The sequence below is a fragment of the Myxocyprinus asiaticus genome, chromosome 11, assembly GCF_019703515.2.
Source record: "Myxocyprinus asiaticus isolate MX2 ecotype Aquarium Trade chromosome 11, UBuf_Myxa_2, whole genome shotgun sequence".
NCBI classification, from domain to species: Eukaryota; Metazoa; Chordata; class Actinopteri; order Cypriniformes; family Catostomidae; genus Myxocyprinus; species Myxocyprinus asiaticus.
This window is the reverse complement of record NC_059354.1, coordinates 38173865-38295760: the sequence shown is the minus strand read 5'-3', so window position 1 is coordinate 38295760 and position 121896 is coordinate 38173865. Positions and strand designations below refer to the sequence as shown.

The 121896-nt window shown below is 39.8% G+C and overlaps 3 protein-coding genes across 3 annotated transcripts; 1 reads left to right on the top strand and 2 right to left on the bottom strand.

Annotated features, from left to right (window-relative positions):
* Positions 1 to 5380: 5380 nt before the first annotated feature.
* LOC127448504 (solute carrier family 49 member 4-like) lies at positions 5381 to 65425 on the bottom strand. The gene is made up of 9 exons (XM_051711104.1): positions 64996 to 65425; positions 60510 to 60603; positions 44107 to 44375; positions 42459 to 42588; positions 33521 to 33629; positions 21996 to 22063; positions 17616 to 17743; positions 14916 to 15098; positions 5381 to 8289 (listed from the first exon to the last, which is right to left on the bottom strand). The coding sequence occupies exons 1-9, from the start codon at positions 65288 to 65290 to the stop codon at positions 8174 to 8176; spliced, it is 1392 nt and encodes a 463-aa protein (XP_051567064.1). The 5' UTR covers positions 65291 to 65425; the 3' UTR covers positions 5381 to 8173.
* Positions 65426 to 66807: 1382 nt separating this feature from the next.
* On the top strand, positions 66808 to 101560 carry LOC127448527 (HSPB1-associated protein 1 homolog). The gene is made up of 6 exons (XM_051711149.1): positions 66808 to 66865; positions 82527 to 82657; positions 84591 to 84723; positions 96386 to 96469; positions 100179 to 100289; positions 101422 to 101560. Exons 2-6 carry the CDS (start codon positions 82572 to 82574, stop codon positions 101422 to 101424), a joined length of 417 nt encoding a protein of 138 aa, XP_051567109.1. The 5' UTR covers positions 66808 to 66865; positions 82527 to 82571; the 3' UTR covers positions 101425 to 101560.
* A 1061-nt stretch (positions 101561 to 102621) lies between these two features.
* On the bottom strand, positions 102622 to 120548 carry LOC127448025 (solute carrier family 15 member 2-like). The gene is made up of 19 exons (XM_051710293.1): positions 120533 to 120548; positions 119791 to 119837; positions 119500 to 119587; positions 118810 to 118951; positions 118606 to 118698; positions 118317 to 118420; positions 115949 to 116035; positions 115751 to 115828; positions 111608 to 111684; positions 107203 to 107291; positions 106781 to 106862; positions 106549 to 106674; positions 105364 to 105528; positions 105166 to 105212; positions 104868 to 104975; positions 104679 to 104775; positions 104075 to 104218; positions 103893 to 103997; positions 102622 to 102781 (listed from the first exon to the last, which is right to left on the bottom strand). Exons 1-19 carry the CDS (start codon positions 120546 to 120548, stop codon positions 102623 to 102625), a joined length of 1854 nt encoding a protein of 617 aa, XP_051566253.1. The 3' UTR covers position 102622.
* Positions 120549 to 121896: the final 1348 nt, after the last annotated feature.

The window sequence follows — 121896 nt, the reverse complement described above, 5'->3', positions numbered from 1 at the left end:
TCACTGAATGAAAACACCTGTTTAGGACAATCGTCTCCCAGGATGCCTTTAGCTGCTGTTGTCAACATTTAAAAGTAACACTCGAATTTGAAGCTTTTTGTGTGCTGAAAACTTGGCGCAACAAGCTTAAACGCTCCTTTTTAGTATTCAGCTATGGTGGTATGAAGAAAGGAATCAATGTCCTTTCAATGCTCTGACAGCAGGGCTCTGAAACAAAAAAGCATGGAAAATTGTCAATCCTTGTCATCCTTTAAAAGGGGGGAAAAAAGTGAAAAGTAAGACTTTTAAAAAGTGAGGGGAAACATTATTTGAAGTGCACATGGTGTTCACGGTTTCCTCTGTCCATGAGGGTCGGTAATCCCAAAGAGGTCTGTCATACTTTGTGAAAGCTGTCCATTAGGATTCCCATTCATCTCAATGGCAGTTTTGCTCATGGGCACTCAGTTCTGGTACACTTTTTTTGAGCAAACCACTGCTGCAAACGCCATGTGAATAATCACTCTGGAGCTGCAGGAAGATGACATCATGACAGTGCTGACTGTCATTTTGTGGTGAATGTGCACTGTCCCAAGCCCTTCACAAATAACTATCATAAAGTGGCAAATATAGAAAAATATCCATTTGTAGGTCCATTTCACACTTTTAAGAGCCCACTGTAATACAATGAAATATTTGCAAAGTTACTTGAATTCTTGCTCAGATGGAGACAAATGGGTTTTGCCTGCAGAATAGTGCAGTTATGGCATTTATCGGCAGGGGCTGACTGAACCATGCAAGCCAGCAAAAAACTTGACCCCTTGGTTAAGACACCTCCGAGCCTGGACAATTTATACAATTGGATGAAGTGAGGAATTTCTGCACTACAAGCAGAACTGCAAGAACTAATATTTCCAAACAGGTTTCCCAAACACTCTTACTGCCCCTTGTACCCCACCCCATCGATCTGCATTTGTCCAAACAAAACATAATCCTGCCTCAAACTCAGGCCAGTGGTTGAGGCAGAAGCTGATTTGTAGGAGAGCTCAAACAGAGCACTGCTTTAAGCACTAGAGTTCAAGCTGCTTAAAGTCAAGTCCCTTGTCTCTGCACATTAAACTGGGATAGAAACATGTTAAAATCAAAACAGTTACATACTTCACCTTTAAATGCTTACTCTGATAAAGTACGATGCAGTAACCCCAAATTAGACTATGATAGGTCCATGTCCCCATATTGATATTTTTTTTTATAACACTTTAGCACACAAGGGCATGCAGGCACATTGAGAAAAGCTACTGGATGAGATAAACTATACATGTTAATCAGGAGGTGTTCTGGCTGGTGTATCAGACAATATGTTAAAACTCCTCATGCTGGCTCTGGGCGCCTATACTCAATCCTGATGTCATCTATGATCTCATGCTTTGGCGGGTGTGGGACATCATGGTGTGCATGTGCAAACTCCAAAAACATGAGTTCATACATACAGTATAGACACCCAGTGGGAAAGAGACAGATAGATGTGTTTACATGCACAATCTGACATCAATTACTGCTTAATAGCCCAACAATGTGCTAAATCAATGCAAAATGTTCCAGATTCAATACAAGTTAAGCTCAATTGAAAGCATTTGTTGCATAATATTGATAACCACTAAAAAAAAAAAAAAAAAAGAGAGACATCCCTTTTTTATAAAAAAACAACACAAATCGTGGTTACAGTATGGCACTTTCAATGGAAGTTAAAGGGGCCAGTCCAAAAAATGTTAATGGAATATTCCAACTTCAGTACAAGTTGAGCTCAATCGACAGCATTTGTGGCACAATGTTGATTACCACAAAACATAATTTTGACTCGTCCCTCGATTTCTTTCAAATAAAAAGCAAAGCAAAAATTGAGGATACAGTGAGGTACTTACAACAGAAGTAAATGTGGCCAAGTATTGGAGGATTTAAAGATAGAAATGTGAAGCTTATAATTTTATAAAAGCACTTACATTAATTCCTTTGTTAAAACTCATATTTTTTTTAGCTTTAAAGTTGTTGAAATCATCATTTTTATGGTCGTACAAGGGTTCACGGCGTTATGTCACAATGGCAACAAAGTTGTAAAATTGCATTTAACTTTTCACAGAAAAGGTTAGTAAGCTATTTTATGACACTAAAATCATGTTAACACGCATATTCTTTACATCTTGTGGCTATACTTCTGATACAGCGAGTATAACATTTCCACGTGTTGGCCCCATTCACTTCCATTGTAAGTGTCTCACCATAATCCAGATTTTTGAATATGTTTTTTAAGAAAAGAAGGGACGAGTCAAAATACATTTTTGTGGTAATCAACATTATGTCACAAATGTTGCTGACTAAGCGGAACATTTTTACCTCTCCGCTTCCGATGGCCACGATCGCGGTCTTCCGTGCTTGGGCGCTGCCCACGTGGAGACAGCATTCATGGATGAGTCATGTTCTCACTGCGAGAGTGTGACCATGGCAACGTTGCGGTCACAGTTTTTCCTTCGTTAGAGGGAAAGACCACCCCAGCGGCTCCCCGCCTCGGTCCTTCTACCTACGGGTTTGTGGCCGCATCGATTAGCACTGGGGCGATTTGGGGACCCCAATGGGAGCCACTCCGCCGGGTAACTCCCCATGGACCTCCCATTCCCCAGTACGACCCAGGATTGATGCAGGAGCTGCGCTCGGCGACCGACCTCACTCTCCGGGCGACAAAGGTCACGCCGTGGACTCTCGGGCAGGCGATGTCCACCCTGGTGGTCCAGGAGCGCCACCTATGGCTCAACTTGGTCGAGATGTGGGAAGCTGACAAGGTATGGTTCCTTGACGCCCCCGTCTCCCAGGTCAGCCTGTTCGGTGACACCATCGAGGACTACGCCCAGCAGTTCTTGGCAGTGAAACAGCAGATGGAGGCTATTCAGCACATCCTGCATCGGCGCGGTTCAAGACCTCGCACCTTGTCTGCTCGTCGCCAAGGGCATCCTCCTGCTGCAACAACACCGGCTCCGCCGCAGCCTGCAGCCCGGCCCCGACGTGGAGCCACCCACAGGAAGCAGACGCCACCCATCTCACGGCCGGCCACCAAGAACCCGAGGAAGGCTTCGAAACACCCCTGAGACGGGCGACCTAGACACGTGGAGACCTGCTGCAGGCCTAGAGATGGTAAGCAAACCACTCCATCCCCCGGTGGAGGGACGGGAGGATAATCCTTTGCCTTTTCTTAGATTTGCCGCATGCCTGGGTCACATATCTGGTGCTCATGGCCATTGTTATCACGACCACCGGCCACCGTTCCTTTATGGCAGGTATGGCGCTCCAGGGGCGGCCCCTGCGCGCCCAGCTGTGGCACAAACACGCCCATGCCAGGCCGGTTCTGACGGACTGCGGGGACGATTTTCCTCCTCCGCCCTCCCTGACCGGCCCTATGGTGGGTATCCGGAGCCAGGTAAGTGCTTCGATGTTCCCAGACTCAGTACGGCCACGAAGTCGGGGCTCCAGCCCCCTCGATGTGGCGCCTTAGGCTCCGCCCGCCGGTACGTCCGACGCGATTGTCCCCTTGGTCCCCCTCGCTCAGAGCTTGGGGGTGTGGCTCGCACTCCCCAACCCGTCGCAGTGGTTGATCAGGACCGTTCGACTCGGCTACGCGATTCAATTCACCAGGCACCCACCCAGGTTCAACGGCATCCGCCATTTGTTGAAGGGCGAGAACGCCGCTACCCTGCGTGCGGAGATGGCTACTCTTCTGCGGAAGGGTGCGATAGAGCCTGTTCCTCCGGCTGAGATGAAGAAAGGGTTTTACAGCCCCTACTTCATCGTACTGAAGAAAGGCGGTGGGTTGCGGTCAATCTTGGACCTGCGAGTACTGAACCGGGCTTTTCACAGACTCTCATTCAAGATGCTGATGCAAAAACGCATTCTAGCGAGCATCTAGCATCAAGTTCGCGGCGGTAGACCTGAAGGATGCGTACTTCCATGTCTCGGTTTTACCTCGACATAGACCCTTCCTCCGGTTTGCTTTCGAGGGCCGGGCGTACCAGTACAAGGTCCTCCACTTTGGCCTGTTCTTGTCCCCTCACATCTTCATGAAGGTCGCAGAGGCAGCCCTTGCCCCGCTAAGGGAAGTGGGTGTCTGCATTCTCAACTATCTCGACGACTGGCTGATCCTAGCTCACTCTCAGGATGTTTTATGCGCACAGGGACCTGGTACTCACGCACCTCAGCCGGGTGGGGCTTCGGGTCAACTGGGAAAAGAGCAAGCTCTCCCTGGTTCACACATAAAACACATAACTGGTAATCAGATCCTCACAGCCACCACCATTGTGTCCTTGAGCAAGGCACTTAACTCCAGGTTGCTCCAGGGGGATTGTCCCTGTAATAAATGCACTATAAGTCGCTTTGGATAAAAGCGTCTGCCAAATGCATAAATGTAAATGTATATAGCCACCATTTCGGCACATCATGATGCAGCAGATGGTAAGTATTTGGGGAAGCACGACTTGATCCTGAGAGGCGTTAGGAGGTTGAATCCCTCCAGACCGTGCCTCATGGGACCTCTCTGCAATCCTTCGGGGTCTACAGGAAGCTCCCCTAGAGTCAGTTGAGCTTAAGCAGTAGACACTTATGGCCCCCAGCTGGTAAACAAAATTCCACTCTTTTTGGGGAGAAAAAAAATAAAATAAAAATAAATAAGAGGAAAAGAGGCCACGGCTGGGCTAGCCTGTCCCTATTTGTTGGGCAAGTCGACTTGTTCCCAAAGGACCGTTCGATGCTCATAAGAGCATTGGGGGATGTTATGTGATGGCCTGGTGCGCTGGCTACGAGGTGCACAGCGGTCTGCCCTTCTCACACTGCCAGTCCACGTAACACAGTTCAGCTTATTGTGGCGTTTCGTATAGGGACCCCTAGTGTCACTACATCAACACAACGTCTAGTGAGTGACAGATAGGGAATATCCTGGTTACTTTCGTAACCTCCGTTCCCTGATGGAGGGAACGAGACGTTCTGTCTCTCTTGCCACAATCCTGAACCACCTGCTGAAATGGCGGGACCTTGTCTCGGCTCTTCAGCACAAAACCTGAATGAGTGGTTGTGAGCCAGCTCCTTTTATACCCATATGTCCGGGGGAGTGGAAGGCAAATTCCACTCGCCAATTCCCATTGGCCTTTTTTTAAAATCAGAGGTGTTTAGGGCTCCCAAGAGTGACCCCTAGTGTCACTACGTCGACACAACATCTCATTCCCTCCATCAGGGAACCGAGGTTACGAAAGTAACCAGGATGTTTTTTCATCAGCCTGAGTAACACTCCAAGCCAAGCCAAAATCTTGATGAAAGACAGTTCAATAAAAACAAAATTCATTAATAAAAAACATTTTTAATAAGGTGCTAAAAATCTTTGACACAAATTTGCACAAGAATGGGGCCACGTATACCAATTACGATTAATATTCTAATGACAGAACAGAGCACAAGCACCGACTGCCACACTGTACACACATCACAGTAGAGAGGAGGACAGAACAAAGGTCACTGTTAATTAAGGCAACATCAACGACAAATAAGAGAGAGAAGACTTCTGTACAGGGACAGGAGAAGTGATTCACATGCAGGCTTTTCCCCAGATCAGAACAGAACCAGGTTTCCAAAGTTCTATGATGCAAAGCTGTGGAAATACAGGGCTGAAATGAATTAGTGTCCATAAAATGTATTTTCTTTCTATCATGGATAACAATAAATAACTTTTGGCCTGATCCTAGATGATCATCCACACTAAATCCAACACCAGATATCCATTTGTCGCAAGCCACAAATTACACATTTAATCTTCCCCGGCTGAGTTGCATGCAGATAATATGGTGAAATAGACCAGATTCAGATGGGGTTCATTTTTAAGGGCTCATGGTGATGCTGGGAGAGACAGAAGACCACCAGCATATGGAAACTAGTAATATTACCTCCTAATAATAATAAAGAATAAACTGGGTTCAAGGTCAGGCTGCATTTTAAAATTAAAAGGAAGTGCTGCACTTTTTGTTGCATGAGGTTATGCCATAAATCACAAAAAGCTACATTACATGGAAATTATTGCTGGCGAATAGTGTTTAACTGTTCCAGCAGCCCATAATGCCATGTTTAAAACGCTCTTCTGTAATAGTATTCACGCATAAAAAAACGTTAACAATCCCTTAGTGTCATTATTAGTGTATCAATCCCTAAAATGTGCTAATGTAAGATATGTCAATAAATTACATTTATATCCCCTTAAAACATGTTTGATTGCATAAAATATTTTCTTTGCTAGAAAAAAAAAACAAAAAAAAAAACAAAACAAAAAAAAAAACAGCTTAAACCAGCCCAAGATGGTTTGCTGGTCTTTGGCCAACCAGATAAATCAGCTGAGCACCAGCAGCGAGACCAGCTAAGACCAACAAACCATCTTAGGCTGGTTTAAGGTGTTCCAGCCTCAGCTTGCTTGCTGGTCTTAGCTGATCTCACAGCTGGTGCTCAGCTGGTTAAACTGGTTGGCCAGCTGTTCTTCCAGCTTGACCTGCTGAAAAGCATCCAAAATCCCTCTAAAACCAGCAAAGACCAGCTAAGACCAGGAAACCATTTTAGGTCAGTTTAAGATGCTTTTCTTTTTGCAGGATTTACATCTGTAAATGGTAAAAGTGCAGAAACGCTTGTGTAACAGACACCCAATTTGTGCATGCTACAGCTACAGTATAAGCAGAACCGTAAAGTCACAAGAATGTGACAAACACAAACCGCTACCTTAACATTTGTGAATATGACAGATCTCACATCAGCTAACCTAAGATCTCAAAGAAGCCTTGAGGTAACCTGCCATGCAATCAGACCAAGCATAAAAGTCTAAGGACTGGTCCAATCACTGCAATCTATACTATTTTATACTCACTAGCCTATTAGCTAAATACCACAGGATGAAGAGCGCAAAAGGGTGAATTAACCTTTGCATAATATGGGTTGATAAGGAAAACAAGAAGATTGAAGGATACTCAGCGTATGCCACTTATTGACATCCCTATCATCCAACAGGCTATTCACAAGCAACACCACAGCACTAAAAGTATCCGTTGTGGTAAGGCCGAAGTTGCTTGCGGCAGGCGACTAATTCAGCTTGTCTATAATTATCCAATATGCTCATATTAGATGTCGTGAGAGCAATAGAGGAATCATCACCAGAGGGCACTACCAAATCCATGAGTATATCAACATTTGCCAGTATATGCGAGTAATTAAATGTCCCTCACAATTTGACAGCACGTAAACACAATGATCTCTGACCATTTAAAAAAAGGTAAAAACTTAGACAAAAAAATAAATAAAAATAAAAATGCATTTTATGAATTAAATATATATAAAAGGGATCCAATCAGAAGGCAAAATGTCAAGTACAAAGGTAAATATCTACATGTCTATACTTTAGTCAGGTCTCAGTTCCCACTGTTAGTTATGAAGTTAACACAATGCACAATATCACCACTGCCGGTCAAAAAAAAAAAAAAAAAAAAGAATTCACAATTCTACATCATATACAGTACTGTGCAAAAGTTTTAGGCACTTGTGAAAAAAGTGAGGATTTCTTAAAAAAATAATGACAATTAGTTTTCATTAATCAATTAGCGTCATACAAAGTCCAGTAAACAGAAAAAGAGCTAAATCAATATTCGGTGTGACCACTTTTGCCTTCAAAACAGCACCAATTCTCCTAGGGACACCTGGACACAGTTTTTCTTGGTTGTTGGCAGATAGGATGTTGAATTCGCCATAGTTCTTTTATTTATTTCAATTATTTCTGTCTCTTCGTGTAATCCCAGACTGACCCGGTGTTCAGTGGGGGCTCTGTGATGGCCATGCCATCTGTTGCAGGGCTCCCTGTTCTTCTATTCTATTCTATTTGCAAAAGGAATGTTTGGGAGTATAAAATATATTTTTCCTATTGACACACTACAGCTAAAGATATAAATAACCATCTTAAGACAAATGTTTTTGTGAAAAATCTTATGTGCCTGAGACTTTTGCACAGTACTAATATAAAAAACACACACATACACAAAAGTGAGCAACATTTTGAGGGTCCTCTCTGTACTCTTTTTGTAATAGAGTTAGCAAAAAGATTTCAGTCTTTCTTTCTGTTTAAAAAGCTCACTCTGTGTGCTCAGACAGACACAAAGACATCCAAATAGAGTCGGTCATATGATTCCCTGAAGAGGAGGAGGAGGAGGAGACTGAAGACGCAGGAACCTGTCAGACACCAGTTCAACCAGGACAGCTCTGAAAAACAAAAAAACAGCAGGGTTGACTGAGGTTACTGATACATTTTGCTTTTTTATTTTTTGGTTACATTACAGATTGCGCTAGAATCCTGAATGCCTGACTTTATTAAATGCATTTGATCATGTTCTAGAGGTATCAAAGATGGCAACGTCCAAAACACTGGCAAGTCTTTTCACAATTGACACAACACTATTTAAAATGTACACTACAGAACTTTAGGCTCTCTATCATCATCTGAGCAAGTAAGTAGCATATCTGCCGCCGGACCTAAATTTCTTTGTTTATGGACATGATGTAAACACAGAAGGACGAATGACGGAAGCCTGAAATTTCTCGCCAAATTGAACCCAACAGCTGTAAATGTTAAATCATTATTGAAAACTTACTGAAGTGAATCGGTGTAAAGCAGGAACTCAGGGTCAAAATTATTTTTTGTGGTGATCAACATTACGCCAAAAATGCTGTTGATTGAGCTTAACTTGCACTGGACAAGGAACATTCCTTTAAATGTAGTAGTTACTCCCAAATCTTTGTTGTGTCTACATGTCCATCATGTTTTTACAAGTATCACAGAAAGGACAGCCCCATTTCCCTCTGACTGAACCATAAATATGTTCATACATCATAAAAATGGTAACAAATGGTCCTTAAAACATTTAAAGAGCGCACCCAAAAAATAAATAAATAAAAAAACAATAATTGTTTCCTTCGCTCCCTCTATTTCTTTTATTGGGCATCAATACTAGGCAAATTCTAAACTCTGAGGGATTTTATACTAAGGTTGAAGGTAAGATTATCAATATAATATTTTAACATGCACTACTTGTGAAAATTTCTTTTAAAAGAGGACACTGACAACAGCATGCAAAAACTAATTTAGTGCTTGACACAGACAGCAGCAATTCAATGTATAAAAGCTTCATACCAGTAGCTGCTGTGGCCCTGATAGAGCACCAGGTTGAATATAACATAAACCAGGTCAAACAACACAGACCTTTGGAGACATAGGAAAGTGTGCAACTTAACTTAATAGACAAGTGGATTTTTGAGGTGGCCCGTATCCAGATAACAGGTTGATCAATTGCCCCTCAAGTAAGTGCAACAATCGATGTCAGACGGTGAAAGGCATGCTAGGTCAGCTGCTGTGCCCATTTGGGTTAAATTATATGATTTAGCCTTGCAGCACAGTCAACACAAGCAGGTATGCCAGAGGACGGGAGGTCAAATGAGGAAAGGGGAAGCAGAGAATATCTCCAAAAGCCCCTTCGTTAATCAGGTTTACTAGCACTTCAACAGTGCTGTTGTATAGCTGCAGGTTAACAGAGTTGTGTTTATCTGGCCATTATGTCTGCACCACATGCCTGCCCCAGCCTCATCAATTTAAAATGGAGAGTACCACCGTCAGCAGGCAGGACATCTGCAGCAAATGTTAATGAAGAAAGCAGTTTGGCAATGCTTATGCACAGGTAATCCAATCAGACGTTCCCAAAATCCTAGGCTATGTTTTCACAACCACTATGTTTACATGTGCAGTTATAATTGAGCTACAGTAGGTTTTGTCTGTCTGTCCAAGTATCCATTTTTCCTGACTAACCAATGGGCTTTGCCATGATGATTCTAATTGCAGCTGGACTGTTTTCTGGTTCTGGTCTCCATAAGAAGCAATGTAAAAACTACCAATACAAGCGTTTCAGAAGGAGAACAACAGCCATTTTAAGTGTTAGTTGGAATAAAATAATGATAAAAAAAAAAAAAAAAAAAGTTCAAGCTCAATTTGTGCAGTTGTTGTCTGTCATAACATTAAGTTGATTATGATATCAACTTAACTAGCCTTGGTCCAAGGCTTCACGTCATCCACCAACTCATTAAACGTTGTTGAGTGAGGCACTGTCAAAAAACAGTTATAGCAACTATCTAAAGTATCGGAACTATGGAGCCACCATGCTTTCAGTCTGGCCCCTAACAGGTTTGAGGGTGGCTGACTGACAGTTTGTAGGCTCAGTTTTCTCTTTACATGATTAAATCAGATCTACAAGTTTGATTTGTCAACCTGGTTTGGCCTGGCATCACTGATTCTATATGTAGAAATCATATGGGATATTCACAATTTTAACTTAAAAAAATTAGCCACAATTTCAATTAACACTGGTTTAAAATAATCTTGGTAAATCAGGTTTACAATGTATATTTGAAAACCCTGGTTTAAATGTTCCTTTTTGCATATTACAGAGGTTATTAACATTCACTGGACAAGTACAACCCATTTAAATGATTGCTTGGCTATCAGTGAAAATATTGCCACGTTAATTTGCTCAAGTTACCTAAAAGGAACAGTTCACCCAAAAATGAAAATCTGTAATAATTTACACACCCTCATGTTGTTCATTAATTTCATTAGTATTTTTTGTTTTCCACAACAATAAATATATAATTCAAATTTGAAACAACACTAGGCTTTAATTTTATGACATTTATGACAAAATTATGACATTTATTTATTTTTAGTTACTCCTTTAAGTTTTCTATAACATACTACAAAAACATTTGTCTTTCAGAAGTATTTGCTATCACTTTACTATTCACAATACTCCCAGATGCTGAAACTAAACAGCACAATAATATTTAATTATTTAATAAAGGTTAGCACTCAGACAGTTTACGAGTGGTTGTCGGTTGCTAAAAAAACATATGCGAAAAACCATATTATCGCAAAAACAATGTGTGAATAAAGCCGCATTTTCATCCAAGGGTGTTCAAAAGAAATAGTCACTTCTGGAGAAATTGTAGCTACTGTGAGTGTTTTATTAATAAAATACAGGCGGTTTAGAGCACACAGACAAAAAATTCTAAAGAACTTTGTCTCATGTCTGGGAACGACTGCGTGTCACACAGTTCTGGGAGCACAGTGTGTGTGGGTTAATCTATCCTTATGACTTTTCCATGCGGATCTATAAGATATATTTCAAAAGTGTCAATAAACCTTCTCTTCCGTACAGTTCAAGTTTGTTTTCGACTTATTTGCTCTGCAAACACGTTGTAGGCTTTAGATTTTCTAGACACCATTATTTCAGGATAGCCAGAGCAACATTTCAGGTGCGATGATTGGTCTGCTGGTTAGTCCATTTATAAATGAATTATTCAGTCACATGACCTTTTTGATGCGCATCTTTTATTCCTGATAAATTCAATAGGAGTTTATTCGGTAAATGTGTTTCCATCACAATTTATGCACAATTTCTTCTTATCGAATAAAAAAATGTTTCCACCTCAAGCTAGTGTATACATTTTTTATGCACATTTTGGAGTTTTGTTTGCATCTTGGTGTTTCCATCCAGCAGTTTTTATGTGATGGAAACACTGGCTATTGTTTCACACTGTTTATCTTTGGCACTGCAATTCAGGGTTAATGCTTCAAAATCCTGCTCTGGAATAGGGCCTCATAACCCAGGGTTAGAAATGATGTTAACCCCCTTCCAAAATGATAAGTGAGAGACGTTGCTTAACCCAGGGTTTAAAGTAGCCTTAAGACAAGGTAAAAAAAGGTGATAACCCAGGGTTAAGCCCAGAGTGAAAACTAAAGCCCAACAAAAACAATTCTACAGGAGGTTTACCTTCACAGGCAACTAAACATTTGCAAAACCAAATGCTGCAAAAGCGTTAAACCTTCAGTTGGCACACTCCTCTATCAAGAAGTACATACTCTGTATCTCTACAAAGGTTACAAGACCCTTAATTTGTTTTTGACATAAAAGGCCAATGTCAGACAGCAGCGGACATTGGTTTTACACAAAACCAAAAACCTTGAATGTTCATACCTACATTTACAGACAATTCACACTTTTGTGAGTGAGGATGAATAAACCAACCATGCCAATTTAAATGCCCATTTGGGAAGGACACTCCAACTCAAATGAAATGCATCCCTTTCACTTCATTTAAAATTGAATACAAAGTACAATAATTTTGTGGATGTATCATTGGTAGGGGGCAGGTGTGATGCTCTAAAGCACATCATTTACAGACATGAAAAAATTAACACCTAGAATAAAAAGAACATCTTTGTAGTAGGCTCCATGTAAAAGGAAAAATGTCATTTACAATGCATTCTGATCTACACTGTAAATCTGATCTATATTAATAACAAGATGGAAAGGAACAGGGTTATAACAACTGAGTAAACGGCAGAACTCAAAAGCGATGATGGGACGGGGGGGGGGGGGTAAGGATGCGAGGAGGGATGTAAGAGAGACTTCTAACTCGAAAGACTTCTAATAGAGACAGCAGGGGACGATAAAATATGCCGTTTGTGTTTTTCATGACTAGCAGGTTGAGTGGTTTGATACCACAGATCAAATACTTAAAGGTGCACTTTGTAAGACTTTGTTCTGACAGGCAGCAAAAATCAAATTTGGGCGTATTCAGCTCAAATCCGTTTAGTTGTTTAGTCTGAATAGCAAAAATCACAAATCAGATTTTAAAAAACCAGATCAAAACCACATCCATACGTGGTTTGAAATATGATTACAATTTTATTTTTGTTAAAACATTTCAGTGTGAATGGTCGGATTTCATGTTTTTTTTCTTTTTTTTTTTTTTTTTTTGGGTCATTCATGCCACAACGTGATATAAATCACTTGCAAAATGACAGTGCGAACAGTCAGTCCTAAATATGGGATTTAAATATTTATAAATATTTAGCTGTTTTCCTAAACAGCTGATATGACAATGGTCTTGGTCTTTAAACTAACACTTATTGATGTGGAGGCATTATCATCCAAAAGCAATTTTTTTTTCAGTTACCAATCCCACACATGTATTTGTCACCTATGATTAATTTATTCCATGACCACAAGAGTCTGATTATAGGTGGCTTACTGAAATAAGATAAAATTATAGCTGGCCACATAAAATTATGACTTTAAGACCAAGCAGAAGGCTTTGGCAACTAGTTGCATTGGCAGTGGAAAGATCAAGCGAGCAAAATATTAACTATAATAAGGGGCCATTCGCACAGGACATGATCACTCTATACTGCTTTTAATAGTTGTTCTTAATTGTGTATATTAATAGTTGTTATTTTATTTTGTAAATATGCTCTAGACAGATGAATTTGGCCATTGCGACACAGCTAGCTCTTTTCTGGCATCACCTAATTAGTATTTGTGAACCAATATTAAGGTTTATTATGTGCCCTATCCAATTTTCAGATTGTTCCTACACCCCTGCATCTGTGTGTACATAATTTGAAACATATTTGTCAAAAGTACAATTTATTTCTTTAGCTGAAAAACTTTAAATGGGAAAATGTTGACCAGTTTGGCTAGCAGAGAGCTTATTATGTCAGGAAAAGCCTATTGCCAACAGAGAGACAGTGAGATGTTGCAGGATGCTTCTGATGAAACCAAAAGAAATCCATCATGTCCTCAGCACCTACACACCAGTTGCCCTAAGCAGAAACAAAAGTGTTCCAAACTCAATAGTAATGCCAGAGCAATCACCTTCTATATATAGACCTAATTTTTTAATGTTATTTTCAGCAATGGCACGGTGTCGGCGGGCCAATGGTGCTCTGACAGCCACACAAAAGCAGAACGAATCTCACGGCTTCTTTTGGGACCAATAACCCTATCAGATTTGAAAGGATGAGCCCAGCTAAGCTCACTCATCTCAGTTTAATCTTCTCCAGGGAATCAGCAGGAAGATGGAGTTTTCACAGGCTTTCTTGACAGCTGGATGGCATCCAGCAACTTGCTTGCTCATAAAAACAGAGACCTGTCAGCTGGCCGGTCAAGGCCAGTAACAGAATTTGGAGATGACTGTATCGCATTTGGCATCTTGATTTGACGTGGTAAGTCTGGAAATTCTAAGGTTGACAGCTGTATCATTCATAATGTATGGAATAAATGCAATATTAATATATACTTATAAAGAAAATGTGACTGGTGCTTGCATGTGCCAAACTTCCCACCACTAAGCTAGGCTGTAGTGGGTGAGTAGCTGAAACTGAGTTGTTTTGAATCACTAGTGGGATGCTAATATTCCTTACCATGAGCTTACATTGCTGGTCTCCTGCGTTCAGACTCGGAGGCATTTGAATGGGAGTGAATGAAGCGCAACCGGGGCATAACATTGTTTTGGCCAAATTCTAAGGCAGCATCACACCCTTTATTGGCAAGTTTATTAACACCAGAATAAAATATAAGATGCTGGACAAGGGAGAGAAATTTTATATTTACTGAACTGTAATTCTAAATTGTATTTAATTCAAAACTGAAAAGACTTCGACCACCGTGCTGCGTCTCACTGTTTTTCAGCATCTTTTTTGCAGGAGGGCCACATTTCAAAGACACAGTGTCAAGTACAAAACTTCTACTTTTAAAAGCGCATCTCAAAATATCTGTGTTCTGTTATTTGCATTGCACTGTGTCCAACCATTTTTAGCACAAGAACTCGGTCTGAATGGCTCCTTAGAAGGTAGCATCTTATGTAGGCAATAAGCAGCGTGTCAGCTCACAAGTTTTTGGAAAAGAGCTATTGTTTTGCTCAAAAACCATTTTAGCTTTTCTTAATGTGCTAACCTTTGCAGTAAATCTTTCCTTTAAAGAAGTAAAATATTAAGGTACCCGTGAAGTAAAAGATGAGGCAAAACAGTAAAAGTCCAGTGAAGAGGTTGCTGAGGAAGGTGACCACTCCACAGGTGATGCCCTCGGGCACAGGGTAAACCGTCTCAATGCACAGTTCCAAGAAGATGGGCACGCTACTATTGATGAAGATACCCAGCAGGATACAGGAGGTGTAGAGAGTGGCTAAAGGAGCGGAAAGGAACAGAGTGAGTATCTCAAATACACTTCTTGAATACTCCATTCTTCACACAAGATAGATGATAGACAGCAGCAACCCCAGATAAGTAGTTTATTGTTATCAAAAACACGTTGTATTCTTGATTCTGATTGGTTGGCACTTGTTCCAAATGTGTAAATTCTTTATTGATGGCATTACAGTTGCTAACTAATAACTGTTTTCAAAGTGGTTTCCGAAACACTTCCCCCATCTTCCACTGTTTGAATAAACTGCTGCCATCGGTTGATCCAATGTTCCTCAAATTAGAGCGGTGTTTCGAAAGTGCCACAGAGACACTCTATTTACATTTTTTGGGAAAATCAAACTACGAATGGCTTACTTAAAGGAATACTTCACCCAAAAATTTAAATTCTTTTATCATTTACTCGCCCTCATGTCATCCAAGAAGAGTATGATTTCTTTCTTCAGCGGAACACAAACAAAGATATTTTGACGGAGATATGATGTCTGTTTGTTCAGCCAATGCAAGTGAATGGTGACCAAAATTTTTAAGCTCCAAAAAGCATAAAGGTAATCCATAAGACTCCAGTTGTGTAATCCATGTTTTCTGAAGTAATCCAATCAGTTTTGGGTGAGAACAGACCAAAATATTACTCCTCCTTCACTATAAATATTTACATCATTAGTCTCCTTGGTGTTTGTAATTTCAAACTTGAAAAGATTTCTTTCAAAAAGATTTTCAAAACTTCCTAGTGCCATCTAGCACTTTGCGTATGCGTCAAGCACTAAGTGTAATCGAGCTTGAAATCATGATCATGCTTAGAGACTGCAATGGCAAGATGTACACAGTTATATTTTGGTCTGTTCTCACTCAAAAATCGATTGGATCGCTTCAGAAGACATTGTTTAAATCACTGGCATCTTATGGATTACTTTTATGCTGCCTTTATGTGCTTCCTGGAGCTTCAAAGTTTTGGTAACCATTCAGTGGCATTGTATGGACCTACAAAGCAGAGATATTCTTCAGAAAATCTTTGTGTTCTGCAGAAGAAAGAAAGTCATACACTTCTGGGAATGGCATGAGGGTGAGTAAATGAGAGAATTTTCATTTTTGGGTGAACTATGCAATTTTTTTTTTTTAAGTTGTCAAACCAAATTATGATAGGATAGGAGTGATAGGATAGGAGGATCTGTGACGAAAAAAGTAGTTAAACACACAAGACACACAATGCCTTGAGATAAATACACAAGAATGTGGTAGCCATGGTATAGGTTTAATGGAATAATTGACAATGGCACTGAACTGTTGAAAATGTAATGCACACCCAAGTTGGTAATGCGGCCACAACAGGAAGCGAAGGTTCATTGTCAATTATTCCGTGCATAACAATTCTAGTGAGATTCACACCCAGCAAGAACAAGTTCTGATGAATGGATGTTGCCACAACATAGCCTCGTGTTCATTAGGAAGCAATATGAACAACATGGCAAAGTGGCATGTGCGTGGTATAAAAATCACGGCAGATGGAGAGCCAGCCCCTGAGTCTGTGAGTTCTGTCTGCCAGGATTTCTGGAAGGCAGCAGATACAAAAAAATCAGGTGCCAACCATAAAATGATAATTGATGGAAATATTTGAGCTGGCTGATCTATGGGGCATGTTTGTTTCAGGCCGGCTTCTCTAGAGCTACACTCCCTTTTTTCCTTCACTGATCTGGACTTAATGAGTTCCTTTGGCTTCCTCTCACTGATACAATTGCATCTTGCCTGTGCTGCTGTTCGTGGTTACCAGACTCCCTGTAGGGAGCCAGTTTTGTGGACGTGTACATGGCAGAACATATTGGGTCTTATTCACTAACTGTGCACACTCACAAAGTTGTGCATAAAACCAGTGTATGAACATTTTCACACAGAGAACGTGATTCAGTAATACGTTTGCTCATAAATTATTTTAAATTTAGGATAAAATTTAGAACAAACTAAAATAACACACAGATTACAGATTCACCTGTTGTGAAGGTGGTGGAAATTTGCACAAGATCCTTTTCTTTCCACAGAAGTATGCAACTTGTCTGTCATTATAGGCCCGTTACAATGCTTTATTTTAAGTATTAACCAAATTAAGCTTTTTATAGCACATATATTTACCAGATGAAGGGTTTTGTATATACTGTATATTTATATATAAGTTTATTATTATTCAGAAGATGTGAAGTTAGATACAGAAAGTATGTGCTGACAGGGCACGTCCATACAGTCATTTTTCCTCGCATGTCCTCGCTTTAATTTAGAGCACTTAATTATCAAATCAAAATAACATCATTTGAACCAATATTTTGTCTAAATCTAGGAGATATACATTCCCACATTAGGAATAACCCAGATTCATCAACATCAGAATGAAGGCAAGAACGAATCTTATGAGCAGAAATTACGCGTTAGAATCTTTTCTGTTTACATAATTATGGAACTGGTACACAATTATTAGTGAATGAGACCCAGTGTCCTTTTCTCCACAGTGTACCTTTAGTGGAGGGCAGGTGAGTGAGCCTGGTCAGGCAGGTGAGGGTGAACCAGGTGGCTGCCAGGGATGCTCCGGCAAACATTAGCACTAAAATAAGCTTCAGCATCCCTCGAATAGAGTCGGCAAACCTGAGGGCAAAAATAAATTAATGAATAAATAAAGAGAAGACAAAGAGAGATTCTTAATCTCAAGCCATAGCACAAAGGTGACAACAGAATACAAAAAAAACAGGAAGTAAACTACAGACAGGCACAAGTAAAATTTCAGAGATATTATTTTCGGCAAGTACGTCAGAATCCAGACACACACAGAAAATCTCATCCCTCAATCCCTCAAAAACATTCCTACTGGAGCGAACTCAAAACAAATCCCAACACAGTCTGGTATATTTGATCTGAAGCTAACTTCATCAGTGCTGACAAAGTTCTTCACACTGTTTCCTCTCATCATGCATATCAAGATGGAGGCACAGCGGTTTCTCCAAGGCATGTACTTCATCACCTTTCATAATGAAAACTGTCATAATAAGATACTTTGTGGAGGAACTAACTGTTATTTGTTGTTTCTAAGTGAATGAGGTGGCAAAAGACTTTTAAATGTTTTGTTTATGGGCTTTTAATGCCTTTAAGGACAAGAAAAGTTGAGAGGAAAATGAAACATGATGAAGACTAAATTCAAACCTGTGAGCCAACAGCTTTCATGTGTCTTCAGCTCTGACAAGGTAGTCTTTAGAAGTTGAAACAATGACTGGATAAATTGTATGGAAAACAGCTTGGATATTCTGCTTTTGTGTTCCATAAAAGAAAGAAAGTCAGATGGGTTTGGAATGACATGAGGGTGCGTAAATGACCGAATTTGTATATTTGGTTGAACTATACCTTGTGGAGGAACGACCCTCCCCTCCCTCTCGCTATTGTCGCCCCGCCTCTGAGGGCTGTCCTTCAGCCAGGCTCACAACAGGAGTGGGCAGGAGAGAGGAGAGGTCCAATTTAATAAGTCTCATTTGGGCAGTGGATGATGAGGCACACCTTATGTATATATGGCCTCAATGCTGTCATAAAAACGTTGAGCGCTCCTCTCCTTGGGAAGCCGGCTTCTATCTCCTTGTGAGCATCACACTGGCATTGGCGCAGGTCCAGGAACAGAGCAGGGTGTGTCCGAATAAGATACGATGCCGGGGATTGAAGCATATGTCGCGGCCGATGGGCCAGGATGCTGGGCTGCACTGCCCCTTGCATGCCGTGGCCCCAGGGAAGCCCAGCCACTCTGAGGAAGCCACCATCCCTTGGGACCAGATCTAGGAGGAGAACACGTAGCAGCCACTGGACTCCGCCAATTATACTTGCACCCTACCTTTTCATCACCACCTATCCTTCACATAGCACCATTCACCAAGAACATTATTTCTCCATGGACACTTTATTCCCCTTTTTGTTTATTATTATTTCCAATAAATGCCTCTCTGAGGCCTGATGCAGCACCCACTGTGTCCGTCTCTTGCTCACCCTGCCACAACCTTTATCGACCAAAGTTGTTGGCTTTTGATCAAATGAAGCTTCTTACTGTTGACACTGATAAGCCAAAATATTATGACCACTCACAGATGAAGTGAATAACGTTGATCATCTCCTAACAAGGCCACATGGCTCTGGGCAATGTTCTAGTGGGAAATCCTGATTCCATCCATTCATGAGGATGTCAATTTGACATACCTAAACATCGCTGCAGACCAGGTACATCCCTTCAAGGCAATGGTATTGCCTGATGGCTGTGGGCTCTTTTAGCAGGATAATGCACCCTGCCACACTGCACATATTGGGAATGGTTTGAGGAAAATTATGATGTTCCAAGGTGTTGCCATGGCATCCAAATTCCCCAGATCTCAATCTGATTGATCATCTGTGGGATGTGCTGGACCAACAAGTCCGAACCATGGCAGCTCCACCTCGCATCATCCAGGACTTGAAGGATCTGCTGCTAATGTCTTGGTGCCAGATACCACAGGGGTCTTGTAGAGTCCATGCCATGGTGGGTCAGTGCTGTTTTGGTGGCACGTGGAGGACCAACAGCATATTATATAAGGCTATAACAAAAACTGCATTTTTGAACAAAATTGGCCTTGATGCCGAATTTATCATAAAAACTAACATTAAAATCCGATAAGTCCTGGCTTAACTGAAGACAGCAGTTCTCTTATCTCTTTTAAGCCTTAACTTTCACTTGTTGCTAATCTCACATTTGTGTGGTATGTGATGGACAGCTGTGTTGCAGGATAACAGACTCAACACTTTTTCTTAATATTAAAACAAAGTCACCCCTACCTCCCAACAGCAATCTGACAATTAAAATCTGCACAATGCTTTGTCAGGCATCCCAGCATCGGTCGAACTGCTCAGCATACCTCACCGTGCAAACCATTAGGCTAATAGATCTGTGGAGACAGCCTTGCATGATTCATCCGTCTGGTCTAACTCCACCATAATGGCAAACGAGGACGAGTCTTTGACTAGGGTGCCGGCTATCATATCTGCCTCTGGAATTGCATCAATTAGACTGTGTGGCCATAGCCCCTGCAGCTTAATTGACCCAATGGGCCATGCTATTTGGCAGCAAACGATGGTGTATAATAACTCATGTTAACGCATTTGCCTTATGATTCGAGGCACAGGGAGGGTGCTGGAGCCCACGTAACTCACAGTGGCCCATTAACGAGAGATCACTCACCAAACGACCACTAAAAGTGTCGCAAAAGAGCAGGCGGCCGCTGAGACAGGTGGGGCATCTGTTGCATCTTTCTGTAGTTTCTCCCAAACTAACAGTCAAAATGACAAAAGCAACTTCATAAAAGAGCACAGCCAATCAGCAGGGTGTTCACTTTCTTTAATCAGCGTTATCAATCCCCTTTCGGCTTGTGGCTCACTTTGAATAATCCACAACTAGAGCAGTTTGCAGACTTTTGTTAGATCTTCTTGTGATGGCGGAGCTGTTTTTGGACGGCTCGTCAATGTATTAGATTTCTTGTAATACATAATGAAAAGTTAGCTGGTCCAAAGTTGAGAGAAGAATGTATTGCAGATGGTAGTGTTGCATCAAATAAATCATGCAATAGATTTATAACAGAGGCACAGTTACAATGTTAAACCATCTAACTTACAATTAAGTATACACATAATCCTTCACCTACCTACACTGATGTTTTAACCCACTTTGTCACTGCTCTAACATTGCTACTTGTCCCAATCCCAAAAGAAATGCAGCAACTGATTAAATGCAGAGTCTGTCTAATTAAAATGTTTTCAAAATGCAAAACCTGGCAGGGTTTGCTGATTGGGCCCTCCTACAAACATTTAGTCATCAGAGACAGACAAATATCTTTCCTTTTCCAGACAACAGTTTGCTCTCTCTGTCTCTATGCCAGTGTCTCAATCCGTCTGCCTGACCTGACATGACCATTTCATTAGCATTTTCTCCCAATGTTCATCACAAAGTTTTAATACATTTTAATAAATTAGCAGGAAGAGAATAAATTAGCTTGGAGGTCTCAGAGGATCCAAACAGCCATGAATAAATGTGGCCTTTGCCAAACAATAACACAGGCAAAATAATGTCTTCCAAGCAGGGTTGTAGGAATGATCCGAAAAGTGTGTGTGGTGGAGGCCATTATAAATCACATTAGCCTTTCTGTAAACTTATGACACTTTTCTTAAATGCCTATTTGCCACTGATATACTCATAAGAGATAGAATGTCAACACTCTAGCATTTTAGCCATAAAATTTTAATAATTAGGCCTAAAACATTGTTGTGACAACTATTAATATAAAAATGCATATTTTTCTTTCTTCAGGACGTTTACTTTCTGTCAGCATCTCAGTGCACAAACTGTGCCAGGCAAGGCTTGTGTCATGAATATTAATTATGTTATGTGACGTTTGCCCTAATTCATTTGCTAAAAGGTGAATGTTGGTAGATGAGAACAAGCCACTGTAGGACTATTGCTTACATGTTCATTCAGCCTGCTGCTAAAGCAACCGGCTGACTTTGGTCTTAGAAAAGTAATTTTACATAGATGCTTTCAATATTTTTCCTTCACACTGTGGACATGCAAAAGTGTGGGTCAAAATCAACCAATCGGTGGGTGGTCTGAATGACTAGTTAGTTTTAATGAAGCCCTGTATAATTATGGTGGTTTAGCATCATGTCCACCAGAGTCCAATCGTGTGTGTTTCTTAAGGGGCATTCACAAAAAAACAGCTGGATGCAGCACAACAGAATGGAACAGAACTCAAGATCTTGACATGCATTTTTAAAAGCTGTCCTATTTTTAATGTGACATGCTGTCTTAAAATCACAATGCATTACTTTATGGTAAGGGCATTACCTTGCCATAGCCACACCAAACACACAGCCTCCAACAACGGACCAGAATCCAATCCAGCCAGCGTCCAGCTGTGAAAGGGCAGAGAAAGGTGCCATCAGTAGGGATTATTAAATGTTTGTGATGCTAGACACTTATGGGTCAGGTAGTTGATGAGTGAGCCACAGGTGTCTGCAGTCTGAGCAACTGTGTCAATCAGAAAGAAAAATAAACTGCAGACATCATGCTGTTCACAAGCATGTCAATGAAGAGGGCCAGGAGCACAACAGCATACTTCATACAGATGGTCCTGTATCAGACATGGTGGAGGTAAACCATGAGACTGGTGAGAACATCTGACTTACAGTATGATCAAAAAGCAAGCTCCTCTGGGAGGACTAATTTAGACTTAAAAACGATTTAAAGGCTGATTTATGCTTCTGCATCAAACCTACGGCGTAGACGCAGCATAGTGGCCATCACGTTGCCTTACATTTATAGTTCTGCCTGCAGTGTTCTGTGAGTACACAGGCAAAATTCTAACTAAACAGTGCATCCGGAAAGTATTCACAGCGCTTCACGTTTTCCACATTTTGTTATGTTACAGCCTTATTCCAAAATGGATTAAATTCATTATTTCCTCAAAATTCTACAAACAATACCCCATAATGACAATGTGAAAGAAGTTTGTTTGAAATCTTTGCAAATTTATAAAAAAAAAAAAATAAAAAAAAAAAAAATCATATGTACATAAATATTCACAGCCTTTGCTCAATACTTTGTTGAAGCACCTTTGGCACCAATTACAGCCTCAAGTCTTTTTGAGTATGATGCTACAAGCTTGGCACACCTATTTTTGGGCAGTTTCTCCCATTCTTCTTTGCAGGACCTCTCAAGCTCCATCAGGTTGGATGGGGAGCGTCGGTGCACAGCCATTTTTCAGATCTCTCCAGAGATGTTCAATCGGGTTCAAGTCTGGGCTCTGGCTGGGCCACTCAAGGACATTCAAAGAGTTGTCCTGTAGCCACTCCTTTGTTATCTTGGCTGTGTGCTTAGGGTCGTTGTCCTGTTGGAAGATGAACCTTCGCCCCAGTCTGAGGTCCAGAGCGCTCTGGAGCAGGTTTTCATCAAGGATGTCTCTGTACATTGCTGCATTCATCTTTCCCTCGATCCTGACTAGTCTCCCAGTTCCTGCCGCTGAAAAACATCCCCACAGCATGATGCTGCCGCCACTATGCTTCACTGTAGGGATGGTATTGGCCAGGTGATAAGCGGTGCCTGGTTTCCTCCAGACATGACGCTTGCCATTCAGGGAAAAGAGTTCAATCTTTGTTTCTCATGGTCTGAGAGTCCTTCAGGTGCCTTTTGGCAAATTCCAGGTGGGCTGTCATGTGCCTTTTACTGAGGAGTGGCTTCTGTCTGGCCACTCTACCATACAGGCCTGATTGGTGGAGTGTTGCAGAGATGGTTGTTCTTCTGGAAGGTTCTCCTCTCTCCACAGAGAAATGCTGGAGCTCTGTCAGAGTGACCATCGGGTTCTTGGTCACCTCCCTGACTAAGGCCCTTCTCCCCTGATCGCTCAGTTTGGCCAGGCGGCCAGCTCTAGGAAGAGTCCTGGTGGTTCCAAACTTCTTCCATTTATGGATGGAGGCTACTGTGCTCATTGGGACCTTCAATGCTGCAGACATTTTTCTGTACCCTTCCCCAGATCTGTGCCTCAATACAATCCTGTCTCGGAGGTCTACAGACAATTCCTTGGACTTCATGGCTTGGTTTGTGCTCTGACATGCACTGTTAACTGTGGGACCTTATATAGACAGGTGTGTGCCTTTCCAAATCATGTCCAATCAACTAAATTTACTACAGGTAGACTCCAATCAAGTTGTAGAAACATCTCAAGGATGATCAGTGGAAACAGAATACATCTGAGCTCAATTTTGAGTGTCATGGCAAAGGCTATGAATACTTATGTACATGTGATTTTTTTCGTTTTTTATTTTTAATAAATTTGCAAAGATTTCAAACGAACTTCTTTCACGTTGACATTATGGGGTATTGTTTGTAGAATTTTGAGGAAAATAATGAATTTAATCAATTTTGGAATAAGGCTGTAACATAACAAAATGTGGAAAAAGTGAAGCGCTGTGAATACTTTCCGGATGCACTGTATGTTTCATAAATAAACAAAAGCAATGCAAGCAATGTAATTTCAAAAGTACTTATTAAATTATTGTAGCATCAAAAAAAAAAAAAAAAAAAAGAGTTCAAAGTTTGTGAACATGTTGAAATGTAGGTATACACTACTTATTATACATGTTGCCTGGCAGAATTGCATTGCAGGCAGAAAATGACGAAAATACTGTATGCTTGCTCGAGTCACTTAAATAATAACATATCATTATTTTGGCATGCTTTTGACATTCCATGCTGAATCGTCAAATTAATTAATAACTACTCATCTGAATAAGTTCTGTCTCCGTCCTGTTTCTATGGACTCTTATTTTGATGTTTCCCCCTGGACTCCATTTCCCATAGTGCACTGCCCTTATCACTACCAGCTGTTCCTCATCATCCTCACCTGTCTGCCACCCCCTCATTAGCTCATTGTGTATAAATACCCTCCTGTGTTGTTCATTCTTTGTCAGTTCTTGTCTATGTAATAGTTGTGATGGTTTGTTTATTTAGTTTATGGTACTCCACGTTATTATATATCTTTTTCTCCATTAAAGCCTGTAAATAGATCCATCGCCTCTCGCCTCTTCATCTTCACTACCACAACCCGTGACAATAACACAAAATGAGTGTTGTTTTTAAGACTTTACAATGCATATATGCAATATAACCAACTTTTAATAGGTGATTTTAATTTCCATAACTTATGAGACATGATTATTTATTGTACACACATGGTAAAATCCTCGTGCTGATCGGAAAGTTTGTGAGTAGAATACAAAACATTATTTCACTCACATATCTAATTAATATCAAGGAAAGGCCTAAGAAAAAAGCTTCTTGAGTTTAAGCTGTAAACAGATAATTTTTGCTGCGTTTTGCTTGTAACTTCACAAACACAAAAAAAAAAACACAAAAAAAAAAAAAACAGCAGATGCTCCTGAGTGAGACAGCTGCTTTTATGGTGCCGAGTCCAAATTCAATGTAGTATAATGCATGGACATTAAAATAAACTTGGATAAAATGCGACGCTACCTCAGATATCCTTGTTATCATCCTGGGGGGCGGTCTCTGGTTAAAGTGGACCAATCACAGCTGTTGTGGTCTGCATCGATGCGAAGCGCAGTTACATTTTTGAAGGAGTGCACATCAGCCTACGGTGTATGTTCGACACAGAAGTATAAATCGGCCATAATGTGTTAAAGCAGTGAAGAAAAAAAAAAAAACACTCACTAACTGAAATAAAAACAAAAACTCACTAGTTTCAAAAAACTGAAACTACGTTACATTCTCATAAACAAAATGAAATAAAAATTAATTCATGTGAATTCATTTTTGCTTTTGATGCACAATATATTATACAATTTCAAACCTGATGATCAAATGATCAGCCATGTCTTAAAATTCGACTGATTTAATAAAAACAATGTAGCATACTACTCTTTAAAAATGTTTATTGTGGCATCGAAAACTGTTTCACATACTAGTTTTTGAAACAGTATGCAGTATACGCTAGTATATGCTGTGCATTATGCAGTAGGCTAGTATTCAATTCCGAACACAGCCTTTGAGCACCTTTTAGATCCATATGCTGCAGACTGCTTTTGCTAGAATATAACAATGTAACAGTTTATGAAAAGCCATTAATGCCATCTGAAAATGGAGATGATTAATCCTCGCATACCTAAATGGTTGCTGGTATGTGTCTAAGACATCTAACTACAATAAAAAGAAAAATGCTGCAAACTACCATAGCTTACAATCAATATTTATTGCAATGTTTAGGTCATGTAAACATTCATAAGTGTCTCATGGCCAAAATGTTGCAGTAATATTGCAATAAATATTGATTGCTCTTTCAAGCTTTGGTAGTGTGCGGGATTTATAAAACAAGTTAACTGCAAATGATGATGTGGGCACTCATGGTACCACATGCATTCTCTACTAAAGCAACACACTATATATTATCCAGTTACCTCAAGTCAGAGATCTCAAAGGCAGATAATCTTCTTAGGTTTCTTTCTTTTTTTCCTAAACACACACAACAGTAGATCATTCCTGGCTAATTAGGGATTCTCACTAATTAGTCAAGCTATTACAAATGTTACTAGGTTAATTTTGATGCCAGGAAGCAAATCCAAACACTTAATATGAGGGGAATCATTCACTTATGACAACTGGAAAAGGCTACATTTGGAAGCAGAAAAAGCTAAATTTGCAGCACATGCATTTTGATAATGAATCTATAAACAGAAAAGAAGTCAACATAAAAAAGGGAAGGCTTGACACATTTACACGTTTATTTCTTTAAATACTCTCTCGTTGGAAGTCCCAGGGGCAAAAACCATGGCATCCCTTATTGAAATTAGTTCTAAATAAAGTATAATCATGGCAAATTAATTCTACAGTATATACCTCTATTCTCATAGAAGTAGGGCTGCAACTAATGACTCATTTAATAATTGATTGTTCTATAATTTTTTCCAAAGGAAATATTTTATTTCTAGTATTTTGACAAAACATGCCATTCTTATCTATGCTTCTAATGTTCTCCTCCAAACAATGTGCAAATTGAAGTCTATAAAAACAAATGCATGAATGAATGCTATATATTGTGTGCAAAAATTGAAAATTATTATTTAAAATATAAATGTTACAATATAAATTGCAGTTCCCCTTCTGTCACTCACTCGACGTTGTGTCGATGAAGTGACATTAGGGGTCGCTCCTGGGAGCCCCAGACATCTCTGATCTTTGAGAAAAGGCCAATGAGAATTGGCAAGTGGAATTTTGCCGGCCCCGGCGTGGAGCCACCCGCAGGAAACAGACACCCGCCAAGAACCTGAGGAAGGCTTCGAAGCACCCCTGAGACGGGCAGCCCAGAAAGTCGGGAAATCACCCTTCAGGAGCTGGTAAAGAGACCACTCCTTCCCCCGACAGAGGGTCGGGTGGAGAATCCTTATTTTCCTTTTCTTTTGATTTCGCCACATGCCCAACGGGTTCTGGCAGGTTCGGCACCCCGAAGGCTGGACTTCCGCCCCCGCGTGCCCAGCTGTGGCACAAGTCTGCTCACAATGTCACGAGGACGCACTTCTTCCTCCCCCATCCCAGGCCGTTCTGGGGGTAGTCACAAGGAGCCAGTTAAGTGCTTTGATGTCCTTAGACTCGGCACGGCCACGAGTGGCACCTCAGGCTCCGCCCCATCGTGAGGCCCCGCCCGCCGGTACGTCCGACACAGTTGTTCACTTGGTCCCCCTCACATGGAGTTTGGGGGCATGGCTTGTGCTCCCCAACCCGTCGCATTGGCTGATCAGGACTGACCGACTCGGCTATGTGATTCAGTTCGCCAGGCGTCCGCCCAGGTTCAACGGCGTCTGCTTCACTGTGGTGAAAGGCGAGAACACCGCTGCCTTGCACGCGGAGATCGTCTCCCTCCTACGGAAGGACGCGATTGAGCCTGTTCCTCCAGACAAGACGAAGAAGGGGTTTTACAGCCCCTACTTCATCATACCCAAAAAAGGTGGCAGGTTGCGGCCAGTCTTGGACCTGCGAGTTCTGAACCGGGCTTTGCACAGACTCCCGTTCAAGATGCTGACGCAGAAACGCATTCTAGCGTGCGTCCGGCATCAAGATTGGTATGCGGCGGTAGACCTGAAGGACGCGTACTTTCATGTCTCGGTTTTACCTCAACACAGACTCTTCCTGCAGTTTGCTTTCGAGGGCCAGGCATACCAGTACAAGTTCCTCCCCTTCGGTCTGTCCCGGTCACCTCACGCCTTCACGAAGGTCGCAGAGGCAGCCCTTGCCCCACTAAGGGAAGCGGGCATCCGCATTCTCAACTATCTCGATGACTGGCTGATCCTAGCTCACTCGTGGGACTTGTTGTTTGCACACAGGGACCTGGTGCACACGCACCTCAGCTGGCTGGGGCTTCAGGTCAACTGGGAAAAGAGCAAGCTCTCCCCGGTTCAGAGTATCTCTTTTCTCGGTATGGAGTTAGACTTGGTCTCAATGACGCCGCGCCTCACAAATGAGCACAGTCGGTGCTGAACTGTCCGAGTATGTTCAGACAGAAGACATCAGTCCCACTGAACTCTTTTCAGAGGCTCCTGGGGCATATGGCATCCTCAGCGGTGGTCACGCCGCTCGGGTTGATGCATATGAGACCGCTTCAGCACTGGCTCCAGACTCGAGTCACGAGATGGGCATGGCGCCACGGCGCACACCGTGTGCTCATCACGCAGGTCTGTCGCCGTCTGTTCAGCCCTTGGTCCGACCTAGCGTTCCTATGGGCAGGAGTTCCCCTAGGGCAGGTCTCCAGGCACATCGCTTGGATGCTTCCAAGTGTGGCTGGGGCGCCGTGTGCAACGGGCACGCAGCCACCGACCCTTGGACTGGTCCATGACTGTGTTGGCACATCAACTGCCTCGAGTTGCTGGCAGTATTGCTCGCCCTGCGGAGGCTTTTGCCGTTGATCCGGGGCAAGCACGTGTTGGTCCGGACGGACAACACGGCAACGGTTGCGTACATCAACTGCCAAGGTGGTCTACGCTCTCATCAAATGTCGCAACTCGCCCTCTGTCTCCTCCTCTGGAGTCAGCATCTTTTAACATTCTTATCCAACTGCACTCAATTGATAAGCTCTATAAAATATTGTCATATTTTGGTAGAAGATCCCTCAGACCCCACTGCTTTGGCTGTCTCTGGGCTCACAATGCAGTTTAGTAGAGACTATTTTGAATGTATAAGATTTAATTTTTTTCTTTTCTTCTATCAACTTGGGTGAATTCCCCTGATGAAGGACCTTCTTTCTCAGGGACGGGGCACCATCTGGCACCCTTGACCAGACCTCTGGAATCTCCATGTCTGGCCCTTGGACGGGATGCGGAAGACTTAAGTGGCCTACCACCAGCAGTGGTAGACACGATCACTCAGGTCAGGGCTGCCTTGATGAGGCGCCTGTATGACCTGAAGTGGCGTCTGTTCACTAAGTGGTGTCCTTTCTGACGCGAAGACCCCCAGTGATGCGCAGTCGGATCAGTGCTTTCCTTTCTGCAGGAGAGGCTGGACGGGTGGCTGTCCCCCTCCACCTTGAAGTGTATGTAGCCGCTATATCGGCACATCACGATGCAGTTGACGGTAAGTATTTGGGGAAGCACGACTTGATCGTCAGGTTCCTGAGAGGCGCGAGGAGGTTAAACCCCCCAGACCGTGCCTCGTTCCCTCGTGGTACCTCTCCGTGGTCCTTTGGGGTCTACGGGGAGCTCCATTTGAGCCCCTAGAGTCAGTAGAGTTAAAGGCGCTCTCTTTGAAGACTGTCCTCCTGATGGCGCTCACCTCCATCAAGAGGGTAGGGGACCTGCAGGCGTTTTCTGTCAGTGAACTGTGCCTGGAGTTCGGCCCGGGTGACTCTCACGTGATCCTGAGACCCTGACCGGGCTATGTGCCCAAGGTTCCCATGACCCCATTCAGGGATCAGGTGGTGAACCTGCAAGCACTGCCCCAGGATGAGGCAGACCCAGCCTTGGCGTTGCTATGTCCGGTGCGTGCTTTGCACATCTACTTGGATCGCACGCAGAGCTTTAGAAGCTCCGAGCAGCTCTTTGTCTGCTTTGGGGGACAGCAGAAAGGAAGTGCTGTCTCCAAGCAGAGGATCACCCACTGGGTTACTGACGCCATTGCTATGGCATTTCACGCCCTGGACGCCCACTCTTCCAGGGGTGTAGCGGCCTTCTGGGCTCTGAACAACGGTGCCTCTCTAGCAGACATTTGTAGAGCAGCGGGCTGGGCAACACCTAACACCTTTGCGAGGTTCTGCAACCTCCGGGTTGAGCCGGTTTCATCCCGTGTGTTGTCAGGTTCAAACAGGTAAGTCTCGGGACAGCTGGCTGGGTGTACCGCTTGTGCATAGCGCCTTTCCCCTCCCTTGAGGCGAAGACATGCGCTCTTTCTCCCAGTCGCGTTTACAAAAGTGTGGACCCTGGATGTCCTTCCTCCTTAGCCCTGTGGCTGGCGAGTTTTCGGAGAAACTCGCTGCAGGCCCAGTATATGTGCTAATTAGGCCCTGTACTGGGGTAGGTGCTCCACATGCGCTGGTTACCCCATTGGTAACCCCATGTGATGTATTTTCTGCAAAGTGGTTTCCCCGTTGGTAAACCGTGTCTTCCTTGGGCAGACGCCCCTCTGCCCCGGGTCACAGTGTCTGTAGAAACTCCTCCCCCCTCGGGTAGGACCTACCACGCAACCCTTCCACATGACGTGCTTCCGACTAGACTCGGTAAGACCATGTAACATATTTCCACTTGAAAGCCCCCCCCCCCCCCCCGGGTGGGGTGTGGTCTCCACGGTGTCCTCCTCTTTGGAGGGACACCCCGCGACATGGACCTTTTATGGCCCCCAGCTGAACGATTTCGTTCCAATTGGGGAGAAAAAAAAAAAAGAGAAAAGGCCGCGGCTGGGCCGGCCAGTCCTCATTTTTTTGTGCAGTCGACTTGTCCCTGAGGTGCAGGGGACCGTTTGACACCCACAAGAGCTTTGGGGGAGGGTATGTGATGGCCGGGTGTGCTGGCTACGAGGCACAAAGAGGTCTGCCTGTCTCGCCCCGCTAGTCCACGTAACACAGTTCAGTAGTCGTGGCGTATTGTATAGGGACCCCTAGTGTCACTTCATTGACATGACGTCGAGTGAGTGACAGAAAGGGAACGTCTCTGATGGAGGGAACGAGACTTTGTGTCCCTTCTGCCACAACACCGAACTACCCGCTGAATGGGCCGGGACCTTGTCTTGGCTCCTCAGTGAAAAACCTGAATGAGTGGTTGCATTCCAGCTCCTTTTATACCTGTATGTCCGGGGGAGTGGCATGCAAATTCCACTTGCCAATTCTCATTGGCCTTTTCTCAAAGATATGAGATGTCTGGGGCTCCCAGGAGCGAATCCTAGTGTCACATCATCGACACAACGTCTCGTTCCCTCCATCAGGGAACGGAGGTTAAGACAGTAACCGAGACGTTAGTTTTATCAATGTGCCAACCTGTCCATATTAAACTATATGACAACTCCTTTCTTTCATGCAAATAATACAAATGCTTTGGACAGCTTAGTTCATATACTTTTTCTGCTGCAGTTCACATTGTGGCCTCCAACCTGTTTTAAATGCCTTTTTTTCCCCCAATGCGCTTTTCACTACAATAAAGTGACGCTGGCTAAGGTTCTCTCCATTTACTGTATATCTAACTAACCTCTAATGAAATTCATTATCGACCATTTTCATTATCAATTTTTATCAACTCTACACCAAATGGTTTGTGGAAGCTCTGACAGTCTCATGTTCCTGAAACCCAGTTTAGCATCTTCAGTTTGGAGATGACTATCCAAGGGCAAAAAGTGTCTTCCTAATCAGTGCACAGCCACTGTGTGCAGGCTTAATGGCCAGTCTCCATTAACAAAGCAATTAGATGAGACTGATTAATGTAGCCGGGGACTTGTGCTTTAATGATGCTAATTATTGTTGTATAGCTCTACGCGTTTACTGTCTCAGGGTTCTACAATGCAAGAATGAAAATTACTGTGTGTAAACGTGGAAACTTATTTAGCTTCACCAGTGCCAGTGACATCTAACATGAACTTATCAACTTATAAAATAGTGTCAAAATAACAGCTCCCTTATGCATTGCAGTTGTTTGCCATCCAAGCGAATAGAGAATACACAGCGTTCCCACAGGCTGTGTTCTGTGCTTTTTTTAACTGTTGGTCTATGTACTGTACACACGCAAGAACATGTTTGTCCGTCCCGCTGCATTTAGCTGTTTTTTAGCATCTCACACATTTACAAATAGTTCAACTTTTAAAAACAGGTCTCGAGAGCCATTTTTCTGTTCCATTAAGTTCAATCTACAAATTCATCCTGTGTGCACGACCAAAACTAAGGTATCGTGTGTGAAACTGTGAATATTAACTGGGTCGTGCAGATGTTGCTTCATAAACTTCCAAAAGAATCTAGCCAAGTAACTGCAGTCATATTCAAAATTAAATTTGGGAATTTGAAACCATTTCAGTTAGTTAACTTGTTATTTGTCTTTGACTTCACCCTATTTAAATCAATGGACAAAAGACCCTTTCGACAACAGTAAAATACTTAAATGCTTTCGGCCATCAATTTAAATTGCTAAAGAACTGTTGAAGAACTGAGATTTGAATGAGAAGATGGAGAATTTATATTAATCTGACAATGGATTTGGCAGTAGCACAACATTGCACAAAAAGGAAAAGGACATTCGCTCTTCAGTATGGTTTTCTTTGTAATACTAGTCTGAAGATTACCTTGTTTATCTTGAAGAAAAAAAAAAAGAAAAAAAAAACTACAGACCATGAAAACTTCATCTTTGTCTCCGGATGACCATAATTCAGTTGGGTCTAGAATGCTGCATGATTGCTTTGGCCCATAACTCTCACATTTCACATGCAAATGTGAGGAGGCTGGGGAGAATCAGAGTCTGAAGCGGAGAGCTCATCTCATTACGCTGTGGTTGGCCCATCAAACATGGAGTACTTTTGTGAGTATGCAAATAGAGGCGTCTTAAGCATGTATGTTTGATTAGATTCTGACGAGCTCTGTTTGAAGAGTGGACGGATGGAGAGGGCAACCTTCGTGTCGATAGCTTTGCATTTTCAAAGCCATAATTAGATGTTTTTACCAACCTATTTTAAAGTTCAAAGTCTATCCAAACCGGCTTGCCATTTATTAATGAGGAAGCATAGAAAGCCAAACAGTTTTTTTGGGCATTTTGTTTGTTTTTTTGGGGGGGGGATTTGGTTTGGGAAGTGTGTGCTCGGAGTTGATAATGAGCAATATCCCTTTCTTCCAGGCAAATTACATTTCATCTTGATCATAATTAAACTGACAGAATGTGCGACTGAGTTCTGATAAATGTAGACACAACATTTTGGGACACATTGGAACTGGCCAAAATGCCATTGGTTCTCATATTTAATGTGACCAATCAAGATACAGCAAGTTTCAACATGCTGAAGTCCAAATGAAATATTAGAGCTGTGGAAGGGGGAAAGAGTTTTGGTGTACTAACTTAAAATATCTGTCTGTTCCATACACAAAGCCACTGTATGGCTTCAGAAGACCTGACATGCCTAACAAACAAGGTGCTTTTTTTTTTTTGGAGCTTGACAGCCCCAGGTCATTATAAGATTTTATTGTACAGAACATTACAATAAAAAAAATTCTCCTATTGTATTCCACGGAAGAAGAAAAAAATGGTGTATTATTTTAATTTTTTAAATGAGTTACTTACTTTTGTGAACTATTCTTTAAAAAACATAATCTCTAAACAAGCTTAGCACATGAAGATTGGAAAGGGTCTTACCTGGCTGACTTTGGCAGGTGTTAGAATCATGTCCAGCACACCGGCCCAGCCGGCAGCAACCCCAGTGGGCACAGAGTAGGCAAGCGCTATCATTAGGAACCGCATGTTGCTGAAAAAGCACAAGCAAAGATGAATGTAAGTGAGAGAGCCCTCTCAGACAATTGACCATGAGAAAAAGAAAAAAAAAAAAATTATTACGCAAGAATAATGCAAAAGTAACGAACATGAAACAACACAGTTCATCAGAGTGACGTATAATTATTATTTGTAGTGCAACCTCTGATTTCAAATTAAGCTCAATTGGCAGCATTTATGACTTAATGTTGATTACCACAAATAATAATGTCGACTTGTTCCTCTAATCACCTGTGCATGTTTACGGTGAGACAGCAATTCTGGTCTTTCTGAGGAAAGTATTCCCACAAAGGTGGTTGACATTTATGAATATACACATGGTCATTAAACAGAGTGTTTATTAAGCATGGTAGTTATATTTACAATAGGTACAAGCCTTCTGTCAAGTATGACGTATGGAAGATCAGGAGTTTTCATCTTAGAGCTTCTCATGGGTGAAAAATTGTACATGAATTATTCAGTAAAAACCTGTTTATTACGAGCTGTAAAGGTGGTCTAAACTTTTTTAAAGTGTAACTACTATTCCAGGTGGAAAACCTTCTGGTATAGCTTAACTAAATAAATTCCTGTAAGCAAAGCTTGATCAATGATAACAGCCCCTTTCTTGCATCAACACAATGATCATGTGAAGATTATGACATTGAAGTTGAAAGACTGGATACAATTTTACCCAGACAACGTAAGCAATTCTATCACATTAATTTAAAGTTAACACGTATAATGTTTAAGTCTTGTGGCCACACTTTTTGCAAACTGTGTGTACTTGCTCCTATTGTAATTGTCATGCTGTAACCACAAGTGGTGAGTTGAAATTTTTTGTGGTAATTGGCTTTATGCCACATGTTGTCGATAGAGCTTAACTTTCTATTGAACCTGAAACATTTCTACAGTACTAGGCTGCATCTGTTGACTGCGAATGCCGCCTATCTTTGAAGGAGTAACAGATCTTGCAGAGCTGTCACAAGGCTTAACATCAAAGCCTGTGTATCTCACATATAGTCAAAGATTTCAGTTTCCTTCCTATACCATCCAGCCTATCGGCAAACATTTATCCTACTTTGCAGCCCAGTGATAGAAAGATAAAATTCTTCTGAGAGAGAAAATACACAGTACTGATAGCAAATGTAGATATCAGGCAAGTATAATGCTGGAATAAAGACATGCCTGATAGCAAAGCTTTGTCTTACATGGCTTAAGCTTGCTCAACTATATAAGCTCATCAATAACCTGAGTGACCTCTAGACTCAGGAAATAAAAAATTATGGGAAACTTACTTGTATCTCCTTATAGTTTTAGCTTGTGAATTACCTTGTGAATTACCTTTAGTACATGAATCTTGACCTAAATCAATCAGAAACTTTCTGAATTGACTTAGATCGATAGATAGATAGATCATCCATGCATCCATCTATTAGGGATGCTCCAATTGATCGGCCACTGATCGGTATCAGCCGATATTCACGTCTTATGACTCGATTGGTGATTGGTAATTTGGCCGATCGCATAAACTGATCACTCACGTCGCAAAACACGTGTGGCTCCATTAAGACATTCAGAACTGTGCAAAAGTCTTAGGCACATAAGATGTTTAACAAAAACATTTGTCTTAAGATGGTTATTTATATCTTTAGCTGTAGTGCGTCAATAGGTAATATACATTTTAGACTCCCAAACATTCCTTGTGCAAATAGAATAGAATAGAAGAACACGTAGTCCTGCAACAGATGGCATGGCCCCACAGAGACCCCCACTGAACATCGAGTCAGTCTGGGATTACATGAAGAGACAAAAGCAATTGAGACAATATAAATATATACAAGAACTGTGGCGAATTCTCCAGGAAACTTGGAACATCCTATCTGCCAAAAACCAAAATAAAAATAAAAAAAACACACCTGTGTCCATGTGTCCCTAGGAGAATTGGTGCTGTTTTGAAGGCAAAGTTGGTCACACCAAATATTGAGTTAGGTTTTTTATGTTTACTAGACTTAGGATGATGTTAATTGAAAAATGAAAACGAATTATGGCACTATTTTTGAAGAAATCCTCACTATGCAACATTTTTCACAAGTGCCTAAAACTTTTGCACAGTACTGTGTGTATATATATATATATATATATATATATATATATATATATATATATATATATATATATATATATATATACACACACACACACACACACACACACACACACACACACACATGTATATAATTATAAAATTTGTAACATAAAATATGAAATATAAGATATGAAACATTAAATGTAACTGACCTGTTGAGTAAAGCTATGCATAAGCATAAGCCAGCAAGATCTTTCAAAATTTTAAGCCTGTAAGTATTTTCTCTGTGCCTTTCTAATAACATTATCTATGAAATTGAACAACAAGTAAATTTTGCCAACAAATCCTTTCTTGAAGCTATTAGCCAAGCAACAACAAATTTGCTGTAAAGATACAACAGTTAATACAAGCACGCCACATGGTTTAGTGTACTGTCAATTTAAAGGTAATCCTGCCTTGATACAAAATCCCTTGCTATGTCAGATACTTCCAGTTCATATATTAGCATTTTATGAGCATCCATCCAGTTGCAGAATTGCTGTAGTTTGAGCATGAATTAGGGTGAGAATTCCTTTGCAGAATCTGTCTTTCTGTGAGCTTTTGGCAGGTCACCAATCACTCCCAATCCAATTACAATCATCCATTCTGCCTACTCACTTCATTCCCCATTTTCCTGAAGTGTCCCAAACAGTGTCTCCCCGATTCACCCTAGAGGGAACATTTCCCTAGGGCAGGGCAATAAAACGATCTCGATATTTATCACGATAAAAAAAAAATCCACGAAATCGATGATAAGCTTTTGAGTAATTTTCGATTTTTTGCCCGTGTTCTACATCTAGATGTTTAGGTGCGTTTCGTAAAAACGCAAGCAGTTCGGTTTTCTAAGACTGCATGAAGTTGCTAACGTTAGCTGCCTTGCTAACGATTAGGCTACACACCGGTCACTGTGGTCGATTGATTCCACCCGGACTGCAAGACATCATGATGGCGGTTGCGCCCTCTCATCATCTCTAGTGAGCAGCGCTACAAAACAACAGTGCTGTGTACACCAGCCTGTGATCTTTCTGCACTGTATTCTTGAATATTTTTCTCTAGCACTGAACACGCTAAATGTATGCCCTGTCCTGCTCCGCACCTCTTTTCCCCGCATGCGAGTAGACATGAGGCGCCGCACAAGTTAACGTGGTACCAAATTGCCTTTAGACCATAATGTTTTTTCCTTCTAAATTTAGCTTTATTAATCAGCATGTTATGAGCCTTTAATAATAAACAAATAGATTTCTGTTCTAATTTTGTGAAAATTAATCAGATGTCATCATCTCTGGCATGGATGACAAGCAAAGACAATAAAATTACTAGTTGGTACTCTTTCTCACTTTAATGAAAATATAAAAACGGTCCATTAAGACTTTTAAATTTTCAAAAAACATTCACAGGGGATACCCATGAACCCCCCCTACAGTATCATTCCTCAGTCACAAAGGCTTCTATGCCCCCATACTTTGAACGTAAAGAAATATAAAAAATATAATTTGAAATGTAAAAATATTCAAACAAATACTGGACTGCTGTCATTATGCTTCAAAATGAACAGATGATCTTTTAACATTCTTATCCAACTGCACTCGATTGATAAACTCTATAAAATATTGTCATATTTTGGTAGAAGATCCCTCAGACCCCACTGCTTTGGCTGTCTCTGGGCTCACAATGCAGTTTAGTAGAGACTGTTTTGACTGTATAGGATTAAAAAAAATAATCTTTTCTTCTGTCAACTTGAATATTCAAAAAAAAAAATTTTGATATCGAACAATATGAAAAACAAAATCGTGATAGTATCGTGATAATATTTTTGGCCATATCACCCAGCCCTACGTTTCCCTAATTAAACAACAAAGCGTCTGAAACCGCATCACAAGGGCTCTCATCAGATGCTTTGTTTATCTTTAGAAATGGTGTGCTTTGGCAAATGTGTCTTTTAGGCCATTATAACACCTACTTTTGAGATCGGTCTTGGGTGAACCAAACACAAGGGGTCAGGCGAGACCAATGGTTGTTTACACCTTTTAGTAACAAGCATCTTAAATGTGTCTTGTTACCACTTGTGATTGGATTTCGAAGAAGAGTCTCTGATTTCATTACCACATTTATCACTCACAACGTCAATGCGCAAAAGCATAAAATAAAAAAGCACAAAAACTCAGCACATTGTTGCTTCCAATTATATTTCCAAATTTTATTATCATCAAACGCAACATTCGGGCAGAACGTGCATTGTTATTTTAGTCCAACAACTGTATTAAATGTTCTTCTGATGTGCATGCTTCACAGGATCTGTGTCACTTCCTGTTTTTATCAGGCAAAGAGAAGTTCTGTGTAGTCATATGCATGCATGTGTATGTGTTATCCAAATTTTTCAATTGGACATTTATTTACTTAAGTTCACACATAACTGACAAAGATTAAAAAACTTGTTTTAAAACAATGGATGATTGACAAGTGAGTCCGCAGTCATTTGATTTACTCCAGGACTGAATAGAACACAAGGTTTAGACCACAAACTCTATGTGGTCATCTACGGTTGTTTTCTACTATGTCTGAATGTGGTTTGAGTGATCAGATCAGAAACCGTTTTAGACCTCATTACACCTGTATTTAGCACTGTCCATTTGTGACTGAATTGCTCGATGTGTATGGTACAGATGCGTGTAGAACAAACATTTAGTTATCTGTAGAAAATTAAGCTTCCAACTTGCAAAAATCTCTTCTCCAGGTATTTAGCCCTGGGTATGCAGTCGACTAAAAAGCAGTTGGGAGATGAAAGCAAAGCATGCTTTACATGTGCCTTATAGTGGCCTTGAAAAGGGCAATCGTAAAAACAGTGTTAATGAAGAACCATTTCAGCAGATTGTACCTGTTTCATTAACCTCCCAGCAGGGAAAAATCAATATCAACGCACCGTTTCCCAACCAAAAACTTTTCTTAGTTTCCTTGAAATATTTGGGAGGAGCCAGAAGGATCATCAGCTAAGTGTCAACTTATTTGTCCTTGGCAGGCCCTGTTCGGATATAATGAGAATTTTGCAAGACAAAGCCATCAATACTAATACTTTTCCAGTATCACTGTTTCTACAGTAGTCAAGCACTGAATAATGGTTCCAATAAAACTGTGGGAGACATAAGCACAAACAAATCAAGGACAAATCGAGCTGTAAGACAGTACACATAAGACTCCTGAAGCTTGGATGTCCCAACAAGTCGGGCGAGCACAGGAAACTTGGATCCACAAAGGTTCTGATACACAAAGTTCAGAGGCTGGAGGCGAGACACTATCATGATCGTACAAGGCCAGCCTGTGTCCAGTTACTTTCTCAGTAGATTAGCTAATTTACAAAGCTCTACCAATGTGGTGCTTCTCCATTCGAGTACAATGTGAGATGTCCACTGGAACTCTGCCTATCTGTGGGATACCAGACAGCATTACATTCTCACTGGGGATAAACTTGTCTAACTGGTGAGTGTGTCCATTAATTTTTGTTCTTCTCTTTGCCTTCAAGTTTTTACTTCTGCTGTGAGTTTACTACATAGTGATGCTGTTAGTTTAACTTTATTTCTCAGTAGAAAAGTGGTAGCGTTGATAGTTTTTAGCTTTCGGAGATAAGCTATTTTATTGATTTAAGCTGAAGTGTATAATTTCTGCACCACTAGTGCCACCAAACGGAAAAAAGAGGATATCTGGAGCAAATGGAAACAAAGTTTCAGTTCACCTCAGGCTGCGCATGCTTCTTCCCTTTCTCAATCGCAGTGTGCGCAGAAAAATGTCTTCTTGCAAGATGAGCAAGTAGCGATGGAAATCACTTCGGGTGCGGGAAGCGGATTTCTGAAAAGTTGGCTTGCAAGTCCCTATGGATGTATTCACATTGGAGTCTTCTTTAAATCTGTGTGTGCTTCCAAGTTATTTTCCCGCCGAGCTGGCTTTTTCAAGCACAGGATATCAATTGCCTCAGGGTAGCTAGGTCCAGTCTTTTACTGGACCATGCTGACGTTCATTTTGTTAATCAAAAAATTTGTGTTTTTGATTAAGTAGCCTCGAAAATAACTATTTTAGGCTAGGTATAATGTTTGTTTTTTTTACCCTGATCAAGAAGGCCATTTTCAACAAAGTGCCGACTGCTTAACGGGTTAAACTATCTTTTATTCTGTGTGCACATCATGTTTAACACAATACATATGGTTTATTGTACATTTCTCACAGGCCTATTTTTTCTATCCTATAGCTATTTCTTTTTTACATCGTAACTGTTATTGGTTAATGTTTTTAACCTAACAGCTGCAACTTTACACACAACTTTTCAGTGCATTTTTTCTCTGTTGTAGATTTGGCTTACCTGTTAATTAATTTCAACAATGTCCAATTGTTTTAATGTTAAGTTAACTTCTACTTGGTAAATTCCATTTAGAACAGGCTATTAGGGTTGCTCTATTGGTGCTGCACTGTTCTTTCAATTGTTTTCAATAAATATGCCTGTATATGCTAATGTTGATCAGTGAATGCGTGTCATGTTCTATATTTAATGTACAATGATCATAATTCAATGCATGCACGTCGGAGATGAATGCCCCTAAATGGAATTTAGTGTTGGATTTGGCTGTTGGAATAGATTAAGTCTTTTAAATGGGTCATATAAACACACAATGTTTTTTGACTGTTTTATGAAGATTTCTTACATTTTAGACTAGTCGACTAGTCAACTCCAAAATTTTTGTTTAAACATCAATGAAATTAGTCATTCCGCACATCCCTAATTTTAACAATGAAAAAGCTGTACACTTCAGCTTTAAGTAGTGGGATAGCATTGGAAAACGGTAATGTTATATTTTCCCTGACAATATTTCAGCAATCAAGATCACGTCTGATATTTTCTGTCATTTATATTGAATCAGAACTAGCATTGCCTGATTAACTCTTTGATTGGGAAAATTGAAACAGTGAATGGATATACAAGCAAGAGAACTTCATGTAACTTCTTCAGTGTGTTTGAAATCAATATGAAGAGACACAGAAGACGAGCACACACATCTGAAGCTCAGAGTAGTACAAAAAGAACAGAGAATTCTACTTGAAATGTTGCGTTTGTGCTTAGATCAAATTTCAGCTGCATCTAGGAGAAACAGTGCGCCATTTTGCACACCAACAAGACAAAAAACAAACAAAAGACTGTGTTGTTAAGTGTGTTCAGGGTGCCGACTGCAAGTTGTATAGGGTGCACTTGGCCTTACAGTGTAACTAGCTACTTTCTCTAACCAATAACCTTTAGCATAGCTTAGCTACTTTTTTTGTAGAGTAGTTGGTAGCTTAAATAGCTAAATGTTTAAATAGTTTGTCTAACTCTGGAGTTAGTGAAACTGCAAGAGTTACTTGGAAGTTCTGGTGTGCCTCGGAGGGGCTGAACTGCTGGCAATTTCAGTCTCTCAACAACAGTCGATGCTCAAAACTCCACAGTCCACAGATTTCAGCCAATTCCTTTGGAGTTGCTGTGAGAATGCATTCAAAGCAGGGATGGCTGCCTCTGATCTGTGAATATTGCAAATGCCCCAAGCTTTGTGGTGAGCCTACATCAAGAGGGCTCTAACTCACTGTAAAACTGTGCCACTGTGGTCAGACTGGCCTTGATAGACTTCAGTGGGATACAAAATGTACAGATGAAGATTTATTTATTGAGGTTGGACCGCTTGTGCCATCATAAGCCTTGGTAATAAATCTGCAGGGAGAGAATCTCATCTTTGATGTGCATTAAATGGCAAACACAGCATACCGCGAGCAAAATGACCCTGTTCATTAAGATTCTCTTTTGTAAAATCAATAGGCAAACTACAGATATCATGCTGAGATCAGGAAGAGATGGTGTGTAATTATACAAAAAGGCAAAAAATAACAGATGCCCATTGTTTTGTGCACATCTAGATGTACTCAAAACAAATTATCTGGTAAATGCCAGTGAGGAACACTGAGATTCAAGCTCAGAATCTGTTATTTCATCTGCAATTATATTTTGTTTAGGCATTTTCAAGTTTGGATTCCTTGTTCTTAGTGTTTAAAAGGAAAAGTTCAGTCATTATTATCTATTCATTCTTATGCCATTAAAATTTTTTTATAATTGATGATTTGTCTTTTGCGGAACACAGAGTAGATCTTGGCAGAATGTCAAAGCTGCTTTTTTCCAAAAACAGTGGATGGTGATTCAGACTGTCAAGCTCCAAAAACAACAAAAATGTACCATAAAAGTATTCTATTTAATTTGTAAGCCATATTCCAAGTCTTCTAAAGCCATAAAATAACTTGTGCGAGGTCAAGGCCAAAGGCATTGTGAAAATCTTGCCTTCCTCTGTACCTTTCAAATCTCACTGCTTTTTGCACATTCAAGCATGGCACAAAAACCATGTTTATGCACATCAGAAAGCAAGATTTTCTGTAAATTTCAACCTAAATTATGGTTTACTTAAAAAAAAAAAAAAAAAAAAAAGATATAATGTGGCTTTAGAAGGCTTATATGTATAGCATGAGAAAATTCTATGGTACTTTGGTCCTTTTTTTGGGCTTGACAGTTGATATCGCCATCTACTTTCAAACTATGGAATAAGACCAGCTTGCACATTCTGCCAAAGAAATGTTGAACTATTAATTTCACTCATCTCCTTTTAAAATAGACGTAGGAGTCAGGTATGACAGTTAATGTACCTGAACAGTCTGCAGATGCTGCTCCTGTAGCTAAGACGCTGGCTGGCCGCTGCCACACTGGGAGGGATGGGCGGCCGTGAGGGGAAGTAGAACAGCACAGCCACGAAAAGTGCCGCAATCATCCCGAACTCTGCAAGTTCACAAACACAAAAGATTTATCATGTGTCCGCAGTGGCAACATTAAATCTCACAAAGATTCTACGGACTTGTTCAAATTTTGTTAATTAAAAAAAAGAGCTTAACGTATCGAGCATTTCAGTGCAATTTTCCAACACTATATTCAAATTAGAGCGAGCGAGCGAGAGAGAGAGAATCCAAACCAGCATTATTAATGGTCATTAGATGGCTCACATTAATCTAGAGTTAACCATGAGTCTAGCAGATTTATTACAAGCCTGTAGAGGGAGGAAATGCACAATGAGACAGCTGATCAGCTCATTAACCCTAGTCCATGCAAATAGAAACAGCCATATCCACAGCTTTCCAACAAGCTCATATAGTGCTGGAATTCATAATGGTGCGACCAAGTTCATTAGATAGTGGTGCTGTAGCCAAGGACAAATAAAATCCAAAAACCTGTTGGCACAGTTTCTCAAAGCCTGATGCACTCACACTGCCAGCAGCACAGTATTCAGGTTGAGTTCCTAAATCTCTTTTTGTCCTCTTCTGGGCCCTGTCCACATCATAAAATGTGTGTAAATTTCTTGGACAGAGCCCATGTTTTTTTTAGCTAGATAATTTCTAAACAATACACTTACTATAAATATGCTATTTTCAATCTTAAAGTACAGGTTCACCTGGCTAGTGGTGGGCGGTATGACCAAAGCCTTATATCATGATCACGATACACTGTATATCAAGATAGTTATTTATGGTGGAAATTCAAAAGGAAAAATGCTTCATATAATCAAGTAATCATTTTTTTAATAATCAAGTGAATTAAACATTTTACAATGAAAGATGATTCATCTAAATTGATTGCTTTCTCTTTTTAATTCGAACTTGATGGATGCCAACCAAATGATGATTATTCTGGCATCAGTGCCAATTTAGTCTGGCATCAGTGCAATGTAATTTTGATTCATTTAAAAAAAAATGTTTAGTCACTTTCTAATTGCCATACTTATATTTGCGTGCCATATTTTATATTTCATGAATTATTATAAAATATGGAACTAAACAATGAGCTGGTGTGTCTAAACGTTTGACTGGTTTGAAAAAATTATTGCCTCTCTTAAAGTTTTACATCTTCAAGGAGCTTGTCAAAATCTGGTGCATGTGGTCGCATCTTGATGCAAATTTCTCATTGACCTCTAAGCCACCATCCATTCCATATCTTTTCCACACAGGAAAGTAACAGCAACATCTTTCAACTGAAGCAGAGTCTGTGTATCAATCTATTATTGGGTGAGATCTCTCTCTCTTTCTAAATGTTTTAATATTCTGAATCGGTTAAGCAGAAAAATGTGAGCCAATTTTTATAAAGAGGTGAATGCAAAAGACATCAAGACATTTGATTGTGGTATTTGGAGAGGCACTATTGATTGTTTTCTTGTGATTGCTTTTCTGTTTGGCAAAAGTTTAAAATAATTCAGTATTGACTGAGCATGAATAATGTTTGTGGATTTTTCAGCAGGCAATAGCGTACCTGCATAAAGGACAAACTGTATCCTGTCTCTGATGTGGTTTTGGTCCCAGTGGATGGCGGTGCCCACTATCTGGGTATCATTGGGTGCAGGGACGGCCAGTGGACCAATCAGAAAGGCACATGCTGACCCCAGGTAGCTGACCAGTGAAGCAATAGCAGTGGCCGTGGCCCTTTGATCAGGAGCAAACCAAGTAGTAGAGAGCAGAGGACCAGCACTCATAATGGTAGGACCAGCTAAACCATTTAGAAGTTGCCCTCCATGAATTAACCTGTAAAAAAGAAAAAAGAAAGAGGCATTTAATGAAACATACCAATAACGAAATTCTTTAAAGACAACATGAGTGGTGCCTGCCAAAACAGTATTCACCACTTCAATACTAGGGTGATCGTGGATGATTGCCAGGGCTTCAATCATTTAGCAGATGGTGTGATAAAAAATAAAAATAAATATATAACGTACAAATAAGGAACACAACAAAATCCCTTTATCCTAGGAAGACAATAACCACTTTTGGATAATACAGTTAATGAAATACTTTACAAATGAAAGATATTTTATTTCAATTGATTGCTTTTTTTTTTTTTTTTTTTTTTTTGGAACTTGGTGGATGCAAACTAGAAGATGTTTAGTCTGGCATCAGTGCCTAAATAGTTTCACATTGTGTAAAGCTTCAGTTAACATAAGACTCAAAACAGTGAAAAGTACATTTTAAGACTGATGGTTCTGACTCTAAATTCTAATTAGATGAAGAACATTCAAAAACGGTGTAAAATAACCCCCCCAATATATTCACACCTCTGGCAGCGCCAATGCATAAATGCTAGATATTCGTTTGGGAGACAAATAGAAATTGTGCCTTTTATCCAAAACTACTTACAAATGAGGAACACTACAACAAAAGTGATTCATCCCAGGGACACTCAAAAAAATAAACTGTCACTATTTTCAGTTATTACTCAATCCTACCATGTTCATATTACTCAAATTCATGTAATCAAGGGAACTTTAATGAACGGAGTTCATTCAACTATTAAAAAAAGTGTCTTTTCGGTTTTACTTAATCCATTTGTATTGGGACAACATGAATATTTTTGTTTGAAAAACTGAAACTGGCAGAGGGTTTCTTGTTCCAGCATGCTTTGCATGGGACTCCACAGGGAAAGTAAATGTCAAAATTAAGTGTTATTTTATGTCTTTTTACAAGATTAATTTAAAGGTGGACACTTTTTAAATATTTAATGTTTTATGTTGAGATTTAGAAAAGATTCTGTTATGTTGTAGTTTTGGAGGTCACCATCATGGTAAAAGTTGAGATTTAGCCTAGGTGGAGGACCAATTCATTTTGAGTATTCTACTTATTGCTTTATCTACTGAACAATTGCAGTGCTAACAATTGCAAAGTGACCAAGTGGCATTCAGTAGTGCTTCCCACCAGCATGTACTTAGCATGCTAACATTTCCTGCCACTAGCTAGCATATCACTTTTAATTTTCATTTGAGTTGTTTTGACATGTTACATTTTGTTAGGTTTACTTGATTCAGTTAAGTTCCCTCTACTTGAAGTAATTAAGTTGAAATTACATGGCAATTTTAATTTAAGAAAACTCATTTTCAAACATGTGGAACCACTCTCCATTATTAAATCAAGTTCAGCCAAAAAGTTATTTTTGTGAGTGGAGACAGTCACATAAGACGTGCCGCAATATGAGATAATATTTAACTAGACATGGCTTGGATCACTCTTACACTAAGTATATGGAATTTCTTTACCAGTTTTATTAGGGATGGGCATTAACAAGTAATTAGTTCAGTACTCAAACACACAAAAAACAAGATCACTCATAAATTAAAATGTTGGCTAATGTAAAGACTAGGCATGACACATTTTGTTTTGTTCCAAAACGTTAACCAAGAATGGTTTCAAAATAAGCTAACTTCAACAAATGTTGCATTTATTTTGGAAAAAGAAAATTAAATAAGCAATATGCATTCATTCAGTTCACATTACATTTCACTACAATTCTGAGTGCAATAATGACTCAACTGTAACTGCGAGATTTGCTGAGATTTGTTAGGGGGGGGAAGTACAGAATAATTCAGTGTTGTCTACAGCAAGCAAATGTGCAAAATACTTGCGATATTCAAGTGGTGTTTTAAATAGTCAATTATTTGGTGCTTAACAAGTGCTCGATTAGTCGATTATTTGTAGACATCCCTATTTTATTGTCTGCCAGATGAAAATCTGAAGTTTGATCGCTTCAAAAAAATAAAATAAAATAAATAAATAAATAAAAATAAAAATAGCACAACTCTTTTTAATAAACTGGATGAGGTATCATTCATGTCCGTAGCACAAAAAAAAAAAAAGACAAATTACTCAGGTCTAACACTCAGCGTAAAGGGTTTGTTCAAATCCCTAACCCTAAGTATGAGCAATAGTATTTAGTGATACCTATTATGAGACAAAGGAACAATTAACTATTTACATAAAAAAAAAAAAAAAAAAAAAGAAACTGTTCTGTATGTGATTACCAGACTTTTTTTCGATTTCCAAGGTATGGATGGTGGTGAGGTATGGATTGCAGAGGAAACAAAAGAGAGAAAGACTGGGTCCCAGCGGGAAACTTGTGATAGCCTAACTGTCTGAGTAAACGCTGCAGCAGTTTTCCCCCAGAACAGATTCTCAGTATTGGCGGAGATAGAGAATGACTGAAACACTTTGCTGTTTTCTACAGCCCAAACACAGACAAACGAAACTAAAATTATCTTTTTGCATCATGGCAATCGCTCTCAAAAAGATCAAGAGGTTTTTTGTGTCAGCGATACCAAGCTTTTTTCTAGTTTGTGACTGTCAAGAATTGAACAAATTTTGTGTGTTGGCAAAGAAATGGCATTCTTGACTTTGGCTTGTCAAAGAGCATTTGAGGGGCAGTAAAAACAAAGCTGTGAAGTAGTACTCAGTAGTGGGTAAAAAAAAATAATTCATGGCATACCTGCCCTAGATTTAAAAACAGCTCACAAGGTCATTTGGGTAAGCATCAGTACACAACATGACATTTATAGATCAACATATACCCAGTCCTTTTTTAACTCTTTTAAAGCCATGTGTAATTTTGCAAATTTTTTCTGTCCTTAAAGTGGTAGTTCACCCAAAAATTGACTTACCCTCATGATATCCCAGGTGTGTATGTCTTTATTTCTACACAAGAACACTTGAAAAAAAAAATAGAAAAATATCTTAGCTCATTAGGTCCTCAAAATGCAAGTGAATGGCGAATTCTCTTTTGAAGCTCCAAAAATCACAGTCTGTCGCATACACATAAACGATACGACTCCATTGGTTAATGTCTTCTAAAGCAATACAATCACTTTTGGTGCAAAAAAACGTAAGTACTGTATAACTATAAACCAATGCTTCGGGTAAGCTTCACAAGAGGGTGAAGTCCAAGCGGTCTCTCGTTTGACGTATTCACGTTGCCATTATACAGATTTAATCTCACATTCTCCTCTCGGTTGAGACATCCAGGATAAGCACACAAACGCACCATTGTGAGAAAAGAAACAGATAAATACAGATCTAAACCAAAACCAACCAAGCTACTGTACAGTGTTCCTCCTTGTAAACAGCGCTGCACTTACCTCAGTTCTCTTATTTCAAATGTCAATGTGATTACATGACACGCTTACCAATGCTGACCAGAAACGATGATTTTGAGTTAAAAAAACATACTTAAATATTTATCTTTTTCACACAAAAAGCGATTGTGTTGCTTTAGAAGACATTCATTTAACAGCTGGTGTCGTATGGATGATGTTTATGCTAACTGTCTGTGATTTTTGGAGCTTCTAAAGAGAAATCTCCATTCACTTGCATTTTAAGAACCTACTGAGCTAAGATATTTTTCTATTTTTCTTGAAATACGTTCTGGTGAAAAAAGAAAGTCATACACACCTGGGATATCATGAGGGTGAGTAAATAATGAGAATTTAAATTTTTGGGTGACATGACCCCAGTGAGATCTTGGGTAAAAGATAGGGATGCACCGATACCACTTTTTCTCTTCCGATCCGATTCTGATATCTGAAATCTTAGTATCGGCCGATACCGATCCGATACCAGTGTTGTTTTTTTCATAATCAGTTTAGAATATCTATACCTCACTCAGTAATGCTAATTATAATGTAAAGAAACAAACCTTTAACTACACATTATTTCAATATAAATGTACAAACTATTAAGAAAAACTTTTAACTAGTCTACTGGCTAATGCTGCAGCAAAATTAACAGTAATTCCAGTCTAGGTTTTCAGTAGAAAAGAAGGCAGTTTTTGTGTGTGTGTGTGTGTGTGTGCAAAAAAAACATTCAACTTGTATATGGACTTTAAAGGAATCAGATCTCTTTTTTTGTTCAATTTAGTTTTAAGATATCAGTTCACTTTTCATTCACAGTTATTTTTTTGGAACCAATTAACTTAAATATTGTTATAATTTGTAAAATAATAATAATAATAATAATAATAATAATAATTATTATTATTATTATTATTGACTTTTAGAATTGAAATACAATAGTAATATATTTCAATTGTGCACCTTTAACTTTAAAACCCTCAGGCTTTGATTTTGACATTCTGAACTCTGTTTGTAAGCAAGTTCACAGCAGTTTAATTAGCTTCTTATTCAAATTCTGGTCAAATGCACCTCCGGCGCTGTTCTAAATTTATATTAAAAGTGAACTGAACTATTGAGCATCTACATCTGAGTTTGTGAGTAGCACTCAAATGTTGCACAACGCGTGAAGGCTAAAAATAGCCGCGAGTGTGTGTGCAAACAGAGCAGCGCCATTCAAAAACGCGCTGGTGCTGCACGTGCATAGTTACTTATTAAACGCAGCCTTTTATGATTCACAGAGCTATCGCACGTCTTCAAGTGGCTTTGAATAAAATGCAAGAGTCATATGAACTACTTCAATGGTGTTTTTATGGTTCTTTTATGTCATTTTTGGAGCTTGACAGGAACAAACATGACTAACACACAGTATCGGATTTGGATCGGGCTCGTCGGACCGATACCCGATCCATCTAAAAACGTCAGTATCGGAGCCCATACCGATCCAGGTATCTCATCATCCCTGTGCTGCTTTTATGTCAGCTATAGATGATATAGACTCTGGTCACAATGACACTGCGCAACTGTCCCCAGCAAGATCTTGCACTAATACTAGCAATATTTTGCCAGAAAAAAAAAAAAAAGGTCTGAATGAAATGAGTCTTGTGGCTGGATGAAAGAGGGAATTTGTAGACCACTCAGTCTTTTTTTTTTTGTTTTGTTTTTTGGATTTTCTCCCCTTTTTTCTCCCAATTTGGAATGCCCAATTCCCAATGTGCTTTTTAAGTCCTCGTGGTCACGTAGTGATTCGCCTCAGTCTGGGTGGCGGAGGACGAATCCCAGCTGCCTCCAACCCTGAGATCGTCAACCCGCGCATCTTATCATGTGGCTTGTTGAGCGCGTTGCCATAGAGACATAGCGTGTGGAGGCTTCACGCCATCCACCGCGGCATCCACGCTCAACTCACCACGCGCCCCTCCGAGAATGAACCACATTATGGCGATCACGAGGAGGTTACCCCATGTGACTCTACCCTCCCTAGCAACCGGGCCAATTTGGTTGCTTAGGAGACCTGGCTGGAGTCACTCAGCATGCCCTGGGATTTGAACTAGTGAATTCCAGGGGTGGTAGCCAGCATCTTTACCACTGAGCTACCCAGGCCCCCCAGACCACTCGGTCTTTAGTATAAACTCGAGGCCATTTTGAAACCTTATTTAACAAGATTTTTATACTGCATTTCTATAAAAACATCTTAATTAACAAGACCTTTATTTCATATAGGCAAGCTAGTTTCAACATTTTCTTTTTTTTTGTGGATTTTGTCCCCTTTTTCTCCCAATTTGGTATGCCCAAATCCCAATGTGCTTTTAAGTCCTCATGGTCGTGTAGTGATTCGCCTCAATCCGGGTGGCGGAGGACGAATCCCAGTTGCCTCCACGTCTGAGACGATCAACCCGCGCATCTTATCACGTGGCTTGTTGAGCGTGTTGACACGGAGACATAGCGCATGTGGAGGCTTCACGCCATCCACCGCAGCATCCATGCTCAACTCACCACGTGCCCCACCGAGAACGAACCATATTATGGCGACCACGAGGAGGTTACCCCATGTGACTCTACCCTCCCTAGCAACCGGGCCAATTTGGTTGCTTAGGAGACCTGGCTGGAGTCACTCAGCACGCCCTGGGATTCGAACTAGCGAACTCCAGGGGTGGTAGCCAGCGTCTTTTACCACTGAGCTACCCAGGCCCCCCTAAGCTAGTTTCAACATTTTTACGTCTCACCCTCTCGGTCACATTAGACAACCAGGACTGCGACCCAAATTTTCTGATAATGTCAGAAGTTCATCGTAGGCCAAAATGAACTGAATAAGCAATTAATCAATCGCTGATGACTAACACGTCACACTAAGAGATCCAAGATTGCAGTTTTCACCCTACGACAAAATTATTTTCTCTCTTCAGCCAAATCTTTTAAGAAAAGCTCCCTCCACTAATTCTTTCCATTTTGTTCTAGTACTGTATGTCAACATGTTTCTGCAGTAAGCTGTTAATGCATTCCAATAGCATATTACTTGACTGGCCTCTGTGACACTGTTTTCATGCTAAAGCCTGTGTGATTTTTCCTGTTTGAAATATGCTAGAATACACTCTAGGATTTTTTTTTCCTAAATAAGTAGAAGCTGCTTACATTTGAATTGATTGCAAACATCGTGATAAACTTCACATCACTTATAATTGGATCACAGATGATTCTAAATTAAACCTAAAGCCGAGCATTATAACTTTAAGGTCATTGTCAATTACTGTTGGAAACAATGCAAAATTGACACTAAATGTGGTGGAAAGCAAATGACTACAGATATTGCCCACTAGATGAAATCCATTCTGAACTGATTCTGGTGTCTTATTTTAATTAAGCAATAAGGTACAAGAGGGCCACAATATATATAGTCAGCTAAAGGGTGTTGTTAGGCACAATGCTGAAGTGCCTGCAACCTCCTTAGCAATGACTAAATAGGGTTTCTACACAATAAATACTGATGGTTACAATTTTAACACTGGAAGTTTACTTTAAACTTCCGATTATTTCTTCTTCTTGTCTTCAGAAGACTTGGAATATGATGCACAAGCCACATTGACCATTTTTATGATATTTGTACGCTAAGTGAGGTGCTATCCACTGACATTGGTTAGAAAAGACAGCCTATGATACACATTGGTTAGAAAAGACAGCCTATGATATTCATTTAAACATCTTCACTTTTTGTTTTGCATTAAACAAATTCATTCTTTCATTTTTGGGTGAACTATCCTTTTAAGTATGGATAAAAACTTGCAAAAGTGTCCTGTGTGACCCTCTATGCAATCTTTCCTCAGATGATGACCAGATAATGTGGTAACCTTAAATTTGAAATAAAGTGAGAGATGAAAAAGGAGCAATGAGTCTTGCACATGCAGAAACGTGAGGGCAGGGGAGGGGTGGTGATTTAGCATTAGATGATTCTCATCTAGCTATGATCTGGCGAGGACAATGTCAGGGAGGAGTCTCTGTGCTTTCTAATGAAACTGCTCGCCTAACAGAATTTGAATGCAAATGATATTGCCTGCATGATTGGTACCTTACTTAAATCAGAGCAAAAAGTAACTGAATAACATTATAAATGGATTGCTTTATATTGACCAAGAGAGTCTAATCATGCCAAAAATTCAAAACTAGAACAAATCCAAAATAAAAGAGGGACCAGAGGGACTTTAAAACATGTTGCAGATATGAAATAATTGTGTGCTTATGTTTATCTACTGAAGTTAAAAGAAAAAATAATAATTCAAGGGCTACCTGAATATTTTGTTCAGTTTGGCTTGCAAGGAAGGAACACAGTCGGTGAAGCTAACTCTTGGTTTATTTGACTCTGATGTCATAAAAACCATTGTAACACTGCGATATGCACCGCTGGACTGTAGATCTAATCAAGCAATTAATGCACACATCTGATCATTTCACCATATCCGATGTTTTGGTCGTGCCTGTTTACATTTACTTACGACATAACCGACTGTTTACATTATTTACCTGCCAAAATGCTCTGCTCTTTTCTAGTAGTAGTCCTAATAAGTGATTAAAATGAAAGGCAAAGAGCATGCCACTATTTTACATGCCATTGTTCTTAGAAATATCGATTAACATCACAAGAATAGCCTACAATTAATTCTTCAAAGGAGAGGACTACTCACAAAGTCAATACGATTTACATGTAAGAATTCCCATTTCACATTTGGAAGTGGCTCAGATTTGATGCGAAAAAATCCAATCTCATAAGTGTTTTTGCCGTTTACATGCATGCAACAAGATCTGATCTGTGCTAGATATCAGTGAAAAACAAAAAAATCGGAATAGGTTGACAAGTGTAAATGCAGCCTTAGTGACTCGTCAAGGCAAAGACAACAATCATAAATTTGACAAACACGCAGGAGCAGCCTTCAATCAGTCCTTGCTTTCTATTGGAATACATCAGCTCTGTCGGTCACAATGGCTGTTGATTTGAGAACAATCATTAGCATTTGTAATCACACAGCATTGTAAAAAAAAATGATTTTCTTCGTCCATCTGCCATGATTGCAGTAAAATAGGCCTTCTGACTACAAACCAAAGCCTTCACAGGGGTACAACAATAAGGAATGTTTTTTCAGCTGGCCTGGTCGATTGTTACTTGCACTACAAAACTTTTCACTGTGTAAAGTAAGCAAATAATTTTAGAATTTATTTTTAAACTAATAAAGCTAATGTAACCCTATGACAGTAATACATTCATAAACAAACTTTTGCTTGAAAATGATGGCACACTGTGCAAAATATGAACTGTTTGTAATTTAACCTATTCTGATGCTTTAAGACTATCACAAGCTATTCTTGCAATTTCAACAGAACCTCAACTATGTCAGCCAGCTAAATAACAATAACTTGTTACATGTGAATCTGGCAACAGTAGGTCAAAAGTTCTGCTGCTGAAATCGGTCTGTGATAATGGAAATTCAAACCACTGTCCCCAGTGTTGCATTTTTAGTTGTAAATGATGTTATACAGTCAACAGGAACACATTTTCTTTTATTAACCATACACCCTAACCAAAACACCAACCCTAAACCTAACCGCCAGTGGAGTAAAAATGTAATTTTGGAGGGAAAATGTAACCTCCAAACGCAACACAATTACGTCCTTGTTTCCATGAGACCAGAACCCGTGTCTCTGAGGCCACAAGAAAAGGTAAACACATTTGAATTAATGCAAAATATCTGAGGAGATGGCGCTTGTCAGTAACTCGGCAGAATGATGTCGATGTTAGGATACTGGAACATTCGGCAGCAACATGTCGATTTCCCATGTGATCATGTTGTCCAAGACTATCACAAGTCATTCTTGCAATTTCAACAAGTCTTCATCTATATCAGCCACTTAGATAACATTACCTTGGTGATGTACTTCAATCTGCAAAATTTGCAGTAACATTTAATACATTACATTAATCCAAATATTTAAGTTTTCAAGACTCATGTACAGCAGAATCAGAAATTAACTTTCATATTAAAAGGTCAATATTTGCCCCCTGGATTTTATTTTTCTGGAGCATTTTCCCCCCTTTAAGGCATATTTTTTTATAGCCATTTAAACAAACTGTGTCTCACCCATTTGAAAATGTTATTTTAATCAATTAATTACTGCAAATTCTTAAGATTAAGAATTTTTTATTTCTCAACCTAAGAAGTAAATCAAAATCAACTCATACTTTATGCCATAATATATACAACTAGGACTTTAACAGAAAATTAAGAAATCAGATGTTGCAAATAAAAACAACAACAGAAGTAGTCATGATGAGGGCATTTTTTTGTCCTCACATTTTTTTTATTTTGGGGACATTTTTGGTGGCTTCCATGAAAACATATAAAAAATATTGATGACTCAAGTTGCACACATATTTCTGTCGAATCAAATGCTCTCTGGATCTCCCTCCCCCTAGTACCACCTGCAACAACTAGCAAGTAGCAAATCATGGTTTATGGCTGTCACATAAACTAAAGCCTGGAGTCTTGACTATCCCTTCAATATGTCCTGCCCAAACATCGTTTCAAAAGGAAATTCAACAACATAGAAAACTGCACACAAAACGGCAAGCCATTTCATGGTGTCTTTATTGTTGGGCCATGCTTGATCTAATAAAGATTTATGTTATTAAGAGTAACTAAATATTTTGAGAAATACATGAACAGAACTGATGAGTTTCCAATAGTATTCCCAATGCAAAAACATGCTTCCATAATAAGCTGTAAAAAAGTTTTTTTGCAAATAACTACAGTCTGATTGTGTAAATTTTGGCTTAAACCCTGGAAAGTAGCTTTTTTAGATCTGAAGGACCCACAGTGTGTCACTTGATATGTCAGATGCACATTACCTCTTTAATGAGGATCCTTTCACACTTTTTTAAAGCAGGTGCTGACACCTAGTGGTAGTTTTGATGTTCCACTCTTCACTCTATTCACAGAATAAGGGCAGATGCTGAAGTCACGGGGTCAAATTGCATGACGTGTATGACCTCCTACATCCTAACACATTTTAGGTATCTACCACCCTAGCTGAACCAAAGGTTTTTAGTAGCTCTCCATAAACCCAAGTTTTACAGTTTATGCACAAGTATCTGATGACTCAAGCACTGTGAATCATGAGGTCTGTGAATCAGTCCTATACAGTCCTGTGGTATTTTCACACCAGGTGTACCTCCACAGTTGAGCATACAGTATATACAATTGCCAGCATGGATTTCCAGTAAACTCTAAATGCGAGATTTGCCCATTATTTTTACACAGAAGGAAGAAAGTCTACTTAACTGGGTTCCCACTCTTTTTTCAAGCACATTTCCAGGAAACTTAATATGCCCAACAATGTAATATTTAACATTTAACATAAATTAACACTGCCACAGTGTGATTATTTATCACTGCAAATTGAATTAAATAAATACATAGCCTGTATGTGCTGTGCACTTCAAAGTCGATTCCATCAGTGTTTTCCACATACTACATGTGGTAACCTACGGTATAAGCGGAATCTTATCACTGAATTATTGAAAATTAATTCACATCCTGAAGTGTGAATCCCGAATCACCACGCTAACAATTCTAAAAATAAAAAAAAATGTCCTACCGTCATCGTCGTATAAAGTTTATAACTCAAATGAACTTGTGGTTAACACAACAGTAATGTTTGAATTAAATTTTTTTATTTCATACTAGGGATTCACCAATCCGATACTTAAATCAGTATCGGCTCTGATACTGACGTTTTTAGGCGGACTGGGTATCGGTCTGACGAGCCCGATCCAAATCCGATACTGTGTGTTTGTCATGTTCATTACTGTCAAGCTCCAAAAATGACATAAAAGACTTGCGATAGTTTTGTGAATCACAAAAGGCTGCGTTAAGTATATCTGTAGTATGTATGCAAGCGCAGTGCGTTTTAGTGAATGGTGCTGCTCTGTTGACACACATACATAGCAAGCGCAGGCTGGTGAAGCGATCACGGCTATTTTTAACCCCTCAGAGCTCGCAGCTATTTTCATACGCGAGCGCTACTCATGAACAACATTTCAGATGTAGATGTTCAATAGTTCGGTTCACTGATAATATGCATTTAGAACGGTACCAGAGGAGCATTTTACCAGAATTTGAATAAGAATAAGTGTTCACACTTGTAGTTCGGTTCTCTTGGTCCTCTTGGTCTGGACCAAAAAAGAAAATGATAAATTTAGTCCTGGTTCGTTTAGCATTCACACTGGCATTTTTAACACCAAACCTACAGATACGAAGCAAAAGGCATCAGGAAAAATTCACAACCTGATTGGACAGCTTTTATGATGTATATATTTTGTGATGGAACTTGCCAAACATCCAAAACAATGCTGGCTGCTGGGCGAAATGTGCTCATTGGATTTATATATGTATATACAACAGTTAGTTCCGGTCCTCGAATCTGACTGGACTAGAGACGTTCCATGAGCATTGATGGTCTGACACCATCAGCACTCGGACGCTTTACTGTGTGTGTATCACTCCGCTTGTGTTAGTGGCATTCTAAACTAAAATGTAAGAGCAGTGCATATGTGTTAAGAGCTACTGTTTATCTTTTTTCTTTTTTTGACATTACATATGTTGGCCAGCAGGTGGTGGCAAAAGATCATTTTTGTGTGTAATATGAGCCAGTTGGTGACGTGAAGTGAATCCACATCAGCCTCTGTTTACATACAACAGCGCCCCGTGATCGCTACTACACTACTAAAGCTAGGAAATAGCTTTCAACGGCTTTAAACGAACAACTTCAGCATTACGGCTCATCACAGCTGAGAGACACAAGAGACTGATTAATTACAGAACTCAAGGCACTTACCTCTTACCCAAGTTTCCACTTTCACTACATACTGTTTACAATGGCGGAGGACATTGCGGTTTCTATAGTGAATGACTCTTGCGCACCGGCTACCTTGAAATAGAGAGGAATACCCCCGCTTGGATGGCTATTTTACCACTGAGAAAGCTGATCTTTAGAAAGCTGACAGCATCTCTGCTTGGGAGTGGCAACAACAGGTGATCGCACACGCTCCGTCTCTCTCTCTCTCTCTCTTTCTCACACACACACACACACACATCCATCCTCGTTTATCCAGTAACTTGTTAGAAACAGCACAAGCCATGATACTATTTCTGAAGTGACATTTTTGAATTACTAACGAAGTATTAGACGCATCATTTGGCTTGAACCAGCAACGGCAGATTCAGATCTGTCACGTAATAAAGTAGTTCCATGCACAAATGCGTTTTTGTGACCGTACTCCGTTTTTCCTAATTTTTTTAAAATGACTTGTTCATTAAACTGTTGTATATAAGCAATATCACACTCGTAATCATGCTATATGGCCCTAAATCAGCACTGCTGTGATTACCTACGGCACTCGGTCTGCGGCAGAATCACAGCAGTGCTGATGTAGGGCTATATCGCACTCTTGCTCGTGTGATATTGCATAAATATATATTGGTATTTTTACCAGCTGAGAACAAACGAAGAGCTAATAAAATTTGTAAAGGAGTCAAAACAGTGCCAGGAATTCCTCCGTTGAACACACAGATGAAGATATGCTGCAAAGACGGCTGACGGAGGTTCCGACGCCTGTACCGATGGGCAACATAGCTCCTATGATGAGAAGAACCAGGTATGCTTGAGGTCAGTATTAGGCAAATTACTTCCTGTTTTTGGTCTGTTTAGACGTCATTTGGTCCATGTTGCGTTCATATATCAATCGAACCGCACCAGAGTTCGTTTGGAAGCGGACCGAGACCCACTATTCAGGCGGTCTCAGTCCGCTTGTTTGGTGCGCACCAAGGTTCGGATGGCAGCATTCACACTTGTTCAAATGAACCGCACTACCAGAGCAATCGCACCAGAGTTCGTTTTAATCGAACCAAACCTGCCAAGTGTGAACACACCCTTACACGACTTCCTAGAATGTTCCGACCATCAAAATAAAAGATAGAGGGTTTTAAAGGCTCATGACTGAAATATATTAAATGTTGTATTTTTTTCATTCTAAAAGTCACTAATAATCATAATAATGTATTATTATCAGTATTATTTGTTTACAAATTACAACACTATTTAAATAGAATGGGTTCCAAAAAATAACTGTATGAATGAAAAGTGGACTTATATCCTATAACAACTAAAGTGGACAAAAAAAAAAAAAAAAAAGAGATCTGAAGTCCAGATACACAATTTGAAAAACTTGTCCAAAGAAAATTGGCTTCTTTTCTACTGAAGACTTCTACTGGAATTACTGTTAATTTTGCTGCTACATTATCCAGTAGACTAGTTAACAATAACATTTGTCTTAATAGGCTATTCATTTCCATTGAAATAATGTGTAGTTAGAGGTTTGTGTTTCTTTTCATTTAAAAGAGGACCCCAATTAGTTCTACACGGTGAGGAATAGATATTCTAAGCTGATTATGAAAACAATAACAACATTGGATCGGTAGAGAAAAAATTATATTGGTGCATCCCTATTTTGTGCTATATCAATGCTTCAACTATTTCATCAGAGCAAAGCAGAAATGACAGCAGATGAGCAGAGAAAGTATGTGACAGAGATTTGTTCATTACAGTTATCCGTTGAAGTTGTTCCACAATGTGCAGCCGCAGGCAGATACAAAATGATACAAATGTGTATTTGATACCTATTGCGAGTCCCGATTGTTACCATGTTTTAGTACATGCAACGAAAAACTTCTTAGCAACACAGTCGAACAGTTCTATTATACTTATATATTTTGCTGGACAAATAATTATATTCCATGACATTTAGGTATTTTTCTAATTTTCCATGACTTTTCCATGACAGGAAAACTGCATTGCAAAATTCCAGGTTTTCCAGGACGCGTGGGAACCCTGTTTTAGTGTATTGTTGCGAAGTACATATAAAGTGTGCATAAGCTGCATCTGGCCTTTAAAATGTTAAACACAATATAGAGATCACTCATTTAATAGACTTGACACATTAAGTGCCATTTTGCTGAAATCAGCGATTATATTAACAGTCACTTTATGATGACTGCTTGCAATGAATTTTTGTTTCAATGTGCTTCTGGTAGAATATATAATATATAACAATAAACATATCCTCTGCTGTTTCTCTCATGCAACAGTTCTAAAAAGCTTTACTTGTTTTACATCAAGCAAATGCACTCTAGAATACAGTATATAACTGATAAGGTCAATGAATCATGATCACATTTCTGTCTGTTCTAGAATCGTGGGAGCTCTCAAACCAAAGCTAATTAGTCTTATTTTAATCCATTAATTAACTTAATAAGCAAACATAAAAAATAAACATATCTATGAGAAAAACAGAAACTTATGCAAACTTTGAAAAGTCCTTTGATCTCCTACTATTCCAGTTACAAAGTTCATTTTACCGGCCCTTCTACCCATACACTTCCAATGTACAATAATGTTTTAATAAAAAAGGTTTATGACAGCCAATTACACACTTAAGAGAGCACATCTGCATGAATAGTGTATTTTCAGCAGCCCACAATCAGAAAACCCCATTCTCTAAATAGAATGAACCCACAATTCCTTACCTACCAAATAAAAAATTAAATAAAGATTTATACCCAAGGATGTGTTATAATGTAGCTTTACATAATGTGGGAAAATAAATATTAAAAACAGCTAGTCAAATAACCAACATGAATGCCTATCAGATACTCTTGTTAGAAAAAGTAGATAAATAATAAATAAATAAAAAACAAATGAAATCACAGGGTTTGTTTCCTTTTCTCAAAACTGCAGTGGCTGCAATGAGAAGTTTCCTATAGTTATTTCTTTATGCGCTGATGTTATTCATGTGCGAGTGAAAAGGCTTAGAGAGATAAGAAAGAGTGCGAGAAAATGGAAAGAGGACACAAAGCACAATAGAGGATGGGAACATTCAATTTTTCAGGTAAAAGACTCCTAATCTAATGCGAACAGCATGCCACAATCCTGTTAGAGTGTTCCACCAATATGTATTTAAGCAAATGAAAAGATCACATTTTTAAAGCGGTTCAACTCTGTTGCAGTAGTCTTTGGGAGTTAAAAAGAGTAGCAAAGCAGAGCAACCATTGAAGAAAAGATTCTTCGCATGCATGGCATATGTGTGGGCAGAGAATTTCAGGCTATAATTTCATTTACCATTGAGACATATTTCAATATCTAGAGCACTGGACTATATCTCAAAAGCCATAACCATACAATTATTTACTTGGCAAACAAAACATCCAACTCAGACTGCCAATACTGTTTGCGATGTGCAAATTTAGTGCTTGAACAGTCAGGGAAAGAAATGTTTCTTCTAACTCAAATTGCCAATAATATGTCACACCAGTCTAAAGTGCCTTTGTTGCCAACACTGTGCACATTAATGCTACAACACTAATAAAATCTTTAGCAATGATGATTAATGATGATTTTAGTTGATTTCGTGCAAAACATATTCAAGAAAGAGTCCTCAAATACATCTTTCTTCTATCTTTTATATTTGGTATGTAACAAATGCTTGTTGGGCAATGCAAGATTTTTGAAGTATAATCTATTATTGCATAATAATTGTATTATTATGCAATTTACCAGGAACCTTTATGCAGTAACAGCCTAATCCAAAAGTTTTTGCTGAAAAACTGATATACTGTATTATGTAGCAGAGTCTTACCAACGTCTATACTGCAGGTCTTTGAGGGGTACACATCTTAACACTGTGCCCAGCACCATGAAGAACGCTGACAGCAGCAGAGACGCTCGCAAACCTTTGGCACAAGACGGAGAGGAAGGAAAGAAGAGATTTTATAAAGATATATCATCTTGTTCTATCCCCATTATACCAGTAAATTATGCAGGCCTGTCTTCTAGTTATTAATAAACAAAATAAAGGCAAAGTGTGTAATTTCTGCAGCATTAGCATCACCAAATATGCATACAGACATCCAGTGTTGCCATGTCAGGCTAGTTGGGATACTAAAACAAACATTTTCTCATGGCAGCACGGAGACATTCTTTTAACACTTTTTGGTTAAATAATTGTATGAATGGCTCAGTTAACAGTTGTCTCTGCGTATTAAACTGGGGTGGGAGAAAGTATTTTAACAACTAAATAATTACATCACTTTTAAAGAATATGGGTTTACCATTCAGTTTTCAACCAAGAATTAATATGATGTATTGGGGACAAAATAAATGAATTTACCAGAGGGCAGATTTAAACTCTTTACACTGTATGCTTTTCACTGGATTTGTGCATCAGATCAGAAACTTGAAGTTAAAAAAAAATACACTTTTTGAGTTTAATATAGAAACTGTGGCCCGTGTTTTTTGGCAGACATGGTTTTTACAGCCTGTGGCAATCACCTCCGTGTTGAGAATAAAAAAGGGAAAGTGAAGTGCTGCCATTCAAGATAAAGAGCAAAAATGTAGTTGGAACGTTTCGCTTGTTACATTTCCATTAAGACATTCACTAAACCTGAAATGAAACGTAGGCTGCAAGTTTCTTGTATCATCTGTGGTCTCTTTCTCAGCAAATTAGTAAAACAATTTAAACTCAAAACAACATTTTATATATTTATTTGGTAAGAAGCAGTGTAATAAGCGGGATAATGTACAGTCAATCTGTTACCCGAAATAAACCCCTTCAGGATGATACAAGAGCCGTTCCACCAGTTTTATGTTCTGTGGAATTCTATTTTAGTGTCATTACCCCAATGATAAAAATAACGCAGGTTATAATAAAGAAAATAATCGAAGCTTCCAAATCTCATGTGAATTTATGAACTAGCAGAAAAAGGAACTGAGATTTCATAATGTGTGGGTTCCTTAAAATATGAAACTACAAATCAAGTACTCAGTATTGAAATCAGTGTGGTAATGGTAGGCTACATGTTGCTGTAACGTTGGCTGGCTACAGGTAGACGAAGAGACAATGACGATGGATTGCGACAAACCCAAGTGCAGTTTATTTACAAGGTGTATTCCAAAACATGAATCCAAATGTGAGATCCAACATAAACGACTTGACTATAAAACAACGTACATTAACAAACAATAACTGACCATGGACAATGGCAAACATGAGGCTTAAATACATGGGCAAGGGTAACAAGACAAACAAGTTAACCAATGACAAGACAGAACTGATAAAAGGTAAATAGACAAACCAATGAAAACAAGACACATGAACATGGAGGGAAACATGAAATCACATGACCACATTTACATTACATTTACACATTTGGCAGACGCTTTTATCCAAAGCAACTTTCAGTGTACTTATTACAGGGACAATACCCCTGGAGCAACCTGGAGTTAAGTGTCTTGCTCAAGGACACAATGGTGGTGGCTGCGGGGATCGAACCAGCAACCTGATTACCAGTTATGTGCTTTAGCCCACTACGCCACCATCACACATGAGCAGGGGACCACATGACATGAAACACATGAACAAACACATTAAACATTACAGTTGCACAACTTGAAAGCATTTTTTTGTTACCCTGAGAAATGAATCCATTTTGAAATAGAACTCTATAAGCAAATCAAGTAAAAAACAAAAATGAGAAAAAAAAAAAAAAAACCTTTAGTCAGACTTTAATTCTTTAATGTGTACTTTCTTGTGTGTAGTGGCCTTTATATATAGGCTAATACAATTTAATTAAATCAAATAAGATGACGTACACAAACTTGAATTTAAATGAACACGTATTTTACACAATATTTACACTAAAACAAATTATGAAAACAGAAATTAGATTTCTGTTGGAACTGACACTATGCGGAATGACCACCTTCATTAGTCAGCTAATCAGGCACAGTAACAGGACGATGTTGATAATTACAAAAACGGTCACATATCGGTCGATAATAGGTTAATCACTGCGACAGGCATAACAACAACAGACACCAAAACCTCTCACCATCACAGAGAGTTATATAATGCATACTTTATATTGTTAAAGGTGCAGTATGTAAGATTCAGAAACCCTTGTTATTAATGACACCTGTGGCCGTTAAGTGAACTGCAGCAAGCTACCTGTTGCTCGTGCACACACTCCATAGGGACGCGAGCATTGGCCAAAACAATGACGTAACCTACAAAGAGACAACGTGATTCACCGACATCATGCTGACAGATGAGGTAGCATAATTAAAATTACACAGTTATGATTGTTTTACTATAAACTTTGAGACGGCATATTATATTTGACTCTCCAGTGCTGGAACAGGGCTAAAACAAAGTGTGGATATAGGTCTGGCTATGCGAGACTGTAGTTTGAAGTAATCACTTTTCTTTGCATGATACATTGACTGCATTTATATGATAGCCTATGTCGGCGTTAGCTATCTAGCCAGCTTTATCAATAGCTGTTAGCTAAATTTGGTGGATGATGACAGTAACTGTTTATAAAATAGACTGTACATTATAAATATGTTGACAAAGTTCAGTATTGATGTGATTCCATCACAACTGTCATTTTGATATATCGATGCGCTATTGTTATATAATAATAGAATGTATATATTTTCTGTATAACCAAGTTACGTTACACTAATGAATGGGTCTTTTTGCATTATCTTGAACATTGTCTAGCATTCATTTCATGTGTTGTTGTAGTTTACCTTGCTGAATAATTACAGACTATCATTGTTTATGATAGTTACTGTGCAGGCAAGATAAAGTTAGCTAAAATTACACAGATCAATACTTATGGCACTATATTTCACATGCTTTGCAGTTATGTAAGCTTACCTGTCCAATAAGAAGAACGCCAATTCAGGGTTGGTTTTGATCCCCAAAACCGAACGAAGTTCCCTCCAGGAATCAAATGCCCTGCCGATGTTCACTCTAGTTTTCGCTCGACCGAGTAGATAAATGGGTTTTTTTGTTTGTTTTTTTGGGCTTACTCTGAGTTTGTGTAGGGGTCGGTGTTGTGCTGGGTGCCGGACGTTTGCTGGATTCCATCTCTAAGATAACGTTACCTAGTGCTGCAGTTTGTTGTCGCTGTAGAAGCACTGAGGCAAGGCTCTCGAGAGTGTGCATAATCGTCACATCCTTGGATTTTCCCGGCAAAAGCGACCCGCTCCCTTCACATGAAAATCAGTCTACAGGTTTTAATAGGCAACTTAGGAAGTCCGGGAAGGGCTAATTTTTTAAGTTGCGTTACAAGCCGTTCACACATTGGCAAAAAAAGGTGAATATTACATTGAAATTGTTACATATTGCACCTTTAATAGTCAATATAAGCTAATATCAGTCATAATGTAATTCTACAGAACCTAAAGGTGATAAGAGCCAAAACTACTGAGAACAGGCTCTTTTCATTCTCCTCTCTCTAGCCAGTGTTATAATAGGACATCTAATTAACTCCCGTTTAAACATCAGATATCTCTTTATGCCCATTTCAAATTTCATTTGGGTCTCTAAGGCTGTATTTCCCACGTCTTAGCAACTCAATATGTTGTTAAAGTAGGTATGAATACCAAAATGCATCTATTGACAGCAGGCTTACATGACAACTTGTGTCATATGAACTGGTTTTGTGGCCTAACATGTGACACGATCAGCTAGCTTTTTTTATGATTATTATTTTATTTCACCTGCATTTAATGAGTCCTTCTGTGTAGTGTTATTCAGCTAAGAACACGCAACCCACATAAAGCATATTAAACATTGTATGCCTACAAAATGCTATCCAAAGGTACTTGACGCATCAACACTTTCCCCATTCAAGTATATGTTGAATTTATGTTGTTATAAAAATAAAAAAATAAATACAACACAAAAACTAGGACAGTTATAAAGCATTGTGTTGAAATCACCAATGGTTTGAATGTACCATTACACTTTGTGTAGATATGGCAATCTGTCAATGGGAGTAGAAACCATCTTTCAGGGGGATACAAATGACAATTTGTAAAAGACATGGCAGTTTTGTTAAACATGAATTTGTGACTCACAATGTTTGTAATCATGTGAGATTTAATACAAATAAGTAATCATCTGAATAGGTGAATCATCAGTTGATGATCCCTGGCCTAAACTTAAATGGATTTGTCTAAATATGATCAGCATGTACAATTGGGCCCAATTTGCTTGCATTTACAAGTGTTGTTGCCATGATACTGTCTGGAATATGAACCAAACCACTCACCTTTCTTATCCATCAGCCACATAAACAGTAGCCAAGGAAGGTACCCCACTGGACCCCACAGCACCAGCACTGCGATATCTGTCGAGGAGAACTGGAAAACATGTTTGGCTGAGTTCTGGATAGGTCCCCAGGTGTTCCACACCAGCCCTTGCATGAAACCCAGCAGTGAAAACATGGTGAGAACAAACCATCTTCTCCCGTACACCCTGCTGAACACCGGCGATGTGTTTATCGCTGGCTGGGCTGGAACCAGCAAAGGTTCTCTTTCCCCTTCGGTGCTTTCAACGGCACCCATTGAACAAACGCGGTATCACGTTTTGAAAATGTCTTGATGCGACCCAGCAAAGTCTAAAACATTAAACATTAAAAACTGGGACAGTCGGTCATATCTCAAGTGCCTAGTGAAACAAAAACAACTGATGACACTCAGCTGAGACCAAAACTTTAAAGCGCATGCGCTGCGTCGGGACGAAAATTACGTCTCTGTGAAACTGTGCGTGGCTGTTCACCATGTTGGATCAAATAATTCATTCAACTTAAGGGCGCTTCGGATTTTATTTGGAGTCAAAATGGCGTCTGTTTCAGTCCCCCCACATGTTGTTGAGAAACGTCAGAGTGTTTTCACGTGAGTTTTGTTTACTAGCCAGAAAAGGGACTGGAGTTAAACTTGCAGTAATGCGAATCTGACTTGCCCTTGTAGAGAGGACAAAAATCTAAATAATTGTAGAAAGTTACCGTGGTGCAGTACGCTTAGTGACTATAATGTTAGAAAGAGCATGTATTTGTTCACTGTCTAAAAAGTAAACTTTGTAATATTTTTTTGTCAAGTCTATTTGTAGTTGTCAGAATATTATCCGCCGAGCCTTGATCAAGTAGTACATGATTTTGTGACACTGATTTTCACATTAGTTATTTAGTAAGTATAGTGAGTCATGATCATATGTTCCTTAGAGTGATGAATGAATGGTGACTGAGGAGGCTAACATTCTGCCCAACATCTCCTTTTGACCCTGGTTCCACCTGGTATTAAGATGCGTTTTTGGTGATTGAATCCCATGTGATCAGTGCTAAATACAGGTCTAAACCTTTTGTGATCGGATCACAAAACCACATACGTATGTGTTCAAAAACATATCTGAACGAATCACATTTGAGGTGTAAACGTTAATCCGTCCTGTATGCGTCCCGGTCTCATGCCGAATTTTGACTCCCTATATCTTTGTGTTAAGGGGAAGATGTAGGAATGGGCTTTAGTGGTAAGGAACAATGTCGGTTAGGGATGGACTTTAGGGATAAGGGCCAATCAGGTAGCGGGGAGTCTGAATTTGGCAGGGAGTAAAATTTTGGCATAACACCGGCAGCAGCAAAGCGCCTACCCTCACATGTCAATCAACCACTGCGCTAAAACGAGACTTTAAACTTTGCCGGTTGCGAGCTGTTTAAAAGGAAATTACCGTCTGATCGGAAAAATTAAAATACACACAAACATGAGAACTTCACCGAACTCCAGTGTGTCTGATATGAACATGCAGGGACTTATGAGTAGCACACACATCTGCAGCTCAGGTTAATTCAACTAATCCACTAAAATAACAGACAATTCTGCTCGAAATGTTGCATTTGTGCTTAGATTAAATTTTAGATGCATCAGGGAGAAATAGCTCGCAGTTTTTTTTCCGCACTTCTTTTTGTCTTTTCTGACTATGCGTTTATTATCATACAGGAACACACTGACATAGTGATTGATGTATGACGTCATGAAGCAGAGTCCCTCCCCTCAAAATCCAAATCTGCTCCAAATCACAAGTGGTCACAGGAGACGCATTTCAGACGCATTTCAGCGACCTGGAGTCAGTTGCACCAGCTATACGTAAGTTACAGCTTAGCCTAGTTGTGGTGTAAATGGGCACTAAGTCAGTGTTTTTTACAAATAAAAAATACCACGGCACACCACTATGAAGTAGGTATGCTGTGTTATGAGGTCACAGGTGGCAATAGTGCTTGCATGATTGCAAATCTACTAACTTCAGTAGAATGTTTAAGAATTATAAACACAAAGCAGATCTACGGTTTCATTTTCTTACAGCATTTAAATGCTGAGCATGACTTTTATCAGAAAAGAGGACAATAATAGCCTAACAATAATAATTTCAATAATGTTCTTTCTCATTGTAAAGCATATTTTACATGAGTTCAGTCGAGGCGTCAACGCTCCGTTCAACGCCAGCGTCAAGCGCCGCATTGCCCTCCACATGACAGGCGTTGCAAAAAGCGTCATGGAGGGGCGATTTTATGAGTTTGCCATACAGGAAAGCGGGAGATGTGCACAATATACATTTTAAATGTATTTGGAAGAGAGAAAAAAACTGGCAGTTGCTTTGATGGCAGAAAGTAATAAAAGGAATCGTTTAGGTTTAAGTCTTAGCATTTTCTTGGTGAATTTAAATGAGTTCAGTAACTGGGGTCTCTGACTCTCTGATACTCAGAAACAACAAGGTAATATTTAATTAAAAGAAATTATGAGACATTCAAGATCTCTTCACAAATTTGGACAGTTTTTAAATATTTCTTGTTGCTTTGTACTTTTAAAGACATTATTTCTGAAGCAAAAACGTGTATGGAAAAACACTGGTGTAAAGTGGCGTCACTTCATAGACTTCAATGTATTCGGAAGTGCTGATGCGAGTCATGTGAAAGACCCTTAACGAGTATAAAATCACTCACTTTAACACATTTATCATAGCTCTTCCGCCCTTTTCTCTCCTTGATGAACAAGAAAGACGAAAAATGCCGAGGTGAAGGAACAACATGCCCCTCTCATTCAGACGGTTGGTACATGATGTCCCAGGTCATTCACCCTGTTTACAAATGAGAAGTTTCATGAGTGCCTCTTCTTCAGAGTTCAAGTTCCATTCCTGTTAGACACAGATTCACTGTGCATGCGCTGCTGTAGCCAAGCGTGCGATTGGCTGTAGCTGTAACCATTCAAGCGATCTGCCTCGGTAGGACTGCGGTTGCCAAGCACGCGATTGACTACTGCTGTAATCAATCATCGGGAGTCCGACCCTGATTATTTGTTTTATTTATGCATTTATTTATTTTATGGAATATGATAATTTTACATTATTTTACAAAATTGTACATTTTACAATCTTTCACGGCACACTGAAACACTGCACAAAGTCACAATTTACGCACTACTAAATATGTGAGCGTTGCACCATTAAACTTTGGTAGAACGTAACCCTACGTATAAACTAAATATTTACGGAAGCCTCTGACCAGGAGTAACGAATGAAACCAAAAAATAGACTCATTTAATGACACCAATGAGCTCATGTTTTGGTTGACAGGCTTCAGTCCTTTCGACATATATGATGATGTTGGCAATTACACGTTTTTGTGTAGTTTTTGTCGTTTACATTTACTGGAGAAAACATTATGTAAAAAGCATACTTCATCAGCACAGTGGCAGAGCTAGGGAGTGTCTTGGGCACAGTTTAGTTTTTTAGAGGTGAAACCATCTCTGTACAACCATAACACACAGGAGACTTAACATGTGTCTCCCCAGGGGGGCACTAGAGCATTTCAGGGGCGTCGCGGAGAGTGGTAAAAATTGTATAAAAAAATTAATATGCATATATATATACATATATATATATATGTATATGTATGTATGTGTGTATTGAGTTTAACTATTATATTATATTCAAAACATTTAAACAGTTCTGAAAATAATAGGCAAAAAAATAAAAATAATAATATTTATTAAGAAACTTTGTGAAGATTCTCTGATATTTGTCAAGCCCGCCAATAAAGCAGACGTGACGTATTAGTCTGTAATTATAATGGAGCGGTTTCTGAGAGCACCAAATTTGAATCCTTCAGTTTCAGGGTTCAAACCCAAAAGACGACGATACGATGAGCAGTATTTAAGTTTAGGATTTACATGGACAGGTCAGTTGATGCACCACGACCTTTATGTGTCGTTTGTCATGAGATTTTAGCTAATGACAACATGCGACCTGCTAAACTCCGCAGACACCTTGACCTCAAGCATGCTGAGGTAGCGGGAAAACCTCCTGAGTTTTTCCAAAGAAAACGTCAAGCCTTTCAAGGTCAGAAAAAAGTTGCCGGAGAATTTGTTAAATTAAATGGAAAGGCCACTGAAGCTTCATATCGCGTTGCGCTGCGTACTGCATAACTTGCTCCGCCTCTGAAACCATTTTCCTTATTTTCAACCCCTCCTCCAATCACCTGGCTCCATTTTATAATGGAATGCCCACTTTTCACGATTCAATCAATTCCTGGTAGTTAAAATCAAGTCCTGTCCTACATTTTTCTCATTGAATATCTTTGTGAACACATCACATTATAGAAGTATAATTGGTTGTGAATGCCATTTCATGTTGACTTTAAGAAAGTTCTTAAAATAATGTGTCATTATTACAGACATTTCCAGTCGAATAAACCCTCTTATTTACTCTATTTTCCTAAAAAAAAAAAAACAATTGTCACAGCTCCTCTTTTTGAAACTGAGTGCTCCTACATTGAAGCAACACTTAAAGAGTTTCTGTGCTGGACAGCAGAAGATGGCGAATCAGTTGTCGGGCCATTTTCTGCCTATCATGCCAAAGAATTCTGGGTTTATTCTGATTTACAAGTACTGTATATTTCCCAGCTTTTCCAGGATAAACCTGCTATGTTCCAGGTAAACCGTCTTTTAATTCCACTTCCATTACTTACATAATAGGCAATCCTTTTGTTTTTTGTTGTTGTATGTTTTTAATGGATATTTATTATTATGTCATCTCAGTGATTTGGATTGCAATTGAATGATGTGGTTCTTGTGGGCTAGGCTCTGAAAAATAAAAGGATGTTATTTGCAGAAGATCCATTCAGACTGAACAGTGCTATTAATGACTCTTGTAATGATAAAATGTATAAAAGTGCATCTCAGAATAAATACTTATTTCTCTGATTCATTATTATGAAAAAAATATATTATTATATTACATATTTTATTTATTGTGCTGTGGCCCCAAAAAGTATTTGGACACTTAAGCCACACATAAAAGTGCATGAATCTCACTGCATACTGTAGATATCAAACAAAATATCAAACCAAGTGACATCTGCAAACCAGCTTTTCTCTGAACTAACTTCACTTTTCTGAATTTTGTACTTTCAACCAATAGGCCCCAAGATGATTTTTAGTGTCTGTATGACAGTCACTCCAGGATTTTGTGTCCTTGCGATCGCAAGAATTCTTGCCAATTCAACCAATCTCCATATTATTTGTGGTAGCTTGCAATTTAATATAACTTCCGCAAATTTTCTGCAAATAAAAAACTTGTATATGAGGCATTGCCATCGCTTTCCTCCATGTTTGACAGTGGCAAAACAAGTGCTTGAAAAGCCTGAAGCAGTCATAAAATATCCAATTGCACAAAGCTGCCTTTCTGTCATCTCCATAGTAACAGAGTAAGTGTCTCCTCCTCGACTCCTCCTCGGTCACTGTGTGTCATTAAAGGGTTAGTTCACCTAAAAATTAAAATCCTCTCATGATTTACTTACCTTTAAGCCATCCCAGATGTGTATGACTTTCCTTCTTCAGCAGAACTGAAATGAAGAATTTTATAAGCCCATTTTAGCTCTGTTTGTCCATGCAATGTAAGTAAACGGGTTCCATCAGGCTGCTGGCTGTTTGGTAGTCCAAAAGGCATATTTAGGCAGCATAAAAGTAATCAATATGACTCCAGTCGATCAGTTAATGTCTTCTGAAGCAAATCGATATGTTTGTGTAAAAAATAAATCAATAATTAAAACTTTATTAACTTAAAAATCGCTTCCTGTCAGCAGTCGACGCATCAGTGACATAAGCGCAATGGCACGTTCACGCAAGAAGTCGGAAGCGCGCATTTTGTATACAACAGAGGAATGAACGTTACACGAGTTAGTTCATTTCAAACAGAAATACAGTGCTGGCCAGAAGCAACGATTTAAAGTTTAAAAGTTTTTAATTATAGATTTGTTTCTTCTGCTGTAGAAGGAAAGTCATACACATCTGGGATGGCGTAAAGGTAAGTAAATCATGAGAATTTTAATTTCTGTTTCATTCCTACTGACCGCCAGAGGCAGTTTAAACACTATTGGATTATCGCAGTGCCAGCCAGATAGGTTGAGAGAATATACCAACAATGTCACGTAGTGACGTATGCTGAGCCCTGGGGGTTATAAACCACAGGAGCTCAGCACTCTGCCTCATTTGCTTTCTCGCCTGGTTGAGATAGGTTGTTTTTGGTTAAGTGATATATTTGCACTGTCAAGTGCAGCTTACAAGAGCTGCGAGATATCATCCTCACAAGCTGTGTCAGCGCGCATCTACGCCACTTCAACGGATCTGGAGTATTTTAGCCGCATTTTGGTGAGTTTTCATTGCTTTTCATCTGTAAAACTCTATGCCTCTCGGTGCAATCTGGTGGCTGGTGTTTTCCGCGCCTATAAGTTAACGGTCTCCCGTTGACGTAATCATTATCTATTCAGTTGTTCTGAGTGTTTTTCCTTGAATTTATGTTATACTCTGTGCACCTTGGTTCAATCCATTGGCCATTTTAGATATATTTTCTCTTTTTCATGAAATATTTGTTGGCATTACCTGTCGGTTCACCCAGAGGAATCATATTATTTTTATTGCCTGTCTTGTTGCTTCATTACCATCATTCCGCTTGACTTTAAACCATGTGGTGCTATCCGAAGGTGTTTTTAGCGAGTAACTATGGCTCACAGCTCGATTGCCACTGGTTTCCCTCTGATTTGTAAGCTGTGCCATAATAATCTCCTCCCGGACGACGGTCATGACATCTGTCCGTCATGTTTGAGTGTTCAACATCTGAGAGAGAATCTCACGGACCCCTGTCTGCACTGCAGTCTTATACCTATGCCGGAACGACGGCTCCGTCTTGCTGAGTTAGACCCTAATTCAACAGTGAAACTCGGCAGTTGGATGTAGCCTCTTCACGCACTCAGAAGCGCAGGGCGTCTGCGGCAGCCGACGCTCCCCTCCCATCTAAGAAGAGGGCCACATCGCGAAGTGATGAACATTTGCGTGTCGAGGAAAATTCACTTTCTAAGACGGTTTCTGTGCTTTCTTCAGAGATGGCGGAGCTGAAACGCCTGCTTCACTCGCTTCAGCCTGTCACATCTGCTACACCTGTGAAGATGACACAGGAGAATGAGAATGTTCAGAATCAGGGAGCTGGGGAAGAGTCTCTTGATTCCCCTTGTTTTTCACATTATTCTGACTTGGATGTGCTTTCTATGAGTGCTTCGGATTATTTTTTTCATGATCATGGGGATGCTGTGGATGTTGCTGCACAACCATCACCTCGGGATGTTTTCACTGGTTATCCAGCAGCAGAGTGGTCTTGTGGGGGGGTCATCTGGACAGGTCCAGTCCTCTTCTGATGATACTTTGGTCGTGCTTCGAATGACAGTTGCTCATCTAGGACTTGATGAGTCACCTGTCCAGTCTGCCCAAACCAAAGTTTTTTTTCAGGCAGGCCACAGCTGCAACTTCATTTGCCATGCCACCATGTAAAGATTTTGTGGCTGAATTTTCAAATGCCCTCACAGGTTCTGATCCGCCAAAGTGGTGCTCAAAGGATGCTCGGACGCTTGCATCTATGGCTTAAGCAGATTCCAACGGGGTGAGTCGTGCTCCGGAAATAGAGCAGCCCATTGCAGCTATGGTGGTGTCTCCTGATGAGGGAATGTGTGATGTCCCAGGGCGCAATGTGGTCGCACAGATTCATTGCTAAAAAAGGCATACGAGTCTGTTGCCTACATAACTCGTGCAGAAAACACAATCTGTCAGTTACTTCTTGCTGCCACCAGTATGCTGGAACCAGCAAATGTTGATCCCTCGATTTCACAGTTTCTGCAAACGGCTCTTTTGGCAATGGGCCATGTGACCCGCGAGCTGGGTAGTCTTACAGCCACGCTTCTGGCAGCCCGCCGCCAAGTGCGGCTTGCCCAAGCACGGCTACCTGAGGACTGTAAGAAAACCTTGAGAGATCTTCCATTTGTTCCCGGGCATCTTTTTGGTCCTAATGTTCCGGAACTGTTGGAAAAAAGAGTAAAGCTGTCTGAGGCTTCTGGTCAACTGACGCAGGTGCAGCGCAACTCTACCTTTAGGATGCCTGCAGCTCAGACTTGACATCACTATGCCACATCAGAGCAATGTTTCCGCCAGCACGCTACACCTCAGTCACAGCCCCCTCAAAGGCCTCGTGTTACTGAGAATGCTAGAGTTTTTTAGCCACCTCATCGACAGTTGCTAGGAGGACCCCGTCAGCATCTCCCCGCGACCACTAAAAGTTGCACACATAAAGCCTGAGACACTCGTTTTTCAGTAGAACAGCTGGAGTACTGGAGGACCAACACAGCAGACCCCGGGGTTTTGATGACTCTGAGCAGGGGATATACTCTACAGTTTTGACGCCGGCCTCCCAGATTTCCAAGAATTGTTCCTACGGTTGTCAGAGGCGCAGTTCGTTCAATGGCTCTCTCTCGGGAAATTCGTTCACTGTTAGAGAGGGGAACCATAGAAAAAGTTCATCCCCTCGTTCAGGGAGACGGGTTTTATTCAACATATTTTCTTGTTCCGAAGAAGGACGGTGGTTTCCGCCCAATTCTCGATTTGAGGCATCTGAATTTGTTCCTGATGGTCCTTCCTTTTCGTCCAGCCAACGTTCTTCAGTCTGTGGCAGCAGACGATTGGTTTGTAAGTGTCGACCTGAAAGATGCATACTTTCACGTCCCAATTGCTGTTCATCACAGAAAGTTTCTGCATTTCAGTTTCCTGAATCAAGCCTACTAGTTCAGAGTTCTACCTTTTGGTCTTTCCCTTGCTCCTCGCATCTTCACAAGGTGTGTGAGCACAGCTCTGTCTCCTCTTTAGATGAGAGGTATGCGTATTATGCCTTATCTGGACAACTGGCTTCTTTGTGCCCCCACAAAACGGCAGGCTGTGCAAGACTCCAGACTGCTTTTGAGATGTGCAGAAGTTGAGTTTTTCTGTGAACGAGAAAAAGAGCTGTCTGATTCCAACACAGACCACTACATTCATAGGAATAACCCTGAATTCCCACCTAATGTCTGCCTCCCTGTCTCAGGAACGTGTGACGAACATTCTGCAACTCTTGGTTTGCTTTCGCCAGGGTGTGTCTTTGCAGTACCGGGTGGTCCTACAACTAATAGGGATGTTAACAGCTGCTACAGTGGTGATTTCCCTGGGTTTACTCCACCTCAGACCACTCCAGTTATGGAACAACAATTTGCGGCTAGATCTTACCAGACATCGCCATCGACTGATTGTAATTTCTCACCGTTGCATATGTGCATTGAGGTGGTGGAGACAGGTAGAGTTGCTGAAGGCAGGAGTGCCACTGGGTGTTGTTCCCTCTCATCGGGAGTTGGTCACGACTGCCGCTTACCTCACAGGGTGGGGGGCAACATGGAATCAGAGGGGTATTTGCGGGCGCTGGACACCGACCCAGGCCACAGAACATATCAACCTGCTGGAACTATGTGCAGTGTTCATGGCTCCAAAGTTTTTCATGCCAGTCCTGACAGGCTGCCATGTTCTCGTTCGGTCCGACAATACATCAACACAGTGTTCCATCTGAATCACCAGGGTGGCATGAAATCCTGCAGGTCTCTACAGCTTACTCACGAGATCCTGACATGGTGTGAGCCATGACTCGCTTCACTGAGGGCAGCTCATATTTCAGGAGCATGCAACCAGACAGCGGATGCTCTTTCCAGGGAGACTTCATCCAAATGTAGTGCAGGAGATCTGGCTACGATTTGGAAGAGCAGAGGTGGATCTTTTTGCTTCAGAGATGACCACTCACTGTCACTTATGGTTTGCAAAGACAGAAGTGTCCAGTCCCTTGGGCCAGGATGCACTGTCTCACGAATGGCCGAACTGCCTACTATATGTGTTCCCACCTATCCCTCTGTTATGGGAGATGTTACACAGGATTTCCCTGTGCAAGCACAGAGTGCTACTCGTGGCACTGCGATGGCCAGCCAGACCATGGTTTCCTTTGTTGCTGAGACTTCTGACAGGCAATCCATGGAAGCTTCCCCACAGGAGGTCCTCCTCTCCCAGCTGGAGACCAGCGTCTGGCACCCAGATCCAGCTCGTCTGCAGCTTTGGGTCTGGCCATTGGGTTAAATCCTTCTCTGCAGTATTGTGACTCTGTGGTTATTCACACCATCTCCAATGTTAGGGCTTCTTCCATATGACAGATTTATGCTTCCCGTTGGAAGCTTTTTTCTGCATGGTGCGAGGAGCAGGGGCTCGATCCTGCAATGTGTGACATTCCGAGCATCTGCAGTTTTCTGAAGGGTGCACGCTATGTGATTTTGTTGTTATATTCTCTCGACCTATCTGGCTGGTGCTGCGATAATCCAATAGTGTTTACACTGCCTCTGGCGGTCATCCGGAATTCACAGAACCACAGTTACATGTGTAACTAGCGTTTTAGGTGAACTAACCCTTTAACCCTGCATGTATGAACCAGCAATGGCAAAAAACATGTGCCATCACATGAATGCAGGTTTTCCACGAGTCCTGGAAAACCTGGAATTTTGCAATGCAGTTTTCCAGTCATGGAAAATTAGAAAAATACCTAAATGTCCTGTAAAACAATTATTTGTCCTGGAAAATATTTTAGTATAATAAAACAGTGTTGCTAGCAAGGTTTTCGTTACATGTACAAAAACATGGTAACGGTCGGGACTCGGAATAGGAGTCAGATACTCAAATTTGTATCATTTTGTCACTGCTGCTGCATATTGTGGAACAACAGGCTCATTTGAGATGAGCAAGTTCCACGCAGAACCGATCACCGGTGATCACCGGCAGGTGCATGCCGGTTAGAAATCTGTCCGAGTTGCTGTGATGTCATGATGACGTATGTCAAAAATGTCCTGTGAGAGCGAGGCGCGTACATTCGTAGCAGTCTGGCGGCGCTGTTGATTTTTCCGAGCTGCGCGAACTGCAACACGATGGGAAATGACTTGCTGACAACACAGCTTAATGCTCATTGGCTTAAACAACCATGATGTTTCGTTATCTTCTAAAATGTTTGATTTTTTTAATCTCTAATATCATGTTTTATGTGTATAAATTATCTATGAATATTCCCAACATTCTGACAGTGTGTAATATTTAATGTGTTTGTTCATGTGTTTCATATCATGTGGTCCCCTGGTAATGGGATTTACCATGTTAATGTGTCTTTTTTTCATTGGTTTATTGTCTAGTTACCTTGTTATCAGTTCTGTCTTGTCATTGGTTAACTTGTTTGTCTTGTTACCCTTGTCCATGTATTTAAGCCTCATGTTTGCCATTGTACATTGTCAGGTATTGTTTGTTAGTGTATGTTGGTTTAAGTCAAGTCAAGTCAAGTCATGTTTATGCCAAGTTTATAGTCAAGTCATGTTATGTCAAGTCAAGTTATAGTCAAGTCCATGTTTTGTATTTGTTTACATTTGTAGTTAGGGTTTTTGGATTTCACATTTGGAAATAAAACTGCAATTGGGTTCATCACACATCATCGTCTCTTCGTCAACCTGTTGCCAGCCAGCGTTACACAGTGCGATCTTTGAATGGGATATGTGATTTTTATTATATTTCTGAAATATCTAAAATGTAAGTGTTTCTCAATTCTAATAATGCAGATAAGACCTGTGTTCTTATGAAGGCCAATCTTGCCAAGCTACCTTGGAAGAACGCACTTGGAAGGACAGGAGGATGTAGAACGCATCTGTTGCGAGCTTTGAGATGTGCTGCAATCTTCCTGTTGTGCAGTTAACCGTCACAGCACATTTGAATCCAGTGATTAAAAAAAAAATCATGAGTCTCACAAGCCGTCAGATTTCGCAAGCTTACAGCTGGAAACTCTTGAGGAAAAAACAAAACAAAATGGTAAATGTCCTTCGTCTGCCTGCCACCGTAGTACCGAGTTCTTGCCCACAAATCACCATCCGATGCATCCTCGATTTCAGAGCGAGTCTACTCTGATGTACGCTTCAGGCAGCTCCATATCCCACAGTGCAACTCGATTGTTATGTGACAGCGGATTGCACTTCATAAACCCCACCTCCACACAACTCTAATATATGATTGAAGTGAAGTTAGGTCAATTAAGCAGTTTATAAAAGTTAGATTGAGATTTAACAGCATAATACTTGTAGCTACCTTAAACTGTTTATCACACAGTTATAGCCTATGTGTTCATTGTTATGTTAACATTTTCGTTTGTGTAAATCTTGATTAATCCTTTCTTTTTATTTTTTATTTTTTGTCTTTTTTTGATTTTCTCCCTAATTTGGAATGCCCAATTCCCAATGTGCTCTAAGTCCTCGTGGTGGCATAGTGACTCGCATCAATCCAGGTGGCGGAAGACAAATCTCAGTTGCCTCCATGTCTGAGACCGTCAATCCGCGCATCTTATCATGTGGCTTGTTGAGCGCGTTACCGCGGAGACATAGCGCGTGTGGAGGTTTCACTCTATTCTCCGCGGCATCCATGCACAACTCACCATGTGCCCCACCAAGAGCGAGAACCACACATTGTAGCGACCATGAGGAGGTTACCACATGTGACTACCCTCCCTAGCATCTGGGCCAATTTGGTTGCTTAGGAGACCTGGCTGGAGCCACTCAGCACGCCCTGGATTCGAACTCGCGACTCCAGGGGTGGTAGTCAGCATCAGTACTCGCTGAGCTACCCAGGCCCCTCGATTAATCCTTTCTAACAATTCATTCTAATGAAAAAAAAAAAAAATGCGAGATTTATACATAAGCCTCTGAAATCAATCTCCGAAAACGTTGCTTTCTCAGGTGCAAATATCACTAAATAATTCCACAAATTGGCATCAGCCTTCAACATGCACCAAGTGATCAAGGGTTAAGTGTGTTCCAGTTAAACCCATTGCACGTCTTCCACCAATAGTGGACACTCGCACAACGTAAGCAGTGACATACATCCGAGTCCATGAGACGGAGTGAAGTTTGCGAGGGAAGGGGATAAAAATTTGAAATGGAACGCAGCCCCGGTACTTGCGGATTGGAATCGAACTTCGGCAGTGGATAAAGATGAAGAATGAGTCCACGAGAATGTAAGAATGCAAAAGACTGCACATTGAAAAACAGCCTATGTGTCTTTATTAAACTAAAAATGGATGGAAAGACACGTCTTATTGGCAAAATTAAATTGCATCCACTTTATCAGCAACAGCGCATGAACGTGAATCCCATGAAATCTGCCTTTGATCTCGAAGGTGTCTGATCCAGTACAAGAAGTGAGAACTATTCGACTTGACAGCTCTTATTGCACCCCTACCCTGACTGCAGCCTCCTACTCTTGTCTACTTTCAAGGTGAGGCATTTGGCATCTCAAATTAGCCTAATGTCTATGAAAAGATGCGTCAGTGCAACCTTGGCTCCAACTTTGCACCATAGTGTTTTTCCACGCACGTTTTTGCCTCAAATGATGTCTTTAAGAGTACAAAGATACAAGAAATGTTTAAAAACTGTAAGATATTCAGGGGCGTAGATTCCGGCGGGACCAGGGGTAGGTAACCCCCCTGTTGAGCCGAGGAGGGCGGGGCCAAGCTGGAATGACGCACGCCCGGTCCCCAATCAGCCTGATGGGGTGCACGAGGGATAAAGGCGGCTGGGGATGACAGTTTGAGAGAGGGAGAATTACAGGCAGCTGCCCTGCATGTGTTTATGTTTGTATGTTTTTGTTTAAGTTTATTATTAAACTATTATTTATATTCTCAAGCCGGTTCTCGCCTCCTCCTTTCCCTATAACCCCCTTTACACTGGTGCTGAAACCCGGGAAGGAGGAGGGATGCCCGTCGCAGAGTCCTCGACACTGCCGTCCACCCAGGGGAGCGCTGCTGCCATCCGCCGGGGGACGGAGTAGCCGACCACCCGGACGCGGGGAACGGCCACCGTCTGCAAGGTGAGTGGACTGGACTCCCCGACCGCCTGGAGCGATGGAGCCGCTGCCAGGGGTGGAGGAGTGCCCTGCCATCCCCAGAAATGCGAAGGGGTCGAGAGAAGACCGCTGTCCGCGAGGGGAGAAGTGAAGCAACTCCCTGACCGCTTGGAGCAGTAGGGCCGCTGCCAGGGGCGGAGGAGTGTCCCCACGGGTCACCGGGAACGCGGAGGGGCATTCTGTCCGCAGGGGGTCGGAGGTCTGACTCCGGTCCACCCGGGGAGGAGCGGCTGCTGTCCACCTGAGAGGGTGGAGGAGTGATCGAGGACAGTCAGACCACTGATTTAAAAAAAAAATGAATTCGCACTGGGTTGGTAGCATGGTGAATCGGCCTTAATACCTCGGGATGTGAATTAATTTTGAAGAATTACACGATCGGGGTCAGCTTATACCACGGTTACCACATGTAGTATGTGGAAAACTTGGAAGCTAGTCATATAAATGGCATTAGCAATAAAATGCAGAATGTCGTGGAATATGACATATTTGGATGAAAATGAATGTTTGAATGTACAATGAATCAAATTAAAATTGTGATATGTCCTAATGTGATAATTAAACTAAAGAAGTCTCTGATGCAATTGAGTAAATAAATAATCTGCAAGTGAGGCGTGCTTCAAAATAAATGTGTAGAGTCGTCCGCTCATACATTGAAAACACCTCATCATGATCATCACGTGCACTCTTGTGTTTGTGAGATAACTGAGAGCACTCTGAAGTGCACAGCACATACAGACTATGTAGTTAGTAAACTGAATCACAGCTTTATGGGGATTAATAATCACACTGGGCCATGGAGCAAGCTGCTTATCTGGAGGTGAGAAACTACCATCAAATACAAACAGAAACGGCAAAATAAAAGCTCGATTTAAATGGACACATATGTTTTTGCTAAATATTATACTTGTTGGGCGCATAAAAATGTCCTGGAAAATTGTGCCTTGAAAAGAGTGGGAACCCTGGAACGTTAACTTAATGTTAACTTCAAGTGAAACTGGATCGTTTTGCATTCATCCCTGCATTAATGGCATTTCTATATTCACTTACATTTCACTTAGTTGAATAGTAAAATTGTATTAGAATTTGAAGTGCTTAATACAGTACAAATCTGATAAATTGCAATATATGATAAACATTTATTTCAAAATATTAGGCTACCATTTTCATGTATGACCATGTATTTTTCCAAATATTTGTGGAATTTGAATTTGCATAAATGCTCATATATATATGAACTATAATTTTATATGTTTGTATAAGTCCATATAGGCCCTATCAGATTTCTTTATCAGACAATGTAATAATCGCAACAGGCCTAATTATTGAATCCTCATTTGTGTTTTTAGTTTACAGATTTATTGTAGGTCTATTTTAACCTTTGCAAGGTTTTCTTGCATTGTCTGCAGAACATTTTAACACAAAATAATCAAGGGTCTTCCAATAGCCATATCACAGGTTTCACCTAAATGTAGGTCTATGGTATTTTTGTGTGTAATTATTATTTTTTGCTTTCTAACTGCATATTCAGTTATTGTGCACTAAAATATTTATATGCAATTGCATTTACACAGTCATTGAAACAAATTACAGAGGAATACAATGATGATTTGTGAGTTTTACTGCAAAACAACAACAAAGAAATAAAAAATATAATGCAGAAAATTGCATCGCAATAATCGATTTTGGGCCTCAATAGACCTTTTTCACAGAATGTGATGACTAGTTTCCACCTTATTTAGCAGCGTAAATCTAGCAAACTTTTTTATATGATCATTTTTTTAAATATTGAGTGTAATTTTATAACATTATGCTTTGTGTTAAATTACCCTGGAATTAGTTTTAAAAAATGAATTACCACAGCTGTGAGAGGGGGTTTCTATTACAGCTGCTGGAAGAGTGACAGTATATTTGGCATATTCTCCCATCTGACTGTCTTAATCCACTGCTCTCTATTTTTATTTTATTTTTTTCTTCTAGAAAGTCGTTCAAATGTAATAGTGGATTTTTTTCTTTTGGTGTTGGAGCAAATGGGTAAGTGAAAATAATATTTGTTGTGGTCTCCCATTCACTCCCATTCTCCGCTGTCGAAGTTTACCCTGCAAACGTTTACTTCCGCGTTCCAATTCCTGGAGTGTGAAAAAGGTCTATAATCAGGAAAAAGTGCTGCGAAATCCTGGAGGGACTGGTATGAAGTAATTTCCCCTTAAGTTCATGCGGGTGCCTTTGCAGAATAACCACAGGTGTAGTTCATCTCATAGTTCATAACGTTTGACACCCAGAAAATATCCAAATACTATTGTTCTATTTTTGAAAACTATATCAAATTTGTTTTTTTAATTTCATTAAAACCAAACAAACTTATTTTTTGTTAAATATTTTGCTTGAAAACAGTGCCTGTGCTAGCTTTCTTTAAAAGAAATTATACTTGATTTAATGTTGTGTTTATTTCATGCAGTGACATTCTTGTATATTTAAGTGTGGTTTAAGTCTCTAAATACTTTTTGGGGCCACTGTATAATATGTTTTTAATATTATAATAATATAATATAATACAATATGCCTCAGTATTATTTATTACATTTTATTATTATTAAATAAACCTTTTGTCATTGCATGTTTGGTCAGAAAATAAAGGAACATTTCTTTATGACTGATAAAATAAGCTCCATTTAAAAAGAAATACATTCGATTGGACAAACACTGTTCTTCTAATTTTCTCCCTCCATCAATCATTCTCTCAGACCTCATCAAGCAGCACATTAACCCATTAGCTTTTTTCCACATGCCAGTTGTGCTTGAGAGCGACCAATTTTTCATGAAGTGTAGCACTACAGCACACAGGGCGCTTCAAAGGCATCAGCTTTGATTAATGAACGGAATGGAATGATTATTAATATGTATTCCCTGGCTTCTGAGGATGCTTACCTTTACTTTAACTCTCTGAAGCTGTTTTTTAAGAAAATATATGGCAAAACACAGAATAACAAATATGAAGAGCAATTTATCACTCATTGCTGTTTTACTATTCCAATAAATATCATATGGCATAGCAATGTCATTCTGCAAACATTTAATGATATTTTTTGAAAGTTTATTTTGTTTCTCATTTTCCCCAAGGAAGCAATGACCAAATTTTTAGTTCTGGCTTTCAGTTTTTGTAAATCATAAAGAAAATGCTTCTGAAGTGCCAATATTCTCCCTGCCAACTAGGGCACCCAGAAAATGTGTAGACATGGGCCTCTCTTAAATGATGAATTGGGTAATTTAAATGCTCCTGAGGGCTTGATTACATCTCATGTTCAGTCCCCTGAAAATGGTACAGGCTGCATTATCTACCTTCCTGAGCAGCATCCTGTTTGTTTTATTGAACAGAATTTACATAAAAATGTGATCACATTTTGTTTGTTTGTTTGTTTGCTTTTTATAAACACAAACTTCATAACTGCAGGATGTGGTATGATTAGACTTTCCCGGCTGTGATGGATGAGACAGCATGATTTGGATCAGCACACATGGTGTAAACACTCCGTGCCACCTTGATTCATATGGTTGCAATCTTGCCGTCCAGATCCAAGGCAGGTAAGGACCATGGTCATAAGTTCAAATGCCCCAGATATTTTACATTTGTAGCGATTTCCTCTGCTGTTTTTTATTTTATTTTTATCTGTTATCTAAAGTTTAATGTACACTATCAGTCAAACGTTTGAACACACCTTCTCCAATATAGTAGTAATAATAGTAACATCATCAAAACTATGAAACAACAACAAATGGGAGTATGGTAATTATGTATTGACTAAAACATTGTTAAACAAATCAAACCCCATATTTTAAAAAAGGCTATCAAAGGCTATCTACTATTTTATCTTCTTAGCCTCGCTTTGCCTAGAATACACTTCTGCCCACTTTGAGCATTGTTTCAGCCAATTTCATCAGGTGCCACCTGAGATGCTTTTTAAACAGTATTGAAGGAGTTCAGTTGTTGGCTGCTTTTCCTTTACTGTCCACTCCAAATTGTCAATGGAAAAGTATTTTTTGTTTTTGTAAAGAAATTACTATGTAGGCATAAATTATGTTCATCTACAAAACCAGTTTCATGCACTTCATGGGATAGTTCACCCAAAAATGAAAATGTTCTTATCATTTACTCACCCTCATGCCATCCAAGGTGTGTATGACTTTATTTATTCAGCAGAACACAAACAAAGATTTATAGAAGAATATCTCAGCTCTGTAGGTCCTCACAATGCAAGTGAATGGTGATCAGAATTTTGTAGCTCCAAAGATCATGTTAAGGAAACATAAAATTAATCCATATGACTCCAGCGGTTAAATCCATATCTTCAGAAGCAATATAATAGGTGTGGGTGAGAAACAGAACAATATTTAAGTCCTTTTTTACTCTGGCACCACATGTGACGTTCAGATGTAAAAATGAAATTGGAGATTTAGAGTAAAAAAATGGACTTACAGTTTGGTCTGTTTCTCACCCACACCTGCTTCTGAAGATGTGGATTTAAACACTGGATTCTTATGGATTACTTCTGTTTTCTTTATGTGATTTCTGGTGCCACAAATGTCTGACACCATTCACTTGCATTGTGAGGACCTACAGAGCTGAAATATTCTTCTAAAAATCTTTGTTTGTGTTCTGCTGAAGAAAGAAAGTCATACAAATCTGGGAGGGCATGAGGGTTATTAAATGATGAGAGACATACTGTAAAATAAAGTGCAACCAAAATATGGCATCATAAAAATGTAAAAATGGCCCTGAAAATCAATTCCAGATGGCAAACATCACCCTTTAATAATAATTTAAAAAAAGTTAATTCATCATACTAAAAACCCATAGCTGCAATACCATTTCTGTTTACCTGTATGAAGCCATCAGATTTTAGCATTTGACTTTAGATGCAACTAGTTTTAATTACCAGCTGTCAATAGACCCCTGAAAAAGTCAAATAAACCCCAGGCAGGACTGCCAATTTGGCTTGTTCTATGAATAAGGTTTAGAGCAGCGTTTCTCAACTGGTGGGTCGCGACCCAAAAGTGGGTCACAGGTCTATTCGGACTGGGTTGCGGACAGCAGGGAAAGAACATGCCATTGTTCTCCCATTGAAAATTTTTCATTGGCCACCTAAGTGAAATTTCAGCACTTTATATACGCAAAAAGGCTTTTTTTTTTTTTTTTTGTTATTAACATTTTTTATTGATTCCAGGACAGACAAGTATAAATTTAACCACAAAATTATACATTAGGAATCAACTTAAAATCCTTTATAACCACCACCCACCCAACCCCTGCCCGCACAAATATAAAATAAGTAAATACCAACATATAAACAGACACACAAATAGTACATTAAAAAAAAAAGACAAAGTTCAACATATAGTGAAAGAAGAAGAAAAAATAAATAAATAAATAAATAAAATTGTCTCCCTCCACTGCACCCCGCTAGGACCTCTCCAAATGAGACAAATAACTGCCCCATTTTCTGCCATAACTCGACAGGTTACCCTGCCGTCTGGAAGTCATCTCCTCGAAAGCTGCCACTTTACCCAACTCTGTGCACCACTCACGAAATGAGGGTGCATCAGTTGACTTCCAACCCCTAAGGATTAGCTGTCTGCCAATCATCACTCTGGTTAGTACCCAGCTTTTCGTATATATATATCTCCTATATTCAGGACCCCTCCATCACCCAAAATACAAAGTCTGGGGCAAAATGAAAACTGAGTGTCCAGTACGTCACACACAAAACGCTGGATCCTCAACCAAAATTCCTGAATTTTAATACAACCCCAAAAAACATGGGTTATGTCCCTGTCTTCTGACTGGCATCGCCAGCAGGTGGGTGAGTCTTTAAGACCAATCCTGTACAATCTAGAGGGGGTCCAATAAAATCTATGTAAAATCTTAAATTGCATGAGGCGAACCCTTGCATCTCTAGATGCAGACTTTATGTTGTTTAGAATCCTTGCCCACACTCCCTCCTCCAATAACAAATTTAAATCTTCCTCCCATAATCTTTTGAGAGAATTTAAAGTTCCGTCCCACAGACTCTAAATTAACAGGGAATAATACACTGATGCCTCATGACCCTTTCCAAAAGCAGCAATCACCACTTCCAGAGTATCTGCTGCTCTAGGGGGGTGTATGCTACTCCCAAAAATAGAGCAGAGCAGGTGGCGCAGCTGTAAATACTTATAAAATTGAAATCTGGGAATCCCAAAATGTTGAATCAAATTTTCAAAAGATCTCAATACTCCACCCTCATACAGGTCACCAAGTGTATTAACCCCCCTCACAATCCAATCTGACCAACAGAAAGGGGATTTATTAATACATAGTTTAGGGTTCAGCCATATGCTCGAAGCTACGTTTAAATAAATATCAGAATTAAACACTCTGGACACTTTTGTCCATATCGAATGCAAATGCAAAATAACGGGGTGCAACTTAACCTCTCCAGGTAGTTTAATCGAAAGGCTTTGCAGTGGCGAGATAGGGGCAAGAACTTCCTTTTCAATACAAAACCAGGGAGGAGCTCTCTCAGGTGGAAGCGACCAATGAACCAAATGTCAAACACTGAATGCATAATAATAAAACAAAATCTTGGGTAGGCCTAATCCACCTTTGTCAATCGGCCTATGTAATTTACTGAAATTTAACCTGGGACGTTTACCATTCCAAATGAAGGACTTCGCGATACTATCAGATTGCTTGAAGTAAGAGAGGGGGACATCTACAGGGAGAGATTGTAGCAGGTAGTTACATTTTGGAATACAATTCATTTTAATAACATTAACCTTCCCAATCATCGATAAGTGTAACGAAGCCCACCTGTCCACATCGTTCGAAAACCTTTTTATAAAGGGATCAAAATTAACTCTGACTAAATCAGACAAATTTGCTGGGAATAAAATTCCCAAATACTTAATTCCCTGTTTGGGCCACTGGAAGGCACCCGGCTGGAAGGCCGTTACTGGACAGTACACAGTCAAAGTCAAAGCTTCGGATTTAGACCAATTGACTTTGTATCCTGAGAATTTGGAAAAGGAGTTAATAATTCTGTGGAGGCAAGGCATAGATCTAGTGGGGTCGGAGACGAATAATAAAATATAATCTGCATAAAGCAGAAGCTTATGCGCCACACCTCTCGCCATCACCCCTGGAAAATCATCCTCTTTTCTTATCGTGGCTGCTAATGGTTCCAGGGCAAGACAGAACAATAATGGGGAAAGAGGGCAACCCTGCCGGGTGCCCCTATCCAGAGTAAAATAATCTGAAATTAACCCATTTGTTTGTACCGCTGCTACAGGGTGTCTATAAAGTAACTTAATACAACCAATAAATGTACTCCTGAACCCATACATTTCCAAAATCTTAAAAAGATAATCCCATTCTACCATATCAAATGCCTTTTCGGCGTCAAGAGAGATGGCAGCAACCGGAGATTGATCATTCGCTACTGACCACATAATATTAATGAGCTGCCTGATGTTATCAGAAGAGCTGTGGCCCCGAATAAACCCCACCTGATCTATATGTATAAGTGATGTCATAACTTTACTTAATCGATTAGCCAGAATTTTGGACAAAATTTTTACATCTAACTGGATCAGGGAAATTGGGTGGTAACTTTTACACTCGGTTGGATCTTTGTCCTTTTTTAAAATCAGACTGATCCGGGCTTGTGTCATGGTTGGTGGAAGCTTTCCATTCTTTAATGATTCCGTATAAACTTCTAACAAAAGTGGAGCCAGTTCTGTAGCAAAAGATTTGAAAAACTCAGAGGAAAAGCCGTCAGGCCCCGGAGACTTGCCAGTAGGCAAGGCTTTAATTACCTCGTCAAGCTCCTCCAAGGTTATCTCAGAATCAAGAGAGTTTTTTTGCTCAGTTGTCAGTTTAGGGAGATCTAATGGTTCCACAAAGTTCCTAATATCTTCATCAGTGGATGAAGACGTGGAACCATAGAGATCAAGATAGAACTCTTTAAAGGCATTATTAATATCAATAGCCAAGGTAAATATTTCACCACAAGCAGATTTCACTGAGGGAATAATAGAAAGAGACTCTCTCTGCTTTATATATCTAGCCAAAAGCTTCCCTGCTTTGTCACCCGACTCAAAGTATGACTGTCTTGCCCTGAATAACCAAAACTCCACTTTCCGTGACAAAATAGTATTATATCTATATTTCAATCAGGTCAATTCTCTGAGGCCATCAGACGACATTCGGCACTTTTAATATTCCCTTCCAACTCCACAAGTTCTTGTTCTTTGGATTTTTTAATGAATGAGGCATACTGTATGATCCGACCCCTAAGTGCCTCCCAAGCCACGCTCACAGTGGATACAGAGGACCAGTTGGTCTACATATAAACACTGATTTCAGACTTTAACATTTGTTGGAAATCAGGATTTTGCAAAAGGGACACATTAAGGCGCCAACTATATGATTTATTTTTCTCTGTATATGGCAACACCTTTAAACTCACCGGGGCATGATCTGAGACTAAGATATTTCCAATTGAGAAATCAACAACAGATGAAATGAGGGATTTGCATATCAAAAAAAGATCTATTCTAGAATAAATCTTATGGACTGATGAAAAAAAATGTATAGTCCCTACCAGATGGGTTCAAAAGTCTCCAAATATCCGTAAGACCAAGATTTTTACACATCCTGTGAAGCGTCAATGTTGCTCTAGGGGGTTTACAGACTTTTGCGTCACTATAATCAAGGACTGAGTCCATCAAAAGATTAAAGTCTCCTCCCAATATTATATCATGAGGGGTGCCAGCGGCTTGCAACATCCCTTCAAGATCTATAAAAAAGCCTTGATCATCAGTGTTAGGTGCGTAAAGATTAGCCAAAATCAACCTTTGCCCTTGAATTTCAACTTACACAATATTTACTCTTCCTAATTTATCTTTAATCTGTTTGAGACATTTGAATTGTAGATGTTTATTTACCAATATAATGACTCCCTTGCTCTTACTTGAGCCAGCACTAAAAAAAACATGTCCACCCCATATCTTCCCAAATTTTTCAGCTTCCTGCGGGGAGAGATGTGTTTCTTGAAGAAACACTATATCATATTTCTTACATTTAAGAAAAGAAATAACCTTCCTTCTTTTTATGGGGTGCCCCAACCCATTTACATTCCATGTGGAGAGAGACAGTCCGCTCATGTTAACATTTGACATATTGATATAATAAAAACAACAAAAAAAACTGTGTCAAAAACAAAATTATACAGACCACATTCCCCATTAGTGAAACAATCAACCCCTGAACATCCCCCGAACAAAACAAACAGAAAAAAGAAAAACGTGCGCATTAACCCCGCGCACGAAAGCGCCAACCGGCGACAATCCCTCTAAACTCAAAAGGTCCATGAACGCCCACGAGTCCCCATGACAACTTTGCCATCGGATTGCTCAATTTTGCCTCACAAATTTGTGAGGCAAAATTACATAACAGAAAATACATTGTAAAATAAACCCAGTCAATAGGAAGAATGAACACAAAGGACATGTAGATTAATTCACAGAACTGTCTCAAAGGTGTGATCTTCCACAAAACAAATTCCAGCTGATATAAAACCGATCAGATTCCTCGGACAGACAAACTAATGTTCAGTGAGCTGGCTGTTATGAGTTCAACGGATGACGTAATCATTCCAATGTCTCCTAAAAAAAACTCGACAAAACAAACTACAGCCAGCAGGAGGAGAACGAAGAACGAACAGATTAATCCACAGCTGTTCCAAAGGAGTGTTATTCAATAGAACAAGCTCCAGCCGCTAGGCGGAGCCAACACAAATGGAAACAAACCAGCATCCCGGTTCCCTGGATGGTCGTGTCAATTCACTCGGAGGCCGCATAAACGTATATACCATGACTTACACAATTCGACAACTTTATAAAAGACATCCTTTGTGTGAGCATGTAGATATTTTGCGGTCATCCATAGTGTCCACTCTCAATCTGTCCAGGAACTTCGATGCAAAAATTTCTTTAAGGAAAAGTGTTATTCACAAAACAAGCTCCAGCCGCTCGGCGGAGCCAACGCAAAAAACCTAAAATGTCGCCCAGCTTCCTCAAGAGTAAGTACAGTGAGTCAGGCCCACTCACATGAGAAACATCCACTGGTTTACTCAGACATTAATTCAATAAAAGACATTGCCAGATTTGGACATGTGAATACTTTGCGACCGACCTTCGTTTCTATTCTCAGTTTTGCTGGAAACATTAGAGCGAAGATCTTTTTCTGATGTAAGAGTTTCTTACATTCCTTGAACCGATCGCGTTTCTCTCTTGTCGAACTCGCAAAGTCCGGGAACAAGAAAATATTATGGTTCTTCCAAGAAAGCTTCCCTTTGCTCCTCGCCTGGCGCAACACAAGATCTTTATTGGATGATCTCAGAAATCTGGCCAGAATCGATCGGGGCCTATCTCCCTCAGCAGATCTGTGAGCTGGGACTCTGTGAGCTCGCTCGATTTCCAACTTGTGGCCTGTTATGTCGAGCAGACTCGGGAAAAACTTGTCTAGGAATTTCACCATATCTTTGCCCTCCTCATGCTCAGGAATTCCAACAATTCTAATATTATTCCTGCGGCTTCTATTCTCAAGCTCTTCAAGCTTTTCAAGGAGATGTTCCAAATCAACTTTGGTCGCGGGCGGATTAGCGGTTAATTCCCTCTCCGAAGATTCCAGAAAATTGATTCGTTTTTCAACATCAGTCACTCTTGTAGCTAACTCAGAGAATTTCATTTCCATCGCCGTAATCGATCGACGTATTACAGCGAGATCCTCCAAGTCAGCAAGAATCTTCGTCAACATCACCGACATGTTGGACAACTGACGCTGGATTTCTTCACCCACCGCGCCATCCAAATCGAGTTCCCAGTCTATAGGCCTGTCGGGGCTTTCATCCTGAACACGTAAGTGTCTTTTAATATCTCCAGAGCCTGAGGATTTTGACTTCTTTGCCATGTTTTGCAACAAAGGTCAAATGTGTAACTGGGTGTATCAAAATTCACCAGATTATAATATGAAAATAATCGAAAATTCTGCAAAGTGCGCAGAGCTCGTCACTCACACGTCTGCTCCTTGCATGGCGTCACGTGACCCCCCCCAAAAGGCTTGTTTTTGAATTCTATGCCCATTTGAATTCTAGTGAGAATTTTTCTAGTTTAAATCACTGTGGAGGAAGTCAAACCTCTCAAACAGGCAGCCCTGACATTATACACAGCAGTGAGGTGGAACATAGCAACTCTGTGCTATGTGCCAAAATAAAGTTGTTTTTAAAATTATATCATTAACCACGATTTTACAGTAGTAACCGTAAATGTGATGTTTTGACAAATGTTATAGTTTCATATTAAACACTCTATTAGGTAGAATCTATACTATGTTTCATAAACACTATAATTTATTATTATTATTATTAGCATTATTATTATTAGAAAGACTAGCTAGATTGTCCTAGCCATGGTAATGAGGGGCCATCATGGTCTTATGCCTGTACTTATATGTCATTACACTGTAAATATAAGGCCAAATACATAAAGGGCTTTACAGTCTGGACCTCCAAGACTTGTGGACAAATTATGAATCAAGTTTTCCTCCTTTGTAATATATGTTTTGTTAGAATGATGTTTGATATTAGGAAATAAACTGGATAATAAATATATTGGGCTTATATAAATAAATATGCTCATCTACTTTTAAAAAGGGGGAAGAGAACTTCTTTTTGTTGTTGACATCAACAACAACAAAAAAAAATAATGTCACTTGATAAATGCATTTATACCTGAAAACCATGAACAAAACTATGCAAGATAAAAGAAAATGCTATCCAGGATACATTAATTACAGGTTATGTTTTTTACTATGGTGGGTCGCCACTTGATGTCCAGTGTAAAACCTGGGTCCTGAAGCAAAACCAGTTGAGAACCACTGGTTTAGAGGAATGACATTCGCTTCCTTCTAACATTGACAAGAGCTCCATCTCGCCTTATGTTAGAGCTCCAGATCCATTCCTGAGCTATTAAAAGAAAGTAATTTTTCCTCTGCATTAGAGATTGACAATGCAGTCCTGTGAGCAGTTATTGAGACTTGCTCCATTGTGAGAAGCTGAACTGACAATTTTGTATCTTTCGGTGGAGCTTGTCTTGTCGCTGTAATTGCTAACTGATACTTCTGTTTTTCGAGATTACCTAGTTCACAGTTCACTATTGTATAATATCTGATGATTAAAGCTGGTCTTAATGTGAAAATTGTGTGATCGCTGGTTCCAGTCAGTAGCATCATATACATTTAGATGGACCTTAAAGGAATAGTTCCCCCAAAAATATAATTTCTTTCATCATTTACTTACCCTCATGCAATCCCAGATGTGTTTGACTTTCTTTCTTCTGCTGAACACAAATGAAGATTTTTAGAAAATATCTAATTTGCACTGAATGGTGACCAGAACTTTGAAGCTCAAAAAAGCACATAAAGAAGCATAAACGTAAACCATAAGACTCCAGTGGTTTAATCCATGTCTCTTGAAGAGATATGATATGTGTGTGTGTGCGTGAGCGAGTGAGAGAAACAGATCAATATTTAAGTCCTTTTTTACTAGAAATGTCCACTTCCACTTCAACATTCTTCTTTTGTTTTTGGCGATTCACATTCTTCGTGCATATCACCACCTAATGGCTGGGAGGAGAACTGATAGTAAAAATGGACATAATGATCTGTTTCTAACCTACACCTATAATATCGCTTCTGAAGACATAGATTTAACCACTGGAGTTTTATGGACAACTTTTATGCTGACTTTATGTGCTTTTTTGAGCTCAAGAGTTCTGGCCATCATTCACTTGCATTGTGAGTATCTACAGGGCAGAAATATTCTTCTAAAAATCTTCAGTTTGATCAGTCAGGTCAATGTAGTCCAGCCTGACCTGAAGAAGTTTCCGGCTTTTGGAAGAGCCCAAGTCCTCACAGTCACTCTGAAGCCTGGTCAGGTATATTATGTCATCCTTAATGCTAAATGGGAGTAGTTGGTCACTGCTGAGATGTTTTGCAGTGAGTTCCAATCCTATGGTAACAGGAACTTCCCTGATTTTCTTATCTGGTAGATCTCCCTTTAGGATTATGGGTAGATTAGTTCTTCACTGGGAATTTGGCTGTTAAAGGAATGTTCCAGTTTCAATACAAGTTAAGTTCAGCATAATGTTGATTACTGCAAAAAACAAAAAAATTCAAATGGGCCCTTCTTTTATTTAAAAAACAAACAAAAATTGCACTTACAGTAAGGCAGGTACAATAGAAGTGAATGGGGCCAATTCATAAAAGTTAAAATACACTGTTTCAAAAGTATAGCAATAAGACATAAACATTATACTTTATGTTAACATGATTAAAGTGTGTCAGAATAAAGGATTTTGGTATCAGTAGAGTAATCAGTGTTATGGCATTTACCAGATTACAGGATTTTCTGGCATTACGTCATTATAACTACTATGTGAAGTTTTATGAAGTTGAAATCACAATGACCTATGGCTTCTTCAGAAGCATACACTATACCATCACTTAACAACCTCTGAACACCTGGTAGATCCATCTTGAAAGGTTTATAAAGTACAGTTAAAAATAATTTTCTCTGTGAAGAAAATGAATAGGATTTCTACTTCATGTACACTACCATTACTCTTTATTATGTCTTTAGTGGTGTTCGATAAGCCAAAACTCACTTTTATGCTCATATTTAGGGTTAGGGCTTATCTAGGGACAAAAATGGCATAACATCCTAGCAACTGCATAGCAGCATGCTAAAAAGCATGCTAAGAACCACAAAGCAACATCCTGGGGAAGCACCACTCAAGTTTTAATCTTTTTCACTTATTTTCTTTTTCCAAGTGAAGGAGGACTGGTTGTTTGAATCTCAGATATTACAAAGGAAATCCAATTTATAATTGCACACTTACTTAGAGCTTTGTGCATAAATTACCCTGGAGTGATGTCATTGAGCATATTTTTCTGAAGCATTTACAATAACATTCCCCTAGTGTCTTTCTGGGTGCTATATTACAACAATAGGTCTCTATGTGTTCAGTGTAATCGAGGTGTAGATAAATCAGACAACAGTAATGTGTGTGTGTTTTGTAGCACACCCCCCTCCTTCAGATTCCAGCAGCATGTGTGAAACCTCTCTGCTCGAGCTCTTTGAGAGGCGAGACGGTGGCAAGGCAATTAGCGGCGGTCCAACACAGCGAGCGTACTCTCTGGGAGCACTCACAACTTTTCACAGCATACTAATGAAGACGAGAGACACAAACTTCCATTCTCTGAGAGAGCTAACACTGCTTCACTGCTTCTTGCTGCAAATGCATAAAAAAAAATTCCCCAAAAGAACTTTCGTATTTGCACTGTACCTTGTATAGGGATAGTTCTCCCAAAAATGACAATTCTGTTATCATTGAAAAGTCATATGGCTTTTGAACAACATGAGGGTGATTTTTATTTTGGGGGGAAATATACTTTAAGGTTTTTGAATGTTTGTGGTGAAATGTTTTTTTTTAAATACCTTCTCTAAATCTAGTTTAGATTTTAGATTTAGAAACCTCTCCTCTAAAAATACATTCTTCAACTTTCAGTAAATAAGGGCAGAAAAAGTATAGTGTTTAAGTTGTTCATAAGTTAAGGTTTTAGTTCTGTCACTGTGTAGTGAAATGCTGGATCAGTGCGGCTTTGATGTTGTCATGACACTTATGACTTATGAGTCTTATTTCAGTGGGTTCCACATACACACAAGAATCAACTCGTAGCCAGTGTGCAGTTTACAGGCATGTATTAGAACTGTTTTAAATAAATATTCTGGGTTCAATACAAAGTCAAGCTTGTGGCAGCGGGGGTGTGGTTGAGCGCCTATCTGGAGAGAGAGAAAGTGGTAAGGGCACATACACCTGAGCTAAATTATGTCTAACACCTGTCTCTAATTCCAGTGAGCTTGGGGAGAGTGGCATATAAACAGCCACGCCACCGCCAGAAGGGAGAGAGAGTCTGGCACCTGAGTCTCATGGTGAAGCTACTGAGTTTGTGATGCTAAAGAGTTGTGATAAAGACTTTGTGATGATTAAGAGGCAATGACTAAGAGCCTGTGACGCTAAAGAGTTTGTGAAGCTGAGGAAGTTACTGTGCCAGTTGTGACTGTGTTACCCCTAAGTTTGTGATTAAAAGCTCACCTGAGACCTGAAACTTCCTGTCCCAGTGACCTCCTTCCCTCATACCGTGTGATTCCCTCACACTGGTGCTGAAACCCGGGAATCGAATTACGTCCCATGGAGTCCTCCCAGGTGGCCGAGATGCTCCAGTCCCTTGCCAGCCTGCATCAGTCCAACCAGCAATCCCTGCTTGAGCTACACCAAGACCAGGAACGGCGGCTAATCTCCTGGCCTATGACGACCTAAAAAAGATTATACTGCAGCGGGTGGGTCATAGCCCAGAACAGTATCGCCAACTGTTCCGGACCTTGAAGCTGGGGAAAACCGACCCCCCCCCCCCCTTTGCCTTTTCCCAATGGCTCCGAGACGCGTGCCAGAAATGGCTACTGGCAGGGAATCGTGACGTCGGGGGAGTGATTGACCAGGTGGTACTGGAAGAGCTGATTCATCGACTGCTGCAGGGGACAGCGGAGTGGGTCCAGTGCCACCGCCCAGCGTCGCTGGAGGAAGCCGTCCAGCTTGCGGAGGACCACTTGGTGGCGTACCCAAGGGTGGAAGAGCCCTCCTCTCACTCTCCCTTCTGGCAGTGGCGTGGCTGTTTATATGCCACTCTCCCCAAGCTCACTGGAATTAGAGACAGGTGTTAGACATAATTTAGCTCAGGTGTAAGCGCCCTTACCGTTTTCTCTCTCTCCGGACGGGCGCTCAACCACACCCCCGCTGCCACAAAGCTCAATCAACAACATTTGTGGCATAATGTTAATTACCAGCAAAAAAATTTAATCATACCTCCTTTAAAATAAAAAAGCAAACATTTACATCACAGTGAGGCATTTACAATGGAAGTGAATGGGGCAAATTTTTGGAGGGTTTAAAGGTAGAAATGTGAAGCTTATTCTTTTATAAAAGCATTTTAATTATTCTGTTAAAACTTGTGTATTATTTGAGTAGTAAAGTTGTTTAAACTGACATCTACACTCCTCGTCTTAGGGTTTTAGTGTTTACAGCATTATGTCGTCATGGCAACGAAGTTGTAAAACTGGATATAAGTTCACACAGAAAAGGCTAGTAAGCTATTTTATCACACTAAAATCATGTTAACATACATATTGTTTATGTTTTGTGGCTATACTTTTGAAACAGAGAGTATTTTAAGATTTTAGGATTGGCGCCATTCACTTCCATTGAAAGTGCCTCACTGTAACCCAGATTTTTGCTTTTTGCTTTTTTTTTTTTTTTTTTTCTAAGAAAATGAGGGATGAGTTGAAATTAATTTAAAATTAATCAACATTATGCCACAAATGCTGACAATTGAGCTTAACTTGTATCGAACTGGGTATATTCCTTTAATATACAGCATACTAGAAAGAAGGCCAATCACAATTCAGTGTGCAAGTATTTAATCACTGTTTGTTACATTTTGAGTGCTGATCATTCTATCAAGGCAAGTCACTTGGAGAATCTTACATTTTATAAAGTGTAAAAGCCTAAAATGGATAGCACTGAAAAGACTGAAATTATCTTCAAACAAAATTTGATACGAGTCTGTACGTTAAGTGGTTCACACTGAATGAATTGCAGAAGTTTAATAGTTAAGGTAAGAGGTTTAGAGCAAACCCGAACCACAATGTTTGAGAAATATCAATACAGTGCTGCCTTGCAAGACTGTAATTATGTTTCTATGCCAAGATCACGTTTGTTTCATGAACACAAACTCACATGACCTTTGTTTTGATGGATCTTGACATTTCACTCAGTGTTTGTTTCACTCTTTTGTTATTAACAGAGAGCTTAGATTAAAACACTGTGTGTGAAAATCGATAGACCTCATGTAGCCTTATAAATATTGCCAGGATATAGATTTTTTTTTTCGTGACCCAAATAATGTGAAAAGGCACGGAACAAAGCTGCCACCTGGTGGTAAATATTATTTTAACATACACTCTCAAAATGTTTTCATTGTTCAGAGAGCATCACTATCTGCACTTAATTGCAGTTACACCTAGGAGAGAATTCTGAGATTTTATGTTCTGTGAGGATCTTCTGGAGTTTTAACTGACTACTTTTGCCTGTCATCAGGTTCTGTTTGTTCCCAGACACTGGTGGCACTATGTGGAGTCTGTGGACCCTGTAACCATCAGTGTTATCTCCAAGATTGAGATGGTAAGACACATCTCTGTTTTGTTTAAGTACTTGCAAGGCAGCACTGTACTAATATATTTCTCAATCATTCTGGTTAGTTTGTTCTAAAAAAAAAAAAAAAAAAAAAAAAAAAACCCTCACCTAAGTATTAAACTTGTGCAATTAAGCCCAAACCTATTTATGTTTTAGTAAAAAGTTTACTTTTTAAGAAACGTAAGATTAAAGTTTGAAAAATCTCCCATTGACTTACATTGACAGAATACAGAATGATGTTATCGTAATATTTGAACACTGCACATCTCTATCCCTCTCCCTTTCTCCATCTAGAATTTTTACTGTATTAACTGATTTTACATGAAACTTTAATACTATTCTTTTGTCTCCTTGCAAGCATTGGTATTTCCTTCAGGAAATGTAAATCTAGTTTCTGCTGTGATATTATTGCTTCCTCTTTCAGCATCAGATGAAGTATCATTGTGATGTATGTGTGTTCTCAAGATGACAGAAGAGATGCTAAAGTCACCAGACGCTGTTTCCACTAGGCATATAAATGCATCTTGCATAATCACGCAGCTATCCAGTATGCCCAGTGCATCATATGAGCTATCATAGATGAGAAAAGAGATGCTAAAGTCTCCAGGCTCTCTTTCCACTAGGCTTAAAAATGCATAATCACATACCCATCTGATATGCCTAAACCACAGTTCTCCCATGATGCATCGCAAACCCAGTTGCTGGGTTGCTCAAATCTGTATGGTTTGAGCAGTAGTATAAGAATTTGACTTCAATCACATTCTCGGGTAGATATTACATATCAAATCAATCAAATCACTTTATTGTCACTCAACCATATACACAAGTGCAACAGTGGGTGAAAGTCTTGGGAGCAGTTCCGAGAAACATAGCAGTCATGACAGTGATGAGACATACACCAATTTACAATAAACATCAGATTTACACAACACAATTTACATATCTAATATACACATAATTACACACAACACAATATACAAATAATAATGTACAAACTACAGTATACAATACACACACTATAGAATACACATACACACAATATAGAATACACAGTATACAATAAAAAATAGTATATATAAAATATACAGTAGGTTGTATTGTGCTGTATTGACATTCAGGCTGTCAGTTGATAGTCAGTTGCCAGTGTGTTGTTAAGAGAGAATATAATTTAAGACAGTCCAGTGTGAGATTAATAAAGTGCAGTGCTGATGTATATTGATTGTGAGGGATCAAGTGTTCAAAAGTCTGATTGCTTGGGGGAAGAAGCTGTCATGGAGTCAGCTGGTGCGGGTCCTGATGCTGCGATACCGCCTGCCTGATGGTAGCAGTGAGAGCAGCCCATGGCTCGGGTGGCTGGAGTCTCTGATGATCCTCCGAGCTTTTTTCACACACCGCCTGGTATGTATGTCCTGGAGGGAGAGAAGCTCACCTCCGATGATGTGTCTGGCAGTTCGCACCACCCTTTGCAGGGCTTTGTGGTTGAGGGCAGTGCTGTTGCCATAACCAGGCAGTGATGCAGCCAGTCAGGATGCTCTCTACAGTGCTGGTGTAGAACCGTGTGAGGATGTGGTGGTTCATTCCAAACTTCCTCAGTCGTCTCAGGAAGAAGAGGCGCTGGTGAGCCTTCTTCACAACGGCCTCAGTGTGGACGGACCATGTGAGTTCCTCTGTGATGTGGACACCGAGGAACTTGAAGCTGCTGACTCTCTCCATTGATGGTGATGGGGCTGTGTTCTCTGTCTTTTCTCCTGAAGCCCACCACAAGCTCCTTGGTCTTACTGACGTTGAGGGAGATGTTGTGGTCCTGACACCAGCATGTCGGAGTGTGCATCTCCTCTCTGTAGGCTGTTTCATCATTGTCTGATCAGACCTACTACCGTTGTATCATCAGCAAACTTAATGATGGCATTGGAGCTGTGTGTTGCCACACAGTCATGTGTGTACAGGGAATACAGTAGTGGGCTGACAACTCCAGTTTTGAGGGTCAGTGATGAGGTGATGTTGCTGCCCATTCTAACCACCTGGTGTCTACCTGACAGGAAGTCCAGGATCCAGCTGCACAGCGAGCTGTTTAAGCCCAGAGCCCGGAGTTTCACATCAAGCTTGGAGGGCACTATGGTGTTGAATGCTGAACTGTAGTCTACAAACAGCATTCTCACAAATGTGTTCCTTTTTTCCAGGTGGGAGAGAGCAGTGTGTAGTGTAGATGTAATGGCATCATCAGTGGAGCGGTTGCTGCGGTATGCAATGTGGAGTCCAGTGAGGCAGGCGGCACAGAGCATATGTAATCTCTGATTAGTCTCTCAAAGCATTTGCTGATGATGGGGGTCAGAGCAACAGGACGGCAGTCATTCAAGTGATTTTGGATTGCTTTGGTACAGGCACAATGGTGGACATTTTAAAGCATGTGGGGACCACAGACAATGAGAGGGAAAGGTTGAAAATGTCCATAAAAACACCAGCCAGTTGGTTTGCGCACACTCTGATGTCGCGGCCCGGAATGCTGTCTGGACCCGTGGCTTTACGGATATTCACCCGTCAGAAGGATCGAGTTACATCCGCTACAGAGACAAAGAGTGAACTAACCTCTGTAGCTTCGGCCGCGAGAGCTCTCTCCGTGAGGGCAGTGTTATTTCCCTCAAAACGAGCATAAAAAGTATTAAGTTCATCCAGGAGAGAGGCAGCAGTGTTCAAGGCGGAGTTTTCATTCCCTTTGAAGTCCGTGATGATATTAATTCCCTGCCACATGCTTCTAGAGTCGGTGGTGTTAAACTGTCCTTCAATCTTATCCCTGTACTGGCGTTAGCTGCTCTGATAGTTTTACAGAGTGCATAACTGGCTTGTTTATGCTCCTCCGCATTCTCGGAATTAAAAGCGCAGGTCCGCGCATTAAGTGCCATACAAACATCGCTATTAATCCACGGTTTTTAGTTCGGGTACATCTGTATAGTTCTGGTCGGTACTACGTCATCTATGCACTTCCTGATGAAACACGTTACGCTATCAGTGTAGACCTCGATGTCGTCATCAGAGGTGGACCGGAACATCTCCCAGTCCGCGTGATCAAAACAGTCTGGTAGCATAGAATCTGATTGGTCCGACCAGCACTGTAAGCGGGCAGAAGCAGAACAGAAGAGTGGTCCGATTTGCTAAATGGTGGGCGGGGTAGGTATTTGTAGCCATCCCGGAAGGGAAAGTAGCAATGGTCCAAAACCTGGTTCCCTCGTGTGTTGAAGCTGATGTGTTGGTAGTATTTAGATGCTATTGACTTGAGGTTGGCTTTGTTAAAGTCCCCGGTCACAGTGAACGCAGCCTCAGGGTGTGCGGTTTCCTGCTCACTTATACTCCCACACAGTTCCTTGAGTGCCCGGTCTGTGGCGGCTTGTGGCGGGATATGACCGCTGTGAATTCTCTCAGTAGCCAGAATGGTTGACACAGAAGCATGAGAAATTCCAGATCAGGAGAGCAGAAAGACTTGATAGAATGTACATTCCTCTGATTACACCAGGATTTGTTGATCATAAAATATACAAATCCTGGTGTGATCAGAGGTGCATATGCAAGCAAGTGATGTGGTTACTTAATCTTTCATGCTGAGTGTTTCTCCTCTAGAAGTGTTCTACAACTTTTATTTAGATAATAAAAGTTTTACACGCTCCTAGCAAACTTTGATTTTGTATTTCCCATTTTGCCATAGGATATGGACGATGAGGCCAGAGTAGGAGAAGCTCTTACCAAGACCATTGTGTGTGCCCTGAAAAGCGCACCTAGCTTAGACAATGACGACCATTGGCTCAGTCCTACTGAGGTACCCATATTCAATCTTGCACATATGGGCACACTGCATAAGGCATAGTAGCATAACTGCACAGTACAATGTGTCATCCTAATTGTTGTGTATTTTAGGATGCAGTCTCTTGAAAACTTAAAAACTTGCAGTATTTTAAATTGGATGTAAAGGCCTGGATGGATAAAAAGAAAGACAGTACTGAAGGCTCATCCTTGCTTTCAGACCAACCTAGGGCAGGGTCTGGAAAACTTGACTCCAGTGGACAGTTAAAGTCTTCAATATCTGACCGGTCCCCTTCCTTTGTGGTTACCTTTGGCCCTCATCTTACTCCTGTCATTTGTGTGGTACATTTGGGTCACAAACCCAGATGCACCTGCCTACAGGACACATCTTGTTGTAGGCATAATGATTTCTCAATGTGCCAAAGAAAGAAGAAAGCCTTTATTATTGTCACACATTATACATTTTAATATATACAGTGACATTTCTTTGTTTTCACATATCCCAGCTAAGCTGGGGTCAGAGTGCAGGGTCAGCCATGATACAGCGCCCCTGGAGCAGATAGGGTCAAGGGCCTTGCTCAAGGGCCCAACAGTGGCATGGGCTTGAACCCCTGACCTTCTGGTCAGTAACCCAGAGCCTTTAACTGCTGAGCCACCACTGCCCCGTAGACCACAATCCCAAGATAAAGCTGATAAAGATGAACCTAGAGGTGAAAATGAACGTTGTCAAAGCTCAAGTCAGCATGCACATCAGGAAACAGGAAGTGCAGAGATATCAGATGGACCAGGATGAGGTGCTGGTGTGCACATATCCACCAATGACCTGCTAGAGTGCCTGGAACACCCTGATGTCATCACCCTGATTACAAGATTAATCATGTGCCGACAAAGAGAACTTTACTCTTGAAGTGCATTGTGTTTTGATGAACATTATTTGTATATATACTGTATATAAAAGATCAAAAGTTGCTTATCCCTTGAGTCCATCTTTCTGTACAATCTACTGTCATCAAGTGTCATTTGTCAGCAAGGTTTAATACTCATTGTGGTGATGGGGGTGTGGTCGTGTGTCTATCTGTGAGAGAGAGGGAGTGGTGTGGCTCGTCAAGCTGGTTGACATGATCTCTAACAGCTGTTTCTCATTACAGTGATAGTGGAGAGACGCCTTAAAACAGCTGAACACGCCAGAAGAGAGAGAGAGAGAACGAGTGTGCAGCGTTACCAACTGTTGATTGCGTGTTGAAGCTATTTGAGTGTTTGTGAAGAAATTTGTTTATTTTTAAGTGTGAATTATTAAATTGAATGAAAAACCTGCAAAGAGGGCATTTGCTGCACAGAAAGACCAGACAAATCAAAGCCCTACCAAAAGTGTGTCACTGCTCCCCGTCTCCTCCTTTTCCATACCCGAACCTGGAGATCTGTTACACTCATATTTTCCAGATTGATCAAAAGTTACTGACAAAAATGCAAAGTGGCATTAGATGTGTTCGCATTCTTTTGCAGCATGTATTTAAAGGTAACTTGGTAAACTCTGTAATTTGTTATGTTGCACTGTCCGATATGGCAGTTATTTTGGACTTATACCCAGCAACATGGGATGAAGCATCATGTAAAAAGTGTCCAATAATGGGGGGTTACCAACATTGATAGGGAGGTTACCGAGATAAAGCGAATAATATTTGGCTGGTCATGTGATCAGCCCAGCTCCATGGAAAATACATCAGATATTATTACGCTACTAATTTAACTGGAAACTTCATCTGAGTGTACATTATTTTAAACATACATTTCAAAAGTACTTTATATTTGTTTAGGGCTAAAACCTTATTTCATGAGGGAAAAAATGACTGAGCAATTATCAAACATTGATAATTAATGTGTCAGTATTATTAGAGTTAATCAAGAACACTATCATTTCAAAGGTCATAACAGAAATGACATAAAACTATGTACAAATGAGAGCTTTATAATTTGCAAAAGGCATTACCATTAATTATAGACATTGATAGTGTATATTATTTACATATTTATATATAAAGTTTATCACATTCTAAAAAAGTATTTATTCATATAGGGTACCATGTAAAGTAAAAACATACTGTAATTCCCTCAGCACAGTATATTTGTTTTTTTCTTGATTTAGCTGGAAAATTATTCCTGAGCAGTATAGCTCAGCAGAAGACCACATATTGGCCCTGGAATGACAAAATAACATAACTGTGGTCCAGCTAACACAGTTTGTTGTGAAAGAAGATCAGCTTATTCACAAATAATAGATGTGGATAGTTTATAAGGAGACAGTGTTCTTGGCTACATCTTGGTCCTTTTTGGCATGTAAACTGTCTCATTTTAATTACTCTTGTAACAATCCACATTTTGATCATCTGCATCCTCTCTGGAAATCTTGTCCAGCTGGTCTTGATCCACGTAGGTGTAGAAATAGGCCATGATGGAGAAAATGATGCTGACTGCCACCAAAAGACCAGCAAAAAGGAGGAACTCCAGCCACTGTGGATTACAACATCCTAGGAATCAAATCTTATCGGGGTAGAATATATACACAAGAGTTCCCACATCTTTTGACCAATGAATATGCATGATTTATCTATGACTTTTCCAGTAGTTTGTGATTACTGGATAAGTGCTTTTAATGATTTGTGCATTCACAAAGAGCAATTTCTAGCTGATAACATTTTAGATCTGAAAAAAAGAGCAAACCTAGAAAAAAAAATGTATATAGAAGAGATGTCTAAAAATGAAATGATTCTACTCTACTAAAAAGAAACATAGTCAGTTATATCATATGAGCTAATGTTTATTGCCTCTGTACTCAAAACTTCGTATTTTGTATATATTTCAAAGATATACTAAGAGCTTACAAATATTACAGATATTACCAAGGACTTAGAAAATAAGAGTGAATGTGATGAAATAAAAATGATTTTGAAACAGATAGTTCTGACTCTGAATGCTGATTCGATGATCCACTTTCAAAGCTAGTCTAAAATACAGATACATAGAATGAATGTTTTGTATCTCATTCTATGGAGATGGTAACATGAAATTAATAGCAAAAAAAGGGATTTTTGAAAAAAGATGAGCACCATTTAATTTAATATATGAAATTAAAGAATAAGTTGGAAGGAAAGTGAACAGTCACATGGAATTTCTGAACAAGTCCTTTTTTTTTCTTCTTTTTTTTTAAAGCTTCTATGAACATATGCATTATTAATTTGGAATCAAATTGTGAGATATATGTGTATACGATGGGTAAACATATAAGTGTATGCATATTTATTTATTTTCTTTTTTTCTTTTTATTTACTTTTTTTATGATTATTATTTTATTTGCTTAATGGGAAACAATTAATACTACACACAAAAAGTGAAAAAAGTAAAAAATAACTGTCTATAATATATAATGGAAATGGAATGTACAATATAATAAAAAATGTTTTGAATAGATCTGAAATATATGATTGGCTAATAAATTGCTCTTACAACGAATTCTTACAATTTTTTTTTTACAATTTCCATACTTTTTCCAGACCTGAAAATAAAAAATTTAACATTCCCTGATATTTTAAGGAACTTTTGGGATATACAAACCACAGCTTACCTGTTCCATTCCAGCCCCCTCTGCCACAATCAATACAATGACATTTCCAAATGCCACTGTCATAAGCCATCCGGCCTGAAGAACAGATTTCATGCTTGCGGGTGCCTACAAACAAAAGCATTTAAATTGACAAATATGTACACAATATATGGATAGTGAACTAAGGCATTTGATTAACTTGCCTGTGAGTAGGAGAACTCCAAGCCAGTGATGGAGAATATGACTTCTCCTGCAGTGAGGAAAACATACTGTGGAATCTGCCAGGCAATGTGAACATTGTTGGCTTGGATATCCTCCATCTTTTCAAAAGTTAGTTCATCTCTGTCCTATGGAAATTGAACACATCTGTGTCACATTTTGTTCACTCAGATTAGCATATACAGTGGCCCCCAAAAAGTATTTGGACATAAAATGAATTTATTTTGCATTAGATAACATCAAACAAACCAATCTGCATCTGCAAACAAATAATGCAAGACATTTTCTCAGAAGTAACTATACTTTGCCATTTTTACAATTAAGATTCATTTTAAAACTTAATTTTCAATGTTAAATTAGGTGATGTTTGTGGACCTCACATTTAAGTTTGAGGACTATAAATGTCCTCAAACTGAATGTATATCTCGCAACAGTTAAATCTCATTGTTTAGCTTGTAAAATCTACAGCCAAAATCTACACACCATTGCTTTCAGCCATTATAAAGTACACAGTAAACTATCTTAAACTTTGCTGTACAGTAAAAGGTACAGGAAAACATTAACCAGAAACTGGACTCAATAACTCACCCCTTTGAGTATGACTGTGTAGAAGGCACCAAAATCAAGAAGTCCCAGATCAATGTGATATTGGTCGGAGCCGGATATGCATTTAACTCCATTGTATCTATAAAAAAGTCAATATACAGTGATCAATTTGAGGAGTATAGGCTATATGTGTATATGTTTATGAATTAGATGTAGGCTTCAAATACTCACTCTCCCCTTTGTATGCTGATATTGCGAGAAATGCCATAATCAGCAGGCACATATAATTCATCAGTGCCAACTGTTATGCTGATACTCTCTGAACGTGTATTAATAAACCTAAAATAGACAAAAGAGTACTGAATATGATCAGACTGTCCCAGTTGTTCTGTCAAAGTTTAGCTTGAATGTACTGATAATGGCAGCAAACAACTAAAGTTTATCAAAGCTGTTAAACAGTAATAGACATAATACAAAGCAAATGTTTTTCCAGTATTACTTTCTGGCCAGAATAAAAGCTGCCTTTTACCTTAGATACACAGCCCCGGTTTCAGATTTGGTGATGTAATCTTCCACCTGTATTTGTTTTTTTAATAATGAAGATGCTAAATACTGCATATTTGCAACTCTGACAAACATATAATATGAACTGTTTGCTGATAAAATCTATGATAAAATCTCTTTATCACAACCAGTTCTGATAAACACAGCACTGATTTGAACTCACCAGTTTGCATGCAATGCCATTAGGATGACTGTGCAGGATGAGGCTGTAGGCAGTCTGCTCTGTGAAGTTGAGCTGACACTGATGTTGTGTCCCATTGTGACTGACAGTAACTGTGTGCAGCTGGGAAACACCAGCAAGTGGAAGACTGGTGTATTCCAAAGGATCCTGTGAGATAAAAACAGGGGTTTACTGACTAACATAAGTCAAAACCCAACAGCCTATGTCCTGATATAGTAATGTTAGCTAACTGAGATATGTAATAGTGTTCCATAAATATTATTTTATCCAAATCTAAGTTTACTATCACAGCATATCTATTATTTTGTTTATTACTCTTGACATTTTATGGCTCTAATTGGTACTTGACAAAGAAGCAACGTGGGTGTAAACAATAACAATAAGGATAAGCGTTAACTGTGGTAAAATCACAGTTAGGCACTGACTCGAGTGGCTTATTGCTTTTAGAAAAAAAAACTCCCAACAGCAATATGATAAATTGTACCAATGTTTAATAAATAGTTACACTTATTACAACGGACAATCAGAATAATCTATAAGACAATATTGAGACGTATATGGGAATTGCTTAAAAAAAGATACTTTAACATGGATAGAAGATTATTCTGTTCTTGATTTTTTAAACTAATTATTTAAATAAAGATGAGGTGGTGATGCTTACTTCACTTGATATTTATATAAGAATGTAATGCTAACTTTTTTTAATATTAAATCAGTGTTCCCATGGAAATGCCGATCATGCTTGCTGGCCGCACCTGTGAGACATGAGGGAGAGAAAATTACAAAACAAACCGACAAACTCACCGGAGCCGTGACAGTGTGTGTGTTTTTATTATTATTATTATTTAATTTCAATTAAATGTTCTTCTTTTTCTTTTTTATTTCTTCTCCGGTGTCTTAAAATGTTTTTGATGTTTTGTGCATGTATGCTTTGTTTTTGTCTTTATTAAAAAATATATGATTATTAAAAATTACAGCCTGTGTGTTTTTATTATTATTTATTATTATGATTTTAATTTAATTTTCCTCTTTTTTCTTTCTTCTCCAGTGTCTTAAAATGTTTTTGATGAATGGTGCATGTATGCGTTGTATCTGTCTTTATTAAACGTATATATATATATTTCTTTGTGCCTTTTTGCTTTTCTTCATTCACCTATATTAATTTACCTCATATGATTTGATTGGCTCTGAGAAGACATTATGTCCTGTAAACTGCACTGTGACATCTGAATCCATAAGACTGAAAACCTGAATTAGGCTTTGTTTGGCAGGAGGGGGCTCCACAACAATATTCTGTGCAATGAAATGAAATGCCATTTTCAATTATCATTCTGTTAACATGCTTTAAGTGGTTCTAGAGTAGTTTCTTTTTATGTGCATTTTTTGGAAATATACATACAATGACGCTGACTTCTATGATTGTTGCAGCACAGAAGGCAAGTGCAGCAAGGATCATGCCTGCTGCCATCTTCCTTAGAGGACTGAAAATAGCAAGAAAAAGTCACTGGTTTATTTATCATGTTGCCCATTAATAAAACAATACATCTTATGCACATCGTGACAGAACTTAACTGAAGTCTAAACCTTGTGTGTACTGTAGTTTAGTCAACAATTTCAAGCAATGTTCTGGGTTTAAAAACAAGTTAAGCTCAGTTGATAGCATCTGTGGCACGCTGTTAATTACCACAGACAATCATTTTGGCTTGTCCGTCACTTTGTAAAAACAAATTGTGTTGTGCAGTAATACATTTATAATGGAAGTCAAAGGGCAATTCTAGCTATTACTGAGTTTATGTGATTGTATATTATTGCAGCACTCACGTGAGCTTGATCCGACACAGGCCTATCAGTGGGTATATTCCCATGTCGAAAATTGGAATAAACACCAGAATCAGCAAAGCATTCAGCATCTTAACAATAAAAAAACATACACCCACTAAATGACACTATAACCATTAGAATATGTGCAGAACATGATGTGAGGCATTGTTTATGAAGGCGACAATCAAACTGTGTTGCTTAGGTTTTTTTTTGGATAATGTCTAATATCTTTACAACATCTGTCATAAACTCACTTTTTGCTGGGTTTGGAGATGTAATAAGCATAAATAAAACAAATTGTCCGCTGAACTCCTGTAACTATCACATATTTACTTATTGATACTAACTTAGGGATAGTTTACCCAAAAATGAAAACTTTGTTGTCATTTACTCCTTTATGATAGAACACAAAAGGAGATGTTTAGCAGAATGTTAGGGACTGACAGCCTGAGTCACTTTTCACTTACATGGTGTGTTTTTTTTCCATAAAATGGAAGTGAATAGTGACTGAGGCAAACACTCTGCCTAACATGTTCCTTTGCGTTTCATGGAAGAAAGTAAGTTTGTAAGGGTTTGGAACAAAATTAGGGCAAGTAAAAAAAGACAGAATTTAAACTTTATCCCTTTAAAGTGCTTCCTGAGATTCTAAGCTTTCAATAAATATAATGAATTATACTTGATTTAAATTTAAGTAACTAATCTAACTTGAAATCATTTATAATTAAATTATTTAATTTAGTTAAGAGTAAAGTGCTATTTTTATTGTTTTAATTTTAAACACTTGGACCCTCTTTATATTAGGTGTTTTTTGCTAATATGTCCTTAATTATTTGATACAATGTACGTATTATGTACATATGTGTTGCTGCTTTGCACTTACATTAATAGTACCTGCATTTAATTACATCAAATCAATCAAATCACTTTATTGTCACACAGCCATATACACAAGTGCAATGGTGTGTGAAATTCTTGGGTGCAGTTCCGATCAACATAGCAGTCGTGACAGTGATGAGACAGTACCAATTTACAATAACATCAAATTAACACAACACAATTTAAACATCTGTTATACACATAATTACACTCAACAATATACAAATAATAACATACACTGTACAGTATACAATACGCACTATATAGATACACATTATTCAATAAAAATAAAAAATAAAAATATATAAAAAAGTATATATAGTATATATAGAATGTACAGTATTGTACTGTATTGACATTCAGGCTGTCGGTTGATAGTCAGTTGTTAAGAGAGAATGTAATATAATAATAATATAATTTATGACAGTCCGGTGTGAGATTTAAGAGTAAGATTAATAAAGTGCAGTGCTGATGTATTTTGATCGTGGGAGATCAAGAGTTCAGAAGTCTGATTGCTTGGGGGAAGAAGCTATCATGGAGTCGGCTGGTGCGGGTCCTGATGCTGCGATACCGCCTGCCTGATGGTAGCAGTGAGAACAGCCCATGGCTCGGGTGGCTGGAGTCTCTGATGATCCTCCGAGCTTTTTTCACACACCGCCTTGTATATATTTCCTGGAGGGAGGGAAGCTCACCTCCGATGATGTGTCTGGCAGTTCGCACCACCCTTTGCAGTGCTTTGCGGTTGTGGGCGGTGCTATTGCCATACCAGGCGGAGATGCAGCCAGTCAGGATGCTCTCTACAGTGCAGGTGTAGAACCGTGTGAGGATGTGGCGGTTCATTCCAAACTTCCTCAGCCGTCTCAGGAAGAAGAGACGCTGATGAGCCTTCTTCACAACGACTTCAGTGTGGATGGACCATGTGAGTTCCTCAGTGATGTGGACACCCAGGAACTTGAAGCTGCTGACTCTCTCCACCGGTGCTCCATTGATGGTGATGGGGCTGTGTTCTTTGTCTTTTCTTCTGAAGTCCACCACAAGCTCCTTTGTCTTACTGACGTTGAGGGAGATGTTGTGCTCCTGACACCAGTGTGTCAGAGTGTGCACCTCCTCTCTGTAGGCTGTTTCATCATTGTCAGTGATCAGACCTACCACCGTCGTGTCATCAGCAAACTTAATGATGGCATTGGAGCTGTGTGTTGCCACACAGTCATGTGTGTACAAGGAATACAGTAGTGGGCTGAGAACACAGCCCTGCGGGGCTCCAGTGTTGAGGGTCAGTGATGAGGAGATGTTGCTGCCCGTTCTAACCACCTGGCGTCTGCTTGACAGGAAGTCCATGATCCAGCTGCACAGCGAGCTGTTTAAGCCCAGAGCCCGGAGTTTCTCATCTAGCTTGGAGGGCACTATGGTGTTGAATGCCGAGCTGTAGTCTACAAACAGCATTCTCACATAAGTGTTCTTTTTTTCCAGGTGGGAGAGAGCAGTGTGTAATGTAGATGCAATGGCATCATCAGTGGAGCGGTTGTTGCTGTAAGCAAACTGCAATGGGTCTAGAGATAGAGGCAGCACAGAACAGATGTAATCTCTGATTAGTCTCTCAAAGCATTTGCTGATGATGGGGGTCAGAGCAACAGGACGCCAGTCATTTAAGCAAGTTATTTTTGATTGTTTTGGAACAGGCACAATGGTGGATGTTTTAAAGCATGTGGGGACTACAGACAAAGAGAGAGAAAGGTTGAAAATGTCCATAAAAACACCAGCCAGCTGGTTCGCGCATGCTCTGATGACGCGGCCCGGAATGCCGTCTGGGCCAGCGGCTTTGCGGATATTCACCCATCGGAAGGATCAGGTTACATCCGCTACAGAGACGGAGAGTGAACTAACCTCTGTAGCTTCGGCCGCGAGAGCTCTCTCCGCGAGGGCAGTGTTATTTCCCTCAAAACGAGCATAAAAAGTATTTAGCTCATCCGGGAGAGAGGCAGCGGTGTTCATGGCAGAGTTTTTATTGCCTTTAAAGTCCGTGATGATGTTAATTCCCTGCCACATGCTTCTAGAGTTGGTGGTGTTAAACTGTCCTTCAATCTTGCTCCTGTACTGGCGTTTTGCAGTTTTCGGAGGGCATAACTGGCTTGTTTATGCTCCTCTGCATTCCCGGAATTAAAAGCGGAGGTCCGCACATTAAGTGCTGCGCGAACATCATTATTTATCCATGGTTTCTGATTCGGATAGATCCTTATTGTTCTGGTCGGAACCACGTCCTCCATGCACTTTTTGATGAAACACATTACGCAATCAGCGTAAAGCTCGATGTCGTCATCAGAGGCGAACCGGAACATCTCCCAGTCCGTGTGATCAAAACAGTCTTGTAGCATGGAATCTGATTGGTCCGACCAGCACTGGATCGTTCTGAGGGTGGGTGCTTCCTGTTTCAGTTTCTGCCTGTAAGCGGGCAGAAGCAGAACGGAAGAGTGATCCGATTTGCCAAATTGGTGGGCGGGGGAGGGATTTGTAGCCATCCCGGAAGGGAGAGTAGCAATGGTCCAAAACCCGGTCCCCTCGTGTGTTGAAACTAATGTGCTGGTGGTATTTTGGTGCGACTGATTTTAAACTGGCTTTATTAAAGTCCCCGGTCACAATGAACACAGCCTCAGGGTGCGCGGTTTCCTGCTCACTTATACTCCCATAGAGTTCCTTGAGTGCCCGGTCTGTGTCGGCTTGTGGGGGGATATACACAGCTGTGATAATGACCGCTGTGAATTCCCTCGGTAGCCAGAATGGTCGACACAGAAGCATGAGAAATTCCAGATCAGGAGAGCAGAAAGACTTGATAGAATGTACGTTCCTCTGATCACACCAGGATTTGTTGATCATAAAACATACACCACCTCCTCTGCTTTTACCTGAGAGGTCTTTCGCTCTGTCTGCTCGGTGCACGGAGAATCCCGCGGGTTCAATGGCTGAGTCTGGAATCTCCGCAGACATCCAAGTTTCCGTAAGGCAGATAATGCAGCAGTCCCTTGTATCTCGTTGGAAAGAGATCCACGCTTTCAGCTCACAGAGCTTGTTATCCAGAGACTGAACATTTGCCAGTAGAATAGTGGGTAGCGGGGGTCAATTTGCGCGGCGTCTTACTTTGATGAGAACGCCGGCTCTGTTTCCCCTTTTCCTTTTGCGTTTCCACGGCCGTGCTGCCCAGACAAAGGGCTCCGCTTGCGTGTTTGTAAACAGCGGGTCGGCATTGAGAAATTTGAAGTCCGGTTTACGGTGTGCAATTGCTGAACCAATGTCCAAAAGTGTTTGTCTGTTGTAGACAATAAGGCAGACAACATCCAAGACAAAAAACATAAGAATTGTGAACAAAACAAACAAAACACTACTATGTTGTGTCGGAGCTCGCAATGCAGCAGCCATACTCGGCACCATCTTGAGTCATCTGTATTTACCATCTTGAGTCATCTGTATTTACACTGTTAACCTTACCTCTAACCCTACCCCTACCCCAACCCTTACCTTAACCCTAAATCCTAACCCTACTCCTACCTCTTGCAAGGACATTCCCCTCAGGAGGACTCTCCTTATACATCCCACTTCCAGCAATAAAAAACACTACAAAAACAGGTTCAGAGATGTTAATGTACAGTAAATGCATGCCTAAAACATTTAATGGGGTGGATGAAGGGAGCCTTTTTCTAGTTGTGTAGAAGTAGTATGCTATTCAGAGAAGGGGATCTAGAAAGGGTCCAGTGATGTCCTTCAGGTGGGCCAACACCAGTCTCTCAAATGACTTCTGGTTTTACCAGAGACAAACTGCTGAACATTCAACAGCATTTACCAGTCAATCTTTTCCCGGATTTTGAATATTCGGACGTTTTGTTTGACATTTTAGTCGGAGGCGTGGCTGTGTTGTTTAAACGCACTATGAGACGCAGGTGAGGGAGACGAGCAGGCAAGCTGGTCAAGCTCTGTCGGTGGGGCTTTCGAACAACGCTGCTAAGCATTCACTCTTGCGAATGACCACTTTCTTCCAAACAAAACGGATGAACTATATCTCCTCACCCGCACAAACAAGGACTTTTCAACCTCTGCTGCCTTGTGCTTCACAGAAACCTGGCTGACATACCGGACAGCGCGTTACATCTGCCGGGCTTTCAGCTGTTCAGAGTGGACTGCATCGTGGAGTTAACGGGGAAAACAAGAGGCAGTGGAACATGCTTTTACATCAATGAAAGTTGGTGTACAGATGTAACCACATTAAAGAAGATGTGCTGTCCTAATTTGGAAGTGCTCTTTATTAACTGTAAGCCTTTCTACTCGCCGCAGGAGTTTTCCTCGTTTATTCTGGTGAGTGTGTATATCGCGCCAAACGCGTGTTTGAATGCCGTGCTGCAACAGTTGGCTGATCAAATCACAGACACAGAACAACAATACCCGGACTCAGTTATTATTATTCTTGGGGATTTTAACAAAGCAAACCTCACACATGAACTGCCCAAATACAAACAGCACATTACATGCCCAACCAGAGACAGAAATATACTGGATTACTGCTACACAACAATAAAGGATGCATGTCGCTCTGTTCCTAGAGCAGTTTGGGACTATCTGATCACTGTCTGGTTCACCTTCTTCCAACCTACAGACATAAATCAAAATCTGCTAAGCCTGTAGTAAGGACTGTAAAGAGATGGACCAACGAACCAGAGCTGGAACTTTAAGCCTGCTTTGCACTGATTGGAGTGTTTTTGAGGCTGCAGCCACAGACCTGGACAAGCTCACAGATACTGTTACATCATATATCAGTTTCTGTGAGGATATGTGCATTCCTACTAGGACTTATTTAACATTTAACAATGACAAACCATGGTTTACAGCAGAACTCAGGCAGCTTCGTCAGGCCAAAGAGGATGCTTACAGAGCTGGGGATAAAGTCTTGTACAATCAGGCCAGGAACACACTGAATAAGGGAATCAGAGTGGCTAAAAGAAGATACTCTGAGAAGCTGAAAAACAAGTTTTCAGCTAACGACCCTGCATCAGTGTGGAGTGTTTACGAATTACAGGACTCCTACCCCCAACCCTGTGGTGGACCAACAACTGGCTGACAACCTGAATGTGTTCTACTGTAGATTTGAAAGGCCCAATCTCACACCCCACACCCACTCTGACCTTCACTTCACACAAACACCAACACCTCCTGCAACCCCCCTCCTCCCTCCTCCTGCTACTCAACCTGCACTTAAGATCTGTGAAGATGATGTGAGCCACGTCTTACAAAAAGAAAGGATAAGGAAAGCACAGGGCCCAGATGGCGTTTCACCTGCATGTCTTAGATCCTGTGCTAACCAGCTGGCCCCCATCTTCATACAGATCTTCAATAGATCACTGGAGCAGTATGAAGTCCCATGCTGCTTCAAACATTCCACTATCATTCCCATCCCAAAGAAATGAAAAATCACAGGACTTAATGACTACAGACCTGTCGCCCTGATGTCTGTGGTCATGAAGTCATTTGAGAGACTGGTGTTGGCCCACCTGAAGGACATCACTGGACCCTTTCTAGATCCCCTTCAATATGCTTATCGAGCAAACAGGTCTGTGGATGATGCAGTCAACATGGGATTGCATCATATCCTGCAACATCTGGACAGACCAGGGACATATGCAAGGATTCTTTTTGTGGACTTCAGTTCAGCTTTCAACGCCATCATCCCAGCTATTCTCCAGACTAATTTACACCAACTCTCTGTTCCCACGTCTATCTGTCAGTGGATTACCAGCTTTCTGACAGACAGGCAGCAGCTTGTGAGACAGGGGAAATTCACTTCCAGCACCTGAACAATCAGCACTGGTGCCCCCAAGGGATGTGTGCTCTCCCCACTACTCTTCTCCCCCTACACCAACGACTGATTCGCCAAGGACCCCTCTGTCAAGCTCCTGAAGTTTGCAGATAACACCACTGTCATCGGCCTCATCTGAGATGACGATGAGTCTGCATACAGAAGGGAGGTTAAACAGCTGGCTGTCTGGTGCAGTCAAAACAACCTTGAGCTGAACACGCTCAAAACAGTGGAAATGATTGTGGACTTTAGGAGGAACCCCCCAACACTGTCCCCCCTCACCATTCTAAACAGCACCGTGGCAGCAGTGGAGTCATTCAGGTTCCTGGGCACTACCATCTCACAGGACCTGAAGAGGGAGACCCACATTGACTCCATTGCGAAAAAGGCCCAGCAGAGGTTGTACTTCCTTCACCAGTTGAGGATATTCAACCTGCCACAGGCACTGCTGATACAGTTCTACTCAGTGGTCATTGAGTCTGTCTGCACTTCAATAACTGTCTGGTTTGGTTCAGCTACAAAATCAGACATCAGAGGACTACAAAGGACAGTTCGGACTGCTGAGAGGATTATTGGTTGCCCCCTGCCCCCCCTTCAAGAACTATACACTTCCAGAGTGAGGAAAAAGGCTGGAAAAATCACTCTGGACCCCACTCACCCTGCCCACTACCTTTTTGAACTGTTGCCTTCTGGCCGACGCTTCAGAGCTCTGAGCACCAGAACCGTCAGGCACAGGAACTGTTTTTTCCCCCAGGCTATCCATCTCATGAACAGTTAAAACTGCCCCTTTGAGCAATAATTAATGTGCAATATACAGCTTAGTCTTTTTATATTATCCAGCACATCCTACCTCTTCTGCCATTACATTCCCTTGCACTGTACATAACCGATTTGTATTTAGATTTGCACTACGTATGTGTATATGTGTGTGTATGTATGTATGTTTGTATGTATATGTATGTGTATGTGTGTGTGTGTGTGTATGTGTGTGTATATGTATATGTATGTGTATGTATGTATGTACGTATAATATATATATATATTTGTATGTATGTATGTATATATATGTCTATTGTGTATTCTATATATACTTTTTCTTTTCAATATTTATCTATTTTTTTATTCAATTTTAATTATTTTTTAAAAGTCTTGTTGCTGTTTTTTATTGTTGTGTACTGGAAGCTCCTGTCACCAAGACAAATTCCTTGTATGTGTAAGCACACTTGGCAATAAAGCTCATTCTGATTTTGATTCATTCTATTCCTCAAAGTGCATACATAATCAAATATAGGCTCTATCTTAATGCTATTTCTCTGTATTCAAAGATGCAACCCTCACAACACTCCTTAAAGGGATAGTTCACCCAAAAATCCTGTCATCATTTACTCACCCTTATGTTGTTCCAAACATGTATGCCTTTCTTACATCTATGGAACAAAATGTGGATGACAGGCAGAATGTTAGGGATTGACAGCCTCAGTTACCATTCACCTTCATTGTATGGAAAAAGGATACAATAAAAGTGGATTTTGACTGAGAAAAACATTCTCCCTAATATTTCCTTTTGTGTTATAAGGGGAAAAAATCAACCGTTTTGGAACGACATTAAATGATGACAGTATTTTGCTTTTTGGGTGAACTATTCCATTAAAGACATTTTATACAGTATTTCACTGATGGATGAGCTAAAGAGTTACCAACAAAAAGAAAGAATCACTATATGTGTGTATGGCCCTGAGAGTCCATCCAGAGAATCCTTGAGAATCCCTCCTCCCTCTTTTCAAATTCCATCCATCCTTGCAGCTAAAATATAAAAAAAACGGAGAAGACCCTCACCAAGGGCAATGACCATTAAAGCCGCGGGGACTGCAAAGGCCAGGGCATAGCAGTCTCCTCCAAAACACTGCACATCACCTGTGGAGTTTCAATGTGTTGTGATTATCTAAGGTTTCTTTCACGGACATAATCACATTTTATGCTTTACTTTCATTGCTTTAACAGCTTAATTGCAAAAAAGGTTAAAATAAGACTGACCTCTAAGTAATGGTGTTACAATGGTTGATAGGCCACTTCCAGCATTGATTGACATGTAAAAGATTGAGAAGAATTTTCTTCTCTCTTCTGAATGAAAAAAGAAAGGAATGATAGAAGTTAGATTAAGTACTGTCTTAATGGGTTGGTTATTCACTGATAATCTTCCCCTCCAATAAGCTGTTAACTGTTACGACCAGATCATTGAATCAGTGAGTTGAACTTGAGAACCTGATGTCCGGATCAGTTTGTTTTTTGAACGCGATCATTCAGTAGGGCTGGGTATTGATACAGATTTTTATTTGATTCCTATTCACAAGCACTCGGTTTGATTCGATTCCGATTCAATATCGATTCATATGGGTATATTTCAATTACAATGTCCATTTTGCTTACATACGTGTTAAATAAATTATCTCTCAGCTAATGCTGTTAATTATAAAGGGACCGTCTAACCTTCTAGGTAACCCTAGGTACAATTCTAAAATATTAATTTTACAAATACAATTTTCATTTGCTTTTCATCATATTGGTCACATTTTAGCTTTCGAAAATGTTCAAATTCAGTGTATTCCCATCAATAAATGTCTTGAAATTGCATAGATTATTTTGCATTTATATTTTTGTAACATGTTTATTGTTTACATGCATAATTTGTACTATTTACAAGTATTTCCATTTATATGTAGAACAAGTATTAAACCAGTACTGTCTCTTTAGGACTACTGGCATCTGCCAGTGAGCGCATATAACGAGAGAGAATGTGTTTCTTAGCGCACTTATGCTATGTGTAATTAGAATTACCATAAATGTTACTTTTTTGTTGTTTTTAATCAACAACTGACTGTAAAGAACAGGAAGGGTATTAAAAGAGACATTATTTAAAGACAATTGGATTAGATCTCATCTTTGGACACAGAAGGAGTCAAACCAAACCTTTTTACTCTCAACATGCAGTGAATGGATCTTGCAGCTAAACTATCCTACTCAAATGCTGGTCAGTAAAATCTGAAACTTTACCAGTCAGTGGGTAATCACAGATGTTTTTACTCGCATAGTGCAGAATATGGTCGCATATGCAAGTAAATTACTTTGTAAAGGGTTGTCATGTAAAATCTTGTGATTTAGAAACAATATCGAGGTTGCTCTAACAATGATCACGATGCGTCAGAAAATCTATATTTTTACCCAGTCCTATCATTCAGGGCTGCGTTTCCCAAAAGCATCATAAGCTAAGTAGATTGTAGAAGCCATTAGCGCCAATGGTCTCTACGATCAACTTAAGTTTGCAATACTTTTGGGAAACGCAGCCCAGGCCGATTTTGTGAACAGGATCAATTGATTCAACGAAAAGATCACACTCAAAAGATTATTCGTTCACAAATCTGATCTCACTTTCTTTCTCATGAACTAGGGTGGATGTCAATATTTTCAGTGAATAACTACTTCCTTCAGAAGACTTGGAACATAATACACAAGTTGCATGTGTCATTTTTACATTACTTTTGTGGTGCTTTTTTGTTATTGTGGAGCTTGACAGCTCCGGTCCTCATTCACTTTCATTATACAGTATGTATCTAGGACATTCTTCAAAAATTCACCTTTTGTGTTCCAAAAAAGTAAAGCAAACATGTTTGGAACAACATGAGTAATGGGTGAGTAAACAATGACAGAATTCCCATTTATGAGTAAACTATTCCTTTAAAGACCCCATGAAATATAAAATCAAAATATTGTAGTAGTTGACAGGTACTTATATAGGTTTGACCAATAAAATGTTCTCTAGAATGACCAAGGGCCTTCCCTTAATGCCACCTACAACCAATTAACAATAAAAAGCAGCAAATCATGGCTTTGCCAGGCTGTGATGCAATCTAAAGACTATTTTTATGTCCTGCCCCAACATCTTTTTTAAAAAAAAAACATTACAAATTGACCCTCCACGTACATTTTATGTCATCAGCATATTTTGGGAAATAATTATAAATCCAAAATTATCGAATCGATTTGTCACATATTTCAGTTTTTATGACTAAATATAAGCTTAATATTAGAAAATGAACAGGCCTACCTATTCCATTGACAAAAGTTGTATTAATTTTTTAAAGAATTAAAATAGGCCTACGTTACGTCATTATAACGCAACACAGATCTGAAAAATAATTTAAAGACATTAACGAAACGGCTGTTAATGTTACACGTCATTTTAGTGTGCTTCAGTTTCTTGCACACCCTGTTTTCCCATGGCACAGTGAGAGCCTTGTTTCTGGCTGCGCCATTGCTTTCAACACAAGAGAGACATTTGCATTCGTCAAACCCTTTCATTGGGTGCTAAATGGAATTTGTTCAGCAGTTATTTTGATGTCATAACTTACATGCTCCTCATCAAACTGGTCACCACCAAAAGCTGCAACACACGGTTTTATCCCTCCTGTCCCAAAAGCTATGAGGATCAGACCAAGCATTGACAGAACTCTACAAGGAAAGAAAAAGTTTTTCGATTTCACCACACATCTAAAATTTAAGTGCTGATAAACAGTTACTTTCTCTCTCTCGCAAAAAACACATACACACACACACACAGTGCAGTGCCCATACAGATACACTGTACATCCCCACAGATGCATCCTTCACCTTGCCTGGCATCAAAAGAAGCTTACATATGAATGGTGCTGTCCCCAACATCAGGAATGTCCCCAACAGACTTGACCACATGACCAATGACATAAACTATAGACAGATAGATGATGGTTCTGTGAATGGAGACACACATAGATTATGAAATCTGTTGTCTTCAACATCAACTTTCCCTAGGTTCATCTACTGAGTGTGATTACTCAAACAAACTCCAATAAGTGACTTACTTGAACTTCCCTAACCATGAGTCTGCTATCAAGGCCCCCAAAAGTGGAGTAAAGTAGCACAGGCTTGAGAAAGCATGGTACACAGCTGTGGACAGATTCTTGTCCCAGTCCAGATAGTGGATGAAGTAGAGTGTGAGCACCGCTTTATGAATAAGTTGCATAATAATACAATATTTATAACATGTATTAGATTACACAACTTTTCATTCCATAAATTACTTTTATTTGAAGCTCAATAAATTCTGAAATTGATGTTTAACAACTGAAATGTCTGCAGCAATAATTATCTTTATTATATAAGCTTAATAAAATGCATGTATATATGTCAATACATTTATATTCATATAATGGATGCATGTAAGAAAATAATTAAAAACTGCATATAGCAATTTTATACACCATGAGAATTGTTTCTATAGGATATGTATTTTAATTGAGATCTTAATTTTTATTGAACTGGTTAATTTCAGCCATACTCTACATGTACAAAGTACTTATAAAACAGTACTTCAAAGGTACATTATTAGTATTATATACTAATATCGTGGTACTTTAATATATATCATGGTGTTTAATGATTTCCAAATTCATGTACCATGGTTTTTACATAGTACCATAAGGAACTTTAAATAATACCATGGTACTTTTTGTTAGTGTAACAAGCCTACAAATGGTTTTCCATTGGATTACCTTTCACGCCATAGTAAGAGAATCTCTCGCAGAACTCGCTGACCACAATAAAGGCAATGCTAACTGGATAGTTAGTCCCACATAATTTCTGAGGATAAACAAATAAGCATTTGAGCATAAACAGGCACATCACATTTCAACAGAAAGAAAAAGTTATGGAGCAACCTGATGCTTCATGTTAGTGATAGTGAAGTTATATTTCTTGTGTTACGAGGAGGTGTTTAAAGATTAAACAATTCCCCAATGGGTAAAACAAGCTCAGAGAGTAGAATCGGTTTAAAGAACTCTCACCGGTGAGCGCTGCCTTTTTCCATGGGTCTCCCCATCTAACTTTTTGTCTGGAGCAGAAGACAGGAGAGAAAAGAATCAAATTTGTGAGTTTGCCAAAATCTTTACAATTCATATACAGAAGATATTTGTATTATAGAAAATACAGAATAAGACCTTGGAATTTTGCCAACATGGCATGTCAACAGTCCCTTGCAAGGACACAGCTGTACACAACTCATGTGATGTGACTCAAAGTGTAAGTAATGCATTCAGGGAAAAGATGATATTAGCCCAATAATTTTGATCATAAACAACTATTGTGACTGTACATCCTCATTTTACCCATGTTAAGGAACAGGGTTGTGGTTTTGTTAGGATTTAAGAGGACTTAGCATGATCCTGCAGTACTTTTTGACTTTAAGGAGTATGGAGAGTTTAAAAAGCCACATCATACAAAGTCATGCAGGAGGAACAATTTTTCAGGGAATCACATTTTGCTTTATTTGGCATTGCAATGCTCAAAAATGTCATATATGTGTGAAATATTCATTCAAGTCCCGCAAAGTTCGTTAAAACCTTTCCATGGTAAAACATTTAGCACTTTTTACTCTGCAAAAAGCTGCATAAATTCCTCAGCGATTTGTCCACGCCAATTTCCCAAACCAAGTGCACTTCTCGCAGACAAAAGTTTGACGTGCAAGGACGACAACGAAAAATTCAAAGCATATTTAAGAAGCTCGGGCTTAAAAACAGCCATCATTACCCTTTATTTTTCCCATGTCTTCAATGAATCCTTCACTGTTTTTGGACATTCAACATCCAGTGAATTCCTGAACACGCATCCAAGTCCGTCCCTCTTCAGAGAGTGAGTGAAGAGATTCATCCGCCTAACGGAGCTCTTTGTAGCAGTTTAACCTTCTTAGGTTGATGTTCTACTCATTGACAAAGAATCGGTAACTCCCAACCGAGTGGGTCGATGTGGCGCACTGAGACCCAAAACTTGCACGAGATTATTTTGTTTATGCACGAGCCTTCTACACTGCAGATTAGGTGAAAGATCAGAGAAAGTTTTGTATAAATACAACCTTTTCCTCGCACTGTTAGAGTGGTAGGCTGTGGCAAATGTGCCCTAATTAGTACACTTTTACCCCCTTCACAGCTCCCTCTGCCACTGCCTCTACAGGCGGCGCATCTAACGGGGTTAGTGGTCAGACACAGTGAACAGTGAGATCAGTTTAGTTTTGAAAAGTTAGCAATTCAAACATGTTTACTAAACAAAACAAAAATTAATAATTCAAAGATATTTATTAGCGATTTCTTGTGTATGTGTGTGTGTGTGGAGGGGGGGCAGGTTTAAGTGTTTTATGAGGACTTTTTTTAGGTTACAAACTGGTAATTACAAGGGTATTATGCTATAAATGTGGTTTATGAGGACATTTCTAGTGTCCCCATAATTCAAATCGCTTAAAAAAAAAAAATTTAAAACTGGGTAGCTCAGTGGTAAAAGACGCTGACTACCACCCCTGGAGTCACGAGTTCAAATCCAGGGCGTGCTGAGTGACTCCAGCCAGGTCTCCCAAGCAACCAAATTGGCCCGGTTAAGCAAAGTGTGTGTGGGGGGGGGGGGGGGGGTAATGCACATCAACAGGTTAAAGGGATAGTTCACCCAAAAATGAAAATTCTCTCATCATTTACTCACCCTCATGCCATCCCAGATGTGTATAACTGTTTTCCTTCTGCTGAACACAAACAAAGATTTTTTTAGAAGAATATCTCAGTGCTGTAGGTCCCTTCAATGCAAGTGAATGGTGGCCAGAACAATGAAGCTCCATAAAGAACATAAATGCAGCGTAAACGTAATCTATATTACTCCAGTGGTTTATTCCATGTCTTCTAAAGCAATATGATAGGTGTGGGCTAGAAACAGATCAATATTAGTCCCTTTTTTTACTATCAATTCTTCTCCTTGCTCAGTAGGTGACGATATGCACGAAGAATGTGAATCGCCAAAAACAAAGAAGAAGAATGTGAAAGAGGAGATTTATAGTAAAAAAAAAAGGACTTAAATATTGATCTGTTTCCCACCCACACCTATCATATCCCTTCTGAAGACATGGAATAAATAAC

Excerpts from the sequence above, each read along its gene's own strand:
- LOC127448025 (XM_051710293.1), bottom strand. Across the intron at positions 105,213-105,363 it reads ATGGCATTGCATGCAAACTG|GTGGAAGATTACATCACCAA; the intron begins GTGAGTTCAAAT and ends AAACAAATACAG. Across the intron at positions 102,782-103,892 it reads AGGGGGCTGGAATGGAACAG|TGGCTGGAGTTCCTCCTTTT; the intron begins GTAAGCTGTGGT and ends TGTAATCCACAG.
- LOC127448527 (XM_051711149.1), top strand. The coding sequence starts at position 82,572 with ATGATTTGGATCAGCACACATGGTGTAAACACTCCGTGCCACCTTGAT. Across the intron at positions 84,724-96,385 it reads GTCTGCCAATCATCACTCTG|GTTCTGTTTGTTCCCAGACA; the intron begins GTTAGTACCCAG and ends GCCTGTCATCAG. Across the intron at positions 96,470-100,178 it reads TTATCTCCAAGATTGAGATG|GATATGGACGATGAGGCCAG; the intron begins GTAAGACACATC and ends ATTTTGCCATAG.
- LOC127448504 (XM_051711104.1), bottom strand. The coding sequence starts at position 65,290 with ATGGGTGCCGTTGAAAGCACCGAAGGGGAAAGAGAACCTTTGCTGGTT. Across the intron at positions 22,064-33,520 it reads CACCTGCCAAAGTCAGCCAG|CTGGACGCTGGCTGGATTGG; the intron begins GTAAGACCCTTT and ends GCCCTTTCACAG. Across the intron at positions 15,099-17,615 it reads TCACCTGCCCTCCACTAAAG|CCACTCTCTACACCTCCTGT; the intron begins GTACACTGTGGA and ends CCGCTCCTTTAG.